Source organism: Chrysemys picta, chromosome 13 (genome assembly GCF_011386835.1).
Source record: "Chrysemys picta bellii isolate R12L10 chromosome 13, ASM1138683v2, whole genome shotgun sequence".
Classification (NCBI taxonomy): Eukaryota; Metazoa; Chordata; order Testudines; family Emydidae; genus Chrysemys; species Chrysemys picta.
In genome coordinates, this window is record NC_088803.1 from 34419158 (window position 1) to 34541053 (window position 121896).

Consider the following 121896-nt stretch of genomic DNA (forward strand, 5'->3'; position numbering starts at 1 on the left):
TCTCTCTTTGGTTTTATTTAAATGTGCAGCTCTGATTTACCTTAATACTCATGGTAGTTGTTTTTTTCTCACATTGGATGTTCCTGTTCCCAATGATCAGAGCAAATGGGATGTGTAAAACTCTCCTTTGCTGTAATGCCCACAAAAAAATTGACGATGGTTGGGTAGCCCATATACTAAGACCACTGCCTGACATGCAGAGCAGATGTCTTGCTGTTTCCTTGTACTCCCCTATCGTTCTGTATCCACATGGATACAGAACGATAGGGGAGTACAAGTAAACAGTGCCTTGCCCCAAAGAGCTTACTCTCTATGTATTCGTCTTATACATAGAGAGTAAGCTCTTTGGGGCAAGGCACTGTCTTTTATTCAGTGTTTGTACAGCACCTAGCACAATGGGGTCCTGGTCCATGACTGGGGCACCTAGTGCTATATTACAGAGGCACCTGGTGGCCCCAAGCAGAATTGTGCTAGGAGCTCGACAAACACACAGAAAGCGACAAGATCCTGCCCTAAGGAGCAGATAGTTCAAATATGGGGAAGGGAAACTGAGGCACAGGGCGGGCCCGTGACTTGCCCAAGGTCACGCAGCATGTCAGTGAATGAGCCAGGAACAGGACTCCAGTCTCAGAGTCCAGGGCCCGAGCCACTAGATCATGCTGCCTCGCTTCAGCTTTTTGCCCGAACATATGTGATGCATTCTAGGGGAGGTCGGGGGGGCGGGGTCAGGGAAGGACTGAATCTCACCCACTAGCAACCAAGCTGCTCCAAGGCACCTACTGCAACCTCAGGCAGCCGGCAGCCCCATGTGGCTGCTGTGCCTTTACCACCCTTGTCCCCAGCCAACCCAGCGAAGAGAAATTCCATGGACCACTGCTTCAGAAGAGACACAGCGTGTGCACCCTGTGCCAGCTCCACCAAGCCTGATCCCACTCCCCCCGTTTCTGCTATGCCCAAGGACTCTCCTGACCATCATCTAGGATTTGGCTCACCGAGTGGGAGGTCACCATGAACCAGGAGGCTGTCTTAGTGGATGAGGGGACATGGTGGGCTCCAGACGGACCTCAGCCTGGCATCTGAATGCATCCGCTGCAAAAAAAAATCAGCCCTTCAAGATTTCTCAGCAGCCGCAGCCACAAAGAGGGAGCATAAGAATCCAGACAAATTGGTGGGTGAAGGGACTGACTTGAGCTGGGCAGGCATAATGCAAGATTCCCCCAGGCTGCTCTGCCAGGGCCGCTCATTCCTGAACTGCAGCATCCTGCTGTTTTACGCCTGTGTTGTTTTCCAGTCATGCCGTGGTGTTTCCCTGAAGCCTGTAGAGACCATTAAGCTCCATTCACTGGTGATTTGAATAAGATTTTAAACCATTCACCATCTCTGCTACTTGGCCTCAGCCCATGGACATGCTGTTCCCCTTAGAATAAATCAAAGAGCAAAGCCAACAGACCCTGAAGGAACTGAAACAAGGAACCCCTGACAGGCAGGTGAACCTTGAGTGACAGCTAACTGACCAGCTCAGTCACACTGAAGAAATACTAGTGCAGGTTTCCTTTGCCATGTTTCCTGGTGGTTTAACATGGAAAGAGCATGGTAGAGTCTTTGGGATATGGGCCCTAAGGGTGGACTGGGCCCAGACATAAGAGTGTCTGAACAGCAAGCATCACCGCCTACAGCCAACCAATGCAGGGAGAAGCTGGACTCTGAGTGCTTCTCCTCTAGTCTCAGGTCCCCTCATGCTTTTGACTGTTTCTATCATCTTCCCAATGCAAAGATAAATGTGGTAAGTCTTAACCAAACCACTTCAGCCTTTATTTAATTTTTCCAAGTGTTAAATTACTGAGAGACAGTTAGAAGCATTGTGCTCAGAAAACTAAAAGTGACTGAAGCTAGAAACCTCAAGCGTGGCTTGTTTTGTAGATCTCATTGAGATCTCAATGGACAAATGACCAGGGAGGAGTATAAAAATATTGCTCAGGCATGCAGGAGTGAAATCAGGAAGGCCAAATCACACTTGGAGTTGCAGTTAGCAAGAGATGTTAAGAGTAACAAGAAGGGTTTCTACAGGTATGTTAGCAAGAAGAAGAAAATCAAGGAAAGTGTGGGCCCCTTACTGAATGAGGGAGGCAACCTAGTGACCGAGGATGTGGAAAAAGCTAATGTACTCAATGATTTTTTTGCCTCTGTCTTCACGCACAAGGTCAGCTCCCAGATTGCTGCACTGGGCAGTACAGCATGGGGAGAAGGTGACCAGCCCTCTGTGGAGAAAGAAGTGGTTCGGGACTATTTAGAAAAACTGGACGTGCACAAGTCCATGGGGCCGGATGCGCTGCATCCGAGGGTGCTAAAGGAGTTGGCGAGTGAGATTGCAGAGCCATTAGCCATTATTTTTGAAAACTCATGGCGATCGGGGGAGGTCCCAGATGACTGGAAAAAGGCTAATGTAGTGCCCATCTTTAAAAAAGGGAAGAAGGAGGATCCGGGGAACTACAGGCCAGTCAGCCTCACCTCAGTCCCTGGAAAAATCATGGAGCAGGTCCTCAAGGAATCAATTATGAAACATTTAGAGGAGAGGAAAGTGATCAGGAACAGTCAGCATGGATTCACGAAGGGGAAGTCGTGCCTGACTAACCTAATTGCCTTCTATGATGAGATAACTGGCTCTGTGGATGAGGGGAAAGCAGTGGATGTGTTATTCCTTGACTTTAGCAAAGCTTTTGATACGGTCTCCCACAGTATTCTTGCCGCCAAGTTAAAGAAGTATGGGCTGGATGAATGGACTGTAAGGTGGATAGAAAGCTGGCTAGATCGTCGGGCTCAACGGGTAGTGATCAATGGCTCCATGTCTAGTTGGCAGCCGGTATCAAACGGAGTGCCCCAAGGGTCGGTCCTGGGGCCGGTTTTGTTTAATATCTTTATTAATGATCTGGAGGATGGTGTGGACTGCACTCTCAGCAAGTTTGCAGATGACACTAAACTAGGAGGCATAGTAGATACACTAGAGGGTAGGGATCGGATACAGAGGGACCTAGACAAATTAGAGGATTGGGCCGAAAAAAACCTGATGAGGTTCAACAAGGACAAGTGCAGAGTCCTGCACTTAGGACGGAAGAATCCCATGCACTGCTACAGACTAGGGACCGAATGGCTAGGTAGCAGTTCTGCAGAAAAGGACCTAGGGGTCACAGTGGACGAGAAGCTGGATATGAGTCAACAGTGTGCTCTTGTTGCCAAGAAGGCTAACGGCATTTTGGGCTGTATAAGTAGGGGCATTGCCAGCAGATCGAGGAACGTGATCGTTCCCCTTTATTCGACATTGGTGAGGCCTCATCTGGAATACTGTGTCCAGTTTTGGGCCCCACACTACAAGAAGGATGTGGAAAAATTGGAAAGAGTCCAGCGGAGGGCAACAAAAATGATTAGGGGTCTGGAGCACATGACTTATGAGGAGAGGCTGAGGGAACTGGGATTGTTTAGTCTCCAGAAGAGAAGAATGAGGGGGGATTTGATAGCAGCCTTCAACTACCTGAAGGGGGGTTCCAAAGAGGATGGAGCTCGGCTGTTCTCAGTGGTGGCAGATGACAGAACAAGGAGCAATGGTCCCAAGTTGCAGTGGGGGAGGTCCAGGTTGAATATCAGGAAAAACTATTTCACTAGGAGGGTGGTGAAACACTGGAATGCGTTACCTAGGGAGGTGGTGGAGTCTCCTTCTTGGAGGTTTTTAAGGCCCGGCTTGACAAAGCCCTGGCTGGGATGATTTAGCTGGGAATTGGTCCTGCTTTGAGCAGGGGGTTGGACTAGATGACCTCCTGAGGTCCCTGCCAACTCTGATATTCTATGATTCTATGATTCTATGATTAACAGTCTGTGTTCTGTGCTAGAACAATATACAGTATGTGTATTGAATGTATGGTTGTATTTGAAATTCCAGATTGTACCATAGTATAATTTTGAAAAATAAAGAGAATATATAGTGATATCAGGCGAAGCCATATTTAAAGATATAGCGATGTGGAGAAGAGTTAAGATTGGAACATTGATCATTCATATTTAAGACTGGGATTGTCAAAGGAACCTAAGGGAGTTGGGTGCCCAAATCCCTGAGATATAATGAGAGCTGAGTGCCTAATTCCCTTTGAAAATTCCATCCCAGATTATGAAATTTCCTGATTTCTGAGAGCTTGATTTGCAACCTTAACATTGCATTGATGTTCATTTTTTTGGCATGGACTAATTTTGTTAGATACAGTCAGACTGGAAAACTGCGCAGACTCACCTCTCTCAGTGGAAGCAACTGAATATTGGAGCTGGGACCAAACCAAACCAACTCCTTAGATCTGAGCAAGCCCTGAACTTTGGATCTGAACTATGGCCCTAAATCAATGCCCATTGAGGTGAATGGAAAGAATGCCATTAACTTGAGTAGGCATTGGATTGGACCCTTTGTAGTTGGAGCCCATATTTACTGAAAACCAGCTGGGAACAGGCACCGTTCCCTAGGAAATGATTAATAAAATGATGACTGCTAGCAAGTTAAGTAAAATAATTCTTTACGCCATTTTCAGAAGAATGATTGTAGCCAATAGTCCTATAGGCAAGATTTCAGAAAAATTGATTTTTCTCATTCGTTAGCAAAAGCAATACTAGCTATTCACAATTCATGCCTGAATCATAAATTACATTTTAAAGACGAGGATTTCATGTAATCAGAAAAGGTACATTTTATCTTTACATAGCTTCTTTAACACACACTTACAGAGTCACACTATCAAACTTTAAAAAAAATAAAACATGGGATTCTCCTGTCATCTGTCTTTAGCAGTCAGGATTTGTAAGAAACACTCAAGATTCTTGATCAAATTATGAGCCTGGCAACGCTGTGACTGTGCAATCAATGATGTGTTTCTTAGAGATGAGGCAAGGAGGCAGGTGTCTAGATGTGGTTGTTTTAGATTTAACTCTGCTAAAATTCTAGATGCACTTCTCATGAGATTTTTGGCTATTTTGGGTTGCATTCAGGACAACTGATTCCTTCTGGTTCTGGATTTGATGCAGAACCAAAACCCCATACTCAGCACTTCTCTCTGAAGGTTCTAGATCTGGAGCCTCTAAACAAACACAGGTACCATGCCACCAACACCAGGCCTCAAGCCCACACTCCCATTGCATTGCTGCAGGTCTTTTCCTTCACATGCGTTACTCCTACCTGAGGTTCTTTTCTTTTCCCTTCACCTGCCTGTCTCACAGCCCCTCCACAGGCATGCTCTAGCTCTGGTCTCTCACTTTTCTGAGCGAAGGCTGCTACTCCTGTACCCTACCACTCCTTCCCAGAGTGCCAAGCAGCAGTCTATGAAGCCCAGAGTCCCTCTGGGAATACCATCTCTCAGAATTCCATTGGTCCATGCTGAACCAGGACTGGGTCATGCTCTTATAAGCCACTCACACTCAGTGTGGACCTCTGTTCCCACCCACCCCCCTCCCCCCTCCCCCCTCCAGTGGCAGCTAGGCCACATATAAAGGGTGACATATAGCTTCCCTTAAAGGACTAGAGCAGACCCTGTTACCGAAGGTTTCCAGAAAGGGTTGAAATTTGTGTACATCTTTCCTCCCAAATAGATTTGGGAACAAGGACTTCAGAGGTTTGTTTTAATAAACTTTGTCCCTCTGTGTGTCAGGCAGAAGAGCTATGGAAATGGAAGAAAGGGAGAATGGCATATTAGGTCATCTCCATGGGAACAACTTCTGAAGACTGATAAACGCCCCCAAGAGGCCTGTGCAACTAACAACACATTTGAGGGCCTCTTGTGCTGTTTTTTGCCACTGAGACAATGGTAGTTTGAGGAGGAAGAAATAAGGAAGAGTATTCAAGGAGGAAAGAATGGAAATGTTTCAGGGTTTGTTGCTGTCCGGTTTTTTGAACTATTCTTTTCTACCATAAGACTGAATTACCTGACACGAACTAACCGTTCATCAAACCAAAGAAAATCTGTGGCAACCTGGGAATCTACCCAAGAGGAGGAAGTCTTGTCAGAGTCTGCCCTGTAGGTGGTGCCCTGTCTGGTCAGATGAAACTGGGGATCATTACTACACTTTTGAAAAGGAGAAGAGGAATGTTATTTGCGAGTCTTAGGAAGGGAAGAAAGGCAATACTGTGTGAAGCTGTCATCTGCAGTTCATTTTTCTTTCCTGATGCAAAGTGTAGAAGAGGTGCACTGCACCATAACACTACGGCTAGCTCACATTTCCCTTTAGCATAAACAGCAGAGGTTTTTGAACCTGAAGATCCTGAGTGCTGTGCCCAATGCCACATGTGCGCAGTTAACTGGCAACTGTGATACATGTCACAAAATGTAACTCTTTACCCATAACTTGTTAGGGTCAGTTAGGTTGTCTTACTGGAACTATAGATTGTGGTTTTTTTGTGGGGTGTCACAGATGATCTGTCAGAGTACAGCTAATGGGCAGCATAGCCTGGTGGAGTGAGCACAGGACTGGGAACCAGCATCTTTTGTGTTCTTCTAAATCCAGTACTAGCGCAAACATGATGTATTTGGCATCTCAGTTACCTCTGTGTGTCTCACTCTCCTCGTTTACCTTCCGCACGGGGAAATAATTAATTACTAACCATGCAGCACTTTGGAAATGCAAAGTGCTACACATGCTAAACAGAAAAACCATTTTGAGATGACCAGCTCGGTCAAAACAAAAGCAACAGGGCTGGGGGGAGATGGGGGTTAAGGCAAGCGATTCTGTATTGCCTGAATACCAGATGGTGCATGTCCTGGCAACGTTCCTTGCAGTCTTCTAATGTTTGTTATTTTCTTAAAGGCACAAAGTCAAGGAAAAAAATCATAGGCCTGGTTTTCAGGCCCCTGCCTCTTTTTGTGCTTGATCAGCTTTGCATGTGCACTAGCATCTGCACACACACGTCACAGACTTTTCCCAGGCAAAGCCCTATCATCTGGGCACAGAAGTGTGAGCGTCCTTCAACTGCAAGCACAGGTACTAATGCTCCAAGCTCCACTGAGTTGAGGCCCCACTGAAAACAGGTCCATACTTAGACTGTAAGCTTCTTGAGGCAGGGACTGTCTTTTTGCTCTGTGTTTGTACAGCGCCTAGCACAGTGAAGTCTAGTCCATGACTAGGGCTCTTACGTGTTACCATAGTGCAAATAATAAATAATAATAATATAAACATTTTAAATAGAAATCTCTGCCCTGGGTTACTTAGCAAAAGCTACTTTGATTTTTAAAATTCCTCTGGAGTTTTATTATGTTAGGCTCCGATTTCAAGAGCTCCCCCCCATATCGGATTGCAAGAGTGGGTCCATCATTTGCTCTTCACTCTTTGGGCTGGAGGTTTACTTGTTTTTACATTTAACTGAGCTGGGAGAGTGAAACTAGAGGGGTCAGTTTCAGAGTCATTAGTAGTCAGTTTCACTTGCAAGTTTTTATGCATTTGTACAGGGCTGCTCAGTGAGTCCCCAACTCCAAAAGATCAGTGTTTAAATTAAAAAATAAAAAACACCTTAATGTTGATATTTAAAAACAAATAATGAAATCAAAAAGATTTTGTAAAACATTTTGTGTTGTTACAAACAGGGCCTCAAACTATTTATTTTGATTTGATCTGCTAGAAGTTTTAGCTGACAGTCCCCTTTGACGTGAGGTGGCAATGTTACGTTTTAATGTTTATTTTCATTGTTTTCCTGAGTGAATTTGGGCCCATGAATGAACAAGCTAACAGAACAGATAGCTGGGTCTAAATGGGATTACTTACCTGTTAATTGGGGCATTTTACAGATGTTAAACTTGTATCACAGATATGAAGAAAAGTGTGGAAATAGCATGTATTAAGTGACTAATTAACCTGCTTGTCTGGAAGCTTTACAAAACCCACTTGCCCTCCTAGGTGAAATTAGCTACACTGGCAAAAGTTCAGTTTTGCTGCTAGAACTGCGTTGGCACTAGGAGCTTGTGCTGGCACAGCTCTGCCAGCCACAAATCACACCTCATCACACCCTTGACCAACAGAGCTATGCCCACAAAAATTTGTTGTTTAAACCTGGCCCTAGAAACTTCTGGCAGCTTTCATTTTAACCAGCTTTGCCTATGATGTTCTTTCCCTGCTATATCTAATTCTGCCCCTTATCCCTAATTATATTACAGTAAAACCTCAGAATGGAGTGGAGGTTGGTCGTAACTCTGAAATGTTCATAACTCTGAACATAACGTTATGGTTGTTCTTTCAAAAGCTTACAGTTAAACATTGACTCAATACAGCTTTGAACGTTTGCTATGCAGAAGGAAAATGTTGCTTTTAACCATCTTAATTTAAATGAAACAAGCACAGAAAGTTTCCTTACCTTGTCCAATCTTTTTTTAACTTCCCCTTTATTTTTTTAATAGTTTACCTTTAACATGGTACTGTACTGCATTCGCTTTCTTTTGTCTCTGCTGCTGCCTGATTGCGGTTCCAAATGAGGTGTGTGACTGACTGGTCAGTTTGTAACTCTGGTGTTCGTAACTCTGAGGTTCTTCTGTATTAATAATGCTAATACTACTACCCAGCTCTGATACTGCACTTTTCATCACTAGATATCAAAGTATGTTACAAAGGAAGTCACTGTCATTATCCCCATTGTACAGATGGGGAAACTGAGGTGCAGAGAGGTGAAGCAACTTGCCCAAAGTCACCCAGCAGGCCAGTAACAACTTGTATATCCAGAGGGTGGCGGGGAGGTGTCCATCGTGTACGTATGTATCTCTTGTGTGTATATACTTGTATATCCCTCTTCCTAATTGTAGTAGCATCCATATCCTCTTTATTGTCACTTGAAAGCCTGTGTGTGTGTGTGTGTGTGTGTGTGTGTGTGTGTGTGTGTGTGTGTGTGTGTGTGTGTGTGAGAGAGAGAGAGAGAGAGAGATTAGCTAGACAGACGGAGAGCTAGATAGTTATTACGGAAGTCCTTGTTGCAACTCCATAGTTTAAGGCTGTTTTGAGCCTGAAGCTAGGATTCAACCTCTGTTATGTGTGAATGATACAACATGACCTCCCCAAATGTACTTGCTCTTTGATTACAGAATGAATTTGTCTGAGAATTAACAAGCACATCTGTTAATGAGTTTGAGATACATGGAATTTCAGAATAAAGCCTTTAAGAAATTTAGTGTTCAGCATCACACATTTTTTTGTTCCACAATATTTTAATAAAATGGAATAACACAGACTCTTCTGGGGGGAGGGCTAGGGAGCCAAAGTGATTAGAAAACAAAGTGAATAAAATGTCCTCATGATTTTATGTTATTTCAATGTAAAGAGGTGGGTGAAGGGTGCTAAATTTTACATAGATGGCTGCGTGCATGTGTGTGTTGTTGTGAACCCGCACTGAGCAGTACCACATTAATGCATGAGAACCTGAGGTTATGTCTTCACTGCAAAAAAGGCATGTTTTTACACTGAGTTAGCTAACAGTATGAAATCCTAGAGTGGACAAGGTATAGGTAACTTTTACTTCAACGTAGCTAGTCAAGGTGACCCTCAGATGGGGGGCATGGGGTTGAGCTCAGCTAACTCCATTGAGGTAAAAACTACCTGTGCCACTGGATTTTCCCTACATCGCCCTGAACCCCGTCATCCCTCCCTACCGTGGTCAGCTAGTTACCTGCAGTGCTGCCAATTTAGTTACTTTCCAACCCCTCTGTAAATTTGAACGCCTCCTCTAATTTCAATTCCTGGGGAACACATTATCTCAATGTAAAAATGCACCTATTTTTTTCAGTGAAGACAGAGCCTGAGAGTGAAACTAACAAAAAAAAAAAACCTGAACAGTTTAGTTTTCTCCTCCAAAAGAAATGAAATGCAGAAAGTAACATAAGTGGAAAAGAGCAAATTAGATTTTTAAAATTCTTTCTGACCACTAGGACACTAACATGGGGTTAATGACACAGAGAAGGGACTTTCTGTGATATTTAGTCTGAAAGTTTTGGATTTTACAAAAAATCAAACTGAAAATATAAAAACCCAGCCAGGTGTCTTATGATACAAAGATTAGCATCATGTTTGTCTGTTACTGGGTATCTGGGAATTGGAACAGTCACACATTGGGCAACACAAATTCACTCATCTCCGTCTTGTTGCCATTTTGATCATGACCAAACGGCTCGATGCTTTAAATAAAAAGACACTGCTGTATGCCCATGTAAACCACTTCATGATGCTTGATGCATAGATATGGGGGTGGCACCTAGAATTTTGGCTTTTCAAAGGTGATGTATTCAATACAAGGAACGTTGCCCTTCAAGGGTAATGTATTGGATACATCACCTCTGAAAGGCCAAAATTCTGGGTGCCATCCCCATCTCTATGCTGCAGCAGAGCCCAGCAACAAAGGGTTAATATATGAAGAAAAAAACACAAAGACCTGCATCATGCCCCCTGTCACTCAATACATTTCATATCCCAAGCCCATTCTCCATCACCCTGTATCTTGTGCCCTCGTTTATACCAGTGCAAAGTGGGTGAACATGCCAATGTTCTGATTTGGCAGCATTTTAGACCCACTGGCAAGGATTTTTCAGGGTGATGGAGGATCAGGTGCAAGACACAAGGCACAGAAGAGACAGCCCCTCCAGTCATACTCCATGACAAAATGACAGCTCCAATTTTGCACTAAGAACAAGCGACCGTCTCTTTTTTTCCACCAAGCACATCCAAGCCAGGGAACAACACGGATTCTTAGGAAGAGAATCCATGTTTCCTGTTGCAAGGGCTTCCCCCTTAGAATTCGTTTTCCTCTGTACAAGCCAGGTGTCACTGAATAATAAGGATAGTGGGGGGAAGAACAGGGAAGGCCATTTTGGCAGGAATGTCCCATTTCAGTCTAGCCAGCACTGTGACAAATGCAAGGACCTAAATGGTGATTGGGTCTCGCTGACCTGAACCCTCGTCTGCAGCCAAGGCAACAAGACGTGCCTCCAGCAATGACAATGAAAGGTCAGAGCCTAGCCCAGCACTACAACAGGAGGGGGACGGGGGTCAAGGGCTTTGGTTCCCCCCTCTTACCCGTACTTTCCCTTCTGCAAATGAGCCTCAATAATGGCCAGGTCACCGGGGTTCAGCATATGAGTTCTCATCTTAGTGCTGCAAACTGGCTGCATTGAGGGGCAATGGTGTCTGTCTTCCAGTAGGGCTCCCCATGCTGTGACCCTGGGGAAAGGTATACGTGGAGCCCTCTTTCAGACAGACAGCACTAGGACCCAGAGAGAAGCACTCACCAGACCAAAGACTATGATAAGAGGCACTCCAGGGCCCCAAAGGTCATGGGACCCAGAGCAGCGCACAGCTTCAGCCAGTTGCACTTGCACTTGGAGCAATCTCTGCGCTGGTAAATGATTGTGACCCCTGGTTCCCCCCAGCACAGGCAAGGGCCTGGGGCTAGGCTAGGCTGCAATGGTGGTAGCCCATACTGTCAGCTGAGGTGGCAGCCCCTCTGCTATGTGCTTCCCTTCTGATCGTCCCAAACAGGGGCTGCCCCCAGGGAACTAGAAAGCATTAGTGATGTGCGATGCGGTGTTCACCCCACACCAGTTCTGACGGGATTAAGGTAGGCTAGATGGGCCAATAAACTGCATAGGCTGCACCTGGGCTCAATAATGCTGAATTAAGGATGAAACTCACATGGGCTGGAGCAGATGGGGTTTCTATAAAGCTAAGAAGCTGAAACCAGCAAGGGGCTGCCCTCCATGGTTCCTCCCTGACAGGAGGGAGGCGTGTTGGCGATAACAGGGTCTGGCAAGAAGCCAAAATGGGAAGTAGCCATGGGGATCAGAAGCAGCTTGGCTGGGTAGTAAAACTAGAGGCTAGAAGTAGGGAGTAGACCAGAGCCCAGGAAAGTAGTAACCAGCTCTGGGAGTAAGTAGACCATAGTTATGGAGCTTAGGGTCCCTGAGCTGGAACCTGGAGCAGATGATGGGCCTGGGTTCCCCTACTAGCCAGTGGGAAAGTGGCACAGCCTGTGGACAGAGGACTGCCTGGAACAGTAGGTGGCAGGGTCGCTCCAGGCACCAGCTTACCAAGCAGGTGCTTGGGGCGGCCGCTTCAGAGAGGGGCGGCACATCCAGCTATTCGGCGGACGGTCCCTCACTCCCGCTCGGAGTGAAGGACCTCCCACCGAATTGCTGCCGCAGATCGCGATCGTGGCTTTTTTTTGTTTGTTTGTTTGGCTGCTTGGGGTGGCCAAAACCCTGGAGCTGGCCCTGGTAGGTGGACAGCTTGTCCTGAGAGACTTTGATAGACCCTGGAAAGGGAGGACTATAGTGACCTGGCCCTCTGGCCACAAAGAAGGAGCCGGGGATTCCTAAAAAAAAAAAGGCTGCCCTGACTCCTGGAGGGTGAGATTGAGCCAACAGGCTGAGCAACGCAGGAAGGGGCATCTGACCAGTGGCGAGCTAATCCCCAGGTGAGCCGTGAGGAGGCGCGCCAGCAGTGAATGCTGAACCCCAGTGCATGGTGCAACAAGAACGTTCTCTGTTTACAATCAGATGCAGGGGAGGGGGACAATCCTTACATTGTGCTTCTCACAGGCAGCCGGGGACCCTGGGAAGCTGAGAACAGCTGAGTGCAGTGCATTCTAGTCCCCTCCCTCCCCCACACACAACACACAGAGGTGGGCTGAGAGAAGGAGCAAGGCCAGAAAAACTGCCCCCCAAGAATGCAGGGGAGCACAAAGTCTTTGCAGCAGCACTGCATTGCCCAGGGTGCCCCACTTCATTCTCAGGTGCAGGAGGGGACGGCTGTTCCCTCTTTAAGGCCCTATATGTCGCCAGAGCAATGTCAAGGGGCCTTCGTGTCACTGAGAATGGGGCCCAGTGACTCTACACACAGCTGGTACTGTGAGCTTTCAGCTCCCAGAGAAATCAATGTTGATATAACTCTAAAACCAGGGAGACAGTTACGTGGAAGTGGTTGGTTCTGTATATTCAAGACTTTGTTTTTATGCTAATGTTGGGGGGGTTTTAAGTGGTAGTTGGTAAACATGGCAAATTGTTTTTAAATAAAAAAGGTGATTAAACAATGAATGTAAATTGCATTTGTGATTTCAAGTACATTGTAATTTAACTCCCACTAACAATCGGTAAATGCCGAAATTAGAACTATCTGTATTATTAAGCCCCTCCCCCCCCCCCCCCCCGCTATAGAAGTCAAACTATGCCTATGAACAGGCACAACGGTCCCTAGCAAGATTTGGGGCCTATATAGTTGGACCCCAGTGTTGCCCTCAGGGGCTACTGTGCAACACCTACCGGAGTCAATGAGAATTGCAGGGGTTTCTTGCAAAGCAGACTTTGGCCCCTGTACATGAAGTAAATCACTTCACCACCATTAAAGTGCAGCCACCTCTGGGGTAGATCATAGCAGCTGTATAACAGCACATAGTGACACTGCACAACAAATTAAGTCGGGAAATGAAGAATGCCATAGCCAGTTGAAAATGTAGGGGGAAGCTGGAGAGAGAAGGCAGAATGTAATTAACCAAATGATATCCTTTGCAGAAAGAAAGTTAGTTCCCACTACTGTCTTTGTCCACTGGGCAAGGATAGACACTGCACTGACCCAGGGAGTGAGAGACTAGAACCAGAAATCAACCCCAGGCCTCCTGCACTCCAGCACAGAGCGTTATTTCAGGAGGAGCTTGGTGTGTTTTGCATTGTGATTCATGGTTTTGTCCACTAGAGGTCTCACTTCACAAATTAAAGAAGCATTTGATCCATTGGCGATCCATCAGGCAGGTGGCTGATGTGTAGATCTGTTTTGTGAATATGGCAGTAGTAGCATGTTTGAGGGAGGGGAGTAGCTGAGACCTGCCTAACCACAGGCTTTGAGCCTGAGACCTGGAACATGGCTGCCTCCAAAATCTCTGGATTTTTGCTGCCACATTTAGTGGATGCTGCTAGTGCTGTAATCCTGAAAATGGCATTGAACTGAAGGGGAACAGTGGGTCAGATCCTCAACTGGTGTAGATCAGCCTAGCTCTTTTGAAGAAATGGAGCTACATGGATGGGGGATCTCGGTCCGGAGAGTCTATTCAGGCTGCAAGAAGATAGTTGCTGAGTTCTGAAGCCCCACCATGGCCTGGATTTGCTTCACTTCGGGGATAGACTATTTTTCCTAATTAAAAAAAAATAAATCTGGGGAGGTTTATCAAGAGGTGCTGCTGTCAGTCATGTCCCTGGTAGGCAGAGGTAGAGTTCATCCAGCTAAAGGATGGTTCATACACCCTGAACAGCGTTCATTGGCAGGTATTCCAACCCCCTCACTCTTTATGTCCCCAATTGTTGGTGAAGAAGAGAGTGTGTGGGGGAGGACATCGAACAGTTGGTGGGTAGGAGGGCTCAGTTGGCACCAGCCACAGGGAGAATTTGCAGGTAGGGAGCTAATAGACATATATGTTCATCATCAGCAGCTCCTTTTTCAACACCAAGGATGGGTAAGGCGAGGTTATGAGCCGATTCCATCCATGTCTGTTTTGAGCCACCATCTGAGCCTGTAGGCGTGTTGCCTGTATGGAGCTATAGACTGTTATATCACTGTCTCCTGGGCAGGGCCGGCTCCAGGGTTTTGGCCGCCCCAAGCAGCCAAAACCAAAAAAAAAAAAAAAAAAAAGCCGCAATCGCGATCTAAAAAAAGCCGCGATTGCGATCTGCGGCGGCAATTCGGCGGGAGGTCCTTCACTCCCAGGCGGAGTGACGGACCCTCCGCCGAATTGCCACTGAATACCTGGAACTGCCGCCCCTGTCCGGAACGGCCGCCCCAAGCACCTGCTTGAGAAGCTGGTGCCTGGAGCCGGCCCTGCTCCTGGGACATCCGCAGCCTCTCTGCCCATGCATTCTTCCATAGAGAACAATGTTAGGCAGTCAACATAAGAATGGCCATACTGGGTCAGACCAAAGGTCCATCCAGCCCAGTATCCTGTCCACCAACAGTGACCAATGCCAGGTGTCCCAGAGGGAATGAACCTAACAGGTAATGATCAAGTGATCTCTCTCCTGCCATCCATCTCCACCCTCTGACAAACAGAGGCTAGGGACACCATTCCTTACCCATCCTGGCTAACAGCCATTAATGCACTTAACCTCCATGAATTTATCTAGTTCTCTTTTAAACCTTGTTATAGTCCTAGCCCTCACAACCTCCTCAGGCAAGGAGTTCCACAGGTTAACTGTGCACTGTGTGAAGAACTTCCTTTTATTTGTTTTAAACCTGCTGCCCATTAATTTCATTTGGTGGCCCCGAGTTCTTATATTACGGGAACAAGTAAATAACTTTTCCTTATTCACTTTCTCCACTCATGATTTTATATACCTCTATCATAGTCCCCCCTTAGTCTCCTCTTTTCCTAGCCTCTTTAATCTCTCCTCATATGGGACCCGTTCCAAACCCCTAATCATTTTAGTTGTCCTTCTCTGAACCTTTTCTAATGCCAGTATATCTTTTTTGAGATGAGGAGACCACATCTGTACACAGTATTCAAGATGTGGGTGTACCATGGATTTATATAAGAGCAATAAGATATTCTCCGTCTTATTCTCTATCCCTTTTTTAATGATTCGTAACATCCTGTTTGCTTTTTTGACTGCCGCTGCATACTGCGTGAATGTCTTCAGAGAACTATCCACAATGACTCCAAGATCTTTCTTGATTAGTTGTAGCTAAATTAGCCCCCATCATATTGTATGTATAGTTGGGGTTATTTTTTCCAATGTGCATTACTTTACATTTATCCACATTAAATTTCATTTGCCATTTTTTTGCCCAATCACTTAGTTTGGTGAGTTTTTTTGAAGTTCTTCACAGTCTGCTTTGGTCTTAATTATCTTGAGCAGTTTAGTATCATCTGCAAACTTTGCCACCTCACTGTTTACCCCTTTCTTCAGATCATTTATGAATAAGTTGAATAGGATTGGTCCTAGGACTGACCCTTGGGGAACACCACTAGCCCTCTCCATTCTGAAAATTTACCATTTATTCCTACCCTTTGTTCCCTGTCTTTTAACCAGTTCTCAATCCATGAAAGGATCTTCCCTCTTATCCCAGACAACTTACGTAAATTTACGTAAGAGCCTTTGGTGAGGGACCTTGCTAAAGGCTTTCTGGAAATCTAAGTACACCATGTCCACTGGATTCCCCCTTGTCCACACGTTTGTTGACCCCTTCAAAGAACTCTAATAGATTAGTAAAACATAATTTCCCGTTACAGAAATCATATTGACTTTTGCCCAACAATTTATGTTCTTCTATGTGTCTGACAATTTTATTCTCTACTATTGTTTCAACTCATTTGCCCGGTACTGACGTTAGACTTACCAATCTGTAATTGCTGGGATCACCACTAGAGCCCTTTTTAAATATTGGCGTTACATTAGCTATCTTCCAGTCATTGGGTACAGAAGCTGATTTAAAGGACAGGTTACAAACCATAGTTAATGGTTCCGCAATTTCACATTTGAGTTTTTTCAGAACTCTTGGGTGAATACCATCTGGTCCCGGTGACTTGTTACTGTTAAGTTTATCAATTAATTCCAAAACCTCCTCTAGTGACACTTCAATCTGTGACAATTCCTCAGATTTGTCACCTACAAAGGACAGCTCAGGTTTGGAAATCTACCTAACATCCTCAGCTGTGAAGACTGAAGCAAAGAATTCATTTAGTTTTTCCACAATGACTTTATCGTGCTCCTTTTGTATCTCGATCGTCCAGGGGCCCCATTGGTTGTTTAGCAGGCTTCCTGCTTCTGATGTACTTAAAAAAAACATTTTATTACCTTTTGAGTTTTTCGCTAACTGTTCTTCAAACTCCTTTTTGGCTTTGCTTATTACATTTTTACACTTAATTTGGCAGTGTTTATGCTCCTTTCTATTTACCTCACTAGGATTTGACTTCCACTTTTTAAAAGATACCTTTTTATCTCTCACTGCTTCTTTTACATGGTTGTTAAGACACAGTGTCTCTTTTTAAGTTCTTTTACTGTGTTTTTTAACTTGGGGTATACATTTAAGTTGGGCCTCTATTATGGTGTCTTTGAAAAGTGTCCATGCAGCTTGCAGGGATTTCACTCTAATCACTGTGCCTTTTAATTTCTGTTTAACTAACCTCCTCATTTTTGCATAGTTCCCCTTTCTGAAATTAAATGCCACAGTGCTGGGCTGTTGAGGTGTTCTTCCCACCAAAGGAATGTTAAATGTTGTTATATTATGGTCGCTATTTCCAAGCGGTCCTGTTATAATTACCTCTTGGACCAGATCCTGCGCTCCACTCAGGACTTAATCGAGAATTGCCTCTCCCCTTGTGGGTTCCTGTACCAGTTGCTCCAAGAAGCAGTCATTTAAAGTATCGAGAAATTTTGTCTCTGCATTTCGTCCTGAGGTGACATGTACCCAGTCAATATGGGGATAATTGAAATCTCCCACTATTATTGAGTTCTTTATTTTGATAGCCTCTCTAATCTCCCTTAGCATTTCATTGTCACTATCACTGTCCTGGTCAGGTGGTCAATAATATATCCCTACTGCTATATTCTTATTAGAGCATGGAATTACTATCCATAGAGATTCTATGGAACATGTGGATTCATTTAAGATTTTTACTTCATTTGATTCTACATATTCTTTCACATGTAGTGCCAATCCCCCACCCCTGCACGACCTGTTCTGTCCTTCCGATATATTTTGTACCCTGGAATGATTGTGTCCCATTGATTGTCCCTTCTCCACCAGGTTTCTGTGATGCCTATTATATCAATATTCTCCTTTATCACGAGGCACTCTAGTTCACCCATCTTATTATTTAGACTTCTAGCATTTGTGTACAAGCACTTTAAAAACTTGTCACTGTTTATTTCTGTCCTTTTCTGATGTGTCAGATTCTTTTTTATGTAATGTTTCTCATCTGATCTGGCACATACTTTATCCTCTTCCATCCTCTGCTCCTGACTAAAACCTAGAGAATCTCTATCAATAGACTCTCCTCCAAGAGAAGTCTCTGTCTGATCCACATACTCCTCTGCAACAATCGGCTTTCCCCCATCTCTTAGTTTAAAAACTGCTCTGCAACCTTTTTAATGTTAAGTGCCAGCAGTCTGGATCCACTTTGGTTTAGGTGGAGTCCATCCTGCCTGTATAGGCTCCCCCCATCCCAAAAGTTTCCCCAGTTCCTAATAAATCGAAACCCCTCCTCTCAACACCATCGTTTCATCCACGCATTGAGACTCTGAAGCTCTGCCTCCCTATTTGGCCCTGCACGTGGAACTGGAAGCATTTCTGAGAATGCTACCATAGAGGTCCTGGATTTCAGTCTCTTTCCTAGCAGCAGCAGTATGGTCCTTCTAGCAACATAGCCAAACCATTGTATTTGGCACCTGTTGATTGTAGTCATGCCCTGCACTGTCAGTCTTCTACAAATGTCATCCTTTCTTAATTCGTTTAGCCTTGTCACACCTAGGATACAAATGCAGGCACCTCCATTCAAACGTTTGTGGCTTTTGCTCCAGACATTTTGTCAGTACCCACATTTCACTATCACAAAGTAATGTGGGTACAGTGAGCATTGTATAGAATCTGATGTTAGCTGTCATTAACACGGCTTGACAGTTTCAAACACTTCTATTCAGTCCCGTGAACATTCTGCTGGCAGTAGCTCTCTGCTGGTTGATGCCACATTCATAGCAGTTGTCATATGATGGAGCCCAAGCAGCAGAAACTGACTACTTGTTCGAGGTCCACACCATTAGTTATTGGTTTAGCCTGTTTCTTGATGATGTTGTTAGTCTGGGCTTTTGTTCATTCATTTTCTGTCTGTTCTTCTCAGGGTTGTTGCTGCTGCTTAGTTGTACTCCCTCCATAGGCTATCACTATCAGTCACCTTGACTGGGCGGATGATGATATAATTTGTCCCAATATCCTGCAGCCTCCACCAGTGTTACTAAGGGAGTTGAACAAGATGTTGCTAAATATAGAGTAAGACGTATTGGATTGAGTACGCATCCTTGTTTGACTCCAGTTTTCACTTCAAACCTCTGTCAGCTCACCACTGACTCATACCGCACACCAAGCTATGCTATACATGCTCTGCAGTATTTGAATCAACTTGCTGCTAAAACTGTACCACTTGAGTATCTTCCACAAAGCCCCTCTGTTAATGGAGCCAAATGTTGTCTTAAAGTCAACACATGAGCAAAACTGGGATTCATTGAACTCTGTGTCTCTCTTCAGGATTTGATGAAAAACAAATATCTGATCTATGGTAGAATGTCCAGGTCTAAAGCCAGCGTGTGACTCAGAAAGGATTCCTCTGCTCTTCTTTTCATTTTGGTCAAGAATCACTCTCCAGAATAGCTTGCTAGGAATGCTTATCAGATATTCCTCTGGTGTTGTCACAATCTGTCAGGTCACCTTGCTTGAAGAGTGTACAATGATTGAGTGTTGCCAGACTTCAGGAACTTTACCCTTTGTCCAAATGACGTGAAATAGTTTGCAAAGGAGCACGACCATGCCTCTTCCACCATATTGAATGCGTCAGGTGGCATATCATCTGGGCCAGGTGTCTTGTTTTCAGGAACTTGATTGTGGCTTCAATTTCTGCTTCCAATATGTCGTCGTCGTCTTCTTCTTTGTTGCCTTTGCAGTTAATAGCCTTAAACACAGCTGGGTCAACTTGACTATTCACATTCAATAGCTGATAAGAAGATTTTTTCCAGAATCTTTATCTACTATATAGTTCCCCCGAGCATCGTGTAGCTGACTTGTTATAGGTGTTGAGATCTGTGATAGTAATCCGACTTTCTGAAAGAACTCTCTTTTTTGAAAGTGGTGTTCAAGTTCTTCACCTTCTTCACCTAAAGTCTTTTAGCCTTTTCAACTGTTAAGTTTAGTTCCTTGAGGAGCTGACTTCATCCCAAGCTGAAAAAACAACCTTCAGCTTTCAGTGATGCTAATTACACTTCTTGTGCACGCAAGTGTGTGTGTGTGTATATATAATATGCACACGCAAGAAGTGTAGTTAGCATCACTCATCCTTGTTCTGGTGCTTTAGCCCCGGGGTGAAGTGAAAGATTTGATTTCAGCTCTGTGTGATGCCCCAGGTCTTAAACCCAAACAGCTGCCATATCCTTGCCTCCACCCAATGGCTACTGAAACTTGGTGGGCTGAGAAGCTACTTGTGATATAGTCCCAGACAAGGCACCACTCGTGGCAACTCTGACTGGAGGATCGCCCTCTTCCATCGATTGATCCAATTATACTATCTAAGCCAGGAGGAGGAACAGGAAGTTTGTCTGAGCAACAAGGTGCTTTCCTGTTGTGGCTGCATTGGATTCTGCTTGTGCCTGCCTTGTTCCTGGCTCCTGCTCGGCTCCTGGCTTACCCCGGCCTTCACTCCTGTTCCCGCTGTGCTCCTACTCCATGCTTGAGCCTTTTCTCTCCTCCTGTCCTTACACCTCACCTCCAATCCTCAGTGACCAGTCCTGCCTCTGACCCCGGCATCTGACTTCTGACCCTTGGCTCTGGCATTTGGCATCTGACCTTGGCTCTGACCCTCCGCTTCAGTTCCTGACTTGATCCCTGGCTCTGGTAACTGGCAGTTGACTCTGGTGCTGACCCTTGGCTTCATTCCCCAGCCTGGACACCTGCTCCACCCACTAGACCTGACTTGTGCTCTGACTACTTGGCCAGACCACTTACATCCTGGTCCTAACACCCTGCTCCTACTGCACAGGTGTCCATGTCGCCACTGGGAATTGGCCCCATTTGCCATGTTAAGAGGCTACAAACTCCCTGCTCCTTCTCAGAGGTCCTTCGAAGTCAGGGTTGAGGTACATTGGAAGGGCTGGCTGAGCACACTGTGGCTAAACACAGACTTTCAGTCTGTGGGGCCATCAATCAGGCCCCTGTTCCCAAACACACCATTCACGGGGGAGGCCTTGCTTCCCGTCCCAAGTGCCCTTAAGGATGTGCCATGGCTGCCAGCACGAGGGGAAGTTTAAATAAATCCTCTGAAACACTGTAAGGGCATTGTTCCAATGTGCAAACTGTGTATCGTGCATTCTTCCCCACCACTGCATTTGTGGCTGCAGAGAAAATGCCCCCTTCTATTCAGGAGCCCCTGCACCAGTCAAATAATAAATATACTGAAACAATACATTAATCCTTTGCCTTTCTATAGAACCCAGTGGAAGCAGGGAGCCAAACCTAAGGCCGTGTCGTTAATTTCTCTGGATTGAGTCTCTTCTTTCCTGCTACTGTCTCTATTTTCTTTCCCAGAGGACTGTGCCAAGCAGTATCAGCACAGGAAATGCCCAGCCTGCTTCCTGTGCACCAACCTCCTCCCACATCCCCTTTCACAAACATCCCGGTGTTGAGTCCAGACTTGACGTTATGACTTGAGATGATGCCCCCCTGACATCTTGCTGTCTCAGGGCTAGCACATGGCTCACAAGTCATGTTTAGCAGGATCACCACTTCAAAACCTTTTTATTGCTTGGATGCTAATCCTGCAAACTACTGCACATGGGCAGGTCCCCATTCCCACACAAAAGTCCTGCTGAGGTCTGGTGGGCCACCCACCAAGGGAAGCAGTTTGCAGGATCGGCACCTTAACATCTTAGGCTGAGCCTACACTGACAATTTTCCGGAAGTCTCCCACCCTTGCAGCTCCACTGATGGGTGCATGAACCAATGCAAGCTACAGGCATTTTATCACCATGTCACAACTTCAAGGGTTTAAAACAAAATAAACATGAATGAGGCCCCGAAATTCACAATGTTGGCTTAACAAGCATGAAGTGTAAAGAAATAACACAGCTGGGGCCTTTTTAGTTGCCGTCTGGGGTTTAAGCCCTTAGGGGGGTCACGTTTTCCAGCTTTTCTCTGCAACCAAGAAACTTACTTTAAATAAAAAAAAAAGAAGAAGAAAGCTAGGAGTCTCTCAATTCAAGGAGCTGGGGCTTAAAGAAAAACACCAATTATCACGAGACTGAAGATAGTCGTAAGAGTTGGCAACCTGCCGAGAGCTGCTCTGAGTTATGGCCCAACCCTAGAAATGTTCATGCACATGTGTAACTTTAATTATGGGACTACTCACGTGAGTCTAGCTCGACGTGTTAGTGTTTGCAGGATGGGGCCTCTAGCCTGTTCTCCTGTTGTTTGTGACGGGAGAGCAACATCTTTTTTTCTAAATGGGAGATTGTAACAGCACAAACTGGTGGGAGGCTCAGCAACTGGGGCTAGCCCCTGAAATTACCTCTCACTTAACTTTTTGTTCATTGACTAGATTGCCCATTGAACTGAGTGGCCCTTTAAATTTTACACAGGCCCAGAGTGAAGGCTACTAGGAGTAGAAACCCAGTCTCATGAGTCCCAGGCCAGTGCTCTGTCCACTGGGCCACAGTGACATGAATGGTTTTCTGTCCCCCTATCCCTCCCATAGTTATTTTTTTTCTTTCCTGAGTTATCTTAATAATCCTCCACCCGTATGACAAGCAGCTCGCATTATGGACTCACCTATGCTAACAGGCTGCCCTGTCAGCACAGAGGATGGGTCCCTTCTCTATTGCCCATCTCCCCCTTCAGCTTCTTGCTGGTGAGCTGGTTGCATAAGAGGCATCTGGAATTAGCAGGGAGATGGGGGCAGTAGGAGATGGGGTGCAGCATTGAGGAGACAGTGAGCTGGGGGAGGCTAGGCTTGCGGCCTGCAGCTGTAATCACAAGCGGGTAGGTTCTCGAGGTGGAGAAATGGACAGAGGTTTCTAACTCAGAGGTTTAGATGATTAAAACATGAACTCCACAGGGTGGGAAGAGGGCACCGGGGATACATATTTAATGAGGGGAACTCTTCTTTCCCTTGTGTTCTCCTTCCGCCCACATGTGTACTCAATGCAGTGCTTCATTGTAACAAAGTAACCAATGTTCCCCTTTTTCCATCCCAACTCCCCCTCAATTCCAGCCCTTGGACAACAGCAGTTTTATGAATGAACCCTGCCCCCGCTTTGCACTGTGACAAAGGTCCCCATGGTTCCCAGGTATCTGCTGTTGCTAAATCTTGGGACTCAGAATTAGCAGGATCCTTGTATTCTTAAACTGCAGCTAATGGGCTTGTAGGGTCAGATTCTGTGCTGCAGCTCAGAAGAGTCATAATTCATAGATTCCAACGCTGGAAGTGACCATTAGGATCATCTAGTCTGATCTTCCATATCACACACACCATAGAACTTCCCCACAATAATTCCTAGAGCAGATCTCTTTTTAAATTAAGATCGGGAGTTTTTCTAATTGTCATTGATGGAGAATTCACCACGACCCTTGGTAAGTAGTTCCACTGGTTAATTACCCTCACTATTAAAAATTGACTGTTTCCAGTCTGAACTTGTCCAGCTTCAACCTCTAGCCCTTGTAGTATATTATACCTTTTTCTGCTAGATTGAAGAACCCATTATTAAATACTTGCTCCCCAAGTAGATACTTACAGACTGCAGTCAAGTCACCCCTTAACCTTCTCTTTGTTAAACTAACTAGATTGAGCTCCTTGTGTATCTCACTGTAAAGCATATTCTCTAATCATTCTCGTGGCTCTTCTCTGAACCCTCTCCAATTTATCAACGTCTTTCTTGAATTGTGGACACCAGAACTGGACATTAGATTCCAGCAGCGGTCACACCAGTGCCAAATACAGAGGTAAAATAATGTCTCTACTAAACCCTGGATTAGGGTGATTTATGTGTAGGTTGGGGGAGGCTTGAGCATGAGTTTGAACCCTAGTTTACCTTGCAATGTGGACATATCCTTAGAGCCTAGACAGTGGTGGCTGCCTTAAAAGCTTGTCTATATTAGAAAAGCTGCACCGGTAAACAAAATCCATTTAAAATTGATTTAGTTACACTGGGATGAACACCTACTGTAGACCCATTTAAACTGATTGAAATCCCATTTAGATGGGGTCCGCTTAACTGGGTAATCTATCAACACAAGATAAATCTTGACTATCTGGGGATTTAAATAGATCTCGTTACAATGGTGAAAATTGTCTAATATAGACAAACTCTGAATCATAGGCCTGCACTCTGGACACACCCATTTCTTCCCATGATATCCCCCTCTTACATCGCTCTCTACCGGGGACTGCAAGGGAGGAGGCTCAGGGTTCAGCCAGCCTTATTCAGGGATGACCCTTACATAAAGGTATATCTTAGGGGGTGTTTATACCCCTTCTACTCCACTAAAAGGCTATAAAGGGGCTATAGTAGGGGACAGAATCAGGCCTTTCATTTCTGCCTCTCCCTCACTCCCTTTCACTAAATCATAGGATGCATTCACTCTAACATTCTAAAATAGCTGGTGTTTCTTGGCTGGGTTTCTAGATCACCTTCTTAGTAGAGCTGGTTGGGAATTTTTCAATGAACATGGTGTGTTTTTTTTCCCCACAGAAAAATGCCAATTTGTTGAAACTGAAACTGTTCATGCAACAGAATCAGTTTTGACAAACCTCCCAACTCAAAAAAAAAAAAAATGGAAACAAAGTTTTGAAACCATGGAAACATCCTGTTTCCACATTTTCAAGAGGAAAAGTTTTGGTTTTTCAAGTTAAAATGACTTTTTCGTTTTGAAATTTTAGTATGAAATTCAATAAGGACAAATGCAAAGTACTTCCATTTAGGAAGGAACAATCAGTTGCATACATACAAAATGGGAAATGACAGCCTAGGAAGGAGTACTGTGGAAAGGGATCTGGGGGTCATAGTGGATTACAAGCTAAATATGAGTCAACAGTGTAACGCTGTTGCAAAAAAAGAAAACATCATTCTGGGAAGTATTAGCAGGAGTATTGTAAGCAAGACACAAGAAGTAATTCTTCTGCTCTACTCCACGCTGATTAGGCCTCAACTGGATTATTGTGTCCAGTTCTGGGCACCACATTTCAGGAAACATGTGGACAAATTGGAGTAAGTCCAGAGAAGAGCAATAAAAGTGATTAAAGGTCTAGGAAACATGACCTATGAGGGAAGATTGAAAAAATTGGGTTTGTTTAGTCTGGAGAAGAGAAGACTGAGAGGGGACATAACAGTTTTCAAGTACATCAAAGGTTGTTACAAGGAGGAGGGAGAAAAAATGTTGTTCTTAACCTCTGAGGACAGGACAAGAAGCAATGGGCTTAAATTGCAGCAAGGGTGGTTTAGGTTGGACATTAGGAAAAAGTTCCTAACTGTCAGAGTGGTTAAGCACTGGAATGAATTGCCTAGAGAGGTTGTGGAATCTCCATCATTGGGGATTTTTAAGAGCAGGTTGGACAAACACCTGTCAGGGATGATCTAGATAATACTTAGTCCTGCTTTGAGTGCAGGGGACTGGACTAGATGACCTCTCGAGGTCCCTTCCAGTCCTATAATTCTATGATTCTACATTTAGACTAAATTTAAAACACAAAGCAAACACAGTTGAGAATGAAATGTTTCAAAAAAATTGAAACAAAATGTTTTGATCTCAACAGTCTTTTGTTTTTATTTTTATTTTGGGGGGCGGGATTTTTGATTGGTGAAAAAAATTTTAATATTTCAAATTTTCATCACAATTAAGGATAGGAAAATTTTTCACAGAGTGGGAAAACTGTTACCTGCCCCAGTCTCTTTATAGCACACCCTTGCTAGCACGTACTGGTTAAAGTTGCTAAATGGCTTCAAGTCTAATAACTAGGTGAGCACAAACCATAGAAGTCACATGCAGATTTCAAACACCCAAAAGTTCAGGGGTGTTTGGACTTGGGGTTTTGGCTCAGTCCATTGAAGTGGTGATGATGCAGATGACGGTTGGATTTCAAACATCCCAAATGTAGGGTTTCAAAGCTGAGTCTTTTAGGTTATAACCAGTCCTTAATTATTAACTGCCTGTTTTTACCTGCCCATCACTTTCTGATGAATTCTCCTTTGGGGCTGAAATTTTCCTGGTTTAGTCTGTAATGATAGGGTGAATTTTTCTGGAAAGTTTCAAGGAAAAACCTCTCAGTCATTTTTGCTTTGTGCATATAAGAAAAAAAATTTCCCACTGGAAGAAACTTATTGCCCAACCTCCCCAGGCCCGAAAGGTTCCAGTAACAATAATCATCACAACTTTATTATTTTAAAAGTGCCTATCAAAGCATTTGAGGTGCACTACACAACACAATATTTAAAAACTAATAAAAATAAGTCATCCACATCATTAACACTTATACAGCCTTTGCTACTCTCAAAGCTCTGTGCACACGTTAACACCACCTCTCTGAAACAGGTCAGTAATAATTAGTATCATACAAGCACTGTATTGTATTAGGTTCTAGATAAATATCTAGGATGAAATCTTGGCTCCATTTAAGCCAATGGCAAAACTCTCCTTAATTTCAAGGGAGCCATGATTTCACCCTTAGCCCTTATAGATATTGTTGTTCCTCTTTTCCAAGCTGACCATTTTAATCCAGTTTGCAGGCCAAACATTTTCTAGTGTTACTCGGTTCTGATCTCTGGCTCGTTAAGAGGAGCCTGCTGGATGCCAAGAGTCTGAGTCAAAGCTCAGTGGAGTCAGTGGGAGGCTTTCCACTTACTTCAACTGGATCAGGCCCTATATTGGTAGTATGCCAGGAGGCTACACCTCATCTGCATCTATCATTGTCCTAAATGTGATGATCAAAAATGAATGCACATGACCACGATGCCGTGTTTGCTCTGTGATACATGAATAGAAATTGCTCTGTTTTAGAGTTCAACTGCAATAAAAAGCCACCATTGATCAGTTTCATCCTTATCCCTCAATGAAAAGGAGGGCAAGTATGGGGCTTGTTTTAAGGATCCACTGGCCGCAGATGAGGCACTTTGCATGCTCCCAAGGTAAGGCATTTAACTTGGAAAAGAAAAAGCCTTTTCCTGTTTCCATTGTGGTTTTGCTAATGTTTCTAGCTGGAGGGGGATTGAGTTTGTAGTTTGCAACTTGCCTTAGTGTTTAGGGGGAGATGACATTTGTCCCACATCCTTACCCCAAGTGTAGTCGTGAAGTGGCTTAAATATTTTCCTTCTAAAATCTTCCCTACTATGGGAGTTGCCCCGAGAGATGTCTGGTAGGATAGTTCCTTTTTAGTAATCCGGCATCGGGAGGTACTACTGCTGAGGCAGCTGTGCTAAGGACTGAGGCCGGCATGTGGGCTTTTGAAAGCCAGTTTCATCTCCTTTGTTCTTCTCCCTGAGTCATATTTGGTTGGCACTACGGCATGCTCTGAACTGCTTTCATGGAAGCAAACCAGCCATGTAAGCTGTGCAGAAAGAGGCTTCCAATGGCAGATCTTGAGCCTTGTACCTTGGCTGATTATGTCCCACTCCTTTTTATTATTTATTTTTTATTTTTTTAATACCTGTAACCCTGCTTATTTATTTATTATTGAATGTCCATGTGATGAATCCAGATGGGAACCTTGGAATTTTGGCTGCTTTCTGAATCACAGGTTGCTGTTATGCTTTTCTGTTACGTTAGATGGGGGAAAATACACCCACAAAGAGATGCTCTTTGCTTTTAAAGCAGAGGCCTGAATCCAGCAGGAAGAACCATGCATGTAGTCCCCCTGCATCTGGGTGGAGCCTCATTAAAGTCACTGATTCTCCAACTGGGCACAGGGGTCTAGCTGCACAGAGTGTGCTGCAGGATTGAGGCAGTTTGTATATAAAAAATGCCCTCATCAATGTTATGTGTAACAACTTGGATTAATTTAAGAAGTATTTCTGCATAGCTACTGCTTACACATTTATTCCATGCTTGTCACTGTATCTGAACTCTTTGGGGCTGGGACTCTTTTCATTCTGTGTTTGTACAGCTCCTTGGCCAACAGGGCCCTGGCCCAGGACTGGGGCTCATAGGACCCACTGCAATACAAATAGCAAGTAGTAATTGTACATATGGAATTTCCTTTGTCGCTATTTATGCCATGTCATTGTTGCCGACTCTCTGTTGTATCCTAGGTCTTGTGAGAAAGTTGCACCAGCTTAAGTAAAGGTCGGATTTTGAAACTGATTTAGTTAAACTGCTAAAACCTTCTTCGGACACTGTTAATTCAGTTTAAGCCAGGCATGTTTCATTTTATCTGAAGTCAGTCTAGGAATTCACTGAAACTAAACTGTAATAAGAGTGTCTACACAGGCACTGTTTTAACCAAAGTAATTTAAGCAATGGAAGAAGTATCCGTGCAAACGGTAGTTTATAGCAGCTTTGTTTGCCTGCTCTAGGCGGCTGCAGCAGTTGCTGGCTACCAATAGCTGCAACGGGGCCAAATCCCCAATGTAAAGAAGGCCTATCTCCCAATCCTATGCTCTAACCCACAGAACAGCTTTTCCTCTGCTAGCCCTGTGAAGCCTCCCACACTGGGCAAGCGATACCTGCAATTTGATAGGCTGGTTTACCCACTGGTTTTCCTAGGGTTACCATACGTCCTCTTTTTCCCAGACATGTCCGGCTTTTCGGCACTCAAACCCCCGTCCGGGGGGAATTGCCAAAAAGCCGAACATGTCCGGGAAAATGCTGGCCAGGCACTTCCCCTCCTGCGGCGGCTCTGCTCCTCCCCTGACTCTTCGGCTCTGTTTAAGAGCCGAGCTGCCCGAGTGCTATGGGCTTCAGGCAGCCCCCTTGCCTCCGGACCCCAGCCGCCGGCCGGACACTTCCCCTCCCGGGCTCCGGCGACGCAGGGTCCGGAGGCATGGGGGCTGCCCGAAGCCGGTAGCGCTGGGGCAGCTCGGCTCTTAAACAGAGCCAAAGAGTCAGGGGAGGAGCAGAGCCTCCGGCCGCGGCGGCTCTGCTCCTCCCTGACTCTTCAGCTCTGTTTAAGAGCTGAGCGCTACGGGCTTTGGGCAGCCCCCATGCCTCCGGACCCTGTGCCGCCGGAGCCCGGGAGGGGAAGTGCCTGGCCGGGGGCGCAGGGTCTGGAGGCAAGGGGGCTGCCCGAAGCCCAAGTGCTACCGGCTTCACGGTTTGCCGGGCAGCCTCCAGACCCTGCGCTCCCCTGCTGGGCACTTCCCCTCCCGGGCTCCAGCTGCGCTGGGGAAGCGCCGGCCGGGGGCGCAGGGTCTGGGGGCTGCCCGGCAAATCGTGAAGCCGGTAGCGCTCGGGCAGCCCTTTTCGCATGGCTGGGAGTGGGAGGGAGGAGGGGGCGGAGTTAGGGCAGGGAAGGGGCGGAGTTGGGGCGTGACTGGGGTGGGGAAATGGGCGGAGCCAAGGCCCGTGGAGGGTCCTCTTTTTTTATTTGTTAGATATGGTAACCCTAGTTTTCCTGAACTCAACTGTGACCATGAGCCTCCTTCCAAAATAGCTACAGGCTGACTATTATATTTTGACATTGTGATGTGACATCTTGATGTCAGCATGCCATGCTGCCAATGTTGTGCAGACGAATTCAGACTCATGCCCAAGATCTACTTCAGCTTGATGGTTTTGAAATATGCTAAGGTTAGCCGGTAGGTCAATCCAGACAATAAGGAGGGAGCTAGTCTGTAGGGAACAGTCCTTCACTGGCCAGGGTTCTTGTGTGGATGGATACATTGACTGAATATAGTGGCATTCATACTTCAAAGGGATACAGAGCCCCATCTCTGCAGCCTGTAATCATGTAGTGCCTCTTGCCCCATTTAATAGTTATATTGGCTTCAGTGGGACTACTGTAAAGACTACTCTGAGGACTAAGGGGTTCAGAGGAAGAATGGTCCAGTAGTCAGGGCCCTAGCTGCAGGAGACCTGTGTTCAGTGTTCTTGCTTTGCCAGAGACTTCCAGTTGGGCAAGTAACTTAGGCCTTGTCTACACTTAAAAGTTTTCCCACTTTAACTATGCTGGCATAGGAAAAGCAGCTAAATAAATAAAATCCTAGTGTAGACCCAGTTAGACTGGTATACTGATATAAGCAGTTTTATTACTTCTGATTCAGGGAAGTAAATGAAGACATCATCATAAGCACTTTTATACTTTTATAATGTGTCTACATTAGGACAAATACACACACGCAACAGACATAGCTCAGCCTGTAAAACTAATAAGTGTAGACCAGGCTCGAGCCTCTATGCCACAATTCCTCCTCTACCTCATTGGGCAGTTGTGAGTATAAAGACATGAAAAGCTTTTGAGGTGCTCAGATACTAGGTGATGGGGGCCATGCAAGAGCCAGAGAGGGAGGATCAGGTCTATTGTCAGGTTTAAAACCCTGGGCCTGATTCCTCACTCCAGTTTTACACTGTCCCTCTGCTGACTCAACAAGACAGCAGTGCCTCATCCAAGGGGCTAACTTTGAAAAGAAATAGCTGGAAACTCTATTTTTAAATGAAATCATAAATCCTGGTGAATTCAAAAAATCTTCAGGAATCCCTAAAATCTTCAGATTGCCTGAATTTTTACTCTCCAGGCTCCTAAGTATTTGGGTCATTTGGTTCTGTGGAGGTATATGATAAAGATCTACTACTACTGCCCCAGTTTGAAAGTTAATCAGTTTAGGGGTTTGTACTGATGCAGCTGCACCAGTGGCTAAAATCCCAGGATAGACCAAGGTTCTATTTTCAGCTCTGACTTGCTGTGTGACCTGGACCAAGTTATTTAAAGCCACATATTTTCAAGTGCTCTTTTATTTTGGGTGACTTTTTTTTTTTTTGCACGGAAGAGTCTGGTGATTACTCTTCAAAACTTCAGCCTTAATCTCTCTGTGACTCAGTTCTCCTACCTGCAAAATGGGGATACTATTTGTCCCTTTGTGTGGAAAATGCTGTTGAAGGGCAAAATATTACCATATTGTACTTGGAAGCAGGGCCGGCTCTGGCTTTTTTGCCACCTCCGGGGCTCCGCTCTCCCCAGTGGCCGGGGGGGAGGGCGGCCGGAGTCCTGGGAGGAGGGCGGAGTGCCCGGCAGGGGCTCCGCTCTCCCCGGCGGCCGGAGCGCCGCACCGCGCCGCCCCCATCCAGGTGCCGCCCCAAGCACAAGCTTGGTGGGCTGGTGCTTGGAGCCAGCCCTGCTTGGAAGGGACACTGTCCTTAAATAGAAGTACCAAATTTAGGTTTAGGGATTAATTTTTTAAAAAACAATTTATATAAAGCCCAATATAAAAAGAATGTTTAGACAAACATTTCCCTGCAGTATTGTGAATCCAAAACCAGCAGGTTGCTACTGCATGAGAAATAGAAAGTGAAATTGACTAGAAAAAAAAAAGAAGTGAAACTGACTAACCAAATTTGGACAGCAAAGTAAGGGAACCATTCTAGGGACACTGATTAGATTAAATGGTTTCTTGTCTCAGTTGTACTTGCAACACTTTAGCATTGTAACAGAGCCATCTTGTTGCACCACATACCGTGCAATGGTGGCTTTTCCAGTGCATTCTGGGACCCCCGAAGTGCCTACCTCATAATGCCCAGTACTGCTGCTGACAGCAGGACCTATAGTGTAGTTTCCAAATATGAGGCACTGCACTATGAGATGGAGCTAGGAGGACTGGCTGCATCAGTACACCGCTTGTGGCTTTCTGAACTCCCATTAAGGAGAATCGTCTTATCTGTTAGCAGTACAGAGCTTGTGACACAGAATAATTCTGATTTTATCCAGTAGAAGGCAGTGTTAACACTTATACTATCCAGTTCATTACAAAATTGCTGAATGTATTTCACAATGCATAATACCTTTTAAATGATTCATGACAAATACCAAAAGATATAATTTTGTCCTCATCTGATTAAAAAAATTTTGGTTTCACTCCTCTTCTATTATGTACCATCCTTTTTTCCATCTGACTCTTGACTCCAATAATAATAATAATGGCAAACTATGACAGCAAATGCAAGCATTCATGTAATAAAGCAAGCCACTATCAGCTATTATTCCCTAACTAGTAATTACCCATGATTACTCCAAACCTCTCCCTTCCCAGGTGCAACTCAGTAATTAAAGCTGGCCTTTGAAAGTTACCTCACACAATGTCACCTGCTAGTTCTGCTTCTATTTGCTCCTGCCCCCTACATATAAAACTGTGAATTATTGGTATGGTTTACCAAGGTGGAAAACAAGGAGCTTTTGAAAGCACTGTGCTCACTTAGTTTCAAAACGTAATCGGTATGAATATTTGTGAGCAGGTTATCCTAATAAAGAATGAGGGCAGTTATATATTTGATTGCTCATGTTTTGTGGAACTCTTTTGTTCTAGTGACAATTTACAAGACTACACTGATACAGAATCCAGCAAACCATGTAGGTGTCTCAGGGTAATTAACGACATTATTTAAATGGATGCTGGGAATAGATACATGCAGATTTAACAAAGCCAAGCATTCAAAAATCATGGGTCAGTGCGTATCCCATCCCCCCTCAGTCATGAGATTTTATTTTTAAGCAAGAAACTTTGGGTTCTTTCTCTTTGGCATCTGATTTCTGTGCTTTTTAAGGTGCATTTACTTCACACTTACAAGCTTTTCTCTACAACCATGAGGGCTAGAAACTTACTTTTTCTTTTAAAGCAAAGCTGAGATTCTCATGCAATCTTTTGATTCCAGTAGCTTGGGCTTTAAGAAAATACACCAAAAGTTGTGAGAGTTATGATAAAGTCATGAGAGGTGGCAACTGTATACATATGTATTGTCACCCACACTTTTTTGCACTATCAAACAAGGTCAAAGATCTGGATATTGGGTTTTTTAATCTAGAGTGAATAGAAATAGAATATACCCATTAAAATATAAAATCAGTGAAACCTGAAAGCAGCATATAATAAACTGAATTTAATATAGACAATACCAAGCACAGGTGATACTGTAATGATAGTGCAGTACTGGATCAAGGGCAGGAGATGAAGGGCTGCATAATTCTAAAGGTTCAGATCTATAACTTAGGTTTAACATGCTCCATGAGACATGGGGCCTTGTTTAAATTTTGACCATCTTGTCCTTACACCTGAAACACCACAATCTGCCATGGATCCTGCCTACTTCATTCACTCCCTGTGTTGGTGTAAGCCACTTTAAATAGTAATTGACAATAAAATTGTAACACTTGCATGCACCCATTCCCATCTAAATCCCTAGGCAGGGGAAGGAGGTGACAGGCTGCTACATTTGCAGGCTCCATCAAATGGAAAAGCAGGGTCTTCTCCATTGAACGGGCAGCATATAGGCATTCCTTATTTTCACCCCCTTGACCCTTTTTATGACTTCATCCAGCTGGTGTCCAAGGCCCCCTTGGGGAGGGTGCTGCTCATTGCTAGTAGCTCAGCATGCACTATCAGAAAGGGGACAGAGCCACCAGCCTAACACTCTCCACACTTACCAACAGCACTGTCCTAGTGCAGGGTCCTGCACTGCCCCCTTTTGAAGGGTAGCAGAGCTTCCAATGCCACATGTGCTGCTGGGAATCCACAAGAGGATATCTGATGGTGTTACCCAGAATTCCTCTTGGGGCAGCCTGCTGCAGTATGTCCCCTTTACACTCATCCTGCCTGGGCTGTGTTATAAAGCCGCAATCTGGCCTTGTGGCTATTGCTATCTTACATTTGACAAATCCTGCCCGTCTCTCTGCAGCTGGGGAGGCTCCTGATGGCAGAAATTCTGCTGCACAGAAGAGGCTGATTTGGAGGAGCTATTTCTCCTGCAGAGGAGGGCACAGCAGAAGTAGCACCGCTACTGCAGAAGCCCAGAGACCACAGTGCAGCCACAAGGGAATTTCTTGCAGCCCTTGCAGAGCTCCTCAGAGCACAGCCCAGTTCCTTGGACTGGTGCTGACTGCAGGATTTGACCCTTAGTCATTAGAATCTGGTTTGGATTTTTTAGCCAGGACACTGAGGTGCCACCTCCCTCTTTCAGATGTGCCATGAGATCTTTGTCATATACCTCCACAGAACCAAATGACCCAAATACATAGAAGCCTGGAGAGTAGAAATTCAGGCAATCTGAAGATTTTAGGGTTTCCTGCAGATTTTTTTTAATTCACCAGGATTTCTTATTTCATTTAAAAATATAGTTTTCAGCTATTTCTTTTCAAAGTTAGCCCCTGGGATGAGGCACTGTTGTTTGTTGAGTCAGCAAAGGGACAGATTGAAAAAATAGCACTTAGGTGTGGACTTCTCCATTTATCTTGAGCTATCATAGCCCCTGTACGTGATCAGAATCACTCCTTATCGTTAACCACTTCTCTGCTGGTCAGTGTAATTGAAATGTCCAATTAAACTGGACATTTCTTGTACTGACATTCCGTTCATTTGAATGAATGTGCCACAGCAATAACAATGCAATAGTCAAATAGTCTCCTGCTTACTAGGGTAATGGACATGTTTATAAATGGACATGTGCTTATAAATTAGGTAAAAAGTGATAACTAAAAACTGCTGGATTCCCTTGGTTCAGTTTGTAGGATGTTGCAGGATTCTGTGGGATTTCTATAAAACTTGTTCCAGCAGAAGTAGCTGCAAAGGCATTTCAGTTTAGTATGCTTATAAATATCTTTTGAATGACCGTCCTTTTGTCTTATGTTATCTGGTAATTGGTGGGGGCTCTGGACATCCAGAAATGGGAAGTTGAAACTGATGCACTAAGGTGCACACTGAGCCAATTTACAACAGTGAGTAAGGATCATAATATACCTGATTCAAAGCAGGGTAGGCACTGCCTGTGTTGAAGAGTCTATATGACAGGTTACAAAGCATAAGAACATGGCTAAGCACGACAGAACAATAATGGAAAAAAATCTTCATGAATCTTAAAAACTTTCTGCTGTCTCCCTGCAGATGCCGACTCCCATCAGAGACGTGGTTCAATGAACACAGTCCAATCTCCAGTGTGGATGGAGTTTAATATCAGGCTTCAATGGTCTCTGCCCATGAGTAATTTTTTATTCCAATCCTGTCTCCCCAAGGATTAAGGATCAGATTGGAAAAAGGGCAGTGGTACTCTTCCATGAAACAGGGTCCACCCACTGGAGACACCAAGACGATGTGTCACTCATAGTAGATTATCCAGATGTTCAAGATATGATCTCTGCTGGGTTCCTTGGGCTTAGTTTCCCCCCTAGCAGGCTCAGATTTCCTGCTGGGATCTGCAAGACCCCTTGTGTTTCCTTCCTTTTTGAGAAGGGAATCATAAGAGTGGTACTAGTATCATCCAAGCACCAGCCACCTAGGTGCCAAAAGGAGTCGTCACTAAATGCTTTGATCAGTAGTAAAATAGTTAACAATGTTGTCATTTAAATTATCATTATTGGGCTTTGAGTTCACACTTCATTGATGGCTTCTCTACCCCGAGCCACCAAAGTGCACTCAAGGGATTGATCTGTAGAGCCCTCTAATGTGTTACACTTTCCTTGCCCTGAGCAGACCCCGCTGGTGTGCTCTACAAGGTACCTAGTTTGTATTACCATAGCCTTCATCCTCAGGGAAGGTTCATACCTCTTGGTGCCATTGTTTCAGGTTGTCAGCAGATGTCTCTGCAATGGTTACGCTCCTTTCACATTTTGAAGGTTTTCTTTGCAAACAGAAGGACTAGAAACTTGCTTTAAAAAAAAAAAATCCAAGCAGAGCTCCTGGAGCACAAGATAGCACTTGGTAGAGGTGATAGTGGTGCTCTACAAAAACAACCAGGAGTCTGGTGGCACCTTAAAGACTAACAGATTTATTTGGGCATAAGCTTTCGTGAGTAAAAACCTCACTTCTTCGGATGCATCAGTGGTGCTCTGTACCACCAAATCTCCCCCATTCAAGCTCTGATTGAAACTATCTCAGGAACAGTAAAACTGGCTCTACTGTACTACTTTCTTATAATAAATGAAACTTCTGCTTCAAACAAATGCATCTCTAGGGGTTTCTAAGGCTGCCTAGATCCCATAATTTTGGCACCAGATAAATGTCCTGCTGCAACAAAATGCAAATAGTGTAACAAACCACTGGACTCCTATGAGCTCCTGATTATTCCTATGTTCCCACCAGGGCCATTCAGACCTTCGGTGTGACTGTGGAATAGAACTCAAATATGCATGCTCTTTCCACTTGAACCAAAGGAGAATCTTTGTTCGTGCCCATGCGACACAGTACAGCCGGTTCATTAGAATATACTTTAAAAACTATCAGTTTTCTAAATCAGTTACATAATAAACAGATTTGGAGCCAGAAATATTTGGCTGTGGCTGGTAAAAGGGGAATACTCACATCCTCTTCTGAAGATTGTGAGAAAGTGACAGAGTTTTACCCTTACAGGAATATAAATATTCAGAGCAAATAGGTGGTGGCTGCTCACATTTCTATGTATTTCCTGAGGTCTTCATTTAGCCTGGCAGCGTAGGATTATTTTAATGTCAAATCAAGGATCTAGGAGTGTAAAGGAGCAGGGGAAAGGTACATTTCATGTAGTAACCCTGGAAGGAAACTCCAAGATGAAGACTTGAGGCAGTCCAGTGAGATATTGTACCAGCCACATATACTAAACTGTCCTTTCAGTAGACCAGAGAGAAAGCCCCTTTGGTGAAGGCTGTGAACTGTTGCAGAACAGAAACAGAGGTCTTCAGATTTTCTTTATAGGAAGGTATAGGATTCATTCTCCCTCAATTTCCATATAGGAAATTTTGTGTAAGGGCCTGCCTACACTACAAAAAAAATCTGTTGGCTGATTGATCCCATTTTCAAAAGAAAGATCCAACCTATGAGGCACTACTGATTATTGCCCTTGCCATAAAGCCCAGTGCAAGTCCAGCTGTGCATTTGTACAGCAACTAGTACAGTATGGCCCTTAATCGTGATTGTAGCCTCCAGGTGCTACTGCAACACACATAATAAATAATAAAGTTTGGTAATATGCTCAGTGGTTCTACAGTACACCCACATCCACTTATATGCAGTACTGCTATGATTATATCACAATTTGATTTTCCACATTTCACAGTGCCTGATTCTCCAATCTATTATCCCTGTTCTACATCAGCACTATTCATTTGACTGCAGTGGAGCTACTCTGGTGGAAAACCAGTGTAATGGAGTGGAGAATCAGGCCCAAAATATATAAAAAGCCACATTTCGGAGAAAGATTTCAGAAAACAAAACAATCACGATTATTTATACTATGCTAGAATTGCTCCTGGAGTTTACTAAAATATAGGAAGACTTGTCCATACTCCAAAAAGTCCACAATCTTAAATAAACCATAACACAGCAGCAAGCAAAGACAAACAGCTGAAGTGGTGGGCTAGGCGTTACACAAACACACAATTAGTCACAGTCCCTGTCCCAGAGAGTTTACAATCTAATTTATAAAATATGACTTTGAAAATGAGCAATTAGTAGGATTACAATTGAACCCTTCCTGCACCAGGAAATGGGCTACTTTAGAGGGATAGTTGGGTGGATAGGAGATTTCCTTGACTTCCTTAGGGGATGCATGTGTGCAATCCCACACACTTCCATCCACTTCTTGCTATCCTCTTGATATCATTCTCTCAGCCCGCTTGACAGGCTCATGTTTGTCCATCCTGATCTCCCGGCAGCTGTCCATCAGTGTTCTCCCCCACCCACCCTATCACCCTAGCAGCTGTTTGATCCCTGTTCTGCGTACTGGGGTCAGAGGCAGCTGAGAAGAACTAAATGGGAGGCAGGTCGGAAAATAAAGCCGCTGCTACTGCTCTCCAGCTTTGGCACCTGGCTCCTCTGCCCTTCTAATGCAACCCTTAGCTGGAGCTGACAGTCAGCAGTCAGTGAGGCTTGCAGAGAAAGAGCGGGGCCTCACATGCAAATAGAGCATCCCCGCAGGGGAGTTCTTGCGCATGCGCGTTACGCGCACCTTGGGACAGGCTTTCATTCCATCTGCTGCGGGGGACAGGAGTCTTTCCTTGGAGGAGGCGAGGCCGGATATGCAAATAAGTGCCGGCCTTTCCTTCGTGTCTGGAGGAGAGGGTTGGAGGGGCGGAACCGGATATGTAAATAGCACCCGGCGTTCTAAAAGGAGGGAAGAGAGCAGGGGACGCAAATAGCAAACCGGCGTTTTTCGTAAATTGCGGAGAGGAGGGATGGGCGTGGCTCGCATGCAAATCTAACCCGGAGTTCTGAGACCCAAACTCTCTTATAATTGGAGGTGGGGACGAGGCGCGGTCGAGCATGCAAATATTGGAACTCGCTTCTCTCCTCTCCTCCTTCTCCCCCTCCCGTCCCAGCCCCTCCTCCGGTTTAAAAGCAGCGGCGCCTGCGCAGTGAGGGGAAACGAGGACTTAGTCTGTTACACAACTGACTGCTGTGCTGAGTGAGGGGGCTGCACTCTCCCTTCGGCCTCAGACTCTGCTGCTCCCAGGCGCCTCTGCTCCTGTGTAGGCCTCCCCACCAGCCGGCATGAGCGGGGACCAGCTGCACAACGACTCCCAGGTGAGGGACCCGCACGCACCCCCCCAATATCCCCTCAGACAGTTGGGGCCCCAGTGGGGACTTCTAGTCCCCCCAAATCCCCTCAGGCACTTGGAGGTGTTCCCGGCCCCACAGTATCCCGTGGGGCCACGGGGTGACCTCATCCCCATATCACCTTAGTGGGGACGTCCCTTCCCCTGCCCCCCCTCCCGAGCTCTGGATCCTTAACCCCCTTGACTCCCCCTCCCTATTTGCCCTCGGACACTTAGGGTGGGATGCCTTGATCACTACCCCGCGGGCTCCATCAGTCTCTCTGTGATTGGTGATTTCCCCATAGACACATAAAGGGTCTGTAACTCCCCCCCCCCCCCGAAAAATGCCAGCCAAGCTACACACTGGGGGGGGGGGTTCTCCTGCCTTCCCTTTAAAAGACAGATCCGGAGAGGATGGGAACGTGCCCCCCTTTTTCATGCGGGGGGAAGGGGTACCAGGGCAGGGGTGCCCCAGAGAATAGGTACATAAGCATGAGGGGGGACTTAAAATAGGTTGGGAGAGGTTAAAACTTTGGGGCGCTAGGAAGTCTGAATTTCGCCCCCTGCCCTTGATTTGGGGGGGGGACACCCCTCCCAATACGTATCTGTGTGGGAAACGGACGGTGAGTCGATTTCCTTCCTCTTCATTTTAAACTGCCCCTTGGATCAGGCTCTTTTGCTGTTTTTGAAAACATACATGATTTTTTCACTCGCTTCCACTTGTCTTTACAGATCGAGGCGGATTTCCGAGCGAACGGTGAGTCTCTGCCCCCCACCCCCGCCTTTTGGGGGCGATTTACCCCACTTTACCTCCCCCTTTCGCTCCCCCCTCTTCTCTGTTACTGAGGATGGTAAAGGACAGACATGGCGTCCCAGAGACTAAGTCCCGTCTCCTCGCTCACCGGCCCCATTGTTCCCATCGAGCTGCCAAATGCTCCTGCTTCCGAGGGGCTTAGGCTCCATCCGACCCCCACTTCTCCTAGTGGGGGCAGTGCAGGCCCCAGATCAGGCCTCTCCGGGTTTCCTGGGGTTCCCTTTGGGCCCCGATTCCTCCCTGGAAAGTCGCCTTGTCGACGGTCAGGACTTAGTCTCTGCGCCATTTTCTTTTTCTCTCTCCTCTCTCTTCTGTGTGTGTCTCTTTCTCTCCTTCTCCTCCTCCCCTGAGCTGCCGAGCAGGAGCCTCCTGCAGAGAAACACGGGAGAAATAATCACCTCCCGACCCACATATCCTCCCAGAGAAGGGGAAAGGCAAAGTTTTTAGGTTAAATAAATCACTAAGTTGCCTTTATTCCACCCACCCCTCTCTCTGCTCTCCAGTTTTGTTTCTTTCAGTCAATCCCTCTCATCCCCCAAAATGAAAGGTGGTTGCAACATGTTGCTCTTTAAAAGATTCTGCTGCATCCATTTTAAGACCAGGCTTATTTCTTTCTTTGCTGTTTAATTGAACTAACTTTACCTTATTGGGTAGAAAAATTTAATTTAAATAATTGCATTTTAAAAAATAAATAAAAGGAGTGTAAGCAATTCCAGAAAGGAAGGTAGCATCACTTCAGAAAGTTTGCAAGTTGGCTGTTCATTTTGGGGGAATAGGTTGTAGGATCTCTATAGGTGATTGCATTTAGGAGGATGGCTACCAATTTTTTGCATACTGCTGGGTGGCGTATTGGTTTCAGTTTTTTTCCCAAGCTGGTGGGTGGTATACTTAAAAGTGGAGAGGGGGATGAGAGGGGGAGGTACAATTTGCTTCTGCATGCATATGTCACTGTCAAACGACTGGGTTTACATGAAAAGCTCTGTCTGTCCCCTAAGTAATGGGGATGGGAAGTTGTGGGGGGGGGGGGGGGAGGGGGGGGAGGATGATGTGCCTGTTGTCTAAAAGTGTTTGAGTTCACTCCACCTCTTTATTAAGGTGGTTTCATCTTGCCTCCCAATCCCATTGCAATAATACTGTTTTTATAATACTGGGTTCTTGGCATTTGTAATCATTGGACTGTTGTTGTGGACAATAGGTTTGATGCCTACTTGCTTTGCAAACTGCTATACATGTAAATATTCATAAATATAGAATATTTGTGTATGCACATCTTTTTATATTTATACACATAATGCATTTTATAGATAATATAAATATATAATGTAAATGTGTGTATAACAAAAGTGTGCAGATACAAATATGCTATCTAAAAAAATTCCCCTCTACAGGTAAATTAATACTTAATAAATTATTATTTTAAGGGAGAGGGGAAGATACTTCATTCCCTGGAACTGTAATAAACAGTTTTAGAATTACTTCAGTAAAAGTATGTCTATAAATATTTGTAACCTCCCTGTGTAGGAAATACTTGCTTTAGGGTAAGTTTTTCTGGGGGAAAAAGCTCCAGTTATATGCTGATTTAGATATGTGAAATCATTGATTCCTCTAGTCCTCCTTCCAGTGGACAATCTTAACAGGGTTTTGCCCCCTAGATATTAAGGCTGGCTGTACACTCTTTTTATTGTTCCCAATTAGGAGTGGTTTAGGAACATAAAGCACTTGACACCCTTCTGACTCTGTGGGTTTTTCTTGTCATTTCACAACTGCTGAAGGAAGTCTAGTACACAGATTTAAACTAAGAATGTACCACATATCTCAGACAAAATATATATAAGTGGAGAATCAAATATGCCTGATGAATTTCAAGTGATGAAGGTGTCATAGAACTCTTCCTCCTCCCCATCATGATTCCAAGTCTTCCTTTGACTGTCATTAGTCATCACTGTAGTTTGTCTCAGACAACAGAAAGACAAAATCTTCTTCTGTGCTGAATGCTGCATTTGCTAGGCTTGTTAAGGGAGTAACACTGTTCGATAGTCCATGTCCTTTCTGACCTTGCCACCAAAGCTGAATCTACTTCAGGAACCTGCTGTCTCTCTTCACTCTAAGGTTCTTTCATTCTTGCTTCCACTGTACAGTAGTACCTCTCACTTCTGTGTCAGATATTGTCACATGTTGATCTTAGAAATATCAATTTTCATTTTAGGCATGGCCATGGGAGTCTGGGCTTTATATACTTCTTGTTTGGATTCTAGTTAGTTGCAAGGAGTAGAAATGGGTGGAAAGAATCCCATATACATTATTCTGAGCACTTAAAATTGGTTTGTACTTTAATGAGATGGTATGGAGCTGTCTCATGTTGTTGTTAGGAGGCAGGGCCTGGACAGAAGCCTAGGGCTCCCAACTATTTACACTTAAAAGAGTGAAGGGAAGTATTTAGTCCTGAAAGGGTCAATGTGGTATTGACTACTCAATCCACATATGGTACTATATAAGCATTAAGCAAAGATACTTACTGTTGGAACAAAGAACTCTTTGATACTCTATGGTTGTTGTCGGTAATACAGTAGGTACACACTTGTAATTATTCTTAGTAAGACAGAAAACTTGGAATTTATGTCTTTGACTATACCATTGTAATGTAATCACTTCAGATGTCACAACCTAAGCAAAGTGGGTGCGGATCCTCTAGTTAATGGGAGATCTCCAATGTCCAAGGATGTTGGTGATTCAATTTTTGGCACTATTATCTTTTAATAGGGGCTAAATTGATGGAGTATCATGATGTTAGCATCAAAGGGTCCTAGAATCAAGGCCAAGTGTAAAGTGGAAGTGCTGACCATTTCTGATCACTAAATATCCATGCCACTCATAGCAAGTGTGTCCCAGACAAATTCTAACTTTAGTAATTGCATTTTGTAACTACCCAAATTCCCCCTGCCATATAACTAGAATATAGTGTTTTTCTTCAACTGAAGTGTCTTCTGTTGTTGCTGTACACTGTTAAGAATTTGCCATCTTTGGTCTAGAAATGGTTGAAGTGATTCCTGTGTGTGTATATCATTTTAAGTTGACAATCTTGTAAGTGGTGTGCTATTTAAAACATCAACCTGAAGCGTATGTATTATCTGTGAAATGGGGATAATACTGTCCTCCTTTGTAAAATGCTTTGGGATGTAAAGATGAGTAGTGCTATAAAAGAGCTAAAAAAATCCTCAAAATCTGAATGCAGTATAAAGAAAATTTATTTTCTAGTAGGAAATATCTTAAAGTACCTTTATGCTCACTTTATGAAAATGGCACCTTCTTAGTCAACAGATGTATACTCTGAGTCACATCTTTATCCTCGAAGTAGAGAGATATATGTTACTACTTTTTACTCCTGTTAGCCTACAGAGACATTCTAGGTATGCAAGAACTAGCAGGATTCTTTTCTGGCTTTAGCTTCATCAACAGCATTGTTAACCAAGTTCCAATTGAAGAACCTCTTATTGCTAATGGGCTAGAAGGAACCCATCTTGACTTTCAATTTTCCTGTTGTGTTTGCAGAACATAGCAATTAGAAAAATATCTTTGTTTGTTAAATGTCCAAATTGGATATGGAGCTCCTAAGATGTTCAACACCCACAATTTTATTTCTGCGGTATAAAGCCATATCTTTCCTGCCTATTATTCTGTGTTCAGAAAGCCTATTAAAAATTAACGGTTGTTTTGTATAAAAATGGTTGTTAAGATGTGGCCCCTCACTGAATTTCCCCATTTGTTGATTTAACTAAATATCTTAAGATGGAATTTAAGGCCAGCGTCACTGCAGTAATCGGTGAAATATTAACTGGACTTGAGCACAAATTTTGATTGTCTGGCTGCGTGGAAGCTTATTTTTAGAAGCTGAATGTGCTTGAGTGAGAGGTGCTTCCTTTAATAGCTAACTTTAAAAATGCCCAAAGTGGAGAAAAGCAAGTATCTTATCAGAAATTGGCAGTTTTGTATTGTTGTCATGAGCATTAATATGACAGCTTAGAGGCAGCTTTATATTGTGGAGGGAGCACTTGAAAAGGGGTGAGAAATGGAAAAGGGAAATTTAAATTAAATGGCATTGGAGCTGAGCAAATACTTTGTAAGTGATGGAAATTCAGAGGCCACTTTAGCATGTGTTTTTCTATCTTGCATGAAATGCACATTTCATTTAAGCTGACAGTTGGGCATGCGAAAAATGTGACTCAACAGAAAGGAGTAAACTTAAATATTAATTAACTTTTTTTTAGAAAAATAAGATTTGATAAAATATCTTGTATCATTTTTTTGATGCACACAGCACTGGTAGCAGTTGGGTTTTGCTAATGTTGCCAGGAAAGTAATGAGTTCAGGAAATGTCAGCCTGCTCTTAATTTTAATATATTTTTAATTATTAAGAAAAATCTTTTTTTCTTAAATCTCTTCCAAAAGACTTATGAATAACAAGTGTATTAAAATGAAAATGTATTCTAAACTACAGTGGAGAGTAATTGTGGCCTGTTAAGAGGAGTAGACGAGCGCTCAGGACTCCTGCTTGCGAAGTCACTGGCAAAGCCAGGAATAGAAAGTGACCTTTGGCAAGTTACTTAATCTCTCTGCCTCCATTTCCTCTTCTGTAAATATGTGGGTGTTCTAACACGTATCTAGTTTGATCTTAACTTAAAAAGATGGAAAAACTCCAAGATTCTCAAAGCCATTTTTAGGTATCCCATTGACTGAAAATTATAAGGTACTTCATAGTTAGTTTAAAGAATAAGCTTGTACGTGACTCTGCTTAGTTGGATGTCATGTAAGTGTAGTTTTTTTAATGAAGAGCAGAAATGCTTATGGAATTTAGTTCTATATGTACCTAAGCAATGTTGTTGCAGGCACTACATAGCAGTAAATGAACCTGTATAAACTAGTAAACTTGAAGCCAAGTCTCATACTGGGGCCTCTCTTCCACTCACTGGATTCAGAGGCAAAACTCTCATTGACCTCCCTGGGAGCATGATGTAGTCTGCTGTCTTTAATGTCAAATGTTCTGGATTGTGATCCAAAAGACACAATTTTAATGGCATTTTAAAAACATTTAAAGCATATGTCTTGCTTGTCTGCAAATGTTCTTTTCTCTTCTTGTGATAAATGCATGTTCTGAGCCCTAAGAAATGTAAGAATTGCAGAGTGCCATCATTTCCTAACTGAGATGTTTTCACAATGCAGGCACTCTTATAAGGGCCACACCGATCCTGTATTTGGATCAGCAGCTGGGGTTGCTTGCAACACTTTATGAAAACTGCTCATCTTTGGTTTTTAAAAGCACTTTTTAATATTAACTCTATAGTTATTTTTACTGTTGTTTACGATAGCATTATTGCAGTGTTTGGAGCTTATACTGTAGCATAGTTTTATAAGGAACGCTGCAGTCTTTGTTACAAATGAAACACTGTAGCAAGCTGGTTATTCCTAATGTGTCTCAGAAATATCAACTGCAAATTAAACTTAGTGAAATGTAAATTTTTAAAATTTACGCCTGGTAATATCCCTTTAACATCATTATGCTGAGTAAAACTAATGGTTTCATTATTGATGTTGAAATCGGTTGTGTTAATTGTTCTGGTGTATATGAGGGCAGCTTTCAGGTTAAAACTTGGTGCAAGTCTTTTGGGAGAGCAGAGATGCATGTGCTTCTATTAATCTCAATCAGTTTTGTTTCTATTATGTTCCAGCAAAACTCCCTAAAACAATTAAAGGTCTGTGTCATGGACTAATGGGCCCGCAGACTTTCTGCTTTGATAAAATAAGTCTTAACATTGTAGCAATGAGAGGGGAGAAAAAACACTGTAAGGTAACTTCTGTTTATCTGCAGTGTTGGCCTCATTTTTTATGTCCCAAAATAAACCCATTCCTCAGCTGAGATGTCTTTTATGCAAAGTTTCAGATCTGTGCATGACTTCACATTTGAATTAGACACACAGTTTATCAAGGATTTACAACATAAATTTTGAATTAACTTTAGCAAGCCAAACAGCACAACTGTAACTTCAGTTATTTGTTGGGTAGACCACTGAATTCCAACCTCCTCCTGAGCTGCACTGTCAGTAGAAATGGCAGTGATATGTAATTATAGCAAGTACCGTATTTCACATCGCATTGACTCAAATTCTTCTATTAGTGACTTCACAGAATGCTTGTTAAAGCAATACCTGCTGAAATAACACAAGCTCCTTGCATCAAGCCACTGTTCTGTTAATGAAAGTGACATTGGAGGCAGATCCTCAGCTGGTGTAAATTGTCATTGCTCCTTTGTTACTTGACTAAGGGGATAGGCTGTGATGAGATACGGTGGCTTCTTTCTCTATGAAAGGGACAATTTCAAATAAGAAATAATCCCACCTTGGAAAATGTTGAGGAGAAATCCTTGCTGATTTTTCTTATCTTTTAATTCTGCTTGAGCTGGCTCTGCTAATTTAATACTTGTTTGACAGGCAGTCATTACGAAATATTTATTGGCTTGAACTGCCTTTGTGGCTTCTAGTTTCATAAGAAAGTCCCACAATCCCATGATGGGAGTAGAATGCTGTTTAGTGTTATGGCATCTTCTTAGCTACACCTTTTTAACTAATTTTATCCTGTGTCTTAATTATCCAAATAAAAAGAGAATATTAATTGTTACATATGTGGTGTTTACAGCCTAACTCCTCTAGAGCAGTGGTTCTCAACCTTTTTAATTTAATTTAATTTTAATTTAATTAATGGAGATATCCCATCTCCTAGAACTGGAAGGGACCTTGAAAGGTCATCGAGTCCAGCCCCCTGCCTTCACTAGCAGGACCAAGTACTGATTTTGCCCCAGATCCCCAAGTGGCCCCCTCAAGGATTGAGCTCACAACCCTGGGTTTAGCAGGCCAATGCTCAAACCTCTGAGCTATCCCTCCCCCCACCTGTTTTATTGGTGACCTCTCACAATAGCAAGCCTCTGAGTGCGATCACCCCTTATAAATTAAAAACACATTTTTATATATTTAATACCATTATAAATGCTGGAGGAAAAGTGGGGCTTGGGGTGGAGGCTGACACCTCGCGACCCTCCCCTGTAATAACCTCGTGACCCCCTGAGGGGTCCCAACCCCCAGTTTGAGAACCCCTGCTCTAGAGTGTCCTGTTTGATTTGACTAACGCAGGCAAGCAGCACCTGACAAATATGTCCAACCATGCCTTCCCCTTCCCCCTGCGTGACTGTTGGTTATAACCTATTCAGCAATGTCAGCATTTAAGCAAGTATCATAATTAGACTTCAAAATGAATTTCCCATTAAGGTAACTTCAGGAGGGTTTCCACTTAGTGTTGTTTCAGTTTGATTGGAGAGTCAAAAGACAGCAGCATTCTGGGTGATGTTGTAAAGCTGCTTTACAGCAAGAAGGGCTGGGAAAAGACAAACAAAAAGGTGGAAGAATGTAGGTTCTGTCAACTACAATGAAATCTGTGAAGGGGAATAGCGTTAATGGTTTGCTGTTGTCCTTGGACTCCTATTGACTGTCTGCTCTAGAGAACTTTTATTAAAAATAATTTCCACCATACATGCCTCTGGTAGCTTCCAGCATTTACAGCTGTTAGTTAAACATGCTTCTCAGCAGTTTAATTGATTCAGTAGTTAACCTCATCTGGACAGGCAAGGGGAGATTTGTCCATTCTAGGGCTCCCATCACTGGTTCAGCTGAACTAGTTGTAGCTCTGGTAAGGAATTTTTGTTTTTAAATTCCCTGGTGTGAACAAGTCTGTAGCATCTAACACATTCTCAGCATAGTGTTTGTAAAACTCCCTGGGCTGGCGTAAATTCAGAATAATGCCTTTGACTTCAGAGCTATTCAGGTTTACAGTACTTTAAGATCAGAATCTGGACCAAATATTGTTCTTTGTATGCATGTCATTTAATAGCTAATAATTGTAGCTGCTGCTGCTGCTCCTGTTCACTAGTGCCCCTGTAGGATCATGTGTCCTTGAAAAGGTGACTTGCAAGGGGGAAAAAATTGTGCTTGTGCCCTCTTGATGCATTATGATGCATAAAGAATGCCTGAAAGTTATTGGTTGGCTTTGGCATGTGCATGCGTGCCCGTGCTTTTAAATTGAGAAATTCAGGTCTTGTTTGGGCTATAAAGATACCATAATGACTTAAAAATTTACAGAATTGTGACATCAGATCCAAGAGTGAAAGTTGAGCAATTGAGAAGGGAAGGGAATTTAGCCAGATTTCTTAAAACCGTTTTTTTTTTGTTTGTTTTTTTTGTCAATACCTACTTAACTCCAGTGACTAAAATTTTGGCTAAAAATGTTTTGTTAAATCATCTTTTGAGTACTATTGCAGGTGACAATAATATTCAATATAAAACAATTGTGTTAAAGCTAACAATAAACTTCCTTCTCAGAGATCCCCCAAACCAATGGAGACCAGAGTTGACTCTCCTGTTATTGTTAAAGTAGTCACAAGGGGAATGGGGTGAGCAGCCTTTTAGACCTTTATACACCAAAGAAGCAAAAAAGGACACAAACCAAATTCTTTGTTAAGCCCTTGGCAGGTCACCTTTAACAACTAATGAAGGGGAGAAGATGGGATCTGGAATGAGAAAAGATGATCAGGGAAGGGACAGTCCTTAAATGAATAGCATTGCCACTGATAGAAACCTGTAAGCTCTCAAATATATAGGGAGGATATTTTTTCCATCATCTTACAACACAGATATCAGATATTAACATATGGTATTTCTGTTTTTATCCCTTGTAAAGAGCAAATTGCAGAACAGTACCCCTTAATGTTATGTTTCAGACTGTAGCTTCATTTGGAAGAACCTTTGTTTTATCTGTTGCTTAAATCTTGATGGCCTTTTCAGTTGAAAGCAGCCTCTACAGTAGTTCAGTTTAGCCAGAGAAAATTTAGCTTGTCCTGGCAACTGCTGTGAAGTTGGAAATAGCTAGTTTCCAACATGAAGGAATTACAAGGTCAGACAGCATTGAACATGCTTTCCTCTTGCCTTTGGAAAGCTTTGGGGAAAGCATAATCTGTTTGAAATACTTATCCTGATGGGATGGGGGCAGTGCAGGCTCGGATTTGGGGAGAGATGTAGCGAGGCCAGTCATTGTTACTTGTCATTTGGCATCAGTGTACATCTCTTATTCAAGAAAAACAAATCTGTGCATCTAGTTAAATTATATAAATACTTTTTTGAAGTTGGAGGCGCTAATCTGTGGAAAATATGATAGTTTCATTGTAAAGAGGGGAATGCACCAAGACAATAGAAAGTTGTTGTATTAAAGGGTTCCTGTCAATCTCTGTTAGGGCCAAAAATTGCTTCCCAGGCAGATCCTGGTGAGTATCTTTTTAGATTCCTGGTCGGTATTTTTTGGCCATCCCAACCATAAACCCATTTGTGCATTCTCATAATCTACCATTATGGCTTTAGTACAGTTTTGTGTGTGTGTGCTTTTTAAACTGTCATGTCTACAACAGTTAGCTGTAAAAATAACATTCAGCCTTATTGAAACACTACCTTGAGAGAATGGCTTGCTAATGAGCTTCATGGTGCCCCTCTGAAGGAGTGAATCTGCATTTTATCACCACAGTCCATGTGGATGGGTGCTTGTGTTAAAGATAGGAATTTTATCCTATGAATAATTTCATAGGTAGAGCGGTTTTGCATTTAGTAGACTTCTTTAAAACAGCAAATAGAGATAATTTTCTTCCTCAAGGAAACCATAGTGTACACCCAACTCCACTAATCTTTGTTACACATCCTGATCAAAACCTCTTTGAGTCAGATTTCAAGGCCAGAAGGATCATCTAGATCACACATCTGTCCTCTCCAAAGATATTCTGTATAGTCAGGGTTTATTAGTTAAGTGTGTGTTTTATGTCTTGACAGCTGCAGTATTTAGTGTAATTTAAAACACTTAAATATTTAAAGAGCACCTATGATTTCAGGAAAAAGAACAGGAGTACTTGTGGCACCTTAGAGACTAACAAATTTATTAGAGCATAAGCTTTCATGGACTACAGCCCACTTCTTCGGATGCATACCGAAGAAGTGGGCTGTAGTCCACGAAAGCTTATGCTCTAATAAATTTGTTAGTCTCTAAGGTGCCACAAGTACTCCTGTTCTTTTTGCGGATACAGACTAATACGGCTGCTACTCTGAAACCTATGATTTCAGGGAGAATTTAAGACTATTTTTCAATGTAGATACGATTCTACTATTTCTGCTTTCCCCTTACTTTAAGATGTTTATATGGAAATAGGATCTCTGTGTTTAAATACTTCATCCCCTGTTGCTACGTATTGTGCTTGCTAAAGTCCTAATCCTTGATTTGCAGCATTTTATAAACTTCCACAGCAACCATTTGGGAATTTCACCAGTGGAGGATTAGGCAATTTGAGGTAGGGAATGAACCATAGGAGTAAGTAAATTTCTAGGCCTCATCTACATTGTGGATAAAGCTGTGTATAAAATCAGTTACTCTAAAGCGGTCTAAGACCCCATTCAGAGTACTTGTATGAGCACTGTTTGCCAGGCCACTGTGGACCAGGTCTAACCACTTAAGACTTCCTAAAGTATTGGTGGACTACTCCCTTGTGTAGATGTGGGACTTTTAAGCTCTCATTTCTGTGCAAATGTTCATAGTAAAGCACCACCAGGAAAGAGCTGTGGAATATTTTTAATATTTTTCATTAGCCATCAGCAGTACTTTAAAGTACAGCTGCATGGTAAAAGTTAGCAAAATGCTTAATGTGAATTTACCAATCCCTAAGTATAGCTAGCTTTTTATGTGTCTTGGCATTTGTTACTTCTTGTGCTCTACATGTGCTCCTGACGCATGAAAACTAAAGTTGCTGAGTGGGGACTATTTGGGTCCTGGTTTTCTCCCTGTGCTGCTACTTCTATAGGTCTTAATTTTTTAACAATTACTTTTAAAATTCTGCTTTAAAATTCCACTTTAATATGTTAATGTGGGACTGGGTTCTCATCTCCTCCTGTTCCCCTCTAAATATTGGCAAAGTTTATATTGAAGATTTCTTTCATAGAAATGCATTCGCATTGACCTGCTGAACCCAGGGTTGTGAGTTCAATCCTTGAGGAGGCCACTTAGGGATCTGGGGCAAAAATCAGTACTTGGTCCTGCTAGTGAAGGCAGGAGGCTGGACTCGATGACCTTTCGTGGCCCCTTCCAGTTCTAGGAGATAGGTATATTTCCATATATTATGTTATATTCTTGTTCAGGTTTTATATTGCAATATGTGAATAAGGGCCAAACTCATTGAAACAGCTGTTCATCTTACTCGAAGGTTGCAGTTTCTTGTTTTGAGAGAGATTTAAGAGGTGGCCTAAAAAAACCTACTGCAGGTAGAGATGGAACACATCTCCTTCAGTATACATTCCTGTTAGAGCGGTGAGTGAAGTTTGATTTAGAAAGATAAATAGTTGAGTAACATTGTGGTCTTTTAATTGGAAGTGTTAGGAATCTGTGGACTTAAACTATTTTGGTATTGCATAAGTAGCAGGAGAAGGGCTTCTGTTTTTTTCTTGTTGATGTCCACAAGCAGAATTTTAGAACACAGAAGTACACATACTCTTAAACTCGCAGTAATCAAAAGTTCACCCTGTGAACTTTAATTGATGTTCAATTATGGAGTCTCTACTTGTGGGTTGTTCTGAGTCTGACCCATGTCAGCTGAAAGTTACTCCCATTGAATAGAGAATAATAGCCTGTGTGAAACAAGTTCTGTATTCTCAGCCCATGTCCAATTTGTGTGATGGTGTTCAGATAACACCAACTGCCATAGTTTCTAGTACTCTTGTCGACAATGTTAGGGTATGTCTACATAGCAAGCAGAAACCTGAGGCAGTGAGTCTCAGAACCTGGGTCTACATTCGTGGGCTCATGCTACAGTGCTAACAATAGCTGTGTAAAGGCTTGGGCTGGAGCTCGGGCTCTGAAGCCTAGGGAGGGGAGTGGGTTTCAGAGCCTGAATGTGACTAGCATCTATCCAGCATACTTTCATCTCCCGGTGCTGTTGCAGAGCCATAGCAAGTATGACTAGGATCCCTTATTAGAGAGGTAAAGTGAAATAGTCAGGATGGGCATGTTCCAGTTCCAGCTTGCCCGGGAAGTTACGTTTACAGGTTAGACAAGTGCAGTCTTCTGGGAAACTGGAAGCGTGAGCTATTTGGAGAGATCCATGTGACACCATGATTCATTACAACATGAGCAGTATACACAAAATGGAGGAATTGAGCAATACTAATGACCTACTCCAAGGTTTGTACGGCACAGTTAACGACCACCAGATGGGGAGTAAAAAGCCACCTGCTCCTTTACTGCAGACTCAGCATGCCATTAAAGCTATTAAAAATGATAATGTAAAGATATATCTCTTCTTGTAACAATTTTTTTACTAGTCTTTCCCATCTAATACGTACATTTGTTGTAGAGTTGTTCATGAATTACTGTGGAAGCTGGGGGTAGAAGTTAAAGTATTCAGGCATTTTATTTCAGTAGAAGAAGGGGAGCAAATCCTATTCAGATACTTATACGCACTCTGCAAACAGCTCTAGAGACAATAGGGCCATGTACTCTCATGCATGTACTGCAAGTGGGTGGATTTATTTTTATTTTTTTTAACAACTGAAAGCTTTCTTTCTCCAGTGTTGCCCTGTTCTGGGCGAGCCAAGTGAGTGTGATCCTTCCTTACAGTAGCGGGAGACAGATACAAATCAGAGTTGGGATAGCATTACTCCCCTGTGTCTGGTGTTTGCTGGCTGTCATCCTTTAATTGGTTTGCTCCAGCAGGGGAGAGCAACCTCCCCAACTGTCTGGGATATTTTTTGCTAAGGAGAGCTGAGTTGCATGCATTCTGAGAATGTTGTGCATTCTCTTTAGAATTGTAGGATTGCAAGGGACTTTGAGGGGTCATCTAGTCCAGGGGTTCTCAACCTTTTTCTTTCTGAGGCCCCCTGAACATGCTATAAAATTCTTTCTGAGGCCCCCTGAACATGCTATAAAAACTGCATGGCCCCTCTGTGCCACAACAAATGTTTTTCTGCATATAAAAGCCAGGGCTGGTGTTAGGGGGTAGCAAACAGGGCAGTTCTGCGTGGCCCTATGCCACAGGGGCCCCCACAAAACAAAACTGCTCAGGCTTCAGCCCCGGGTGATGGGGCTTGGGATGGCAGGGTTTCAGCTTTCTGCCCTGGGCCCCAGTGAGTCTCAGGGTACGTCTTCACTACCCGCCGTTTCGGCGGGTAGCAATCGATTTATCCGGGATTGATATATCGCGTCTCGTTAAGACGCGATATATCGATCCCCGATCGTGCTCACCGCCGACTCCAGAACTCCACCAGAGCGAGCGGCGGTAGCGCAGTCGACGGGGGAGCTGCGGCCGTCGATCCCGCGCCGTATGGACCCCAGGTAATTCGATTCAAGATACTTCGACTTCAGCTATGCTAGTCGCATAGCTGAAGTTGTGTATCTTGGATCAATTTCCCCCCATCCCCCCCCCCCCCCACACACACACACAGAGTGTAGACCAGTCCTAACACTGGCCCAGCTTGGCAGACCCTCTTAAACCTGCTCGCAGCCCCCAGTGGGGCCTCAGACCCCTGGCTGAGAACTGCTGATCTAGTCCAGTCCCCTGCACTCATGGCAGCACTAAGTATTATCTAGACCATCCCTGACATATGTTTTTCTAACCTGCTCTTAAAACTCTCCAATGATGGAGATTCCACAGCCTCCATGACACTTAGGAAGTGTGTCCTAATGTCCAACCTAAACCACCCTTGCTGCAATTAAAGCCCATTGCTTTTTGTCCTATCCTCAAAGGTTAAGGAAAACAATTTTTCTCCCTCCTCCTTGTAACAACCTTTTATGTACTTGAAAACTGTTATCATGTGCCCCCTGAGTCTTCTCTTCTCCAGGCTTTTTCCTTGCCGGCCTCCACCACCACTCAGGAATCTCTGCAAAGGACATAGAGGCATATCTTAGTCATACTACCTGTTGTATGTGCTGAATGGCCTTTTATTAAGGACAGCTTGCTATGTTTTATTTCAGTAGAAGAAGGGGGGCAAATTCTATTCAGATACTTGCTGGTGAAAGATGCTTCAGGCAGAATTATTGAGGGAACCATCCCATCATACAGTTCCAGCTTCTGGCAGTCAGAGGTTTAGGGACACCCAGTTATTAGTCATTGATGGTCCTCATGCAACCCCATGCTCTGGATGTCCCTAAACTTCTGACTGCCAGAAGCTGGGCTATATAGCCATTTATGGACTCCATCAGTTTATATGTATAGTTGGATTATATTTTCCAATGGCTTTAGTTTGCACTTAACATTGAATATCATCTCCAGTTTTGTTACCCAATAACCCTGTTTTGTGATTGAATGAGTTACTTTCTGTATCCATAGGATTGATTGGCTCAGCCATGAATTAATCTGTTCTTGGACTTTGTCCATAGCTCATCTCTTTACTTTGTTAGAATGACAAAGAATCATCAGGCACGAAGGAAGACCATTTTCAAGGTCTTGATGTAATATAGATATAATCCAAATAGGGCTTGTATTTCACATAGATTGCTTTTGGGAGAATACGTTAGCTGAATTGGTTCTTGTAAAATGGTTTCTTGTTCTTGAGAAATGTATCTTTGTGCAACTGTGTTCAAGATAAACTAAATTATCGTATTCTTTGCTAAATTCAAGGCTAGCTTTTCCCTTTGTAAATAAAGGGTTTTCTTCATCTTTTACCTTTCTCTTTACACTGGATTCTAGAAAGTTAGAGGTATTCCAGTGCTCAGGAGCCCATTGGGGCTTGCTGCCTTTGGTTACAGCTAAAGCAAATCAAGCCGTCCGTATCCAATCCCAGGATTCCTTTGTGAGCTGTCTTAGCTAGTGTTAACATTTTGGGAGGATGAGGAAAAACTTTTTGGATCTCGCCTTTAATTATCATTATAAAGCTTGGGGTAATGAGTGTGGGAAGGAGAAGTCTCTAGCAGTTTGCACTTGGCAATGGGAGCTGTGGAGCTAGCGCTCGGGGAAGGGCAGCACCAAGGAGCAGCCGGGATAGGTCGCTGCTTGCGAGGAGATGCCCAAGGTGAGCGTGAAAAACCTTTTTCGTTCGTCTTCGCTTTGAATCAGATTAAAGATTCAGACCAACTCACCCAAGGGTATCTGTGTAGTAGTTGGAGATATAAAAATGGATCAATACTTCTGGGTGATTTTCAGGTTTCTCTTGATTTTTTTTTTTTTCCCCTTCTTCTGGGTTCCCAAATCAAGTTACAGCTCAGGAATTGTTTCTGAAGACCGAACAGTTTAAAACTTTCTTTTTTTGGGAGGGAGGGTTTGAAAAAATCAAAATATTACTTTGAACAGTGCTGTTGCTATGAGAATTAATGCTATGTGATCTCCTAAATCCTGTGGTCTGAATCTCAACTTGCAATGATGCTCTGTCTGTGATTAATTGGGGAAAAAAATTGCTGAAAGCAGGTTGGTGTTTCTAAAGGGCATCAACCTGGAAATTGATTGTCAAACATTTCCTTGTTTGTTAACTCTGAGTCAGATGATAAGATGGGAGGGGTGTCAGGAAATGCAATAGTCTATTGACATTTCTGGATAATTTCTGATCAAAATTAATTTTGTATGACAGGACTGATTTTGAGATCTATATAGCTCATTGAGAGAGCTACCTTTAGGGAACTCCTGGCTGTTATACATACAGCGTTATTTAACATAAATACACTTCCTTCTTTTTGTTTTTAATCTTGTTGCATTATTCTTTTTTCTTAGGAAACTGAGGATTTAATATTGTTTAGCTTTAGAAAACTGTCATCTTTGACTGTTTTCACTGCAAGAAAGTGCATTTTCATATCAAGATAGCTATCTTGAGTTTAAAAAACACCATTTTTGGCAGTAAAGAAAAAGCCTGCATCTCGCCCTTGACTTGCTACTCCAATCATTAATATTTCTCTTGAGCAGAGAGTAGGAGCTTAGATGCTGCAGAGTCAGGCGCTGAGATACTACGGTGATGAGCACGTTATAAAAAAATATATAGAATAGACATCCAAATTATGTGATGTAGACAAATGTCCTTTAGAAACTAGGTTTAGCTCATTTATAACCAAAGGTGGATGAAACCAAATCTCCAGAAGTGAAAGTTAGTGTTATGACCTATCCTGTCATCCAGACTCCCACTTTGTCTCTTATTTGGGAAGAACTTTATTTATCCATCCTGCCGGGCAGCTTTTGGGATGTCATGTTAAGATAATCTTAAAAGTGCATCACAAAAATAATTTTTCACTTATTGATATTCTAAGAATATATAAAAATTGCTTTTTATTGTACTGATACCACACCTCACAATCTACTCCTTCCTGGACCCTTAATACTTGGCGGTGTTTGTTCCAAAACAGCAATCTGAAGTTAAGAAGTAAAACTGACTTAAGGCAGCGCTTCTTATCTCCCAAAGGAAGCGTATAGCTTTAAACAAAAATAGGTACACTTCTTTCAAACTTTCAAATGGTATAACAGAAATACTCTTAATATGTCAACAGAGTGTAGATGTAGCTGGCTTCTGGAGTTTCAGAAATCACTGAGGCTGTTTTCAGAGACTTTTCCTCTGATGCTGTTGAATAAACAGCAGTCTGCCACTCTGAATGGTTGTGAGCTATGACTTCCTGCCTTCAGGAGAGAACACAGAAGGTATGCTCTCGGTCCTAGAAGCGATCCCATCCAGTCCAGTCTGAAACACGTTGACAGGGTAATATACGAGAGGTTTGTGCTGCTGCTTCCTCTGATGTATGCCTAGGTACAAAACAAGTAAAATGACTTCAGTGTTTAGAGCTTTCAAATGTCATCTTTCCTGAGCATTCAGTGGATGTGAAAACATTAAAATACAGGCACTTAATTTTGATTTTTATATAAAGATCATCATAAGGCAGCCACTCTGCCTTATGTGTCCTAACACTTAAAATTCACAAGCAAATTGTTTAAAAACTGACTACTTATACGAACTACTCACTGCATGATTTGACTGTAAGGACAAAGACATAGCCACCATAATTGTTAAATGACCCCCCATAACCTTTTCCCATCTCTGACTCCGAATACACATGTGGAAAGAGCTATTCTTTCTCTCCCTATCTCACAAATTTGCGTGCAAACAGGCTATTTCAGTTGATTGCTTTTCTCTTCAGATTCCTCCGGAAGAGAATAACAAAGGGCCCTTATTGCTAGGGCTTACCTCAGTAGTTTGCTCCTGGGAGAATTCTGCGCCACTGCGCAATGCAGAAATGTGCAGAAATTAATGATTTTAGCGCATAATTTCCTTTCCCCCATAGAAATGGGCTGCAGTGCTGCTGGCTGCCACTAGGGTCCGCTGGACCCGGCAGAGCCCAGCTCACACAGAGAAGACCCTGCAGGCAAGGGGAAGGGGAGAGAGTAGAGAGCTCCTAGCAGCTGTAGCTCCCTGCATGCCTTGAGGGAAGGAGATGGTGGTGCAGGAAACTGCACACAAGCCTGTGACCCAGCAACAGGCTTTGTGTCTTTCTGGATCCCTGGGTGATAGGGGGATGGGTGTCTGGGCTGGGGGGTGGGGAGGAAATGGCTGGGCTCTGGAGGGGATTCAGGTGTATTGGCTGGGGGGGCCCTGCAGCTGGGCTCTGGGGGGGGAAGGGGCAGAGAAACAGGAACTGGGTTGTCATAGGGGTTTCTTTAACTCTGTACACCTGGGGGAATTTTTGTGTGTCTGTATTGTTACACACATACTTGCTGGCAGGTATTTTGAAATAAATTACTAAAATAATTGAAACTGACATAATTATGTGGTGGTGGTGTTTTGACAAATAAAAATTGCAGAATTTTAAATTACTGTGTGCAGACTTTTTTTTTTGCGCAGAATTCCCCCATGAGTAGTAATTCCTGAGATCTAGGAGCCGTGCTTGTTACTGCTTAATGATTTAACACCTACAGTAATAGCACAGAACTCCAAAGCTAAGGTTGTCTGAATACTTCTTCTCCCTGCATCCTCCCCCTCTCACTCCCCCCCCTCCCCGAGAAATTATAGCTGCTTCAGAAAGTGGTGTGCCCTCTTCTCAGTCGGCATTGAACCACTACTCCATCTTACTGTTTAGTGCACTTTGCTTGGAGATGGTCTGTAGTGGCTGAGATGTAAAACAGGAACACAGTTTTCCAGTGCCCGATAGTGGAGAAAATAGTGGACTGCATTTCTTTCCCTTTGGAAGGGTATGTCTTCCCTGCAAAGTTGATTTAGGTGCCTGACACTCAGTTGGCGTAGTAACTGGAATGAGAGCAGTCACACTGCATAGTTGTGAGGCTAGCAGCTCAAGTGTTGAATACCCCCTGATGGGACTGCTAGCTAAGGTATAAAGCACCACCACATAAGTGAGAGGGGCTTTAATGTGTGGTGATGGGACTCTGGTTAGGGGCAGTAAGAACATAAGTACTCAAGAAAAAACCTGAGTTAACTCTGTAGTGAAGACAAGCGCCGAGTGAGATAACTGAATAGGGCTGTCTAGCTCTTCTGGAACAAATTTAGACAAACTTTGGCTCCAATCAGATCAGCAAGTGTGGATGGTTCCTCTTGTGTGGAGGGAGTCCCATTGATGTCAGCAGGTTTCTGCATGGATGTAGGGGTCTGCACTAGTAGATTCAGTTGTAGGATCAGAGTATACTTCTGGTAGAGAGCAGGATTGACCTTCAAAAAGAATTAAAAACAAAAACAAAACTTGAATTTCTACTAAGTCCATCCTGATCTTTTAGCCACAATTCATACTCTGATAATGCTCAACAATGAAGCTATAAACCATATCCAATAGTGCATCTCCTTGATCCTCTTGAGGAAAGCATGTAGGAGACCAGTAATGCCTGAGACCGAATCATGCCTACTACAACACCTCTGTAGAGAGCGATTAAAAAAGAATCATGTACTGCTGTAACCTCATCACTGGGAATGCTGCATATGTTTCAGGCTAGAGGCCCCCCTGTATACATCATGGGTGAAATCCTGACCCTAATGAAGTTAGTTTTGTCGCTGACTTCACTGTGTTCTGGATTTCACCCTGTGTTTCCTTGTTCCTCAGTGAAGTTCTTACTTGGAGGAGACCCTGTTCTGGATCAAGCCCAAGTTATCCAGAGGTATCTGGCATGTCCTTGAGTTGCATTGGTATGAATAGGAGCACTATTCGAAGCGCTGTTGAGACACAAGCGTGGCCCTGATGCTGACACAGGGCTTAATGAAAGCTTTACAAACATCTTTTTAGTGTGTCCAAAAATGTTAGCGATTTAAGGTATTTGATCTGTATGCCAGCAAGTGAAAATATTTTTTTAGTTTAATACAAACACTGAGACAGTGTAATTATTCTTGACAATACAGAAGTTTTCCTGTTGGCTGAAGTACCATTAAAACCAAAACTTTCTTCAGATTCTCTGTTTTGGAAATTTGACTGTATGCTAGGAACTGTGCTGTTTCACACCTTTCTAATGATGCGGTATGCAGTCAGTTACATTATAGTGGATAAAAACAGAAAACTCCTGTTAGGTTAAGTCTGTGTCTTTATGAGAATAGGACACAGTCCATAAAGTTCTGACTTCCTCTCACTACGTTTATGCAGTGCCAAATACTCAGTTGTCAATAAATAGTAATAGTCCCTGATCTAGGTTGTGCCAGCTGATACTACACTAAATCTTAGGTGTATGGCCAAGAAGCAATCCTTTTTGTCTAGTGACAGTTTAGCGGCACTTGGCTTACAAAAGTTTTGGGCAAGAGTTCTGATTTAAAAAATAAAGGACTTTACAGTCATCCAGGAGCTGAAGGGTTAACTGGGCCATTTTGCTTTTGATTATGATGAAGTAAGGGACACATTATCTCCTGCGGTTGGTTGATTGCTCTGAAGTCTAAACATGGCTGTGATGTTGCAATAGCTTCTGCATGGGGAACATTGCTGGAAAACTGAAGAGCAGAATTTACGTAGATGAGGAAGTACTTGTAATTATTGCATGTCATTCTGGCTGTGACCGTGACTCCTGGCAGTTCCTTTGTATTCCTATTTGCATGTGTGTCTTTCTCCCCTTTTCTCTGTATGGAGAAGATTGCTATATGGAGAAGACTGTCACCAGCAAGTATTGGGATATTTTGTCAATGTACAATGAAATAAAGGTTCTTTGCTAAAGCTTTGGTTTTGTATTAAGGGGTCATTGCAAAGTCTGACTGGCCGGATATTGTACTAACTCGGAATTGGATAAGTGTCTTTCACATTGTCCCACTAATCCCCCAAATTCTATTGTCCTTCAACATTTAAACTAAAATTCCACTTGTGTGTGAGCCTACATGAACCACTGCCTGGCCCTTGGTTTCTCAGTAGGTATGATTGTTCTTGCTGTGCTTGTTTGCTGTATTTAGCACAGGTGTGAGGAATATAACTTCAGGAGTGAGGGGAGGAACTAAATATTCTGGTAAAGATTTGACACTTCGTGGATTTTTTTTAAAATGCCCCCAGCGAACCTCCTTTTAATTTTTGTTTGTTTGTATTTGTGCAACAGGGATTTTCCCAAATCTTCCTCTCACTCAGTATATGCTCCCCTTTCTCTTGCAACATCATTGGAGGACTTGTGTAACCTTCTATTTAAGCCTATATACACGTGTTATCCATATGAAATACAACTTGTCTGGTTTTTGTGGCTGGGAATAAAGCTTTTAAAACCAGAGGGTTAACTGTAAAAAAACAAGGTTGAAATATATGGCTGCCTATTGCTGTTGTGCACTGGATTCTGACAGGGCCAGGGTATTCAAGTAGACCCAGACCTAATTTTGAAATGGGTTATAGGTTGCTATGCTGGGCCAGAGCTGATGCTAATTTTCCACTTTTCTATCCTATTTAGCATTTTTTGTTTTTACTGGCCCTGAAAAATAATTGGTTGGGAAAGATGGGGATTCAGCGCTTGTGAAAGCGCGAGTATATCTGGGTGTGTTGCAGGCGTGTGCTCTGCAAGCTTCCACACTTAGTTCTGTCAATATGCCCCCATTTATGACATACATCCTCTGGTATATTCTAGTTGAGAACTCCCACTGTGGCTTTTTTTTTTTTTTTTAAACACCTTATTCCTGAAGTAACATTACTGTTCTAGTCCTTGGTTTCTACTGTGGTTGCTCATCCTGCATGAGTAAATTCCATAAACTTCTCTGCTTTTGCAACTAAAGGCAAAAGCATGTCTTCAATTTAGATTTCTCTTTCATGATCTACACAGAGTACATACATTCTTTCTCATCTACAGATACACAGCATGGTCACGTAGACACAAATGCACGCCAACTGGGAAAAAACCTAATCAAGCTATTTCTCCTACAGGCTGGAAAAGAAGGGAAAGAGAGCTCTTAAAATGAGTACTGGTGTGCATGATGGTGGGGAGTGTGTATAAGTACTTAAACGTTCGTTCATACCATATTGTGGTGTTGTCTTATCATAAGGACAAATAGTCCTAGAGTGAGATGCTTTCTCCCCCCCCCCAAAAAAAAGTCTTAATTGCTTTTTGCAATGTATGCCATTTTATTCAGCTTGGACAATGAAAATAAGCTGATTAGTTTCATCCTCTGGCTCTCATTTACACAACTGCAGAGAAATGTTTTAGATTCTCAATCTGTGAAAACATTTTTATTCATATTGGATTTTATAAAATCTCTTGGGTCTTTAAATATAAACGTTGTGTTGAAAGCTAGTTGATACCTCTCAGTCGTGACCCAATTGGCATGTGAAAGAAGGTTTTTAATTCTGAAATGGCTAGTGTAATAACCTCTTCCCAGCTGTAAAGTAATCAGAGACATTCCTATTTTCATACTTAAAGATTTCTTTTCCCTTCTCTTCTCCATAGTGTCATCTTGTGAAATAGAATTATTTTCAATTTTATGAATTAGCAACTGAATAGCTTAGTTGCAGAATAGAATAAGTACATACAAATAAGCCCCATATTTCAGAAATATACGTGTAAAAATCCTTGCACATAACTTTCACGTATTAAAGCTGTGTTCACTCTCAATTATTCACTTGCCTCACTACATTTTGTTCAAATATTTCTAGGGCTGTCAAGCGATTAATCGTTCGATTAAAAAAATTACAATTGCACTGTTGTTAATAGAATACCATTTATTTAAATATTTTTAGTTTTTTTCTACATTTTCAAATATATTGGTTTCAATTACAACACAGAATACAAAATGTACAGTGCTGACTTTATATTTTTGATTACAAGTATTTGCATTGTAAAAAAACAAAAGAAATAGTATTTTTCAATTCACCTAATACAAGTACTACAGTGCAATCTCTTTATCATGAAAGTTGAACTTACAAATGTAGAATTATGAACCAAAACAATTGTATTAAAAAATAAAACAATGTAAAATTTTAGAACCTGCAAATCCACTCAGCCCTACTTCAGCCAATCGCTTAGAGAAACAAGTTTGGTTTACAATTTGCAGGAGATAATGCTGCCCATGTCTTGTTTACAATGTCACCTGAAAGTGAGAACAGGTGTTCACATGGCACTGTTATAGCCGACACCGCAAGATATTTACGAGCCAGATGAGTTAAAGATTCATATGTCCCTTCATGCTTCAACCACGATTCCAGAGGACATGCGTCCATGCTGATGACGGGTTCTGCTCAATAACGATCCAAAGCAGAGCATACCGATGCATGTTCGTTTTCGTCATCTGAGTCAGACGCCACCAGCAAAAGGTGGATTTTCTTTTTTGTGGTTTGGGTTCTGTAGTTTCCGTATCCGAGTGTTGCTCTTTTAAGTCTTCTGAAAGCATGCTGCACACCTCATCCCTATCAGATTTTGGACGGCACTTCAGATTCTTAAACCTTGGGTTGAGTGCTGTAGCTCTGTTTAGAAATCTCACATTAGTACCTTCTTTGCGTTTTGTCAAATCTGCTGTGAAAGTGTTCTTAAAACGAACATGTGCTGGGTCATCATCAGCGACTGCTATGACATGAAATATATGGCAGAATGCAGGTAAAACGGAACAATGAGCAGCAGGGCCGGCTCTAGGTTTTTTGCTGCCCCAAGCAAAAAAAATTTTTGGTTGCCCCCCCCCTCCCCCCCCACACACACACTGCACCCTCCTGCCGCCCCAGCCCTGGGTCACGTAACTCGCTCCCAGGTGGGTCATTCAGCAGGAATTTTGGGTGTGCACAGACAGGATTGGTTCCCATATGGTTACAGAACTGCAGTAAAGTGGAACAATTTTCAGCTTGTGTGATTGGAGGATATCTGGATGCATATTATAAGACTGTCCTACATAAATGAAGAAAATTTGAGGTGCCTTTATTATTCTTTTGTTCCACTCTTTGTTTCTATGGGGAATTTGCCAATGCACTATCGCTGTCTTCCTCTTAAACAAATAAAACTAAAACAAGCAATGGCTGTTGAAAATAGCAATTCCAGTCCTAATAACCACTGGGAAGCATTTCTTGCTCAATTTATTCTACTTTTTCTACAGCAAGTTACAGTGGATCAGTATATTTGATTTGGGAGAAATGAAGTAACAGCTACCCAAATTGAGCTTGAGCACTCCTGAATTTTGAGGGTGTTCAAATCTGGAAGGCAGGTGCTACATTCCCTTTCTGAATATTAGCTAAATCTGGAAAAGAAAAGTCAATTTCTGCTTCCATGGCTCGGAAGTGTCAATCCTCCTACGTGCCTAGTACTGTATCTAAAGCTGCCCAGGTCCTAGTGGAGCCTCCCCTCCCTTACTTTTCATTTTAAATTCTAGTGGGATCTCCCTTGCTAGGCTTTAGATAGAGAGGTGCACTGTCCATTTAGTCCACCCAATTCTTTCTTTGGGGGAGAGCCCAGGGCTGGGGCGGCAGGAGGTGCGGGGCGGGGGAGCAGAAGAGCCCAGGGCTGGGGCAGCAGGAGGTGCAGGTGAGGGCCAGAGCTGGGGCGGCAGGGAGTGCAGGTGCAGGGGGGGGGAGAAGAGCCCAGGGCTGGGGTGGCAGGAGATGCAGGTGGGGGGAGAGCCCAGGGCTGGGGCAGCAGGAGGGTGCGTGGGGGGTCAGAGCTGGGGCAGCAGGGGGTGTGGGTGGGGGAGAGTCCAGGGCTGGGACAACATAGGAGTGCGGGGGGAGCCCAGGGCTGGGGTAGGGGGTGGCAAAAAACCTAGAGCTGGCTCTGTCCCTACCATTCACAGCAAGCTGCAGCATGTGGTTTCAGTTCCACACTCCTTCCCCCTCCCTTTCCTGTTAATTGCAGCCAAGGGAATGCTGGGAAATGTAGTTCTTTCCCTGCTCCAGGGCTGGCTCTATAGGCAGGGAGCTAACCAAGGAACTACAGCTCCCAGGGCCCCCTGTTTGTTCTCAGTTCCCATGCTGGATTCTTGCGCCCCTGCAAATTTGCTGCCCCAAACAACTGCTTGCTTTGCTGGTGCCTAGAGCCGGCCCTGAAGAGCATCATCAGCATGGAAGCATGTCCTCTGGAATGGTGGCTGAAGAATGAAGGGTCATACAAATGTTTAGCATATCTGACACGTAAATACCTTGCAATGCTGGCTACAAAAGTGCCATGCGAATGCCTGTTCTCACTTTCAGGTGACATTGTAAACAAGAAGCGGGCAGCATTATCTCCTGCAAATTTTAACCAAACTTGTTTCTGTGAGCGATTGGCTGAAGTAGGATTGAGTGGACTTTTAGACTCTAAAGTTTTACATTGTTTTATTTTTGAATGCAGTTATTTTTTGTACATAATTCTACCTTTGTAAGTTCACCTTCATGATAGAGATTGCACTACAGTACGTGTATTAGGTGAATTGAAAAATACAATTTCTCTTTTTTACAGTGCAAGTATTTGAAATAAACTATAAAGTGAGCACTGTACACTTTGTATTCTGTGTTTTAATTCAAATTAATATATTAAAAAATGTAGAAAACATCTAAAATATTTCATAAATTTCAATTGGTATTCTATTGTTTAACAGTGCGATTAATTGCAATTAATTTTTTGAGTTAATCGCGTGAGTTAACTACGATTAATTGACAGCCCTAAATATTTCCTAATGTAAATTTCTTAGGCTCCTTGAGGGAATCCAAACCTTATAGGGACTCATTCCTGTAGTATTTGAATACCTCACAATCTTTAATGCATCTCTCTTCACAATATCCCTGTACGGTAGGGAGGTAATTTTATATAATTTTACCAATGGAGAACTGAAGCGCAGAGAGACTAAGTGACTTACCCAAGGCCACACAGGAGGTCTATGGCAGAGCAGGAACTTGAACCCAGTTCTCCTAAGTCTTGGGCTGGTGACCTAACCACTAAGCCATCCTTCCTCTCGGTGGACTGGCTGCTTTCCCGCTGCCTCTTGCTAAAATACCTACCTGCTGCAGGATTGTTCAGGCTGACTTCAACCTTTGGTATGCTGGAGATTTCAGTCACACAAAGGGTGGATGTGAGTGATCACTGCTGTTTCTTTATTTCTGGCCCATTAAGCCAGTCCGTATTAAATTGTAGAACATGACTTATATACAAGATGTGAATAAACCTTTGGGTAACCAGACTTTGTCTGCAGACTGAGTTGAACGTACAGAATAACTTTGTTTTAACAGTTCTGTTGAACACTTATCAAATGGTTCAATTCTCCTCTTATGGCCATGCTACTGATGAACAGCTGGCCTCAGATAAGAGTTCCTATAGAATGGAAGGGATGTTAATACTGCTTGGTAAATTCTCCTTCACGCTTTAAGGTGCTGTATAAACAAGACCCTTCATTTTTTGTGTTCACTTTGTTTAGAATTTCCTACCAATATATTGTTGATTATTACAAAAACTAAAAAACGGGTGAAAATCTGTGGAAAAAAATTGATTTCCCAGTTTTCTGTTAATATTGGGGGATGGGAGGACAGACAAAAAAGCAACAAATAGAAACAAGTAAGAGTACTTTTGACCCTGCTTCCCTCTGTGGAAGGAAAGAGAGTGCCTTGGTAATCTGGGCATCCCAGATTCTGGGCTTGCTTCAGAAGGAAAAATGGCTACTTGGTTACTTATGCTGTCCAGATTACTGAGCTGCCATCTTCTGGAGCAAACAGCCAGGTCTTGGAAGCTTCTTTTTTAGGCTCCATCGGTGACACTGTTTGCGTGTGTTTTTATCCTCATCTACATTGTCTTACTTTAACAGACAGTGTTGGATTTGCACTTAGTATATTGGATTTTCTTAAGGTAGTTGGCATTGTCATGTACTGGCATGATCTAAAATTTGGGTGAAAATTGGTAAAATCCAAATTAGCTTTTATAAAACTGGGAATGTTTTGGTATAAATCAGTAAAAACTGAAAATGAAGGGCTTTGGGTATAAATAAAATAACACATCTCATCTCTTTCTTTATAACATACTACTTAGGCTGTGTCTGTGCTGTGCCATAGTACAGACTGAGGGTATGAATTGTAGAGCTCTCCCAGGAGTTGCACTGTACCTGACCTGTGTGGATGCTGCTGGCACAAACTAAGTTACCTAGTTCACGTTAAAGTAGTCCTGTTTGAAAGAGGACTATGTTAATGCGAACTAGGTAACTTTTAGTTCGCACCAGCAGCATCTACACAGGGCAGTTAGAGCTCAACTCTTTGGTAAACTCTACAATTCATACCCTCATAGTCTTCACCGGGGTGCAGTGTAGGCAAGACCTTAAACTCTGAGGAACTAAAACCAGTCACTCTGTGTGGCCCATCTCGGGGGAAGGGGGAGGAGACAGGACGACGACTGGTAAAGCACAGCAATGGGAAATATAGGGGGTTTAAAATCTAGAAATAACAGAGTGCGGCTCCTATGGATTCTTTCCCTTATTGAAAAGACAGTGTCGTATCAAAATCCTGTGCCACAAAAGTACCTGGTACCTGCCTTTATCCCATTGTACCTGACCAGGGGCAGAATCCTGGGGACGCTGGAACTGTAACTACAGGGCCATGTTAGACTTTTAGCTGTTAGGCGGATACAAGATCATAAGTCTCATCCGGCTCCCATTACATTCACTGATTAAAATCTGCCTTCAGGGAGAGCAAGACTCAGCTCCATGTCTTGTAGCCAATATATCCCACCGTTCATGACCATCTTTCCTACATGTCAGTACTGTCTGTCACCTGCTGGGTCTGCTTAATGAACAGGAAATCTAGAGGCAGAGGATTCTTGGAGTCTGTGTCTCCAGCCTGGAGGATAGTTGGGGGATTTAGAATTGAGATGCTAGATTTCCTTGTCTTCTCCACTTAAGAAAAATAAAAACACTTTGGGAGCACTGTCATGCTGCTCTTTAATTTAGGAAGTTCCTATTTTGATTATCCTGCCAATCTATCTTGTTTATCCTGAAATTTTTATCACTGGTTTCTTCTTGTACTCTTTCTGTGCTAGTGGGTCTAGAAAATGGTTGATTTGAGTTTCAAAAGAAACATTAGGCATTAGTATTATTCTGATTCTGATGCTTGTTAGCTCCTGCATGGGGTTTTGTGTGTTCTCCTTACAGTTAATTCCAGCATTTATTTTGACTTTTAATTATTGCACAATGAAGTGGAAATCTTCCATCTTGTGATCCAGTTTAAGAAAGTGAGAACTGAGGTGTCTACCTCAACCATCACTTGGAATATAACAGACCCCCTTAAACTATCTAATCTGACCTGGAGATGACCAGAAATAAAATGGGTCTGAATAGAGCCGTGTTATATTACTATTATTTTAATTAGACCGCAAAAGAGTCTAATAGGCTTTAAAAATAGTGAATGTCTGCCCATTTCATTGAGGCCAGCCAGCTCCTCCCTGATCCCTGTGTATGGATGTGATTTTTATAAGCTGTGGGCTAGCGGTAATCTGAAGTAGTGTTCATTGTAGGGATACTTTCCAACTCAATTGGTTAAGGGTCACACTTCAGGCTGCTCTTGAAAGAAAGAGCCTTTTTAAGCATGTTGCTTCTAACTGAGCAAGTAGGAGCCTAGAAAATTTGCTTCAACAGCTCTAAAACTGTTTTCTTCCTTGGGACATAGTAGTGCTTGAAAATAAAAATCCACTTTCTTCTTCAATCTAATTTTTCTTCTTATTGAGCAAACATTGTTTCCATCTTCCCCAGTGTTTCTAATGGAGCAAAAATTGGCATGGTTCCCCCTTGCTATCCAGTCCCAGATACACCTCTACCCCAATATAACACTGTCCTCGGGAGCCAAAAAATCTTACCGCGTTATAGGTGAAACCGTGTTGTATCGAACTTGCTTTGATCCACCGGAGTGCGCAGCCCCGTCCCCCGGAGCACTGCTTTACCAAGTTATATCCGAATTTGTGTTATATCAGGTCGCGTTATATTGGGGTAGAGGTGTAATTTCAGGTGAATCAGAATCTGTCTTAAAATGGGCATATAGTGGCTGTTTCATGAATTTTAATACTTTTTAAGCACTTCGGTGGTACCTTTCATCTGGAGATCTCAAACGTTTTACAAACATTTAATGAGCTAAGCCTTACGGCACCTCTCTGAAGTAGGAATTGTTATGCCTATTCCACAGTTGGGGAAATTGAGGCACTGGGACACTAAGTCCTGGTCTACACTGGGGTTGGGGGGGGAGAGAGAATCGATCTCAGTTACGCAACTTCAGCTACAAGTCGACGTACTTAGATCTACTTATCACAGTGTCTTCACTGTGGTAAGTCAACAGGAGACTAGACACGATAAATCGACCCCCGCTGGCTCGATCGCTGCCTGTCGATCCTGCGCCTAATGTAGACAAGCCCTAAGCGACTTATCCAAGGTCTCACAGGAAGCTCATCCCAGTCCAATTTATCCACAAATCCTACATTTCATCTTTTAGAAGTGCCAGTTGGGTATATCAATTCCAGTTTTGCCTCCAACCACATGCAGAGATCTGGAAAACACCTGCATCTTCCACCTCCTTCTCGTGTTGCTGTTTTCTTCTGATTACTCTCTTTTCTGCTCTCACTCCTGCCTCTCTTTCGGGCTGTATGGTCAGTGATACCTGGATGTGATTCTGTTGTCACTTTTTAAACCAGCTCCTTTCCATCTAGAACAGCAACCACTCTCCTCACCAAGTGCATCTCTTCTCTTCATGCCAATCCCACATAATTGAAATCCAGAAACATGGTGCAGTTACATAATTACTTTAACTTCATGATCCTACTTTGTGTTTCTATAGTATTTTTACCTCAATGTCTTCTAAATAAACTAAAGTTCTCAAAATGCCTGCAAGTACAGAAGCATTATTGCCATTTTAAAGTTGGTTACACTGAAGTATGTAAAGTTTAGGTGACTTGTTTGAGGTTGCAGAAAGATTCTAACAATTTGGAGTTCTTGATCCCAGTCCCCCTCCCTCTGCTACCCATCTCACTTCCTCATTATACATCTGGTCTTCACAGATGCATGGGGGCCCTGCCACTGCCTTTCTGCTGCTCCTTGCTTTTATACTTGTAGGAAGCTGTCTGAATCTCTTCTTTGTAACGTACACTTCCTAATATTTTAAAAACCAACCAGAACCTCCCCAGAGCAAAGTTTATAAATGGGATTACAGTTAGACTGGTAGATAAGCTCCCTCCGTAACCAAGTCACTTTGTTCACTTTAAAGATCTTGAATAACTGCTAAATGTTATGGTCTAGGTTTTCTTTCTGATGTAATCTGTATATGTCCAACTTTCTGCTACAGTAAACCCTCTTAATCTGATGCCTATTAAGGCAAAGTAGTGGTTTTTTTTTTTTTTTTTTTTTTTTTTTTTTTTTGCTGGCGATGCAATGACTGTTTCAAAAGGCTACCCTGCCACAATTACTTGAGCTATAACATGTATGTGGTGAAAGTTTTCAGTCTAACCTCCAAGGATCCTTTTAGCAACTGAACCAAAATCCACTTGCTTCCAGTCATTCTTAGAATAATCCTATATCATAGTGTACCAGCCTTCTCTCCCCCTCCCTGCCAATGAATAAATGGGGGAAGGGAGGGAACCAGCCCAAACACTATTGTGAATCAAGGAGAATGCCTTACTCCTAGGGTTTTGAAGAGAAGATGGATTTATCAAGTCTGTCCAGTTGGGGAGTTTTTATACGAGCTGTTTTGGAAAATATCTTTTTCCTCTGCTGGTAGGTGCTGGAATTAAAGGGACTGGAGTCTAAAACCAGTCTGTCCACAGAAGAGGTGATAGCACATGCAGCAGTTGTGTACACTTCCTTCAACCTTCCCTGATTAAGGTTGGTGGGAAATCACATCTAGGAACCAGTGGAATTCAGTTTCCATGTCCTCTCTGCCTACACTGGTTTCTGGGATATGGGTACCTGAACTGGAATGAGATGACTGGACTCATCAATGAGATGACTGGATGTGGGTGACCTGCAGCTGCATTGACTTTTATGACCTACAAACAAAAGGCTTCCTTATCCTGCTACTTCTGAGTAATCCAGTATCCCACCTTCTAGCTTTTTTTTTTTAACATGAGTGAGTTTGAGAGACTTGATTTTCTTTTCTTTTGATGGAATTCATACTTTAGTGAAATATTCTTTCTGAAGAAAGATTATTTTGGGGGGCAGTCCTCATCCTAATCTAATTGCTTGTATAGATCATTCATCATTGTATCTAGGCGCAGATGTATCAATTCTGAAACTCAAGATAGTATTCACTAAGAGTCAAGGCTACTCTGTGTGCCTGTCCTCTTCTTCATCCTGTACCTCCAATGTGAGTGTACTCCATCCTCGCCCTGCTCCACTTCTGTAGGCAGGTACCTCTCTGTCTCTGGGTGAGTTTGCCTAAAGTTCTCTCACCCCTTTTTTCCCTTAATCCCTACAAAACAGACAGCTGCCTGCTCACCACTCATTTCCATCTGCCAACTGGTCTCTGTCACATGGCAATACTCCGGACTTCCCATTAAAGCACCCTCCCCCAACCTCTTAGTATCAGGAAGTGATAAAAGTGGGAGGGATGTGAGGGTTCAGAGGCAGAATTAGTCCCACTGTCCAGAGACATCACTGTTGTTGTACCCCCTGCTGTTGTGCATGAAAATCAGCCAGTCCTCTCTTCACATCCACCTGCAAACTAGCTCTCTAGGAAAGCGCTTGGGAGCTAGGATTATAGCTACTACTTTCTTTTTGGGGGGCATTTCTTTGATGATTTCCTGCCCACTGAGGTGGAAGGTGTTATCTTTTTTCAATAAAGCTTTATAACAAAATCCCATCTTCTCCAGTACATGTGTTTTGTGGTGTTTGCTTCCCATGATAGGTCACAGAGTTAATTCTAAATTACACAGAGAGAGTTCCTGTCTAAGCTTGACTCAGGTGTTTATTGGTTGCGGCCCTGCCAATAATTCCAGCAGGAGCTTGCCAATAATAAATGTCAGTTTTAAATGGAAAGCAAATGCACTTGGTTGGAAGGGAGTCCTGGTGCGAAGATGGAAAACAGTTCCTTCCTCAAAAAAAGTAAATAATCTTGCTGCTCTCTGGGCAAAAGGAGAATCGTTTCAATAGCACGGCCACACACACACACACACACACACACACACACACACACACACACACTTTCCAACTTTGGAATCGAGGGAATTGGCAGCCAATTGATAGAAAAAAATTGACACCACATCCATGTGTCCCTCTTTGAAAATCAAATGCAGTATAAAATAAGTGAGTTTACACCATTTTATGTATAGCAGTGTTGTGATTTTTCTAGTGATTTAGCCCATTTCTCAAATGTAAATTGGTGGTGGTTTACTTCAGTCATTGCTTTAAGAATCCCTGAGAGAGGTCCTGTGGAACAAAACCCCAGCAGTTTCCAAACTGCTTGGGCTTCCAGTTGGTGACTGTATTGAGAAGTTACAAGATTGGCACGTACTGCCATGGAAATGTGTGATGTAAAAAAATACAACAAGAAATCCCTGCTTGGCAGTTCTGAGTGTAAATGTACCTCCCTAGAATTTGCTGAAAGATTGCAGTAAGGCTTCAGCATGCTGGGACTTCGAAATATTTTGCTGCTTGTGTGGCTAAAAACTCCTACACAGTTAAAGCTGCATCACTAAAATCCAGAAATGACCTGTCACTCTGTGACCCAGAATGTCATAGATTAGGTCAGCCTTGCTTGAGCTGTAAGTTTGTTGTTAATGCAGTTTTATGTATTCGATAAGACCTTAGGTTGAGGAGTGTTAGGAAGGGACTTTGAATTAACAGAAGCAAGGAAAGAGGCAGAAGCCAAATGGGGAGGTTGGAATGTTATACGTTACTTTATGCCCCTTTATTACAGGGTCTCAGAACAGTACTTGAAGGTACATGGAACAGTGGATTAAGTTGAACTTTTATTGGCATATTATTTTGTTAGTATTGTGCTAAAACTAAATGTTTTGAGGATCTTTGAGCCAGTTTTGGACAAGAAAAAGAATGCTTTTGTGTCTAAAGCACAAGACTAGGGGTATGTCTACACCAGAAACTTAAGTTGGCCTATATTTGGTTGACTTACAGCCACTGCAGTAATTGCTGTGGAGGCTCATGTCCACGCTACCCTCCTTGAGTCGGTAGTGCACATCCTCAGCAGGAGTGCTTCCACCGACCTAAGGGGCAGCTGGGGGGGAGCTGAGAGCCTGGTTTCTCAGCTCCTGGCTGTCCCACAGGCTCCTGATGGGCTGGCCCCTCCCTCGCCTGCCCCTCCTGGAGCAGGGGAGGGGTGGGTGGAAGCTGCCTGGGGTTTCTCCGCTCCCCTTCATTCCACCAGCCAGACAGCCTTTTCAATTTCAGGCTCCAGGAGCCCTGAAATTGACAAGACAGCCAGTGTTTCTAGCCAGGAGCAGGCTCCAGCCCACAGCTCTCCATAGAAGCAGGTTGCAGCTGGACTGTAGCGGCCCTGCTTTCTTGTCAATTTCAGGGCTCCTGCACTGAAATTGACAAGAGAGCCAACAGCCTGTATAAGTAAGGCAGTATCTACACAGACACTGCGTTGCCCTAACTACACTGACATAAGCCCTACGCCTCTCGTGGAGGTGGAGTTATTATATTGGGGTAGTAGGGCACTTACATTGGCGGGAGCAAGGCTGTAGTGTAGATACAGGAATAATAAGGGGGATATTTAGATTGCGTAAGCTGCCTAATCATGTAGCGTAGACCAGGCCTAGATTCCATGCAACAGATTTTCTATCTGATTATGAAAAAGTCACTAAATTGTTGTGCTTCAGTGTCCCCATCTTTAAATTGGGTATAATGGCTGCTTTACAGGGGAGTTGTTAGGGTTAATACATCTGTGAAGAGTTCTGAGATCCTGGGACACAGGGCAATATGGAAATACTGCTATCATCAGAAATCAAATGGAGTTGCTAAACATGTTGTTGTCAGTCTGGCGTTTTGGCCTGGTTTATTCCATCTATTCTGAATCAAAGTCAGCACAGCATTCTAGTTGATAAGTAACTCTGTTCAGGACATCTATTTAACATGTTAGTGGCATTAAGAAGTGTGCACCTAGAATGAGGGGGAGGGACGGATTTCTTGTGGATGCATTGGTTGCATGTGTGTTTACTATAAGCAATATATAATGCAGTGCAACCTGTGAAGCAACCACCAAAGAAACCGACAAAAATTAGGTGGCTGTCCACTTCAAGTCAACAAAATTGACAAGGTACTTTTAAACCTTGGCTAATTTTAAAATCTCCTCTTTGAGACAATGGGATCTCCTATTGGAGGTGAACTTTTTTTTTTTAAACAGTTTTACCCCTATTTTTCCTGTGTTGGGCCATCTTCTTCTTTTTTTTTTTTTGTATTTTTAAAGGACTTTGTTCTGCTAGTAGTGGACAGTACCACAAGCACTGGCAGGATTGGGAGAAGGCACTTTTGATAATAAAATTATTAAAACATTGTGTTTGTCTAAACTTCAGCCTCCTGCTGTAGCCCTGATCTACATAGCTGGGCTTCCACCTGGGATCTACTACATGCATATCATGAAGAGCTGTCAGAGGCATCCTACTTGTCTAATCTATTCTTGAAGGCAGTTGCATGTTTTTGTGGTGTTTGGGCTCTAAAAGGAGAGCTGTTTTCTGCTGCAGAAAACTGAGAGAAAAGGTTCACAGCCTTCCACTGTGGGCTGCTTTTGCCTTGTTCTGTGCCAGCCAACCCACTCACCATGTGGATAAGAGTAGTATACTGCAATTCCTTAAAGGCCGCTTCTCTAGTATTAAATACTGCTGGAGGCAGTGTGGCCTAACTGTTAGATCCAGGCGGCCAGACTTAATTGTGATTTAATGTTTGTAAAGCATTTCAAAATTGTTGGAACATAGCAGCAGTTGCACATATATAGAACCTATCTTGAGTTAATTTGACCCAACACAATGATGTTTCAAATTAGTATAGTAGGACCTTTCAATGCTGAGATTTTGTTCCTATATTGTATTGTGAAGGATATTTTAACAGCAAAATAAATACAAAGCTGCATGAGGGAGCTGATGACTTGAGACACAGTTCACTACTCCCAATTTCATTTCTTAATTCCTTTTCTCTTCTGCTTACAGATTCTCACAAACACAAAGATAAACACAAAGATCGAGAACACCGGCACAAAGAGCACAAGAAAGACAAGGAAAAAGACCGGGAAAAGTCTAAGCACAGCAATAGGTGAGGAAAATCAATTGACAGGTCACTGTTGCCAAAACCTTTGCTCACCCACAGTCAAGGCTTCATATGAGGAGTTAATGTGGTGATTAATATGCACAGTATTGCTATTTTTAAGTGTTTAAAAGAATGCTCACAGATAAGTGCATGCGTTCTTACATGTACAGGTTAATACACATAATCTTAAAAATGGAGGTCTGTGTTGAATGTAGATTGGTGTAATTAAAAATCAGTTGAGGAAATGACTACTAACTGCCAAACTGTGCAAACTTTAGTTCAGTACTATTGATACTTTTGGTTTTTTGTGGTACTGTGTGTATTCATTATTAACAAAAACATTACATTATGCATCTTAAAATTTCAGAAATGGCAGGTATTTTTGTGCATTGTGGCCAAGTTCATATTGCTAACTTCCTACTTGATGATCTTGTGATTCTTTTTATTATTAAATCATACATCAATGTTCTATAGTTTTATGTTTATTTACTTTTTTATAGTAAATATCTTCATGTTCTGCTTGTTGCTCACATATTGGCACTGCATCAGTCTGTAACTTCTCAACTTACTACTTAACACATTTTCTTTGTGTACATTCTTGGCTCTACATTTCCAAATGTTTTTCACCTAAATGTAAAACCATCTTTTTTGCAAATTTAACAAAGCACATGCCCTTCAATTATCTCCTAATGTGTTTTCCATATTTGATGTTTGAAAGCTCACCTTTATGTTTTGAGCTTCCTTCTCTTGGGGCGGGGGAGGAGGGAGTGGTGGTGGGGTTTTTTGTTTTTTTTTAAAGTGGAAAAATCTTTCACCAATTCTAATTCTCAAACGGCTCATAACTATTGGTTTATATATTTTTTTTAAAAAAAAATCACATTTGGGCAGCTTGAAGTTGAGGGCGTGGAATAGGTTATAATGATGATACTGAAAGTGATTACTAATGAGGGTTGGCCCCCTTTTGGGGTAGAAAAAAATTAAGCTCACATTGGGTCAGATGGATAGCTTTACTCACACTATATAGTACCTTACTCCACCTCGTTTCCATTGAAGTCAGTGGGACTACTCATGATATATGAGCTGTCTCTTGTGACTACAGGCATCACAGTCTGTTCCATTATGTCTAAAGCCTTCAGCACTCTTGCCTATGTAGCTTACTTCTCCTGAGGGCAATACGTCAATAAAAATGTGTCAAAAAATGTGTTTAAAAAAAAAAAAAAAAAATCAGAGTTCTTTAACAGGTACACATGCTGTACTTGCGGCCTGTGATTTTGAAAAGCCCAGCATATCTGAGTGTGTACAACAAATTCTTGCTAGTTTTGGTGAATGGTTACCTAATATTGTTGACCTGCCTCTCCTCTGCACAAGTGGTCTGTGAGGCACCTAACTTTCCTTTTGCAGTTCACTTCTCCAGTTTGTGCACACAAGTTGCAGGTGCATGTGCATTTTCAGCCTTTTCAAAATGTATCCCTGAAGGTGAATATATTTGGTCTGTTGTATCAGTCAGTTGTGACTGCAGGCTGATACTCCTGGGAGAATAACATTACACGCACATTAAGAACACTTCAGGACTTTTTGTTGAGTAGCAGTGAAAACCCACCACGCTCTACCTCTGTCCATACTCAGTCATATGCGGCGTAGCAGCTGCTCGCTCTATCAAATGCAATTATTTTTAAAGCGGACATGACTGACTCGTGGAAACAACTGACTTTATTATGCAGACTTTTCTTTCCCAAATTTTCTTATTAGTATTCACCAGTACAATTCCATAAATATATACTGTGCCTGTATAAAACCTGGATTAAATAATAATCCCTGCCCTATAAAGTGTGCTCAAAATATGGGGCAGCAGTTTTAGAAGAAGGGGCACAGAGATCATTGGTGAGGAAAACTATTGGGGGGAAGATTCATGGAAATATTAGTGTGTTCTTAAAAAGAGATTTGAAAGAAGAGGAGGGTGCATCCTAGATGAGAAGTGAGGAGACTTCCAATGGAGACATAACAGAAGACACGAATCTAACTGTGAGAGGAGGAGACACAGCAGAAAGGTCAGAGGATTGGGGGGAGATTGAGTAGGGAGAAACCAGTGCAGAGATGTAGAGCTTCTTGGGTGAGGATGAGGAGTTTGAATCTGAAGGGATGAAAGTCAGCTAGGGAAGGGGATTCAAAGAAGACGACAATAGGGTCAGAGCAGTGAGAGTAGAACATATAAAAACTCCTGAAGAAGTTGCAACTTTTGCCTGGAAACAAAAATTCTTTGGTATTGTAATGTACTTCAGACTGTGGTTATTTAAACAATATTGACACTCATGGTGATTTCTTTAAGTTTTGATTTGGTGACTGGATGTGGACTGGCTGGGACTCATTTTAAGTACCTTTCATTGTCCCTCTTATTACTGTTTTGAATATATCTGGTGCAACAAGTAGGTTTTGAAAATATTATTTTTAGGATTAATAGTCTGTTCAGAGACTGAAGGTGGGGAAGGGAAACTACTTATTTCCAGAAACTCATGAAGAAATGCTGTCTTGCAAAATGGCCACCACTTCCCATTTTTCTACATGGGAGTGAAGCCAAGCTGCCCTTAGGGAAGATGGTAACCCTCCTGTTATCAGGATATGGAAAAGAGGAGGCAGTGTCCATTTTGGCCAAGGGAAGCCCATGACTTCAGTCCCGTTGAGAACTATGGGAGATAGAACTCTGAAGTAGTACATATATGTCTGCCTGTGCTGAAGGAGAAACTTTACCTATGAAGTATAACTGCAAAAAATAACTATTCGTACTTTAAAAAAAAAAGGATTTAGCTAATGCATGAGATTTCAGTGAGTTTTTAAGTATATGGGGAGTTTGAAGAGCATGTTGCTCTATTACTAAGATCATTAGGGATCAGAAAAGGTCTGACACCTGGTGCTAAAATTAAAAATGGGTCCTTTAAGAAATTTAATTCAGACTAACAGAAGTGCTTATAAATTCTCAGAAAAGCCATTCTGTATTCAGCTAAGTGCTGTAATCTTGTGGAGGATGTATGTATTATGTATTTTTCATACATAAAATGTGGAATATTTTCTTTAAGTGCAAAACTTAAGTCAGCCTTAACTATCAAGTTACTTTTGGCACCTCCATAATGTGTCATGCATAACACAGTAATATATGTTCCTTTTTTGTAAGGGAGATGATGGGGTGGGGTGGGCACAAACTAATCTCCCTACTCCAAAAGGGAGAATTTTATAATTGAAGGTTGCAATTAGGAACAATTCCCAGTTGTAGAGGAAGCAGACCGGTGCTCTCCATGTCTGTCTAATAATTTGACATCTCTATCATCACTCTTAAACAAGGTTGTTTTATAAACTTCTGTCGAGGGCAAAAACATTCCCCTGCATAAAAATAATTTCTATGTCTTGTCTTTGTGTGAGGGGGAGGTCGGATCATGATTCTGAGCTGCCAAGTGATAAGTGCTTTAAAAATACCTAAAATAGATAATCATGATCTCATGTGGTAGAAGAGTGCTGGCCTCATATGCAGAACTCTTTAATTTTACTTTCTGGTTTCATCCTCTCCCACTCACTAGATGACAGCTTTATATCCTAACCACTCAAGTACAGATGTAGTAAACTGGGAAAAAATAGCACTCTTGTACATTTCAGGGTTTTATTATTATTTATTTATTTGCCCTGTTTAAAAATAAATAAACAGCAAAGCCTACTAAAGCAAATTCTATATCAAATAATAGATCTACATCAATGTATTGAGTAATACTCAGAAGTCTTTTTGTAAATCGAATCTATGATTCTAAATACATACCAGATAAAGGAATAATGAGCACATTAAATATAGACTTCTTTGCGTGGAAAGGCAAAATTCAGTAAATTAATCTGTGGTAAATGATCTTTGAAATACCTGGTTTCAATGTATTAAACAAAAAGACTTGGTAAAATAATGGGCCTTTTTGAATCAGAGACTTTAACAGATATTGGTTGTTGTTTTTAATCTTGAAGTAACAAGAGATTCTTTCTTCCGTGTGTCTTGGGGTTTTGTGCATGGAATGCAGGCTGTCAGTAAATTGAAATCAGCAGAAAACTGGTACTGTGGTGTATGGAGTGAAGAGACTCCCCACCCCCACATTGGCAGCACTGATCCATATTGTCAGCGTGACAAGTGTCTGAGCTTCAGAAAAATCCTCCTCCAGCTTGCATGTTCATTCTGGTTACAAAATGTCTCTTGCTATCTTCTGCGTTTGAACAAATGTTGAGGGTGTAGTAGGGATTATAGACCCAATTCTCAGTGGTGATTTCTTGATTTTTTGCCAAAAACAAGAATTGGGATGGGGAGAGGAGCTACTTGTCTCATTGTAGATGAGTGGACTCACCCCTGCGGCGCTTCTTGCTGGTGACTTCTGGGAATTAGCTCGTTCCAGCTCCAGAGTGCCCTCTGCAGGCCAGTGATCCGCCTGTCCTCTGGCCTCATGTCCCTCCCTGGACCCCGGTGCCCTTTTACCTGGGGTGCTGCCCCCTAGCAGTAACCCCTCAATCTTGGGGTCTCCCCTCCCCAGGGAACCCCCACCCACTATTCCCATCTCGCCTCGGTATAAGGCTACTGCCAGTCATCGTCTAGCCCCACGCCCTGGGGCAGACTGCAGTATGGGCCTACTCATCACTGGCAAGGCTGGGTTTGGACCTGCTGCCTTGGTCTACCCCTGGACTGCCCTCTGCAACCCGCAGTACCTCTTGACCTTCTGCTAGGCCGCAGCCTGGGGCTTTCCAGGCTGGAGCTCCCCAGCTCCTCTGCCTTTCTCCAGCCCTGCTCCATTCAAGTACCCTGTCCCTAGCTCCCTGCAGCCAGGCCCTTCTCTCTCTCAATGCAGAGAGAGACTGTCTCTGGGCCTCTGGCTCACAGCCTTTTATAGGGACCAGCTGGGCCTGATTGGGGAATGGCCCAGCTGTGGCTACTTCCCCAATGAGCCTAGCTTTTCCCTGCTACAGCCCTCTTCCTGGCTGTTTTAAGCCCTTCAGGGCAGGAGTGGGTGTCCATTCCACTATACTCATACACAGGTAAATTCAGATCATGGAAAATTTTGGGTTTTCTCCCGTTTTCTTTACCATATTTCATGTGTTGTCCCCCAAACCATTTATCTAAATGGCAGAGGGAAGGAGAAGAGGGAGGAAATCTGGTCATCTGTAGATGTAGAGAAAAGGACCATTTGAAAATGTCCTTGTGCTTGCTGGGGGGGGGGATCGAAAAGGGTTGGATCCCTCCCTGTGTCCACAATCGACCTTGGGCTGCTATCTGGTGGAAAAATTGACTTCTAATAGTAAAATTATTACTTTCCAGTAGTGCCTAGAATATGCATGCTATGCCTGGTCCCAGTCCCAAAGAGCTTACACACACACACACATGAGGTTTCATTTTCATCTGTCTCTAACTGATGACAGCTCTGGCCTTCTGTTTTATCCCCCAAATACTGTGTTCGCTAAGGACCTGATCCATTGTCTGTGGAAGTTGATAAAAAGACTCCCATTCATTTCAGCAGCCATGGGTTCGGTTTCTCATGAATTGGTAGCTCAGCTGTACAATTTGGGCCCAAACAGGCTTACACCCAGTTCTGCCCTGTGGTGGTGCAGCTCTAACAATGGGAATACAAAACTGCAGGCCAGCTGAAAACTTGGCCTTTACTAGTATTTATTGCTCTGAATGTAATCACAGCTTTCTAACAGCATTGCAGTAAGTCAGGCAGTATAACTTCTGTACTATCCCTGTTGGTTTAAGATTTCTATAAATTAAGAGCTGCCTATTACTTAGGCTTCAGTTGGATTCTAACAGATATCAGTTGTCACACCGAAGTGCTGTTTGCAACTAGTTCTGATGCTTAATAGTAGATCATACACAGCCATGGTACTACAAGCTAATTACAGCTGGGAAAATTAGAGGGGAAATAGAGATGCTTTAGATAAAACATCTTTCCCTGCTTGTGATCTGAAGCTGGGATAGAAAAGGCATTAGAAGGGGAGGAAGAGGATTGTTAATATACATAAATGGCACCTGGAAAAATGCAGTGTTAAAGTACTCAAAGCCGCTGTGGTTTGAAGAAGGAAGCTGTGTATGTGCACATCTGCCATCCTTTGGAAACACTTTCCACTTCTGGCTTTCCATCTGATCACAGTATAAGCAGCTGCTGCCAGATGCACGTTCTCCGCTTCCTCCCCCAATTTAAAAAAAAAAAAAAAAAAAAGCCCTCCATCACATTTTCCTCTAGGCAGCTCATCAAGGGAATACTGCTAGAGTTTTCAAGGAGACAGATTTCTTTTGTTGCACTTAACATTTCCATCATTCTTCCCCTGTCTCCCCAAAACCCTCTGAGATACTGTGTTATACAAACCTTCTAAAAGGAGAGACAGGAAACAGAGTTGGTGGTACGCTGTGGGGCACTGGCTGATGTGTGCCTATTATGAGGTGTTAAATTAATTTCTCTTATTCCCTCCAAGAGATCTGACAAATTCCTGCTGCATTCCAAGTGTTGTTGCAGCAAGACACTATTGTTTTAACAGGCCTATTCCTTAACCAGCATTTATCTGATCTAAGCACAAATGTTGTACTAGTATAACTATGTCTCTTTAGGGAGGGTGACCTTTTTTACTGAAATAATTACACCCATACAATCTTGTAGTGTGGATGCATATATGGGTGTATAAATATGCTTAGACCATACAATGTATTCCTGAACAGGAAGGTGGGAGTTAGCTGTCTTGATATAAGGCATTATACTTTGTATTGATCCTCTTCAATGGGTTTCTGACTTTTGGGTTTTAATCTGGCTAGCTCTGCAGGGAAGGATGCAACTGAGGTAACAAAAGCAAGGATACAAAGGAAGGAATTTAGGATACATGTCATAATTCTATGGCTGCATCATATCATGTCTTTCTGTAAAGAGGGAAACAAGTAGTGTGTAAAGTCTGAAATGGCCAGAAAAGGATTCTCTGATCTTCAAAATGTGACACATCCACCTGATCATAGCTTTAGGCATCCTTGTGAGCAGTGTCCCTATGGAAGGCTGAGACCTATTCTGAAGGTTAAGGATGGTGCCTTGGAAGAGATACCATGTTGCCCTCTTCTGTTATAGTTGCCAAACTGTGAAGTGTTTCCCCTGGAGGCTTCCTATATATCCTAGCCCAGGGGTTCTCAAATTTCATTGCACAGTGATCTCGTTCTGACAACAAAATTACTACATGACCCTGGGTAGGAGAGAGGGGCCAGAGCCAGAGCCCCACCTCTCCAGGTTGGGGTGGAGCCTGTCCTTCAGCTTCAGCCCTGGGTCCCAGCAAATTTAATGCTGGCCCTAGCGACCCCATTAAAATGGGATCCCGACCCATAGTTGAACGACTGTCCTAGCCTGATAAAAACACATGCCAGGCCAATGCTGTTCTGTTTGTTGGCTGAAATGGGTACGTTTAGGAAAACTATGTGCCTCTTGTTACTGTTGCCAGGATTACTGGCTGAAGTCTACAACGCCAGCATGTTCCCAAGTGACGCGCGCATCGCTCATTGGCACTGACGTAAATCAGGCTCTTCCAGGTAGGCAGGATGGCCTGAGCCTGCTTTTGCTATTTAGTGTGTCAGATTTCAGACGCACTTGTCTGTCTGTAAAATCAGAGCTGTGTTTTGGTGCCCAGAGAATGTGTAGGTGTGGCAAGCAATCTGTTTATGAATGGGAGAAGGAAAATGTATTTCTTTCTTGCCTCAGAACAAGTAGCAGATGGAATTTTGGTTTTTTAGGGAAGCTTCTGTTAGCCTTCTAACGGGAGGAAAGATGGTGATGGGGGAATCTCAGAGTTCACCACCTATATCACTGTTACTTAGAAATAGGCTTTGGATCTTTGAGCCTTCCCTCCCCATGCTGCTTCACGCTCTGAAGAGCAATGAGAGGCGACTATTAAAGGTGTTGGAAAGCAAGAAATAAGTTGCCTTGCCGAAAAGCAAAGGGAGGAAGGGGGTAGTCCTTATGGTAAAGACCCAGGACTGAAGGTCAGAAGCTGAGAGACCTATTTCTGGCTCCACGAGTGATATTGTATTTGGCAATGAGCAAGTCACTCAAACCAACATTTTCAAGAGTTGTGGCTGATTTATTTTGGGGTACCTCAATTTTTGGTGGCACAACAGAAGTGGAAGCCATGAGTGTCCTGCACTTCTGAAAATGAGGCCTACAGGTATGTAGTCTCAAGTTTGGTATCCAGAAGCAGCATGATACTCTTGAAAATATTAACATTTAATTTCCGATCCTTTGTCACTTGTGAAATAGGGACAATGCTATTTCCCTATACCACGGAACTGAATTCACTGTTGTTTAAATTGCATTGAGATTCATAGATGCAAACTGCTGTAAAAGCTGTTGTAGTATTTGGATAAATTTAGGAAGCCATGCAATTGCAGGTGAGATTTTAAAAACAAACCCATAGACGAATGTGGGGTGACAAGAATCTGCTGGTTAGAAAATAGAACAATGTAGACTTGAAGACACAAGTCTAGGTTTAAGCCCTACTGTGGGAGGTAAATAGCTATATTACCTTTCTCACCCGACTGTCATCTCCACATGCATCTGTCTTCTAAACCCACAAGGCACCTGTTGCAATAGTTTTCTGCTGTTCTACCTGGGCTGTTCCCTAATCATCCCTCTTGCAATTTTATAATTATGAAATTTAAGCTCACGAACAATGTGAGAATCATCAGCTTGTCGTCTTTTTCATTTTCCCTCTAGGTTACTGAAGCTGGGAAATCTATCCGAGGTAACAACACAAGTGTAGCGATAGCAGGCATCCACTTGACTTTTCAAATTCAGTTCAGGGTTCTGTGTGTACTGCTGTCATGATCACATAGCATATACAATGTAATCTGCAGTATGTGGTCTTTAAATCTATGCTAACAGGCAATCTGTGGTATGGCATATCTGTCTTTGGCACTCTAGAAATACTTAATCTCCTTCAGTGTTTAGGCACTCTTGTACACTGTTCCACTAGTCTAATCCTGTCACCAGAGAGTTAAATGGAAACTGACTTCTATCTTGAGACTTCATAGTGAGGCGCTTGTATTGAATTAGTGAGATGACCACCTCCTGCTAATGTAATATAAGCTTTTTATTCTTACTGTTTTGAACCAGCAGTGGGAGAGACTGTCCTAGTGCAGTGGCAATTTCCCAGTGCTCTGCCCTGTACCGTGTGCAGTAGATTCAATATCCATTTAGATGTTGCTTGGCAAAAAGTGAGTGCCATCAGAACTGGGATCTTCCTCCTTAACTGCTTGGATTTGGAGAGAGATGCATATTACAATATGGCACTTTGAGTGTGGTTCTCTGGCTAGACCTTTATCAAGTGCAACTCTGGAGGAGTCCATAGGAGTTGTATGTGTACAAGCAGCAGGATGAGGTTGAAGTCAGGTTTTTCTCTGCAGTCCTACAGGTGTGAACAAATTGGTGTATTGTAACTTTAGATGCCCATCTCTTAATCACACACAACCTTTCTGAGTGCTGAATAACACACTCATTTCTTTCTGTAGTGTTTAGACTAGCAGCCCAATTTCTGCATGTCCCTCTTTGTTCAGGTAGAAACAAAGGAGAATTGGAGAACTTGTGTCTCTCAAAAGCTCCCTCCCATCTTGCATCCTAGACGTGATTTTTTTCAGTGTATCACCATTCAAAGTGTCTTTACTTGCACTTGAGTGTTAAATGACTGAAATAAGGAAGCTGCGTACATTTTCATAAAGCTTTGTACTATTAGTTTATTTGTATTGTAGCGTTCAGGAGCCCCAGTCATGGCCCAGGACCCCCACAGTTTAGGTGCTGTACGAACACAGAACAAAAAGACAGCCCTGCCCCAAACAAGCTTACCATTGACATGTCCATGAAAAGATGACAGATGGATATGGATTGATTGATGGGGAAGTACCAACAAACAGTGAGCCCGTATTAGCCAGTAGGATAGGCTGTGGTCTCAGCACACCAGCAGCACAACCTTTATCAAGATTTTTGTAAGCAAAGGAAAGTTTTTAAGGAGGCATTTGAAGAATAACAATGAATGTCTTTGTGGATGTTTATGGAGAGCTCCTCCCTATGTGAAGGGCAGCATGGAATAAAAGTACAAAGATGCTTGTTTGAAAATTTAACAAGTGGGCAGTGAAGGCTGGTCTCTTAAGCTAATCACGGGTGGGAGCTGACTTTTTGATACTGAATGAGAGATAAGTAGTGTGGGGATAGGCCGTGGAGGACCTTGAAAGTGAAGAAGCTTATGTTTGATACACAGCTTAATCCCAAGGAGTGATGGAAAATGTTTCTTTAAGGCCAGGGATCTTTCTAAGTTAAAACAATGAAGAATAACCGTGATAAAAGAGAGAGTACATTATGGGAGTTGTAGTCCTGATGGATCTGGGTCTGCAAACTGTGTCAGGACAGGCAAGAAGCTTGGTGTTTCACCATCCCCAGCATGAAAGGGAACCCAATTATTTCCCCCCACGTACGTCCTGCAGGGAGCCAGGGTCTTTTCCTTCTGTTTTAATGGGACTTCATACAGTTTTGTAAACAAGCCTATCTACGGCATGTTCAGCTAGTAGAGTTGCTGCTTGGCTTCAAGAACAGTGCTGCTAATTCTGCATTGCCAACTCTTGTGCCTTTTTTAACATGAGTCTTGAGATGTTTGGTGTGGTTTCATAAGACTCCAGTTCTTGGGGTCAAGTAACTACCTGAGAATCTAGCCCTTAGAGTTGCAGTGAAAAACTTGAGAATGTGATCAGGGTGTATCCTAAAAGGCTCAGAAACCAAACGGGGAAATAAAAAGAACCTTGATTTTTTTTTTTTTATCATGACCTTGCAGACTCATTCATTATTTTTGAACACTTGATTGGCAATGCTGTAATCTGCAGCACTTGAATCTGAGTGGCAATGAACTAATAGCATTTGTTAAAACTAAGCAGGGTAACATCTCTGCACTCCTGTCCTGACATGTCATTGTTATTCCGACTTGAGCTTTTCCTGAGCAGAGAGCCAATTGTGCTGAGCTGTATAGTGGTTTTGACTGCGGTTCAGTGAGGCCTCATTAGAGCAAGCAACTAGGAATTAAGGACTGCCGAGTTTTATTCCATTGATTTAGTGTAACCCTAAGCATGTCACTAACTTTTCTCGGCCTCAGTTTCTCCTCCGTTGATAGGGGAATAATCACCTACCAAATGTTTATAAAGTGAATTTAGTTCCTTGGATGAAAATGTCAAAACTACAAAATTTGTTTTTATTACTTACTGTCTAAACAAATGTCCACAGAGGAGTGGAATGTGACTATCAGTATCGCTTCACTTGTGACCTTTCAGGATTTAATTGGAAACAAGAACAGTGAAGAGCCAAGCTAAAGTGTTCCACCTTGGTAAATACATCATGTTGTGATTTTTCACTGACAACCCCAGACTGATGCTGTTAACCTGATTTGGAATACTTAGCAGCTGTGGTTTTACCCCATGTTCCTTCTTCCCCTTCTGAAGAAAGTAAATGCCATGAACCTGACTGTTTTGTTGTATCTTCCTGTTAATTTGACTTTATTTCAGGTGATTGTAAGTTTCATGCCTTAGGAGTTCAGTTAACACTGTAAGTTGCTCCCGTTGGTCAAGCCTCTTAACAGCCAGCCCCTCATTGAACTGACTCTTCTATCCTGCAGTGAGCACAAAGATTCCTCGGAGAAGAAACACAAAGAGAAAGAGAAAACCAAACACAAAGATGGCAGCTCAGAGAAACACAAAGACAAACACAAAGATAGAGACAAGGAGAAACGAAAGGAAGAAAAGGTAGGTAGTTCTTGAATGTGGGTGGGAAGGTGCAGTTGGGAAGGTGCAGTTCTGCTTTAACTGTTACACTACATGAAGACACAAGAACTGCTTCTAGTTTTTAGTTATCTAATAGTGGAAACTAACCCCAAATTAAGTTTGAGACTTAAAGCTCAATATCTTGTAAGCCACAGACTCTAGGGGCCATATCTTCAACTGGTGTAAATGGACACAATGGAGCAGTGCCTAATTACACCACTAAGGATCTTGCTCTACATCTTTCCTATTGTAACTCCACTCTGAACTCAGTGTCAGGTTTAGATTCATAATAGTCAAAGGTTAATTTAGATTAAGTTCATCCTATGCAACAACAGGCTGCAGTTTCCCAGTATAAGATGTAGCAGATATTGTTCTGATAACTACACTTGACCTTCCCAACTGACACTAATGGAAGGCCAGCATGTAGCTGATCACAAAGATGTAGGCATCCTGGGTGTGATCAGTCAGTGCTAAAAGGACTAAGTTACAAGTAGTACTAGCACTTGTTTCCTACTGCACGTTCTCTGTCCCCTTTTCTCTTTCAGAACAAATCTTCTGGTGATGTAAAAATAAAGAAGGAAAAGGAAAATGGTTTCTCCAGGTAAGAAAGTGAGGCTGGGGTCTGTAATCTGATGTAGCAGTTTGTCATGATTTTTGCTTTGTTTCCCAATCCTCAAATTATTATGGCCCCTCCCACCCAGTTTGTGGAGGCAGGTGCTCTGATATTTCAGTGACATCTTTCCTCCATATAAAGAGCTCCCATCTCAAGCAAATAGATGCACTTTTGGGTAATTGGCTGACTTCCCAGAAGTCAGTGATGGGAAAAGACCTGTCAGGACATCTGGTCTGTTCCATGCATGCAGGATTGTTCCCTACCGTGGATTCTTGAATGCTTTCATCCAGTGATCTGGAAACTAGGTTCTGCCCAGGGCAGAGCAGACTCCTGGAAATGGTGGTAAGTGGGGGCTAGAAGAAATCCGTACCCCACTGTAAAGTTGGTGTCATGGCAAGCATTTGACTCACTATGCATTTTGTCTTCTGGAGTTGGGGTTGATAATGCTACACCCCCAGGTACTTGCTTATCTGAAAGCAAGACCGAGGGACTAGGATTTCAAACCCTAGTTTGTAAAGAAATAGCAAATAGGCCACTTGTTAACATTTAAAAAAAAAAATCAGAAAATTTGTCACTTATTCTACTCTACATATTGACTTCCTAATCCTTAAAGAACCATCTAGACTTCATGAATATTGAATTGTACCAATCACCACTTGATTTACTTGTAGTTCATTTACTTGTGAATTTTTAATAGAAGTGCCATTTATTTCTTAACATCTGACAAACAATAAAGATTTCCTTGTTCACTCCTTTAAATCCAGCTCTCAGATCATGAATCTGGGTCCTGTGACTTTGTGTTTTTCAGTTGGGGGTGCCTGACCATCTGCTGTGTATTGAAATAGATCTGCTGCCTTGGAAGCAGTTTATATCTAGGGCTGGAAACCTCGATCAGCTGCGTGCCCGCCCCGCCCCCCCCCCCCCCCCTTTTTCTTTTTTTTGCCTGTTTTTAATTTTATGCACTACTGAGAATTCATCCCCGTCTCACCTTGGTCTGAAGTGGAATTGTGTCAGGGAGGGTCATGAGAAGGAGCCTGCCTGTGTTCTACCTGATTAGAATCATATGCTTATTTTGAATGTCCCTTCTTGATACAGGAGCCTTTCAGTTTCAGTTCTCAAGTAGCAATATTTGAAAATGCAGACTCGGCATTTAACACTTTTTTCTGACTTGGTAGAGGAAAGAGAAATGCCCTTCTCCAAGCACCTTTTGGAACTACTGTCTTGGAAATGTAAAGCGTAATTATCATAAGCCAGTGGCAATTGCCATAGTTACCTTATACAGCACATGGTACCTTTTGTTAACTCTTTCTGATGGAACATGCTGCCTACTGAGCTCCTTCACTTGAGGTTTTCAAAAGGAGACTGGATAGCCATTTGTCTTGGCTGGTTTAGACCAGGGGCAGGCAAACTTCTTGGTCTGAGGGCCGCATCGGGTTTCATAAATTGTATGGAGGGCTTCATAAATTGTGTGGCCCGGCTCCCCCCTCCTATCTCTTCCCCCCCCCCCCGACTCCTGCCCCATCTACACACCCCCACTTCCTGTCCCCTGACCGCCCCCAGACCCCTGCTTGCCCTATCCAACCCCTCCTCTCATTCCTGACTGCCTGCCCCATCCAACCACCACCCCTTCTCCCTGTCCCCTGACTGCCCCCTGCCACCCCATCCAACCCCCCCTCCTTCCTGACTGCCCCCGGGACCCCTGCCCCCATTCAACCCCCTGTTCCTCTCCCGACCCACACACCTGACCACCACCCCGAACTCCCCTGCCCTCTATCCAACCCCCCCTTCTCCCTGCCCCTTTACCACGCTGCCTGGAGCACCGGTGGCTGGCGGCGCTATAACCATGCCACCCAGCTGGAGCTGGGCCGAACCATGCCGCCACCACCACGCAGCACAGAGACAGGGTCATGCCGGGCTCTGCAGCTGTGCTGCCCCAGGAGCTCACAACCCCGCCGCCCAGAGCATTGCGTCGGCAGTGGAGCGAGCCGAGGCTGCATGGGAGGGACCGGAGGCTAGCCTTCCGGCCCAGGAGCTCGGGGGTTGGGCAGGACGGTCCCACGGGCCAGATGTGGCCCACCTCTGGTTTAGACACAACAAATCCTGCATCTTGGCAGGGGGTTAGACTAGATGACCCTTGTGGTCCCTTTTCACACTGATTCTAGTCAGACAATTGAGCACCGTTACGGTTTCACCGAATGTATGTGTTTTAGGCCTGGTCTACACTAAAAAGTTAGGTTGACCCAGCTATGTTGCTCAGGGGTGTGAAAAATCCACACTCCTGAGTACTGTAGTTAAGCTGACTTAATCCCTGGTGTAGATGGCACTAGGTGGATGGAAGAATTCTTCCATTAATCTAGCTGCCAGGAAGAATAAATTGTACAGGGTAAATAAATACTTTTTTTTTCCCCCTATGGTGATACTTTTCAAATGTCTGGAAGCTTAGCTCTTGTTTATAAGTAATGCCATAAAAATGGCTCCTCGTAACAGCACATATCTGTTCTGTCTTCTGAGTTACATCTGCCAGCACCACAGAACCTATACAGCTGTGAAAGAGCAAACTGGCCTGTTCTGCCGCCTCAACACAATTGCCAGCTAAATTAAGATTCCAGAATGTCTCTTTCTGAGAGTGATGTACAGTGCAGACTGCTACTTGATTTCTCTTTTCCCATTCCACCCAATAACAAAATCTGAGTGTTGACTTGGAAACTGAGCTAATTTGATACAGAAATCATTTGAGGGAACGTGAATAGGAATGCTCAAGATGTCGCTCTTCGAGTTGCTTACCTGACTAGAATTGCATTTAGGGTGATTCAGAAATCATTAGATTTCTGATTCTTTTTGTAGCTTATTTGTTTTAGAAAGATAAGTTAAATGCTTTTTCCAAAGGCAAAGACTGAAATTTAAAAACAAGTTAATTAAAAGGGCAATCGCTTTTAAAATAATGTCTTAAAATTATTTCTGCTGCTAGCATCATGGCACATTAAGACTGAAAATGTTATGCCTAATTTAATATTTATGCTGTCTATTTGAGAGTTGGGGGGAAGCATGCACATGTTGTGTTCTTGCAGCTTAGATATTGAAAATAGACTAATTAGTGTACCTTTTTCTTGATCATCTGTTTCATATCTAGTTCTCACAAATGTAGCGTAATGCTGCAAGGTTCCATTTGCAAATGCTGTTTTTAAAATCAAACTGTTTTCTTTTGAGATACTATTTTTAACAAAGACTCTGGACTTCTGTTACTTGATGATGTCCCTGTTTCGCAGCATAAATGCATAGACTTCAATAGTTTCTAAACAATACATTTGTAAATTTTTGGAAACTGCACTCTGTTTACCTAAAATACAAGCCTCAGAGTAACCTAGAACCCCGACCTTAACACGTAAAATATTGCTGCATTCCTTGCATTGCTTTAGGCCTTTTGGATAGTGTCCGCAATTGTGGGGGAAATGGCGTAGTCCTAGACAATGTAAGGGGTGTAGCTCCCTACACTGGTGCAGGTGCTAGGAGAAATACAGGAACTCTGCACTCCCAAGACTAGCCGGCAGTGTCTCTTTACAGTTCCCTTCTTACATTGAATCGGTTCTATTTTCAAAAAACTATTTGACTCAGTGTTCTGTATTTAAACAAACAATCCTCTGCCTCTTTCCTTAGTCCGCCCCGTATTAAAGATGAACCTGATGAGGATGGCTATTATGCATCTCCCAAGGAGGACTCCAAACCCCTAAAGAGACCTCGGGAGGAGGACGAGTAAGTAACTTGTGTACTGCGCCTGTGTGAAGAGAATGGTTTAGAGGGGTTTTGGGCCTTTCAGAATTAACAAGTTGGATGTGGGACTGGGGATCTGGGTCCAGATTTTTTTATTGGAAGATACATTTGCTATGCTTAAGATCTACGAATGATTTAGGTGTATTTTTAGTATGGTACCCATACTGCTCTTTTGAAAAAGTATCTTTCGGTGCACTCTGTCTCTAGGAGGAAAAGGCGCTGTTAAGCGTTGCAAAACTAATGAATACAAAATCAGAAGGCAGGCAGAGAAAAGGGACATGGGTATTAAGAATGTAAAACGTAAATCTGAGTAAGAGGGGCATAACCGTTCACTAAATGGCTGCAGTAATTTCTGCTGTGCGGTGAAATGACTGCACAGGAGAAAAAAAGCTTTGTCAGCCCTAATTTTGCCTGCGCTGCTTGGCATGGATTCCCCTTTAAAAGGGTCTAAATATGTTGTGAGTTATCCCAATGATTTAATCAAAATGCACACGTAAGACCTACAGGCCATGTGAAGTCCCACAGTAAAATGGGCTTTTTGCAAAGCACAGCTGTATCTTAATGTGACCCTCTGAGTAAATCACTGCCATTGCTTATCACTGCTAGTGAGTTAAGGAACACAGCAGTCATACTTAGTAAATGACCATTACCACAGTCCCATTTTTCTTCTGTTACTGCATAGTATTTGTCAATTTCCAAAAGAGATGTGACTTTAGAAGTTTTCTTCTGTATAGTCAGCCACTGCCTTCTGCTTGATAAGTTTTAGTGACCTTCCAATCCAGTGTCGGTTATGAAAGGATTATGGCCTCACTAACATCATCGTGGCATTGTCGAACTAACTAGTACACAAGAAGTGAGCTGACTGGAGTGATGTGACATCTGGATTGTTAGCAGTGACAAGGAAAAATGAGTGAGATGGGCTTTTTCCCCCCCAAAAAAAATCTCTTGTAAAGTGTTCCAGTCTTTATCTAGCATTCTTCTCACTGGGTGCCCACTAATGCCTGTGAATTGGCTCCTTATCTTGGAAAACCCATGTACTTGGAGATAGTGAAGTTCGCTAAATCTTTGCACATTGAGGATTGTTCACATCAGTTTCAGATTTGTAAAGATCATTTTAGGGGTCTGTTGGCTGTATGGTGTGGGGCGGAGCTTCTGAATCCATTCCAGCAAAAAAGTGCTCTTCTTTCTTTAGGGGACCCCACTGTACGTTTCGGAGGATGGGGAGAATGAGCATGGGTGTCCATCCCAGAGGTGTTTGTGAATTTGCACATGTAGCCTTCATGCTTATATGTAAGTGCATACCAGGAAACAAAGTGATTTTTTGTTTGTTTGTTAACTGGTCTGTGTCTCTTACAGTGAAGATTATAAACCCAAAAAAATTAAAACAGAAGATATCAAGAAATCAAAGAAGAGGAAACAGGAGGAGGAAGAGGTAAATTGTGAGACAAAAGTTATAATTTCTTGATTTAAGAACGGAGTGCTTGTGGTATCTTGTAGAACAATGAAAGCTAATCTGTCTGATGCCCTGTTAGCCCAAATAGAAATTTAAAGGAGTGTTTCTACCCTTGAAATAAACTGGTGATTTTTAAGACTCATTCAAGAAGATAACTTTCTAAGGCCATGTCTACACTGTGGGGGACTATGCCTGTATAATCCTGTAGTGTACATACAGCCTAGAGTGACGTAAGGGGGTTTTCCATTGCTGTAGGAGCTTCACCTCCCAGAGCAACGGTAGCTAGGTCAACAGAAGTATTCTTCAATTGACCTATCTCTGTCTTCCCGGGGATTATGTTGGCATAGCGATGGTGCCCCTGGCGGCTAGATTTTTTTCACACCCCTGAACACCACAGCCATGTTGACTTAAATTTTAAGTGTAGATCAGATCTAATGCTCCCAGACTAATCCACATAGCACACCCCTCCTTCTGTACAGATGCATTTATCAATGGAAAAAGGAACTTTATTAACTTTTGGTATTGGCACAGATGATGTGATGCAGCTCAAAGGCAAAGAAGTTAATCCAGGGTTTAGCTATAACGGTGTCAACGCAGCTGCCGAGTGCTTTTTAAAAGCCATTAGAGATCAGCTCTGAAGTCCTGGAAAGGAAATTGAAGCTACTAAGATGACTAGAGATTTCAGCTACTTGGTGGGCAGGAACAGTGCTCCAGGATCCTAGTCTGCTGGCAAAGGGATGCTGGTGAAATGTATTTTGTGAGCAGTCCCAATTGGTGTGCTTATCTCTTTAAGGCTTAATCTACACTTAAAAGCTATGCTGAAATAGCTGTACCAGCATAAAAATCCCTAGTGTAGATGCAACTATGCCAGCAGAAAAGTGCTTTGAGCTGGTAGGGTTTATACCGGTTTGGTGTGCAAAATAAGCTATGTCAGCAAAATCACTCTGTTTATGCCAGTATAACTACGTATACACTAGGGCTTTTGCCAGCACAGAAATGTCAGAAAAATTCACAGCCCTATCCGACATAGTTATACCTGTAAATTTTCTGGTGTAGACCTGGTCTAAGTAAGAGTCTTTCTATTTTAAAAATACCTTGTTGAATAAAACATAGCTGTGTTCTAATAATCCTTCTGCCTTTCCTCCTCGTCCTCCCTTTGTAGGACAACAAATCCAAGAAAACTAAGAGCAAAGATAAGAGAGCCCCTGAAGGAGACAACAAGAAAAAGAAGCAGAAGAAAGAGGAAGAGCAAAAGTGGAAATGGTAATACCTCTGTGATAAATTAACCTTTTGTCATTCTTTGCTTACCCTCAACTCATTATATCGTGCTCTGACTAGAGATTAAATAAACAGGGACCTGCAGATCCACTGGCTTTTACTGTTGTTAGCACACCATATCAAGGTTTGTGTTCTGAATATGTGGTTTAGTTTCCAATAACATTTTTAATATCTCATTTCAGGATATTCATTCTTTACATTAAAAAAAAATCAGAAATTTGAGTTCTAAAATATTCATTTTTCAGCTTTTCTGAGCTGCCTTAAAATGAACTAGTTTTCTACCTATCCTGGAGCAAGTGATCCAGAAGCTGATGGATCCATTCTCTTCCCTGCTGTAAAATAGAGGCTACCCAGAGTGATCAGACACTGCGGGTTTCCGCCATCATGAGGCAATATGAAAGCTCCTTGGTTTATTGATGATTTAGGTTTTTTTGTTATGTGCAGGTATATTAATTGGAGACTAAGCACTGTATCACTTCAAAGGCAACCTTGATCCTGGGACCTCCTTAAACTAGAAGCATACCGTTGAAATAATTTTGGCTTTCACCCCCGATTATTACAGTCTGATCTCAGCTGTGCAACCGTCTCCCTTCACAAAAGGGATCTTGTCTAAAGAACACATGAATGAAAGCTGATCAGAGGACACATTCTATTTGAGTTTTTAAAAGCATTTAAGATTTAATCTGTCCAATCTGGGAAGCATTTGAATGGGAAGCATTTTTTCCCCTGTGCAGAATCCAAAAAGTAATGTAACTGGTGTGACTGAAGTTCAACTTTCACTGACATTGGCATTTAAAAATATAGATCTACAAATAAATGAGGATTCTCCAGTTTGAGTGCAAGAGGGAGAAAATGATCTGGCCCTGGGGTATGAGATGCACCTGTGTCACTCTCCCCTTGAAGAACTTGTCAGCTTGATGACTCAGCAGATGAATTTTTCTTTACAAGTGGTTTTGTACTGGCATCTCTAATACAATCCAGTGTTGTCCCCCAGAGTATGTGTAGGGTAATGAATATTCATGTATTCGAGGACTGGCCCTTATCACTCCCTACAGTTTAATACAGCTTGGCTTCAAATGCAAATATTTTTCCAGACTCCTGTCATCTCAGCACTTTGTTTGTTTGTAAGACCTTTGAGTGACTCAACTTAGGAGCTTCCTTCTACCTCTTCCCTTTGGGGGTTATTCTGTTGTTTTAGTAGGCCTCCTTGTTGGGAAACCCCTCTTAGTATTCACCTTGCATTCCTCAGTTTCACCCCATCATGCCTTGCATCTCCCTAAAATAACTCCTCTTCCTCGTAGTGTTTACAGCCTTCAAATATTTGACTCCAATTGTCGTGATTTCAAATGCAACCCTGACCACCAAATGTCCTTGTATGTTTAGGTTTTACTCTTTCATCCTACATCTGTCATTTCAGCCCCTCCATAACATCCTGGTGCTCTTCTCTGAATTCCCTCCTAGCTTCCTGACCTCTTTCTGGTGCTCTGGCTTTCATCTATTTCAGTTTTATTGTAACCATTAGTACATATAGAATTGGTGATCCAGAAAAGGTCTCTTGCCCTAACAAGCCTCTCTTTTGGCTTTATCTCAAGCAAACCTTCCTGTTTTTTGTCTCTGTATCCTAATATTTAGTTTTCCCCTTTTATATCATAGTCGGTATCGTCGCAAGCCTTTATTGGAAGGCCACAGAACTTTCTCCTTGCCTGTCTTGGCAGCATAAGTCAAAGTTAGCTGTGTCAGAGCTCTGCAAATTGTGCTGACTGCTGAGCGAAACTGCATTTGAGTGCAAAACCCGGCAGTTAGTAACAATGTCCTTCTGCTGATGTTCGCTTAGTCCATCTGCAGCTTATCGTAGCATGTCTTTTCTGAAGGGGGTTTCATCTCCATCTTGTAGCGCTCCAGCCTCATCTCTTCAAGGGATTTTATTTGTTCCATACCAGTCAGTTTTCTGAAGCTCTGAATTCTTTGTGGTGTTTTCTCTAGTGCTTGCCTTCTTGAGCATCTTAATCCTCGTAATGATGGCAATGGCATCACCATTTTACAGCCAGGGAAACTGAGGCACAGAGGTGAAATGACTTGCCCAAGGTCACTCAGTTGGTTAGTGGCAGAGCTGCAAATAGAACGCAGCATGGAACGGCCTATTCCAAGGCACAGCCACTTTGCAGTCAGCTCAACTTCCGAACCGGAAGAGTGCCCCCACAAAACGATAAATCTAATCTCAACATCACTATAGAGTAGGGCGGCCTCAGAGGTACAAAATCTCTACAAGGGAATGTCAGGAGAGTGTTGGTGAGGGGCTAGTGAGGCAAACAAACATTAAAAGGAATAGTAGCAAATCTGTCCTGAAGTATTGCAACAATAACAGCTACGACTCCGTGTCTGTCACGGAGGTCGCAGAAGTTACGGATTCCGTGACTTTCCACGATCTCCGTGATTTCTGCAGGGGCCAGTTTGGCTGGCCCCGGGGCTGCCCTAGCAGCTGGCTCTGGGGCCAGCCACAGCAGCCGCTGCTGGAGCAGGCCCGGGGCCAGCCACAGCAGCCGCTGCTGGAGCAGGCCCGGGGCCAGCCACAGCAGCCGCTGCTGGAGCAGGCCCGGGGCCAGCCACAGCAGCCGCTGCTGGAGCAGGCCCGGGGCCAGCCACAGCAGCCGCTGCTGGAGCAGGCCCGGGGCCAGCCACAGCAGCCGCTGCTGGAGCAGGCCCGGGGCCAGCCACAGCAGCCGCTGCTGGAGCAGGCCCGGGGCCAGCCACAGCAGCCGCTGCTGGAGCAGGCCCGGGGCCAGCCACAGCAGCCGCTGCTGGAGCAGGCCCGGGGCCAGCCACAGCAGCCGCTGCTGGAGCAGGCCCGGGGCCAGCCACAGCAGCCGCTGCTGGAGCAGGCCCGGGGCCAGCCACAGCAGCCGCTGCTGGAGCAGGCCCGGGGCCAGCCACAGCAGCCGCTGCTGGAGCAGGCCAGGCAGCAGTCCCCAGGCAGCTGGCAACAGCGGCCATGGTCCCCTCTAAGATTTAATCACAGGTACAGGTCTCGGGCCGGAAATATTTGTTTATTGTTCGTGACCTGTCCATGACTTTACTAAAAATACCTGTGACTAAATTGTAGCCTTAATAATGGCAGATGATCTCCTTCCCTCTTCACCACCACATAGCCACTATGCAGGAGTCAACTTTTTCTCTGTGCTGGAGTGGACTTTTGAGTGATGGAAACTTCAGGTTAGAAATCGCCTACTACTGCAGGTTCGGATTTCGAAGTGGTCAGCTCAGCCTTTGTTCTTAGACGTGTGAAACATTGGCTATGTCTCCACTGCATAGCAATGCGGACTACATGGGGTGTGAATTGCAGTGCTCACCAAAGTGCTGCGTTGTAACTGCCCCATGTGGAGACTGCTGGCTCGAACTAAGAGGTACCTCGTTCACATTAACATAGCCCTAGAGGGCCAAGTTGGCATGAACTAAAATTTACCTTTTTAGTTCGTGCCACCAGCGTACACGAGCAAGGTCATGAAAGGAAGCCCTTAGTTTGTCGGTGTCTTTACTCTGAGGCTTATAACAACTGAGGTTCTGTCTGCTTTGCTTGGACACTGAGGAGCTCACTGCACATCTTGTAAAGGTAATGATGGGTCCAGGTTCTTTGACCAAAACCAGTATCATCCTATCATAGCAGTGTGCTATGTCCCAGTTGATTCCTGGTCTCCCCTCTGGCTGTGACTGCATTTCAGCAGTGCCTATATGCAGATCGGTTAATAAGCACTTTGGGCTTCTTCAGAGAGAAGCCTTATTATATATTTATATGGTACCTGTCTCTTATACAGTGATCCTGTTATCTAATTAGGGCTGCAGCAACCAGCACTTATTTGTGCACAACATTTCCTGCGTTGCTGCCAGTACATGTATGTCTTCTCCCAACTGATGACTCACTCCAGCGTGAAACTTGCTAGGAGGCTGGGGATACAGGAATCAGGAGCAGCATGGAGAAACCTGGCATTTTTTGTCCAACAAGTTGGCTGGGTGATTAAGAGATCGAATGCTGTGACAGGATAATAGTGTCCCCCTGCTGCATAAATGCTAAGATGAAATAGATTATTTTCTCAGCAGGAGATCCTGTGCCAGTGGTGTGTAACAATTACTTTATTGCCACTATAACAAAAGATCAGTGCAGATGTATGGAAGGAGTGTGGTGTGACAGTTTGAGCAAAAGACTGGGAAGCCAGGACTTGGGGCTCTTCAATTTGTTATTGGATATGTCATTGATCATTGATTGACACCAGAAAAGTCTCTAAACCTTTCTGCCTCAGTTTCTCCAGCTGGAAAATAGTAATACCTACCTCAGGGTTATTATGGAACCTAATTAATTATTGCAATAGAAGCCTTAGGGCACCTTTGTCCTTATCCTTTGTTTTCTGCTTGCCTTAGAGAACGTGTTCTCTTTATTATGCAAAAAAAGGGCAATGAGCTCTCGCTGACAGAGAGGATTAATTAATTAATATTTCTTCTCTAAACACCTGGGTTTGCTTAGGCCACAAGTGAAATTCTCTTTATCGTCTCTAACCTTAATGGGACATCTGTCCACATCAGAAAGTGATCGCATAATTTGCAGCTGTTGTCCATCTCTGTTCTGGAGAGATCTTGGACTGGAAGTTAGATGAGGGCTTCGTTAAACTGACAGTCTGCTGTAAAGAAGCCTGCACTATACCTGGCATTCAGTCCTTTACTTTCCTGAGTACACATGCATGCATTTGTTTGGCGAAAAACATAATTGGCTACCCTCATCCCTGCTGCAACTCAGTTGAATATAACTCTGGCATAACAGCAGTGTGAATTTGGCCCAGAACATTAATTTGTCTCTGGAGCCTGTTCCATGCTTCTCAAAAAGATGGCAGTTGGTGTTCTAGGTTTTGCTTGTGTACTGCTCATTGTGAACTCTGAAGTGCAATGCAGTGATTGCTTACTGTTTTTATATGCCACCCTTCCCATGTAGACACAGAAATGATGGCTGGAGGGTGAGTTTGTATCAGTTTGTTGGTCTGTTTTTAAAGGTGGGAGGAAGAGCGCTACCCTGAAGGCATTAAATGGAAATTCCTAGAGCACAAAGGTCCTGTGTTTGCTCCGCCATATGAACCTCTGCCTGAAAATGTCAAGTTCTACTATGATGGTAAGTTGTTAAGGGTTCACACTTACTGGGATAGAAGGTGGCATTCTTAATAGGAGGGGAGGGTTCTCTTGTGAAGTGGTGGGGTGAGGTGGTGGTCCAGTCTAATTATTTGCTGTATAAGCAAATTCCAGGGATCAGAAAAAGAGGAATAAACTTTATAGAAACAAGGAAACCTCTGTTAGATTCTATTTTGATTGAAATAAGCAGTTGCATTTATTCTCCCTGTGGTCACAAGGGTACACGTCACAGCTCACTTAGCGTGTGATAATGCTTTACACCATAAGTGACAATGTCTGACCAATGCACCGTGTACTAGTAGTTATTTTTCATCATTGCTGGTCTTCCTTGGGCCTTCGTCCTTCTCATTCAGTGTTAAGGTCTCTTTTTATATATAGCTTTCTATACAGAGTTATTAATTTTTCCCATAACACCTGCTTGAAGTGATCAGAATAACAGGCAGAACTTATTTTAATATAAATGATGATTTGGTTCCTGCAGGTATGATCACATTAAATGGAGGATCATTTTAACCAGGGATTGGATTAAGTGAAAGGTACTTGAGTGGATGAAAATTGAATTTTTCACTCTAAAGGGGCATCTGTCTGTGAAATTGCTTCAGAAGCAGTGGGATGTTCCCATGAAACATTGTGGAAGTTTTAAACTTAGAAGTTGTGAGATTCTTTTTATCAATAGCATGTTCAAACAAATGTCCAAGCCACCCCAAAGACCATCTCTAGGAAAATGCGGTGTCGAATTCACCCACAAGCTATTGTGAGAGATCTGCTCAGCATCCTACTGTCTGTGCTCAGGAGGCCTTGTCCAATTCCGAGATTACCCCAGAATAACTTCTAGACTTCAGTACTCCACACTTGGTCAACCACTTGCCAGCCTCCTCTGAGTAGAGGAGTCCATCCTGTGACCAGTCCTGCCTTTGCAGCAGAAGGCCTGCGTCCATCTGACAGGGTGTCCATAATTACTGCGGTGCTATTGCTAGAGCTCCCAGATACTTGCATCACCAAAGTAGCCTGTTAGTTGCTCTTGTTTTTTAAGCTGAGTTACTAACATTCAGGGCTCTTGATAAATTCCATAGTACTGAAGTTATAGTCCCATCACAGGACGACTGCTCAGGTCTTTGAAAGAAGGGAAAGTGAGGGATGAAATTCAATCCAAGCAAGTTTCTGCAGTTCTGCTTACAAAATAACAACTGAGGCCAGTGGTTACTCTGTGCCAACTGTAGGCAACTTTTGAGCCATTTTAATGGCATTTAACCCCCAAAACATCTTACCAGCTTATCACTTACACCTTTTTCAACTGGTTTAGCAGCTTTATCCCTTTTACCTTTGCAACCCTCTGTTTTGCTGCTTCCTGCTAGAAGTATACAAACAATGTATGTTTGTTACAATTAAACTAACAGCAATCCTGTTGGTATCTTAGTTTCTAGTGTGATGTATTCAATCATCTTTGGCCTAAGTGAGCCTTCCTTTGCTATGTTTTGTTGACTTAAGTTCTTTAGACTGGGCAGATAGTTCCCTCACTTTACTTTTTGCATATAATGTAAATTTTTCACTTGGTGAATCAAGAGGACTACATTTTACTTTCCCAGTAGTTTATTAAACCGTTAACAGTAGCAGTTCTGGCATTGACTTTTGTGAGGTAAAAGAGTCAATTAAAAAACCACTGATGCGCACTCTTCAAGCTATTGGGATTTAAAATATTCCTCACTATTAGCTGTATCCATGAGATGCATGCAAAATATTTCTCTGAGAGTGCTGGAGCATAATGTGATGTCAAGAATGAGATCTGGGACTGAAGAGTAGAAAAGGTAGACCTTGAATGTGCAGCTCTGATGCAGCAATTTCTTCTCCCTCACTCTCAAAAGATCTCTTCTTCACAGTGATTTCACTTTGAGGAAAGGCTCTATTGCGATCCTGCAACCAAGCTGAACTATGATATCACCGATCACTGAAAGAACTAAATGTGACTATATTTTGATTCTGAGGAGTTGGAGACATTGGAGTATGTTCCCATGATACCTGAATCTCTCATTCCATTGGTTGGTGGAGTTCGCACATACTTACCTTCCTGTGGGAGGGGAGAAGAGTGTTTTGGCACCACTTACTACCATATTTGTGGGTGTCACTGGTGTGTGCTTTGGCAGAGATTTGCCTCTGTTCCTGGCTAGAAATAGCTGCTTATTCGTAGACAGCAAGTTGACATGTTTTAAACTGTGTGTGTGAGGGGACTAGGAAAGCTAAATGATGCTTTGTCTCCTGGTTTAGTAAATATGCTGAGAGGCAGAAGATGGAATTGAATAAAAGCCAATATGGCTCCCTTGTCTCCTTCACTTTGTGCACCAACATCACTACTCTCAGCAGGGATATAGATGTGTACCTCTGGTCATGGTGACTCTTGATTAATGGTTTGCTGCAGGAGTTTTTTTTCCTTCCTACTCTATATATCTTACATGCCTATCGGACATCAGATTGGTTGATAGTTAATTTTTGTTATTTTATTTTTTTAATATTTAGATTCCAGGGGAAATTTCCTGATCATATTTTAGAACTATTTTAACGCAAGGCAAATTTTAGGCCTCAATGGTCTGATCATTCTTCTCTACTCCCTTTGCATCCCATACTTAGTTTCAGGGGACACTAGTTTGTGGTGCCATGTGACACACTGAACAAAACCTCACTGAAATACAAGGGCAAACCATATTATTGTACGTCCACAGAGGTCCACCATTGAGTGGAAGGGTTTCCGGATCTCTTGAAACATCAAGGTGCAAAAAGCAGAAAGGTTTAGGGGCTGAACATCTTCAGCTGACTTTTATTTTTATTTTTTTAACCTCCTCTCTCTCATAGGTAAAGTAATGAAGCTGAGTCCCAAAGCAGAAGAAGTTGCTACATTCTTTGCAAAAATGCTTGATCATGAGTACACTACAAAGGATATCTTCAGGAAAAACTTTTTTAAAGACTGGCGAAAGGTACGGATCCCTGGACTGGGATGACAGCCTACATGACCATTTTCTCCTGAGTGTTAGAGAGAATAGGGGCTACTCTGACTCAATGCACAAAATGCTAGTGCAAGGCAGAGAGCAAAGGGCTGCCTCAGATGTTAGCATTGAAAGTTCCTGTTAATGCTGTAGTTTTCCAGGAAGGGCCTCCTGGTAAATATTTCTTAAATGAACATGGGTGGACCTTTTGCAAGTCATACTTGCGTGTGATATGACATAGTGGGTATGGCTGAGCTGATCATTACGTTTTTATCAATGACCTGGAAGCAAATGTAAAATCAGCACTGCCGAAGTTACAGATGACACAAAAATTGGGGGAGTGGTAAAAAGTGAAGAGGCCAGGTCACTGATACAGAGCAATCGGGATTGCTTGGTAAACTGGGTGCAAGCAAACAATATGTGTGTGAATACAGCTAAATGTAAATGTATACATCTAGGAACAAAGAATGTAGGCCATACTTACAGGATGAGGGAGTCCATCCTGGGAAGCAGTGACTCTGAAAAAGATGTGGGGATCATGGTGGATAGTCAGCTGAACGTGAGCTCCCAGTGTGTGATGCTATGGCCAAAAGAGCTAATGCAATCCTGGGATGCATAAACGGAAATATTGAGTAGAGAAGTTATTTTACCTCTGTATTTGGCACTGGTGTGACTCTGTCCAGTTCTGGTGTCCACAATACAAGAATGATCATAGAATATCAGGGTTGGAAGGGACCTCAGGAGGTCATCTAGTCCAACCCCCTGCTCAAAGCAGGACCAATCCCCACACAGATTTTTGCCACAGGTCCCTAAATGGCCCCCACAAGGATTGAACTCTCAACCCTGGGTTTAGCAGGCCAATGCTCAAACCACTGAGCTATCCCTCCCCTCCCTGATGTTGATAAATTGGAGAGGGTTCAGAGAAGAGCCAGGCGAATGATTAAAGGGTTAGAAAACCTGCATGATAGCGATAGACTAGACTCAAGGAGCTCAATCTGTCTAGTTTAACAGAGAAGGTTAAGGGGTGACTTGATTACAGTTTAGAAGTACCTACACAGGGAACAAATATTTCATAATGGGTTCTTCTGGCTAGCAGAGAAAGATGTAACACAATGCAATGGCTGGAAGTTGTAGCTAGACAAATTCAGGCTGGGAATAAGGCACACGTTTTTAATAATGAGAGTAACTAATCGTTGGAACAACTTACCGAAGGTCGTGGTGGATTCTTCATCACTGACCGTTTTAAAATCAAGATTGGATGTTTTTCTAGAAACTCTGCTCTTGGAATTATTTGGAGAAGTTCTGTGGCCTGTGTTTTATACAGGAGGTCAGAATAGACAATCGCAATGGCCCCTTCTGGCCTTGGAATTTTGTGAATCTTTGCCCCACTGAAACTGTGGAATTGAAGAGCCATCACTACCTTTGTATCAGAGGCTAGCCCCTTTCTTAGTCTTGCAAAGTAGGAGCTTCACTATCCCAACCAGTATAAAAGCGTGCCAAGAAAATAAGCATATTCAGGCAGCTGGCCCAGGTTACCTAGGTGGCCTCTCCTTCTCCCAGTAACTTCAACAACCCTTGAATGGCTAAGTGGTTTGAAAGGTTGCTGTGTAATAGAATATGCACTCAATGCTTGCAAAGATCAGACAGAGTCTTAATGTTCTGTGTGCCACATATACCCTCTTCATCCTTTTCTCATTCACCCTGGCTAGGTTGAGTACTTACTAGAAATTGGCAGCTCTTTGATAGACAGGCAGAAGCTGTGTTTATTAGGAGCACCTGCCCTTTGATACCTTCTAAGGGGCTGGGAGGGGCAATTAAACCTTATTCTAACTATAAGAAGGTTTTAAGCTCTACTTTCATCCGCCCAGGAAATGACTTCAGAAGAAAAGAGTACCATCACCAACCTCAGCAAGTGTGACTTCACACAGATGAGCCAGTATTTCAAAGCTCAGTCAGAAGCTAGAAAACAGATGTCCAAGGAAGAGAAACAGGTACTCTAGGGAATTGTAGAAGACTGTTCTAGCCATTTAGATGTGTTTTTTTTATCATAATCCTTTATTCGTTCCTCTGGCCATATCATCTATGCACAGTCTGTCATTCCGATCACACTGAAGGGATTTGGTCAAACCTGTACCACCCAGGGTGGATTGGCAGAAGTATTGCACTTCTAGCTAAAAGTCTCTCTCTCTGCTGATCTGACTGTGATGACTAAGAATTCATTCGTTTCCTAGTAACATCCCTGAGATTTCTTGTGTCACTTATGTTCCTCTTAAAATGTCTGCATAGGTAATATGTCGAGAGCAATGTTTAATAAGAAACCTCCACCTACTGCAATTCTCTTTCTGACAATAAAACATTTCTGGCCCTTTCTCCTTCAGCACCATGGTGTTACTAGGATGAAGATATTTTCAAGGAGTATCTGCATGTCTTTCCTCCACCCCCACACAACCCCTAGATACCCACTTCAGTAAGAACTAGAAACGTATCACAAGATCTAAATGTGGTTTCATTTAGTGCTTTTGGTCATGTAATTCTAGTCTAACTGTCCTAGGTGGTGAGGTTCAGAGCTCCTCTAATTGGATGGGGGATGGTTTTCCCAAAACAATTGAAGCTCATGGTGTCAGGATTCAAAGGTTCCCAGTATGGAATAGAGCATGTGCCTGGCTTTGCTGGCTTTTAGCCTTTTATTTGATAAATATTGGTTGAGACACACCACACGCTGCATAACTAATAGAGTAGAAGGCGCTTTCTTGTGTCCACTTCTCAGTTGGTGCAACTTCATTTAAGGGTGCATTGATTTCTTCATACCTTTCAACCTTGTGTTAGGTCTCAAAGTGAGAAGCTTGTTTCTTTAAACAACATGATGTTAAATGCGGTGGATCAAAAATCCTTAAACTTGATGTTTGTGGCACATGGACAGAGGGGAATGGAGAGGCAGTTGGTTTGGGGAAATAGGTCAGAGACAAGTGAAATGTAATTACAAATTTAGGAAAAATTGTACATGTTTCATATATTACATTTAGCTATTAGTAAGGCTAAGACTCTGTCTTGGATATTTTTAGTAAAAGTCACGGACAGGTCCCGGGCAATAAAGAAAATTCACAGAAGCCCAGGACCTGTCCGTGATTTTTACTAAAAATACCTGACAAAATGGGGAACTGCAGAGTCCCCACACCGCCTGCAGTGGCTGGGTAGCTGCGGGGGTTCCAGCTTGGAGCTCCAGGGTCCCCCTGCCACCCCCTCCCCCCCCCCGGGGGTAGTGGGGGGACCCTGCAGCTCCCAGCCACCGCGGTCTGAAGTCACGGAGGTCTCTGGAAGCCATGAATTCCGTGACCTCCGTTACAAAAATCGTAGCCTTAGCTACTAGTTCCTGACTTTTTCTGTTTGTGTCGCCATTTAGATTGTATGCTGTTCTAGGCAGACGGCCTTTTATTCAGTGTTTTGTACAGCACCTAGTACAATGGAGCCCCAATCCTGATTGGGGCCTGTAGGTGCTACTGCAATACAAATAATAAATGAATTTTGCTTCAGTCTGATACTGAGCTCCGTGGTGTCTTTGGGTGCAGTGCAATCTCCCTGCTTTGTGTCTTCCTAGAAAATCAAAGAGGAGAATGAGCGGTTACTAAAAGAATATGGCTTTTGTATCATGGATAACCACAAGGAGAGGATCGCCAACTTCAAGATTGAACCCCCAGGCCTCTTCAGAGGGCGTGGCAACCATCCCAAAATGGGCATGCTGAAGAGACGGATCATGCCAGAAGACATCATCATTAATTGCAGCAAGTGAGCATGGGATGCTTTGCACCTTGCTTTGCTTACTAGTTAGGATAACTTTTTTTTATCGTATATGTAACTTGACATGGCATCTAAGCATTCAGAAGTTCATGTGTTGGGTTTCTTGGTCATTTTAGGTGTTTTGAAGGGTAAGAGGTATAATGAAAACATCAGTTGTGTACAAGCCATTCCTTTCATAAGTCACACAGAGCTCTGTCCACACACCTCAGTGTTGATCAACACCAGCACCTTCTGTTACAGTGCAGGGCAGCTCCTGTTAATTCTACTCCCTTGGGGCCAAAGGGTATTTATTTTATGTATGGCTCTCCCACTTGATTTTTTTTTCTTGTGTCCTAAGAGGCAACAGACCAATGTGTAAGGTCTTCAGACTTCTCCTTCTCCATGTAGACTACTGAAGCTGCAGAAACATCCCCAAATCAAAGCAATGACCTTCCCAACAATGCTACTTATCACAATAACTAATAGAAGGGAACAATTCCGTAAGAAGCATAAACATGACTGTGTATCTCTTGATCTTTGACTTTCAGTTTGATTCACCTTACTATCCTGCTACAGAAATGCAGTTTCCCAGACTAGAGTAGGGAGAGAGACTTGTTTAATATGTTTTGCTGTCCATTAACACTTTAACCTTTGCTAGTCATCTATATTTTATCACCTGGGATCTATTAAGACCATTTCTTTCCTCTTGCTGTTTTTGTTACCTTATGCAGGGATTCCAAAGTTCCCCCACCTCCTCCAGGTCACAAATGGAAGGAGGTCCGGCATGATAACAAGGTGACCTGGTTGGTGTCATGGACTGAAAACATCCAAGGATCTATTAAATACATCATGTTGAACCCCAGCTCTAGAATCAAGGTAAGGTTTTATCTGGAAGGTTGCTTGGCCATGCTGCATCTTAACCAACTCTCTTAAGGTGGGGAGCGTGGCCATCTAGTGGTTAAGGCAGCGGACAGGGAGGCAAGACCGACTTTTTTCTTACTCTACCATTGATTCACTGTGTGATATTGGGCAAGTCACTTTGCCTTCGTTTTCCCCATCTGCCAAATAAGGGTAATCGCTATTCTGTAGGGGTGTGGAATAATATCGGTCAAGTGCTTTCAGATTTCTGGTTGAAAGGATGTTCTCATCCTAGTTGGGAGCCTTTCATGGTCTGCAGTAAGCTTAAAAGAAAATTTCTGCCAATTTTGTCTCTAAGTTTGGCCCCAGTGTCTCCTGCTTGATCATGCAGTGAAGTCCTAACCATGTGCTGGATGTCCGTCTAAAGGCATAAATCCAGCTATGTTACTTCACTGCAAGATGGAGGAGTAGGTGATGTTCTGAGAAGAACAAACCTCGCTGTGAGCACGGATAACTGGTAATTGTCAAATCATGTAAAAACAAATGATGAGACTTTGAAAGTAGTTGGATTTCCGTTTTTAGTAGGACAGATTTTTGGGAAGGCCTTCTCAGTAGGAAAATTACCTGTTTTTAAGAGAGACACTACACTTACTGGGTGGCTCCCCTGGAGCGAAAATAAGAGTCTTGTCCTGAGTGTGTGGTGGGACGTCATTTCTGATGACCTACAGTAACCGTATCATCACACACCTCTAATGTGCCATTCAAAGCTTTTTTAAAATGAGTTCACTCTGCTGTCTTTATGGCTTTACTGAGTGGGTTTCTAATTGTGAGAAGGGGACTGCTAAGAAAATAGCAATTTCCTTAATAGAGTAGGGGGTACCTTTGTACATTGAGGGGCCTGGAAGACCAAGTACCTCTCTCATCTGATTTCTGACTTCTGTGCAGGCACTTGATGTCATGGCCACTGAACTATGTGCAGCTGCATGTGAACTTAGTTCAGGCAGAACTTTGAGCAATGAATTCCCAGTGATTTTGTGCACATAGGCTTGAGCAGGAACTCTCTCTGCTTCTGCTGCTCACTTTCAGGTGTGTTGACTTTCTTGTGACTGTTTCTGCAGGGTGAGAAGGACTGGCAGAAATATGAGACGGCTCGGAGGTTAAAGAAGTGTGTGGATAAGATACGGAATCAATATCGAGAAGACTGGAAGTCCAAAGAGATGAAAGTGCGACAGAGAGCTGTGGCACTGTACTTCATTGATAAAGTGAGGGTTGATTTCTGGCAGTTTCCTCTTCCTGCCTCACTCTGAATAAAGATGCAGGGCTGGTGGGCACCTGTCCCTAAGCCCAAATAAAATTTTGATAGAAACGCTCACACGCTGCACAGATTAAATAAGGGAGTTGAAGGGCTTTGAGAGAAACTACTAGTTATTCTATTAGAAGTCCAGTCCTCAGAGTACCCAGAGGTCTCCTCCTGGAGTGACAGTGGTCTCCACTTCCTCATAATTAACTGGAAATCCAGATCAGTAAATTGCCATACTGAACCTGGTTACGTTGGGCAATATTGTTTTGTTCAGACAAAAGTCACAATTAGGTTAATGTCAGAGTCCCCCAGTTGGATCAGTGGGAGCTCTGCAGGTGGGTGTATGGCCCTTGGCTTCCAGGGGTGTCTAATTCCTCCTGGAATGCTCTGCTTTTTATTACCACTTAGTTATGAACCTCACGACTCTGACATGAACTGTGCTAATTGGTCTTGCCACACTTAGGAAACTCTAGTCGGTCACCATGTTTACGCAACTGTACTATTTAAAACTGTGTCCCTAACAGTGATAGCACTGCTGTGTGGCTTCTGTGACCAGTTAATTACTCATCCGCGTGGATGGAGTTAAATCACAGTAATTTTAGTCATGATTTAAATTAGCAAGCAGGAAACTATATATAAATTATTGCTTTTAATCTTGTATTGCATGTGCACTTTTTAGTTATTTTCCTAAAGAAAGGTTCATTCTCCTTGGTAGGCAATATTAAAACATGTTTATTTGCAATTATATATAGCCTCTAAATGTGGTGGTACTTTTGGCCAACCAGGAGGATACACTATATCTATATACATTTATTTAAGCAATCATATAGCTTAATCTACACTTATGAAGATTCTGCATATTTGCTCTTAATATCCCACTGGGAACCTATCTAAATCCTTAGGGTGTCTAAATATCTTTGAAAATCTGGCCCCATGTCTTTAGCATTAATAGATTTCATCCTCTCCCACCTGGTTTGTATGCATAGATTGGAAGAGGAAAAGCTTTCCTGTTTGGTCAACTCTGTCAGTTTCTCACTTGTTTGAATAAACTAGTGCAAATGAAGAACATTAATACATGTTCTCTGCAACTGCTAGTTAAAATGAAACCAAAAGTAAATAAGGCACAAGCTTTCTTTTTTATTTAAATAATTTTAATAATTATAGTAAACTAGGGCTTAACATAGGTTGTCATAATGTAAAATTTAATTGTAAACAAGTTTGTTTTTAAATGTTTTAATTTAAATGAAAAATCCAGTTTAAAAAATAATCAACTTTTTATTTATCCTGATTTTGATGTATCTTATGTCTTCTCCCCTTTTTGGCACCAGCCATATAACTTCCTTTGCACTTCATTGTGACTCCAGCTATTTATATTTTAATGTCAGTAATCTAAGTTTCAAACCTCTCCTTTTGAGAGTTGCCTGTTTTTAGCTTCTCTGAATGTCCGTGCTCCCCTTCTGTTCAAGGATCAGGCACATGGTACCATGCTAAATCGGAATACCCTGGTTATTGGGCAGACAAGACTCCCAGAGGACCCCACAATCCATAAATTACCAGAGCAGTTTGAAATGCTAAACCTCTTATTTTGATTCCATTTTCCCACCTCCCCTTCTCTTGTTCAATTTGTAGCTTGCCCTGAGAGCTGGTAATGAGAAGGAAGAAGGGGAGACAGCGGACACCGTTGGCTGTTGCTCCCTCCGAGTGGAACACATTAATTTGCATCCGGAGTTGGATGGCCAGGAATACATGGTTGAATTTGACTTCCTCGGTAAAGACTCCATTCGATACTACAACAAAGTCCCTGTTGAGAAGAGGGTGAGATGTTTCCCATTCTTGTCTCTGTGCACTGTTACAAGGAAAAGAGGAACTGGCTGGTGGAAAATCTCCAGAAGTGGCGATTCCTGTGCATTGTGTTTTATTCAAATGTGAAGGCAGAAAATAAGTTAGCTTATCTTCTGACCTTCCCTTCCTGTGGGTGCTTTGGAGGAGTAAGGCTGCCACCTTCTTGGTTCTGATGTGAAGTAACCATACTGTGAGGCCTTTATTGAGGTTTCTCCTTTTCTAAAGTCTCCATGCTCTGAGCTGGTGGCCATTTAGTCCATGCCATATCCATGTGACCAGCAATGGTTATTTTAAAGCCATTATGTGGACGTGTTGTTAGTTTGTAGCCTTAGCATCCTGCTTTTTTCTCAGTGATAGACGTCTTTGGGACACAGTCATAGCCACAGGTGCAAAAGCCAAACCTCCCCAGCAGCATGAAGAGCACAGGGTGGTAGGTACTTGGCTGCACTGTTACTAGTGTAGCAGTAAGTAAACTTGGAGTTCTACAGCAAGTATCATGGCCGTGTGCCTGGATATTGTACAAGGGATTTCTTTTGTTGACGCTCATGTCTGAATGTTTGCCTTCAGTGGGCTAGGCCCTGTTCTCAGGTACTCTGGTGTAAATCAGTGGAGCAGCTTCACTGAAGTATGCCTGACCTAAGAACTATTGTACAAAGTACATACCTGCTGACTGAGACCTTTCTGTTCCATGCAATATTTATTTGCATTGTTTATATTCAGTCCCCCAGTTCTCTCTCTGTTGTTACTTGGATGGCTCCAAGTTAAATTTCCATCCACTCACTATAAGCAGAGGCGTTACAAAAATCCAGGGAGTTATTTACGCTATATTTACTCTGGTGTAAGAGAGAGGAATCTGGCCCACTAACTATACACCTAGCACAGTGTGTAAAATACAGTCTCTGTAATGCTGTGACGAATGGCAAAAAGCAGTAAATGTTGACTTTTTTTTTTCAAACTGCCACGATTATAGAAATGAGGGGTCACAGGGGTTAAGAAAGAAAAATCTATTTTTCTGTTACTAAATTCATTGGCATTAGTCCCTCTTGGGGTATGTTCTTTAAGAGTTCGCAATGGGGGAATTGATTATTATGGAAATAGAAATCTCTGTGTATTAGATGTCTTGTTATCAAAATGTGTTGCTGAAAAGCCTGGAAGTTGATTTTTCAAGTGATTTCAAAGCTGGTCTGTCTGAATAATCTAGGATGCCTTGATTGTTTTTGTGTGGAACATCAAATGCAACAAAGGGACGTGGCTGTATCAGGGCTGCCAAGTCAGTTTACATCACTGGATTGGGCCTGAGATGGCAACTCTGCCCAATGGGAGAAGGTTCAGGGTGCACATTGGGTAGCAAGGATGCTCTGAGAATAACCTTGTTCTGCCAGGGAATAGTGCCAGCTTGGCTCTCTCTTTTTAACCAGGGCAATTAATAGCAATGATAGTAGTAGAGTCTTTCTCAGCTCTGACCTAGAGGGCTCACCTCAGAGGGGTGAAATGGGCCATTCACTCCTTGGCTCTTCTGCTGCCAGGGAGGAGAACTGTTAGCACAAGTTCTAGTGGCGACTTGGGATGTGGACACCTGTCCATTTGGAATGGGATCTAGCTCTTCTCACATGGACCATCAGGTAGCCTTTAGAAGGCAATGACCTTCAGGCACTGTTGAACTGGAAACCCAGAAGCAAAAGACTCTCTATCCCATTCCCAAACCCCAGAGCCATCTAGTCTCCTTGTGAAGTATTTTTTTCCCTTCTCCTTTCTTGTAGGTTTTTAAGAATCTTCAGCTGTTCATGGAGAACAAGCAGCCTGAGGATGACCTCTTTGACAGACTCAATGTAAGCAACAATACTGCTTCAGAGCTCCTTAATCTAGCCCTAGTGAGTCTTACTATGCTGTTAGCCCAGAGGTGAGCAAACTACAGCCCGCAGGCCACATCGGCCCGCAGGACCGTCCTGCCTGGCCCTTGAGCTCCCGGCCGGTGGGGGCTAGCCCCCGGCCCCTCCCCTGCTGTGCCCCCTCCCCTGCAGCCTCAGCTCGCTGAGCTGCTAGCGCTCTGGGCAGCGGGGCTGCGAGCTCCTGCCAGGCAGCGCAGCTGCGAGAGCCGCTGGCCTGTCCTGGTGCTCTAGACTGCACGGCGGCGTGGCTGACTCTGGCTGGGCAGCGCAGCTGCCAGTCCCGGTCCTCTGAGTGGCATGGTAAAGAGGCAGGGAGTGGAGGGGTTGGAGAACAGGCAGGGAGTCCCGGGGGGCAGACAGGGGGCAGTTGGATGGGGCAGAGGTTCTGGGGGCCTGTCAGGGGGCGGGGGTGTGGATAGGGGTCGGGCAGTCAGGGGACAGGGAGCAGGGGGGGTTGGATGGGGTTGGGAGTTCTGAAGGGGGGGGGAGTGGGAGGGGGTAGATATGGGGTGGGGGCCAGGCTGTTTGAGGAGGCACAGCCTTCCCTACCTGGTCCTCCATACAGTTTCGGAACCCCGATGTGGCCCTCAGGCCAAAAAGTTTGCTCATCCCTGTATTAGACGAACATGGTACGATGGCTCTGTTGTTTTTGCCAGCCAGCAGCAAATCGTACTGCCACAGAGAAGGCCTAGATTTCATCTGTCTCTTTCCAGTGGGCCAGGCAGAGACTGGCACAGAGGCAATAGCCATTTGTCTCCAGTAGGGATGTGCACATTTAAGTGACTGGTCTAAAACCTTAGTCTTTAAGCAGTCTGGATTGCGCCGACTAGGGGCTTGTTGCTATGCATGGGGAGGAGGTGTGGGATGTGTGAGGTGATAGCCTTGCTATCCAACCCCCTCACCCCCCCCACCCCCCCCACACACACATTCAGATCAACTTGAACACTGTGAAGGAGCTGAGGGCCCCTACAGAGGTGAGACAGACCCACCCCCACGTATTGGGGCCAAAAGTATAACAGTGAAGGAAGAAGAATTGCTTTGCCATTCATTCAAGTGGTCACATCAGATGCTAGTTCTTCCTCCTCCCTAGTCTCCATCAATGCAGATCTAAAGCCCAGTTCCACCCCAGCCCCTTGTTCACTTTGTCAATAGTTGTAGCTACCACATACTCCATTATTCCTATATTGGCCTAAGGAAGACCTAGAAAGGTTCCAGGCATGGGTTTCTCCTTGACTGGATCATAGTGTGTGTACCTAGAAATTCACAGCTAAACCTCTGGTCCAATGGCAAGACTGTGAGTCTAGCAAGGATGCAAATATTCAGAAGGATTCTAGTCCTAATGCTGGAGTGACTGAAACCTCAAACTCTTTCTGCTCCCTTAGACCAGTATCTTAAATAAACATCTTCAAGACCTCATGGAGGGCCTGACAGCCAAGGTATTCCGTACTTACAATGCCTCCATCACGCTACAGCAGCAGCTAAAAGAACTCACTACCCGTAAGTGCTATTGTCTGGGATCACCTAGCCTAATTTGTGGTGATGATTTGTGTGGTGATGATACCTTGGGGTGGATCCCCAAGGTGCCTCAGTGAGTACAAAATAGTCTTGCTGGATAACGAGGCCCAAAACCCTAGGAAGGGGATGGACAAGTTATTTAGGATGAAACGTGATTTAGGATTTTCCCCAAAAACTCTCCCCTCCTTCGGCTTAAGGCCCAAAGTTTGACCTCCCTTGAAGTGTTTAGATTATTGGGAAAGTATGTTCTGGTCCCTCACAAGCCTGTATTGTCCCACTCTAGTGGCACAAGGCAACCTCAGAGAGGACATTACTGGCTTCGTAGGGATTCCCTTAAAATGCCAGGTGGCATAGGGTTGACTATTCTAGACCTATGCTACTCCCCTTGCAGCCCCCAACATAAGAGACATGGCTGATGTGGGAGAGTTTGTTGAGGGATCTGCAGCCTCTAGCCAATCCACAGCTGCCAAAACAGCCCTGTGGCTACTGTCTTGCACTGGGGATGGGCCAGTGACCCTAAGATTGGGGTGATGCAGACTTGGCCTACAGCCATCTTGGTGTATTCATACCGTCATCCCCAAGTGTCCTGCAGCCAGCACAGCTAGGTCTCCAGGACCTGCCCCCCACTATCTTGATGGAGGTTTTATCTTAAGAAACTTAAAATTTTAGAAGTGACCCTTTGAGGTGGGAAGAGAGGGAGAGTGGCTGTGTCCTGGAAAATCCCTCCCTCTGTGCATCTGAGACATGCAGGGCAACATTAGTACTTGGCCATTTGTGTAACACCATCTGTCCAAATGCTGCACAAAACATGGATGAGCCAACCCCCCTTCTAAGGCAGGGAGATATTGCCCTTCCTACAGAAGGGGGAATGGTGGCTTAGCACGGTTAAGTGTCAGGTCCAAGGTTACGTACTATCAAGAACAGTCCTGACTTACCCTGCTCTGACTGCTAGATATGCTGCCCCTCTATTGTTGCCCGTGCTTTGCTCTTATCTGCTGAAATTACTCATGACTCTAGTACACAAAGAGAAGAAAATGGCATCTTTAACTCCTTGGTGCCAGGATAAAATTCGGATTTGGAATTTAAATGCAGTGCAGAGACTGGTATACAAGAGATGAATGCAGACTAACTTAGCCTCATTATTGAATATGAATCAGTAAAAGCAATGGCGCATGTCCATGGCTGCTCAACCTCTCAGAATTGTTTCACCTGCTTTTCAACTTTTTCAGCGGATGATAACATCCCAGCAAAGATCCTTTCCTATAACCGTGCCAATAGAGCTGTTGCTATTCTGTGTAACCACCAGAGGGCGCCACCAAAGACTTTTGAGAAATCCATGATGAATCTACAAACCAAGGTAATTTTTAGACTCCTTTAGATTAAAGGCAGAGCTAGAAATCACTTTTTTCCTTTGGTTGTGGGTATATCATCATTTGCTTCTAATTGCAGTGTATCAAACTCCACTAAAGGGGAGTCCACTTTCCTCTGTCTACGGAGTGCCGGTGTGGCTGGGTCTGAAACCACTCTGTCTTGTAAGGCCGAGTCCTCTGGTTTTTAAAAGGAAATCTTCCACCTGGAGGACAGATCGTCTGAGACACAAGCACCCTTCTCCATTGGGCTAGAACAAAATCTGCCACTTCTCAGTTGACTTTCTGCCCCTAGCCAACCAATCAGGTGCTGAAGGCATAAGCTGGCTTTCTAGGCCAAAAAAAATCCCTAGAATATCTTTCTTGCGAGATGTCATTTTTCCGTCAGCAAAGTCTGATGCATGCTGAGGACACACTACAGAGCTTAACTTAAAACCACAGTCCTTTTCTCTGATTTGTGGCCCTGAAAGGAAACCAGAGTGGGTGTCTGCTCCCTTCAGAGTGGCCTGGTAGACCTTTGTATCAATGCAGCTTTTGCGCGCAGTGCACTCTACTCCTCTAACTCGACCTCTTCCTTTACAGATTGTTTCTGCCGAAGGCCATGAGGTCAAAATTTGGCTAGGTCTGTTCACAGCCTGACTTTAAAATAACCCTCTCAATAAGGTGTTCTGTTTTACACTGGGGTGTTCTCTTGCTTCTGTAACACCTAACCTGGCTGCCCCCACCCCTGATTTTTACAGTTGAATTGAGTTGTTACCTTGGGAGGAGGTGGAGAGTTTTAAAATAACAGTTAAGGACTGAGGAGCTGGGAATCTTTAAACCTTACTAGACCTCAAGCTAAGACTGACTGTCTAGATTCAGTGTTTGATATTTTTTGGGAAGATTACAAGAGCATGGAATCTTTATGCTTCAGGACATAAACTGATCACCAGCCTGGGTCAGGAAATTTTCCCTCCATGGGATTGTATGGCACATTTAGATGAATTTTTATTGGTTTGCATCCAGCATACTCAGAGAGGCTAACTGACTAAATGGGCTATTGGCCAGCTCTGCTTTGGCAAATCCTACTGTACTTCCACTCAGTTCCCTTGTTCAGATGCCAATTCCTGAGCAGTAACCAGAGGCTTTATCCTACTTACTACCTTCTGGTTGGAACTGTCCATTCCTAATGCCATAGGAACCCCTTACTGTGAGAAAGATGATCCCCTCTGCACCATCCACAAGCTGGTCTCTGTGCACAGCACATTTGAAATACCAACGGCCTAATTTTTACAAAAGTGATTAGTGATTTGGAGTGACTCCATTTTCCAGTGTTCACTTTGAGACACCTTGGATGGGCTTGATTGTCAGAGGCCGCAAGTGCATAGGAAATTAGACACCATTACGGTGTCTTAAGTCATTAGTCACTTTTGAAAATGTAGGCCCAGTGTGTGAGGATTTATTTAAAGCCCCATCTGGCTCTTCTGCTATGGATTAGATCCAGGCTCGTGTCCTACTCAGACATATACTTCACCAGTTGAATCCCAGGCCCTTTGATACAGGTGGCGAATCTGCTAGGAGGTTTGTACAGTTCCCCTGGATGTCAGCGAACCTCTCTTCTGTAGTCATTCACGCTTTGTGGGTCTCACTCCTAATTCCCACCCTGCTCTCTGGGTTTTTGCCTCTTCTAGATTGATGCCAAGAAGGACCAGTTAGCCGATGCCAGGAGAGAACTGAAAAGCGCCAAAGCCGATGCCAAGGTCCGGAGGGATGAAAAGTCCAAAAAGTAAGTCTGGCTTCCGTGCAGATAAGCTGTAAAAGGTCTCACACGGCAGCGCAGGGCGGTAACCCAAAACAGGATTGTTACTGCAGCCGTGCTGCCTCAAATACCTCCCCCCCTTCCCTCCAGATCCATGATCCTCTGTTTTTGTTCCCCATCCCTCACGCTTTCGGGCCTGCATTAGCAAATGGCCACCTAGCTGAGGAGCACTGCATAGTCTGTCATTGTCACTCCTTACATGGTCGCTAGCAAGCTGCCTGGATCTCTGCTTTACACAACATACCCTCACCTCCAATGCGCCCATGAGCTCAGCACGTGGCTGATGGTTTAGTGAGAGACTGAAAGCAAGTCTGTGACAGGAGAGTGCAGAACACTGCTCAGAATCCCCAGGTCACATCCTCTGAGCCTATTAGTGGGCCGTCTTCGCTCTGTTAGTTTTCAGTCTCTTATGAAGAAATCATTTTATTATGACTCGTCCAAACCTTTCTCTGTTCTGTTCCGCCAAACAGGCCCTACCCACCTACCTCCCGCTCCCTGGAAGCAGTTTGCCAAGCAATGTGCTTTCCCTCTGGTACCCAGAGCAGGAGATGGATGGTATCTTTGTGTCTACTCCAGTAGAAACTACAGTGCAGAGTGTTGGGTGCTGAATGCAAAAACCAGATAGGAGCATACACTTGTAATTAGACTTCCAAGGGGGGACTCTACAAACAGAGTAGGAAAAGTGACCCTCTTTCAGATCAGACTGAATACTGCACTCTTGTGCTTAATAGATGATCTCACGACACTTCATGCAGGAGTGGACTGCCTGGTTTTAAACTGGGGTTTCTTTTTATACGGGAATAGTAATGTTACCGCTAGAGTCCTGGACAAATTCCAACTTGGGGAACTGCATTCTGCCTCCTTAAAACGTTTTCAAATCGCTTTAGTCGATACCAGATTCTTGATTTTGTGTATTGAACTGTTTAAAGTGTTGTCACCTTTCACTTTGGTGATGGCTGCATCTCAGGGCTGATTGGCATCATTTGCTAAGCACTGGATCTTTTCAGGAAAGGTGCAAGTTACTAGGGTCCCTTTGAATCCCGGTAGGATAATAATGCACCCCCACGAAGGCCTAGCTCTTTCTGAACAGTTCTCTGATTCTTTCCCCACCCACAGGACAGTAGAGAGCAAGAAAAAAGCCGTGCAGAGGATTGAGGAGCAGCTGATGAAGCTGGAGGTTCAGGCCACAGACAGAGAGGAGAACAAGCAAATTGCCTTGGGCACCTCCAAACTCAACTACCTGGATCCCAGGATCTCAGTTGCCTGGTAAGCTGCCATGTGGGGAAGGATTCCTGCCTGTCCCTGTGGTGTGTCCACTGTCCCAGAGTGGTGGGAGGCTTTAGCACAGCTCTGCCCAGTAATCCATTTCCAGGCAGTAGCTTGACCCTCTCTGAAATCTCAGCCTCTCCGAATCTTTTGTATTTTAGACCAACCTCAATCATTATTTTTTCTAAGAGCACCTTCCAGCAGGAACCGCAGTGTCTCTGGGACCAAAAGGGCAGTGACCATTACATTGTTGTCTCTTACATTTTGGTGTCTTAATTTAGCATCTGTAGGGGTTAGAGACAGGCATAGTGTGAACACTTCCTTCCCCTCCCCCTCAGCTCTTCTAGCACATCTCTTTTCTCTTGGCCGGCCACCCCATCCTGCTCATTATTTCAGGCCTGAGCCCCTTCTGAGCAGACACTGCAATCATGCCAGTTTTGTGGGGGAAGCGGCTTGCGATGTGGACAGTCTCAACCTAACCTCTGTCAGACACAGGAGTTGGGGATTCTGCAGTCAGTCGTGAATTTAGCCTTTTAAATTGCCTACGGTACTGCAAATTCCTACGGCAAAGGCTTCTGTTTGAAAAGAGGTGGCTGGTGCCAAGGGATTTCCACTGTGCTTTCAATGCATGCATATAGACAAGATGAAAAACTCTTCAGCAGCCTGGATGGTTCTTAGCAAAGGTACACCTGTCCTGTGATCTCCGTTAGCCATCCTAACTTCTCCTTAGCTACTGGCACTTGCAGGATGGTTTGCAACTTGAACGTTATCCTTGTGAGTTAACTCCATCCCAAAGTAATCACTCCGAGTGACTAAAACAGCTTGGACTTGCTAGCTGCAGGTCCTACCACGTGGCATCGGAAAGGTGTTGTGTAGGAACGTCTCAAACATGACCTGTGATCACAGTGATGGGGACAGATAAGGGTGCCCACACCCCTGAGTTTGGCATGTTGGAGGATTCGAGGACTGTGGGAAGGGAGGTAAATCTGCAGCAGGCAGGTTGAGTAGTGGGCGAGGTTGGGAAGGAAGCGCAGCAGGTTGTAAGTTCTTTGACACGAGCACTGTGTTGTATACCTTTTGTGTATCATGCCAAGCACAGTGGAGTCCTGTCCCCGATTAGCCCCTCTATGCAAATATTAAGGAGAGGGACAGCTAGCAGCAAGCTGAGTTGGTCAAGAATGGTGAACAGGGGTTGTCAAGGCTGGTGGGAGGATCCGACCTTGTGGGGGAGGACCAGCATTGTGTGAGCCAGTGGGTAGGGGGGCACAGGAAAGAACAGGAAAAAGGTTGCATTGGAGCGAAAAGGATAATGATCCTCGGACAGGTGTTCCTATTAAGAGAGCATGTCTGTGAGCCCGGGTGACTAACTTTTTGTCTCCTTCTCTCCTGCAGGTGTAAGAAGTGGGGAATTCCTGTAGAGAAGATTTATAACAAAACCCAACGAGAGAAATTTGCCTGGGCAATTGACATGGCAGAGGACGATTATGAGTTTTAACCTGTTTTTAATGAGCTGGATTTTATGGAAAAAGGGGTGGGGGGGAAGCCTGGTTTTAGGGAGATTGATAAACTGTGAGCCTTACTTGTCCTAATTGTGGGGGAGGGGGTAAGGAGGGGCAAGCGAGCATCAGACAAAGAAACCAACATCTTTGAGAAAAGATAAACCTGGAAATATTATAAAGGAGCTGAGCCAGTTGTCCTATGGACAACTTATTTAAAAATGTTTCAGAGATCCAAATTCTAGCTGTATGGTTTTGTTTTGTTTTGTTTTGTTTCTCTCGAGGCAGGGCAAGTGGATGGGGGATTTGTCAACCTTCCACCAGGCAAATTCATCATTACACTGAAGAGCTTGGGGGATCTTTAGCTACTGTATACAAAATCCAATTATATTGGTGCGTTTTTACAGTTAGGGTTTTGCAATAACTTCTATATTTTAATAGAAAATGGACTCCTTAAACCCCTGCCCCTCCCTCTGCCCCATTTCAGGAATTTAACAAAATTTTAAAACCCAACGCACCTGACACAGCTGTCACGATGGTCATGGAGGTACCTGCTTTTATTTTATTTTATTTTTTGTTAGTTTTACTCAAAACAATCGTGGCATTGGAACATGAATTTAATAAAAACGCAAAACAACCCACCACATCTGTTCAAAGCAAAGCATGATGGGAAGATGCTTCCTGACTTGAGTGTTCTTTTTTAAATGTGAATTTTTATTTCTTTTAATTATTTTTAAATATTTAAACGTTTTTCTTCTTGATCTTAAAGATCGTGTAGATTTGGGGGGGGGGAAATGGGGAGGGACAGATGAGTGTGGAATTTGAGGAGAAATGAAATCAGTGACAAACAATTTTCCCATCATCCTTTGTTCTGAGCATGCTCTATACACTTCAAGAATACCCACTTTTTAGGTTTGGCAGACTGTTTTCTTTGCTTTCCCCCCTTTTTTTAACCCCCCTCCCCTCTTTTACTTGAAAGATTTTATTGTGTAAAAAGAAGTTTCACAGGTCAATAAATTTCGAGGGAAATGAGCATTGGTCCAAAAAAGGAAAAATAATCAAGATTTTAGGGCTTTTATTTTTTTCTTTTGTAATTGTGTACAAAAATTTTAAAAATTAAAAAGCAGAATTTTAATGTGAAACCTTTTTTTTTTTTTTTTTTTTTTTTTTTTTTTTTTTTTTGCTATAATCATTAGTTTTAGAGGCATTGTTAGCTTAGTGTGTGTGAGAAGACCATTTCCCGCAGTCTTTCCTCAACAAGTATCTTCTATTTTTATCATGAATTCCCTTTTAATCAACTGTAGGTTATTTAAAATAAATTCCTACAACTTAACCGAACATTGGTCGTTTGTGTGTTCTTCTGTCCAACTACCCACGGGGCCAACAGCAGCCTCCAGCAGTGAGAGCATCACTAAAGGGGTGTGGCTTAGGTGCGACAAAGCAACCTGCTAGCCCTCCTCCTCAACATGTGCAAGTTGCCATAACATGGTCACTGGACAGTGTACGGGACTGGGAGTCAGGAGAATTGTGGGGTAGTCCTAGCTCTGCCACTGGTCTAGTGTGTAACCATTGGGTGAATCACTTCACCTGTACCTCTGACTTCTTTCCCACCCTTTGGCCTGGTCTACACTGCGGGGGGATCGATCTAAGATACTCAACTTCAGCTACGAGAATAGCGTAGCTGAAGGCGACGTATCTTAGACTTAGAATCACTTACTTCGTGTCCTCGCGGCACAGAATCGATGGCCGCCACTCCCCCGTCGACTCCGCTTCCGCCTCTCGCCGTGGTGGAGTTCCGGAGTCGATGGCAGAGTGATCGGGGATCAATCACTACCCGCTGATCCGGCGGGTAGTGTAGATGTACCCTTGGTCTGTCTAGATTGGGGACAGCAATTTTCTCACTCTATTTATATAGCACTTGGCACAATGGGACACTGCCATTACCCAAAGAACACCGCAAGCTGTAATCTCATTGCAGCTCATAGACTAAACAGTTCTTAGGCTGGGTCAGTAGTTGGATATGAGAGCTTCAAAGAAAGCCAGGTGTTCCAAAAAGTGCTTTTGGTGATTCAGTAGGTGGCACTCCTCCCTCTGAAACTGTGACCTCATGTGGTACTAGAGGCACTGTGTGCCTGGAGGAGCCAGATTTTTGATGAGCTCTAAAATTGAGCTTCTGACTGAGTGGTCTTTGGATCCCGTAGAATTTTCTGCCACAGTCGAGGGTGTTTGCCCTGACATTCTGTCATTGTGCTGCCTTTCTAAACTGTTCCTTGTGCATTGCGTTGGCTAACTAGTCTTCACTTGTCTTCCTAACTGTTGTGTAGTGTTTGCGGTGTGCTGAATTTCATCCCTGTGCTGGGGGGGGGGGAGTGCACAACACTCTGCTGTCCAGTTGGAGAGTGGAGACTCAAGAAAAAGGGGTAGCAATATAGGATTCTTACTTTATTTTCACGCGGTTGACTGTTCTTCCCCTGTTCCAATCTTGGTGATGCTGATAGATAACAGAGAGATGATTTGACTTTCACCAAGTCTGAACCTGCTGTACGCTCTCATGCTGGATGGCTCCTGCAGCTTCCCCTCCTGCACTTGCTGTAAGACTGGATTTGAGTATATGTGAAAACATGACCATCTGGTGTAAAATGATCATTCCATTCCAAGGACCTGCTCCTGCAAGCTTTCCACGCACAGAGCTGCCCCTGCGGTTGGTGGGAGTTCCTTGTACAATGCAGGGCTGTCCTCTGGAGATTTATTCTCAAGATGGGGCTGGTCTCTTGAAAGGGCTTTCCTGTATGTGTGCAGGCTATATAAGGGGAGTGGAACAGGTAAGCAGGAGCGTTGGAAAGCAGAGAGTTGTCGAATGGGAGATACAGTGCATTGCTGGGGAATGGAGCAGCCATTATGGGCTTAGCGATGGCTCATGCAGCCGTGGGTGCTATAAGCTATTGGAGTACAAGAAGATTGTAGGCCAGGTGACAGGAGATTTCCTGGCCCTCTACAAAAGGTCCCTTCGGTTCCTTAACTTCCTTTAGATCAGTGGTTCCCAAGCAGGTTCGTGAACCCCTGGGGGTTCACAAAATGTTACAGGGGGTTCTCAGGAAAAAAAATCCCTAATGGCGGACAGAGCTGTCCCTAGGGACCTCGGGCAGCACGGTGCCAGCAGCCCAGAGCCCCTGGACTTCCAAGAGCTAAGCAGATCAAAGCAAGCCTATCTATCACACTGGGGAGATTTAAACTTCAGGACTCCTTATAAGGAAAGGGAGGTGGATATTTTTTGCTGTTTTTAAAATGAAATAGGCAGCTAGTGTTGTTGGTTTTTTTTAATTATTATGAAGAACAAGTTTAAGCTTTGTTTGCCTGGACTGCTCAAGACCTGAATGCTTGTGTAGGAGGAACTCTTTGAGTTGAGTTCTTAAATACCTTCCTGCTGTTTCACATCTGAAACTCCTTGATGAAACATAGGAGTCTTGTCTTATAACAGGATTATTCAAAGTGATGCAAGCTACGAAAGTGAGATCTTGGAAGAGTGTTGCCGTTTTCATAATGTAATAAAAATACTGTAATGATAAATAATTAATAATAGTGTGTAATAAGCATGTCATAAAAACAAATTGTGTATTTCCAAGATCACTGCTTTTATAATTTATACTCAGGTAAAGGAGAAAATCCCTGGAAATATTCATTTTTAGGAGGGGGTTCGTGAGACTTGACATTTTCATGAAAGGGGTTCACAGGTTGTTAACTTTTGGGAACCACTGCTTGAGAGAGAAACTGGAAACAAATACCGGGGGGCTTCCGCCTTGCCTCAAAGAATAATGCGGCACGCTCTGCTCTTGCAGGGCTATAGAGCATCAGCTCT

General features: G+C 43.4%; 1 protein-coding gene across 1 annotated transcript; it reads left to right on the forward strand.

Annotated features, from left to right (window-relative positions):
- Positions 1–38230: 38230 nt before the first annotated feature.
- TOP1 (DNA topoisomerase I) lies at positions 38231–119378 on the forward strand. The gene is made up of 21 exons (XM_008168113.4): positions 38231–38402; positions 39146–39170; positions 73762–73864; positions 85538–85664; positions 86228–86283; positions 89950–90045; positions 91420–91495; positions 92679–92779; positions 97828–97943; positions 100805–100926; positions 102804–102926; positions 104531–104718; positions 105441–105585; positions 106686–106829; positions 108497–108682; positions 110470–110538; positions 111981–112095; positions 113343–113470; positions 115151–115245; positions 116395–116544; positions 117937–119378. Exons 1-21 carry the CDS (start codon positions 38370–38372, stop codon positions 118037–118039), a joined length of 2301 nt encoding a protein of 766 aa, XP_008166335.2. The 5' UTR covers positions 38231–38369; the 3' UTR covers positions 118040–119378.
- Positions 119379–121896: the final 2518 nt, after the last annotated feature.

Coding starts and splice junctions, on each gene's coding strand:
- TOP1 (XM_008168113.4), top strand. CDS start 38,370: ATGAGCGGGGACCAGCTGCACAACGACTCCCAG. Junction 73,865..85,537: donor AAGTCTAAGCACAGCAATAG/GTGAGGAAAATC, acceptor TCTATCCTGCAG/TGAGCACAAAGATTCCTCGG. Junction 85,665..86,227: donor AGAAACGAAAGGAAGAAAAG/GTAGGTAGTTCT, acceptor TTTCTCTTTCAG/AACAAATCTTCTGGTGATGT.